Source organism: Pseudorasbora parva, chromosome 11, assembly GCF_024679245.1.
Source record: "Pseudorasbora parva isolate DD20220531a chromosome 11, ASM2467924v1, whole genome shotgun sequence".
NCBI lineage: Eukaryota > Metazoa > Chordata > Actinopteri > Cypriniformes > Gobionidae > Pseudorasbora > Pseudorasbora parva.
The window spans coordinates 24254369-24385273 of NC_090182.1; the positions used below are offsets into that span (position 1 = coordinate 24254369).

Below are 130905 nucleotides of genomic sequence, written 5' to 3' on the forward strand. Positions count from 1 at the left end.
ATATAAAAGTTTCAACAATAATGAGAAAGACACCTCATTTGCCAACGAAATCCCTAAACTGGCAACTCTGGTCTTTAACTGCACTGCATGTTGCTGCTCTTACTCATCTTGTGCATGGGTGGCGTGCTTTTAAGATGGAGTGTTAAGTTAACTGTTGATCAACATTTAAAACCTTGGCTCAAAGCATTGCACATTCCATTCTTTTCCAATGGATCTTACATTCAAATGTGCGTTGTAGCAGATTTTCTTACACAGAACCGGTTTGTATTTGGGCCTTTCCTCACCCATTTTTTTTATTATTTTTCCGCAGTGTATTTCTTTTTTTTGTTTAAAAGAACCAAAGCCATGTTCTAAAGCTCTAGTGTATTTTTATGTTACATTCCAGTCCCTTAATGGGCCATAATGTTCCAAGTACATGCATTCCCTAGAAATCAAACCCACAACCTCGGCCATGCTTTACAAAGAGAGCTACAGGACTGCCCTCATGTTAGAACCCTTATGATATGATTAGTAAACCATTTACACTTTATAAAGTAAGACAGCTGAGTTGCATGTAGCGTACAGCAACAGGAAAATCTGACCACCCACTCATCACATTGTCTAGACCCAAGATTTGATCACAGCTGTCATAACGCTTGTGCTTTGAGGGTGTGGCGGCCATAAAATAGAACATATAAGACAGAAATGTAACTATGGGATATAAAAAGGAAAGACAAAAAGGAAGAGAGTAGAACAAGAGGCGACCAAGCATGATAGAATCTGAGCTAGGAAATGACGAAATTGTTGCAGACCCATATGTTAGGCATTGAGTATAATGAGCTGTGGTTACAGATGCTTATTCAGAATGTCGGGTTCTATTTCAGTGCTCTTTTAAATGTTAAACCATTAAATCTGTGTTACTTAGTCAGTATATCTTATATTAAAATTGTGTCTGTTCTGTTTATCTAACAACAAATGTTTTTTGTTTTTTTTTCTTCTCAGAGTAGCCCAGAGATCAGGGGCGTTTCCTCCAAAAAGGGAAGGTTATGAGTGGATATGATTGGTTCTTGCAATAAATCCCGTCTCTTGTTTTTGTGAGTTCCGCATTCATGAATCAGTTTGAATGACCAAAATGATGCTTTTAATGGGAAGACTGATTAAAAAGTAATTAAAAAACTCACCCAATTTATATATCACCACTTTATATCTCATCAAACATGAAATGGCCTGAAAACATAATGACTGTACACTGTAAAAAAAATGTTGTTGGTTTTTGTTGGTTTAACTTAAAAAAGTAAGTAACCTGGTTGCCTTAAAATGTTGAGTTTATTCAAATAAAAAATTTAAGTTGATACAATGAAGGAAATTAGTTTAATAAATAGAAACTCAAAATATTATTGTATCTGAACCACATAAAAAATTTGATAAATCATGAAAATAGCACTATTGGGTATGTTTCACTGCGTCATCAGAAATAAAACACACACAATTACCCAATATACTTACAAAATCTTTTAATAATATTTTAATAGAAGTTGTCGAATCTCAAAAAAGATTTATTTGTATTAACTCAAAATTTTAATTTCAATTTTAATTTGATTTTAATTTCTGTGTGACAGACAGACAGACAGACAGACAGACAGAGATAGATAGATAGATAGATAGATAGATAGATAGATAGATAGATAGATAGATAGATAGATAGATAGATAGATAGATAGATAGATAGATAGATAGATAGATAGATAGATAGATAGATAGATAGATAGATAGATAGATAGATAGATAGATAGATAGATAGATAGATAAAGAAAAAATAACACTTGCTTACACATAATTACCAACCTTGCATCATTAAATCCTCCTAAATATTTTTTTCTTTTAAATGGAATGTCCAATGTACGATTCGAGTTTTGAGTAGGGAGTTAGCCGCCTGGCTCTTGGCTCCTTTGCCTTTCTTCACTATGAGATGAATGATTCTGCTTCAAAGGCAGCAGTGAACCCACTTTAAAAGTAAGGAGACTATTTCTTTTCAGCACGACCCTCATAATGCCAAACGTACATTATGATCTTTCGATGGCCAACTCATTTTGATTGGCATTTTTGTCTATTTATGCAGAGCTCAAAACTATAGGCTAACAGTCCATGCATCTATTAATATGAATTTCTTTTTACAGTGTTTTATGTTTTATATGGATTTATGGGAGATGATGTTGCCATCTGTTTTACTTATGCCTATTCATTCTAATCTATTTTGTTTGTGGTACCAATAGAAAATATAACAGTTCCATAAATTGCCTGACTATATGAATGCATTAACGTTACAAATACAATAAGTTTACAATTAGCATTTAATGAGACTTGATGATGGAAGCTTTATTGTTAATTTTTTATAATTCTTTCTAGTCTTCATGACCCCACATTGGATCAACATTAGTATCCTCATCTGTCACAGCTTAATCTAGTCTGGGCAGTTTGTCAAGTATGCACAGCCAAATTAATCCCTGTGAGAGAATAATCTGTCATTTTTATATAGTGCTGGTCAATTTGTGTGTGTCTTTGGTCACAGATACTGGCAACCATTAGTTGCTGATGAAACAATTTTGGATAAATGCAGTAGCACATACCTGGGCATAATTCAGTTACCTACAACTGTATATTATGTTAAAATGTTTGCAAATAGAAAAATAATCAGTTACAATAAACAAAATAAAACTGTCTAATAGCAAGAGGAGCACCACAATTGGTCTATTAGACTAATTTTAAAACGATATGCCATTCAACTGTAAGATATAGGAAGTGTTTGTGTGAAAACTAAAGAATACTTTAAGCTTCACGATGGTGAACATTAAAGAATATCTGACCACTGTATGCAGAAATCAAAATCGAGCATTCCATTACAATAAAATGGAGCGAATTCTAAAAATGATTTGGAAATACTTGCAAATATATTTTCGCACAGTGCAAAATCATCCTTAGGATCAGGTAGAAGTTGTTTTGTGACGTGATATGTAAGTTGATCAAGAGGTATAGACAGACAGATGCACATCTTTAAGATGGCAATTATGGTGGACATTAATGAACCCTGGGATGGCAGACAGAGGTCTTCTCAGTCTCAATCTCAGTCCAAGGTCAGTAATGAAAGCTTCTCTCCCCATTATTTTTGTCTTATTTCTTGAATGAGTGCCAGATGTCAATGGTACAGTATAGCACATTTTATATTGATGTGATCAGGTTTGACCTTGCTATGTGGTAAGTGAGTTCTGAGCATCTTAATGGAACATGGTGATGGGAAAATATGAGATGAAAGAAAAAAAAATATTTCAATTCATGCGTCCCCTCAAGAAATGTTGTGTCCTCGCAAAACTATTGCGTTTCCCCAAGGAAGTTTGCGTTTGCTTGCAAAAGTATTGCATTCCCCAAGAACCTTCATATTATATCTTTTTTGCATTTTGCAAGCAAACAAAGTTTCTCTGGGGGTGCAAACTGTCACGAGTGAATGCAAATGCATTTAAATGTAATATATAGGTTCTCCATAGGAATATATTCAGTTGTTTTTTCTGAGTATAGAAATCAGAAAGCTGCAGTGTTGAAAATGTGAAGTCCAATGATATACCATTCTCATAAATTAATAAATAGCATAAAAAATCTGTCAGATTAGGGAGAGAGTGACTTTGTATAGAAGCACAATGTTATGACCATATTAGCTGTGATCCGTTCTTCTCAGAAATCCTATTTAAATGCAAGTGCTTCCCTCGTACATTAATCAATCCATGTTTAGTAACTGGAAAAGGGATTTCGAAATGGATTGAATATTTCTTTTGTTTGCCTATGCCACTTCTGAATGAATTGACACTCCTGTCTATATTCCCCGGCCCAGGAGAGATTGATTGTGCAGTCTGGATAATAGAGTTCTAAAATGAAAGGCTTTATTTCATTCTTTCTGCCAAAAGCATTTCTGAGTCTGGCAGAGCATCAGCTGTGCTTTACAGCCACTGGCTATTTCAGTGGCAGTATTGTTATACAACCTTATCCAGAGATACGCTTGCCCTCTTTATTTCAGGGGATATGGGGCTCAAGTTAGACACCAGGCACGGTATCGTTTCTAGAAGCTACTTTTATCGTATTTGTCTGACTTTGTCACTCATATCTGCAGTATCCTTCTACGAATCTCTATGAACATTTTGATCCAGCTACATCTAAAGAGTCCCTTTGCTAAATTTAGATTCTTTGTTATTAGAGAACACTGAGCTCTAAAAGTTTTAATATTGTATTTTTGGCAATGGATGCAGATGGTTTGCTTTTGGCTGGGCCTCAGTAAAGGACAGTTAAGTGCAAAGTTATTTACTAGGGCTCTCGGCACATTGTCAGATCTTACATTAACTCTGCTAAGAGACAATTTACTCCTGGCAAGAACAACTTATGTGTCTTCTGACTTAAAATGGTATTTTACATTCAGAAACAACAGGAAGCAATGAATATAAAACTCCATCAACACTATATCTTGCATTCTAAAGAACATTCAGAAATATTCAGAATGTCTATTGGCGTAGTTTCCATCCAATATCATAATTGAACGTTTGTGGCATTCTACCTTTTTGTTTTTTTAAAATAAATAATTCAGTTTTGTATCCTGTTTACATACTTTATCTGTTAGTAAGTGATGAAATCTGTGAATTCCTGGAAAGTATAAATAGTTTTTCTGTTATTCAAATAACGTTCCATTCCCTACTTTCCAACTTCAGTAGATTCACATTAATGTAATGTTACCATGTTTGAGTACAGTTTGTTGTCATCTTCTACACCCCAATGCATTATGAGGTCATTTTTCTAGTACATGTATATAATATATCACAGAAATCCTTTTGCAGCCCTGTCTGAGCAATGTGCAACATTTAACAGTGACTGTTGGTAATAGTGGTTATTGGGGGGTAAATGTATTCTCTGTGCAGAGGTATGACAGTGATGAAGTATTCCTTTCCTCCCAGCTGGCTTGGCAGCATTGCTAACACCTGGATGATCAAACTCTTAACTGGGTCATCTCCACGGGGAGCAGCGCAAGTGGCCACTTACCTCATTAGAGCTCCCTCTCATTTTCAAGCCTTCATCTCTCTTTTCCTCTTCCACAACACTATATTTGGCAGTCAAAAGCAGGTTGTAAAAGGGGGAAAAGGTAAATGATAAGTTGTAAGAATTCGGAAATTCTGATTATTAGGCAGCATTTTTTATTAAAGGTAGATAATGTAACAGCAAAAAAAACAGCATGCATTTTGTGGAAAAACGTTTATTTTGAATATGCTTCGATGTGTGACCATGCGGATGAATGTGACCCTTTACAATAGGTAATGTTTCACAATGAACTGCATATGGCAATATAAATGTTCAATAAAATACCTTATTCACCTGTTGAGTAACACAAATATCATCGCCACGTCTCTTTTGCAACATTTCAAATCCCTCAGTTCTCGGCATCTATGATAAAAAGCCAAACCGTGCTGTTTTTTTAAATGGGTGATTCCCCGGAGGTTTAAGGTTTAGTGTGCCCCATGTCAACCTCTCTCACTAGTTGTGACTAACTTATGGCACTCCCACACCATGTGTCAAAGTAGCTAGAGCAACTTTTCTCTATTTATGGATATGATGCCGAGACATGAATGACATGCTAATACCATCTTAAAAGTTCTAACATTTAACTTTACAGTAATAATAATATATATATAATATAATATGAAAGTTATAATAGGCTTACGATTGTGAATCCCATTGAAGAAGGAAGTATTTACATTTTGTTTATTTTTTATTTAACCAATACCATAGTGTATCTTTAAAATAGTGTACCTTTAAAATTGTTTAAAATAACTTTTTTGCTAATACATTTTTATGTGTTATTTTACCATTGTTCCAGATCCTAAAATCTATCATAAAAAACATTACCCTAAAAATAAAAAATAAATTAATTAATCTAAATATAAACCATTGCAATATTTATTTTGTACATTTTTCTTTCTTCCTTTTCTGTCTTTTTTTATTATTATTTTTATTTATTTTTTACAAATGTACCATTTCCACAACAGTTTTTGGCCACTACTTATTTTTGTTTATATACTAATTATACACACATATCTAGTAAGTCAAATATGTCATATTAAATTTAATAATTAAATAAATGATTAAGAAATGCAAAGAAACAAATGAAGATTCAAAATCAAAGATCAAGATCTGGAATTGTAATGTTGGTTCTGGCTAGACATAAACCAGGGTCTCTCATTCTACTTGTCAGGGTTATCAGAACATTTAAATAAAACTCAACAGTTTGTAAATCTGTTTGTGAGGCCTATATGAAATTTTGCTCCAATACCCACCCAAAGGTAAAATTAGTTCTTATAAGTATGATTGTATGTATAATGTGTTTTATGCAAACTGTGGTGCTGTAAATGTGAAGCCTTCATACTAATCTTCATACACTATTGACTGTTTAAAGAAGAATATCAGCAGACCTACTGTACCTCAAACCATTTTTAGCATGGAACATGCAACCAGAATCCCTTCTCTCTTTTAAAAGTTCTGGAGGTGGATCAAAGGAGGAGTGATGTGGAGCTTTTCTTTGTCCTCTCTCTCTCTCTCTCTCTCTCTCTCTCTCTCTCTCTCTCTCTCTCTCTCTCTCTCTCTCTCTCTCTCTCTCTCTCTCTCTCTCTCTCTCTCTCTCTCTCTCTCTCTCTCTCTCTCAGGGGCTTTTGACAGTGGATGATAAATAATGGAAGTCATATGTAGCCTAGGGCTACTCAGAACACAGCATCTGTAAAATCAAGTCTCCCAGATCAAAAGATTAAAATGTGGAAACTAGTCATGGAAAACACACCAACATTAATGACTGTGAGCATCTGTGTGTGCATGCTTCTTATATGATATTGCAATCAACATGTGAATATTTTGACTGTTGTTGATTTATAGTCTATACTGTTTCCTCCAATAAGATCGTGGAATGTGATTGGCTAGGCTACATCAATCTTATGCTTCAACAGACAATTCCATTATCTTTGGATGCCATGAAAAAACGTTCCTCCCTCCCTTTCAGTGGGTTCTGTACTCCATGATTAGTGCAAAGCTGGTCCAGATTTTTCTTGACCCTTGTGACCATTCCATGTACTGCAACATAAATCTTTATCGACACTATTTGTCGGTTACAAATTATTAAATTCTGTCTGTTTTTAAAGAGCATTCAAAAATAATTTGAAACAACACTATAATAATAAGGAAACTAATAGTACCGGTGGTGTTTGTCAAAAGATAGTAAACAGCAATAAAGCACATAAGACTACTTCATCCAGTAGCGAACTTCATCCATCTTGGGCTGTGTTTAAGTAAAAAAAAAAAATCCTCGCTAACTTCCATCTGTCTCGTTCTCTTGGATGTAGGCTACATCATTGCTTATGTTGCACGAGCACCCACTACTGGGCTGGCAAAAACCTTGAAATGTGTTTAAATTGAACACGCTTAAGCCCTCGATCCTTTGGAATCTGCTATGTAGCTGATTTCTACGTATTTTTTTCCACTTTTTTTAATGCACAATTCTAGGCCTATATGTAAACATGGGCTGGTAAAAAAGGTAATATAAACAAATATCAATTATGAACATATTTGTCACAATTATGTTCTGTTTTGTCTTCAACAGTGCTCGTAAGTCCCTGATTAGTTTATGATCCATCTGTGTCTAATTAGTTCCCTCCTTCACCCTGTGTATTTATACTCCCTGTTCTGTTCAGTCCTTCGTCGTTATTGCGCTTATACACGTTTGTGTGAACGTGTTCTGTACCTTCTCTGCTTGTTACTCGGATTAAAGACTTTTGTTATCATCATCTCCTTCGTTGTGTGCTTTCTACAGTCTTAACACGTTACAGAATAACCGACCACTTAAAGTGAGTATGAACGATTGACTCACCCACATGCGACTCCTTCTCCGTCCAGAGAGCTGGCAGCATCTGGGATACCTGGCCTGGATGATCCAGAACGGAAGCCTCTTCTCCACAACTAGCGAGTCAGAGGCACCTATCGAGGTATATCCAAATGACGCAGGCCAGGCTCGGGCTTCTCTGCCACCAGCTCGGCAAGAGGTTGCATCCCCGGCTACATCTCCGGCCTCCAGGCCCTTATCTCCGCACCTTATCTCCTCACCTTGCTCATCTTGGCCTGTCCTGTTGCCATCACCTCAGCTTATCGCTTCCTTTATCTCCTCCACGGCCCGTCTGCACGTAACTTCCTTTGGGCACCTTCGTCACTCCAGGTCGTCCTCCAGTGATCGACGCACAGCCTTTGCCTGACGTCAGGCTAATAGAACCCATTATCATCAGTGATACTACTCTGGATGAGGTACGACACTACACAACAAAACCCAAACAGTAAACTGATGCATCATTCTATTTCTTACATACTGTAAGCTTGTACTACATCTGTTACAAAGGACAAATGCACTAGCAATAGTCTGTCATGTCCAGTTTAGACAGCTGTTGCGGCATGAATCGATATTGGCTGCGTTTCTTTAAAACATAGTTTAACAGTGGTCAGTAGTTCAGATTCTGGTGCTGATATTTGTGTGTAGCCCAACTTAGCCAAGCTTCAAACAGATTCTCTGACATTACATTCACTGCATGTGCAACTGCCCAATGCACAGACCTTTAGAAGGGATGTCAAAACACATAACCATGATGATATATTACCTCAACAAGTAAAGTCAAAACATAATGATACATTTGCAAATGATTTGCAAATATATGCAAATGAAACTGGAAGTTATCAACGCTTTGACCAATTCTAGTAAAACAAATTGGCACTATTCATTAATACAATGTTTTTAAGGAATTAATACATTATAACACATTTAATCTTTTTTTAAATATTTTTTTTATTAGTTGCTGATTCAGTAACCATCATTAACAAATGATTTAGTTTTTAATGAGTCATACATTAACACATGATTATTTGTGCATTAGTTAAGCATGAATTAATGCATATTAGTGCACCCGTATTATAAAGTTTTACCCATACTTCTTTTGTCATACTCTTTTTTACATATATAAAATGACTATAAATGTATTTATTTATATATTTTATATTGTAGATGTTCTGCTGTTTTAAATTTTAAGCACCTTGGTCCTCCTTTTGGTTGCTAGAAGGTGTTATACAAATAAAGATTGATTGATCGATTGATTGATTGATTGATTGATCGATCGATCGATTGATTGATTGATTGATTGGTTGGTTGAGGAAGAAGTGTTTAGGGTGCCAATAGCGTGCAAACAGAAAGAAACACTTCAAAATAGTAGTCACAAAATGAATCAGTAAAGAACACATTATTATTATTATTATCATTATGTTATAATTCTTCTGATAGGAAAGGAGATTGTTGGAAAGAGGTGAAAAATATCTTGAATCACTGAGGTTACTATACAAATTTTAAACAAACAAAGTCTATTTTTCGGTTTCTGAATTCAGTATCTGAAATAAAATGTATTTCCCTTTCAAGTAAAGTCTGTTCACTCAGCGGCCATATTTGCAACTCCTTTGGGTGGCTATTTCAGGCATCAATAGGGGAAAACAAATCTCAAAAATATGCTTGCCAAACCTAAATAATATAGCAAGTCAGCAACAAAATTTGACATGAGCTGTCCCATAAATGTGGTTTCTTATGCTCAAATAGCGTTTAAAAAAATATTTTTTTCACAAACCCCATCACCAGAAATCCCGCCCTGCAGCTAATTTCATTGGTTAAGTTTACAGTGGCGCGTACGTTTAGGTATCAGTGATTGGTGTAGGCAGTCAGTACTGTGATTGACATGAGCAATAAAATCTTAAGAATTGGCTGTAGATTGGAGTTTTTGCTGAACTGTTTTTTTTTTGGGGGGGGGGGGGGGGGGTTCACGGTGGATGAAGCGTTATACAGGTCCTTCTCAAAAAATTTGCATAATTGTGATATAGTTCATTATTTTCCATAATGTAATGATAAAAATTAAACTTTCGTATATTTTAAATTCATTGCACACCAACTGAAATATTTCAGGTGTTTTATTGTTTTAATACTGATGATTTTGGCATAGAGCTCATGAAAACCCCAAATTCCTATCTCAAAAAATTAGCATATTTCATCCGATTAATAAAAGAAAAGTGTTTTTAATACAAAAAAAGTCAACCTTCAAATAATTATGTTCAGTTATGCACTCAATACTTGGTCAGGAATCCTTTTGCAGAAATGACTGCTTCAATGCGGCGTGGCATGGAGGCGATCAGCCTGTGGCACTGCTGAGGTGTTATGGAGGCCCAGGATGCTTCGATAGCAGCCTTAAGCTCATCCAGAGTGTTGGGTCTTGCGTCTCTCAACTTTCTCTTCACAATATCCCACAGATTCTCTATGGGGTTCAGGTCAGGAGAGTTGGCACGCCGATTGAGCACAGTAATACCATGGTCGGTAAACCATTTACCAGTGGTTTTGGCACTGTGAGAAGGTGCCAGGTCGTGCTGAAAAACGAAATCTTCATCTCCATAAAGCTTTTCAGCAGATGGAAGCATGAAGTGCTCCAAAATCTCCTGATAGCTAGCTGGATTGACCCTGCCCTTGATAAAACACAGTGGACCAACACCAGCCGCTGACATGGCACCCCAGACCATCACTGACTGTGGGTACTTGACACTGGACTTCAGGCATTTTGGCATTTCCTTCTCCCCAGTCTTCCTCCAGACTCTGGCACCTTGACTTCCAAATGACATGCAAAATTTGCTTTCATCCGAAAAAAGTACTTTGGACCACTGAGCAACAGTCCAGTGCTGCTTCTCTGTAGCCCAAAGTGGCTTGATCTGGGGAATGCGGCACCTGTAGCCCATTTCCTGCACACGCCTGTGCACGGTGCCTCTGGATGTTTCTACTCCAGACTCAGTCCACTGCTTCCACAGGTCCCCCAAGGTCTGGAATCAGTCCTTCTCCACAATCTTCCTCAGGGTCCGGTCACCTCTTCTCGTTGTGCAGCGTTTTGTGCCACACTTTTTCCTTCCCACAGACTTCCCACTGAGGTGCCTTGATACAGCACTCTGGGAACAGCCTATTCGTTCAGAAATTTCTTTCTGTGTCTTTCCCTCTTGCTTGAGGGTGTCAATGATGGCCTTCTGGACAGAAGTCAGGTCGGCAGTCTTACCCATGATTGCGGGTTTGAGTAATGAACCAGGCTGGGAGTTTTTAAAAGCCTCAGGAATCTTTTGCAGGTGTTTAGAGTTAATTAGTTGATTCAGATGATTAGGTTAATAGCTCGTTTAGAAAACCTTCATGATATGCTAATTTTTTTAGATTTTTTGGGTTTTCAGCTGTATGCCAAAATCATCAGTATTAAAACAATAAAAGACCTGAAATATTTCAGTTGGTGTGCAATGAATCTAAAATATATGAAAGTTTAATTTTTATCATTACATTATGGAAAATAATGAACTTGATCACAATATGCAATTTTTTTGAGAAGGACCTGTATTTCACGCTTATTTTTCAGGCAAGACCAGCCAATGCGCACATGCAGTCCTAAACGTGAGTCTCATGTTTATATGGGAACCAGATTTTTTAATGGAAGCTACAGTGGCACAATAACTTTACCAATCAGCGATTGGATCTGTAACTTAGAATGCGGGAAGTAGGCTATTACATGCGTTGCAGTTTCACCTACTCATAAGTGATAGGAGTGCAGCGTCTATCTATTTAAAACTTCCCATTTTTTTGTATTTAGGTTTCTTAAAGGACAACTCTGGCAATTTTTTAACTTTATCTTGATCGTTATATCTTTGTGAGTACAGTCTATAGAAAAAAACGGATTGGTGCTTGCAACACGGAGCTGTTACAGTTCAGACTGATCTCATGAAATGGCGTATGTATAGCCCCTTTCACACTGCGATTCCGGCAAATACACGGATAATGCGACCCATCATATGACTTTAAGGGTAGGTGAATTTAAACAATGGCTAAGTGGCTAAATGCATCTCACTGTCCTGTAAGGGCCCATCATGTTGGACAGACATTTTAATTGCATTTTGTGTCTGTTAAGAGGCACAAATACACCCTTTAAGTTAATGCCCCCAAAGCTGCCGTTTTAGCTGAGTGGGGGCTCTGGGCATTAACTGTAATAACTCAGTGTTGCAAGCACCAATCCGGTTCGTTTTTTTTTCTATAGACTACTCACAAACGTGATCAAGATAAAATTAAAAATTCCCCAGAGTTGTCCTTTAACTTAAAAAGTGTGAGAAAACATCACAGTTTTGCTCAAACAGAAAGAGAAAAATCCTGAAACTAATGGTCTAATTCAAAGGCAATAAGTGAGGCATACTGCCACTCAGAGGACATGGGCAATACTGTGCTTTGTTCATTTATTGATCGCAGGGGCGTTGCTGGGATGTTCTCAAGATTCGTTTGAATTGTTTTTTAAGGTTGTTAAAAAACTGATTGTTATTGAGAATTGAACACATCTAGATGTATTATCCACATGCTTACGATAGGGCCTTGTGTTTACATTGCGTTTCAGGTTGTGGAGTGTATTTGTATGTGTATGCTGATGGATGAATATGCAGAACTTAACCTCCATTTTTTAAAACATCATGTTTTCAGCTGTAAGCAGAAAATGAATCACATTTTACCTGAAGTGACACTGTTTTGTGTGTGTGTATAGGTGTGCTCTCTGACATTTCAAACATAGCTGAGGAGTGTGTGGTGATGTGGGAGGCTGTGTCACTTTTTTTTCTTCTCCCACACCATCACAGCCAAACCATGTCTGGGTAACCATTGTGGAATCCCTGTTGCATAGCAACACATCTCCAACACATTCCAGACAAGTGTTACTTCTGTTTTGCAGCAGCCTATTCAAGTCTCGGCACCGCTTGTAAGCATGATGAAATGCTGAACACTTCAACTAAAAACATTAAGACTTTGGTTCACCAAAAATGTTATGTTAATCATATAATGAATGGCATTTAATGCATACTGATTGCACTTGCAAGTGTGGTAAGTGACTTTGTTGTGAATAACACAACTCATTCATCTCATTCTTCCTAATACTGACTGAAGTTGATTTATATCAAGATAGGCACGTGTAGAGAGAATGTCAATCAGTTTGAGAGTGCCAGAGAGTGCTCATCAGATATAGTCATGATGAAGAAGAAAGGTGATGAAGATGAATGGTGAAATGTTAGAAATATTCAGATGTGTAGCTGTCACAAACGACCTCTGGAGTTTGGAACTATTTGAGTGTGTGACAGCTGTCACAGAGTGCACTGCGTAGTTGAGGAATTAACTAAACTTGTGCTATATCTATCTATCTATCTATCTATCTATCTATCTATCTATCTATCTATCTATCTATCTATCTATCTATCTATCTATCTATCTATCTATCTATCTATCTATCTATCTATCTATCTATCTATCTATCTATCTATCTATCTATCTATCTATCTATCTATCTATCTATCTATCATCCGTCCGTCCGTCCGTCCGTCTATCTTGGTACATTTCTTGAATCATCTCTAACATTTGCAAACCAGTAAATGTATTTCCCAAAACAATTGTAAACAGCACCACACAATGGATTACATGCAAAAGCTTATAACTTGCTCAAAATCCTTAGTTCATCTCTCAACAATAAGTATTTATGTCAATAAACATTTCAGTGCCATCAGAATGACAAGTCCTTGTGTCATTGTTCACAAACAAGCTAGTCAAAATGTTTAGCCACGTTGTCAGTAAGCTTGCACTCTGTCAGTATATTCAGATATATTAAACTATGGCTGTGATTTTGATGACAATGATTGAAAATGCACAAGACAAGCACATAACACAATGAACATAATATATTATACTGGTTCTTTGTTGAAAGTCTTACTCCTGAAAACATCTTAGTGCCTTGCATAAGTCATTCAATGCAAAATGGTTGAACTGTTGTCCTACATTAATGCATCAAGTACATTTTCTACATTATAAACTTTTTTAAAAGTGTCCTGAACTGATGAATTGTGCAGGTGATCTTTCATTTCACCAATGAAGGGGAATGTAAAGCAGTAGAACAACCAATGATCAACTCAATAGCTCAGAGATGCATGAAGAACAACACGGAAACAAACAGGGTCAACAGTCATAAAGAAGAAGAGTATTAAGGATGTGTGGAGGCAAAAAGGGGTAAAAGAAAAGGTACACAGGCAAAACAGAGGTAGAGGTAGATAAGGCAAAGTATGAAGGCACATTTCTGAAGAAATAAGAAAAACTGTTGTGGACCATGTTTGCATGGCTGAGGCGGGTCAAAAGGTACAGCCGAATGTTGGGAGAACAACTGTTTCCTTAATCATTCAATCATTTCATTTCAACAATGTGCACTGTACTACTGTATACTTAAGTGTAATGCTTCAAAATATTATACAGTAGCATATTGCACTTGCATTTTACAGTATATAGTAAATACACATGAATGTATACTATATTGCACAAATACATGCAAATATACAGTGTGTTTGTCTTTTTCTTTCATATTGATGATTTATGAAGGATCATGTGACACTGAAGACTATACTGACATTTCAGCGCTTGCTATTGGGCCTACAGGAATAAATTATTTAAAAACAAAATATTTACATAGAAATCAGTTATTTAAAAATATAATAATTAACAACATAACTGTGTTTTTACTGTATTTTGATTAAATAAATGCAGCTGCAGTAACCAAAGGAGACTTTCGCACCAATCATTAAAAACATATTTGAACAGCATTAAACAAGCTTTGAACAGTCAAGTACTTTTATCTTAAGATTTCTCATGATTTGGCCATTTTAATTCTAAGGTATGTTCTAATACATTTTTAAATAACATAATAGGCTATATATTTTCTCACATTTTAAATGATATAATTTGCTATTTTTCCCCCCTCAAAAGCACTGGAAAGAGTTTGCAATCAATGATCTTTCCTTAGTTCTGCACCAGCCTTGACATTTTTGTTACTAATGAGTCCATTGATTTTCAGTTTTAGTTTTGCCAATGTGAAGCAGTGGAGCAGGCAGCAGACAGGGTTTGTGCTTGTGTGAATGAGTAGCTTTCTGGATATGGATACATCATGCCCAGGTTACTGGCCTGGGCTGTGTTTCCCAAAAGCATTGTGAGCCAAGTTGATCGTGGAGACCATTGCCACCAATTTTCTTTACGATCAACTTAACTCACGATGCTTTTGGGAAACAGCCCTCGAATGCAGGAATCGTTCGTTCTATTCTATTTCCTCTTGAGGCTCTTAACATTATTGCAATAGTGAGAGTTATATTTTATTTTCCTTTGGGCCTAAACAGTGTTCGGTCAGAGGAATATTCTTTCATTAACAATCTCCATCCGTGTATAGAAAAGAAAATTCAAGGGGGGGGGCAATTTAGGGGAGAGTGTAAAGTCATGAATTACACACCTGCGCAAAGTGTGCATACCCCTCCCCAAAAATGGTTCTAATTTTTGGAATGAGAATAGGCCTATATAGTAAACTGCACATTAGTGCGGAGAGCAAGAATTTGGGTTACAGGGGCATTCTTCTTCAATTGGCAAGATATTTAGGGGCACAGCCTTACAGAATGCTAAAAGTGCAGCACAAACAAATTGGCCAAATTAAAATGCCAAGCCGTGCAGAAAATCCCTTAATGTCCGGAGGTGAGCCCACCTCTGCCTGGAAATATAGGGGTGGGCTGTAAGAACTGTGGAGATTGGGAGGAAAAATTGTTTCATTTGAACTATAGGCTTTACCAACTTCACCAACAGGTATGGGGCTATGTTGATTCTCATGTGTCATCATAAATTAACAATAATCAAAATGAAGAAATAAATATTTTATTTATTAGCCTATTTATGAAATGAGCAAATGGTGTGTAGGCCTAGCCTAGACAATACACAGATCAATATTTTTTACTTTAACAACACGCAAAGCCAATAGTACTCCAAGATAAGAAAATAATGACATAGGCTACCTTTTGTCTTTTTCTTGATGATGGCTATTCAGAGGAGGATGAGAAATAAAAAAGGAAAAAAAAAAAACATGATGCACGGTAACGTCGGATGATGTAGTGTAGGCTACTAGTGCCATCTTGAGTCTGCATGATAATGTCAGTAGGCCCTACCCTACCATTTTAACCAATTTTATTTAGGACACTAAATAATGTTTCATTACAAATTATACCTTAACTTTCCTTCTTATATAAAATAATAATAATAATTATTATTATTAAATATATATATATTTTAAAAAATCATTATTATTTTCATTCATTCAAGGATTTCAAGCGGAACCCATGTGAAGGCTCAACGTTTTCCCCGGAAACACGGAACATTTTTTCTTGTGACCAAAATGGCTGCGCACTAGAAAGTGGTCAAATTATTTTAATAAGTAAACGAAGGGTCATGCTATCTCCGTTTGTACAGAAACAACTATAATTTGTCACCAGAATTGAAGGTATTTTGTACAGTTGTCAAATGGCTTTGTTAAGCGATGTCTGCCGTAGTGTTCGCACGCTATTAGGTCAATGTCAGAGATCAGCAGCTGCAGCGGCGTGGATTCATTGTCAATCATGTAAGTTAAGTAACTATATAGCTAGCCTAGACCCTTTAAATAGGCTTACTCGTTTACTCTATGCTGCATGTGTGTGATAAACTATGCATGCGACATAATGACAGTAGATTTGGAGGTAGACAATCTGCTTGCTATTAAGGAGTAAGTTATCGTTTGTGTTTATCAAACAAAAAACACTATAGATCATTACAGCTGGGAACTAAACTGTTATAGAGAAGGAAATTTGATTTACTTAAAAAAACGTAATATCAAATGGCTGTAACTTTTTAAGGGGTTTGTATGGTTTTTAATTTTATTTTTTAATGTTGGTCTTTTTTCACCAGCTCGGAAATTCAGTCAGGCGGCACCTGAGCCAGAACCAGTGGTTAATGATAATGAAGCCATCAATAAAACATTTGTCAACCGAAACCCAAGAAACCTGGAACAGATGACCCTTGCAATAAAGGATCGAGGCTGGGCTACAGTGTGGCCCTCAAGACATTATCATCACAGGTTTGTAATCATTCAAATCGTTTGAAATAGTTTAAATGAATAGATGTAAATCGTAAAACATCTAACAAGAAAGTTTTGCTGAGCACAGGCCTCCTAATAGCATCTTCCAGATACACACATGGTTGTACACTGTACATGTATATATTGAGCTTGCGCCTTTCCTTCCTCAGGTTGGTGTTCAGGCGCACACAGCATCACATCACAGCTGAGGTGTTCTCAAGTGACTCAATAGTTCCTGTGCTGTCCTGCTCCACAAAGGAGTGGGCATTGAAACGCGAACTGTGCTCCACACGGTCTGTAGCGGCTTGCCGTGCCGTAGGTGATGTGCTTGCTCAGCGGTGTCGTGAAGCAGGAATCACACGTATTGTTTATCGAGAGATACCGTGGATGTTTCGCTCTGAGGCGGTGAGTCGTTGGATGCATTTTCGTCTTTAAGACTTCATATATATTATACATTGATGGCCAGTTACTGATGAGTGCTTACACTAATTCATGCCTTCTCTCCCACTCTAGAATCAGACGTTCTGGACGGCCATGAAAGAGGGTGGCGTCGCACTTAGTGAACCAAGGCGAAAGTTCATTTAAATTGCTTTTTTTATTATTATTACTATACTGAATAGTGGCTTTGTAAATATAAATATTCTCATCATTCAAACTGTGTGTTCGAGTTCATTACAGAAAGGTCATCAACACAAAAGATACTACAGTTCCATGCAATAATTATGAATAGATTCATTTAGTTTAATAAAATGTGAAATTGTGAGAAATTATTATTGCATTTTAAGAACCTTAAATACATTTTGAAATAAACGTTTTTCTAAGTGTATTTTAGACAATAATAATGACATACTGTTTAGTAGTTATTTGTGTACACTACCTGTATTTTTATAAAGACAAAATTAAATGGATCTAAATAGTAAAACTATTTATAATGGGACAAACGTATTTCAAATAAATGTTATTAATTTACACTTTCTATTCATCAAGTCCTGGGACACCTGTATTATTTCAGCAAAAATATTAAGCAACTACTGATGAGTGTTTCTTGACCATTAAATAAGTATATTAGAATGATTTCTGAAGGATTGTGACTAAAGATTGAGTAAAGATGCTCAAATTCAGCTTTGCCATCACAGGAATTAATTCTAATAATAATAAAAAAAAATTGAATAGAAAACCATTTTTATCAAATTTAAATTTGAATATTTCCACAACATCGTTGCTTATACTGTATTTTTGTGTCAGCGAACAACTTGTTTCAAAAACATGTAATGTAATGTGTGGTACTATGAATTGGCACTCAATTTAACCAATACAAACAGTTTATTATTTGTCATATTTTAGGACTGATACAGATGCACTTTACTCAAAATGTGTCCTGAGCTCTGTTGCATGAAGCTAGCTGAAACAAATGAGTTTGAGTAGGTTTAGAGTTGACTAATCCAGATAAATACAACCTGGTTTAGATCAAGTTCAACGTTCTCTTAAAGCGTGGTATAAATGCTCTCTGTCAACTTGGGTTTAATCCAGAGTTTGTGATTAACCCTGAAGTGTATGCGGCAGAAAGTGTGATACGTACTGCAAACAGCCAACCATGGTGTCCGTTTGATTCACTTCTCGCAAAAGAGACGGCACAATTCACTTCTCTTCTGAAGATTGAGAGATCGTTTTTTATTTTAATTTAATTGTCGTATATGAAAAATATCATGAAAATAAATGCGTTTACAAGGCAGGAATAAACACTGCTGCTACTGCAGTGAAAGTTTGAGAAGGCAGCTGAAAGAATATCTGACTATATCAGTGCTTAATGTGTATCAAAGAAATATGCCTAATAATTATAGGTTCACAAAGAGCTCAAATGAATGCACATTGTTTAAAAGAATTATGAATGCATGTATTATATATTGTATTAGGCTACTTGTTAATTAATATAATTATATGAATATATATGAATTAAAACTAATTATAATTCATATAAATATAATAAATAATTAGTACCAAAAGATAGCAATGTTGTCTCTAAAGTTTTTTCACAATAAAGTAACTGCTTTAATTTGGAATGAGAAAAAAAGGGGGTGTGGCTTTATTGCATCTTTACTTGCTGCTGATTGATCCAGTTTGCGGTCTCTAACCCAGAATAAAACCTGCTACAGAGCAGGTTAGCCATGTAGTGTAAGTTACCATGGTGATGAACACTGCTAAAAAATGCGTCCTTTGGATTAAAATCAAACCATGATATATGTATAATGAGTGGTTCTCTACATTTGCTCATCTGTGAGCAGTGACATCATGCAATAAAGTCACTCCCCCATTTTCTCTTGCTCCAGATTAAAATCTGGCTTTAATAATAATTATTTAATATGGATTATATAATGATATATATAATTCATATACTCTTAATCGATTACACACAGCAATTTGATTGATTGAATGAGGCATTTATATAGTGCTTTCATATGTACTACTGTTGACCCAAAGCACTTTACACTCATGTCAGGGGTCTCCTCAACCACCACCAGTGTGCAGCATCCACTTGGATGCAACGGCAGCCACAGTACAACCGCGCCAGTGCGCTCACCACACACCAGCGATAGGTAGAGAGGAGACAGGGTGATAGAGCCAATTTAGAGGATGGGGATTATTAGGAGGCCATGTTTAGTAAGGGCCAGTTGAAGGAATTTGAACTCTTTTACGAGAAGTGCCATGGGATTGCCATCCAAAGGAAAATTTGTTTATAAATAAACTTTTATTTTGAATGAATATCAATACAGATAATATGCAACAAGCTATAGAATAAATAAAGCTTTAAAAATGTGACCTTACATGTTCGACTCTAGCCAATATATACTGATAGAGCAAGATATTTTCTTTATTTATCCTCTTTCATGGAAAAGTATTTTCTTCTGTGTAAATGCATTTAAATTCTTTACTTCAATCTCTTAATCTTTGGCAAAAGAAATTTATATCCCGTTGGCTCTCTTGCAAGAAGTGAATTACACTTTCTCTGTTGAAAGACATGTGATTGGCTGTTGACAACTGATGTCACACTTTCATGTGCATGCGCAACACAAACTTAGGATGAAAGCCTGAGTTGATAGAGAAAGCTGATGATCAACATCATAGTACCAACAAAACCGAATTGGATGGGTTTAGTCAACTCGAAACTAATTCTGTAACCCTAATTTTTTTTCAGCAACCAACATGGTACAGACCCCAGAAGCATACACCCAGAAAGATATGCCTCTCACAGTGCATAAATAGCTTATTCAATTTAATTCTCTTTCACATCGTCTTATGCTTAAATGGACAAATTCACACAAAACCATGTTCTATTGTTTGAATCATAGTAAAGACATTTCCTGTAATATCGGTAAAGCACTAGTGGGTATGCATATATATATATATATACATAGCATTTTAACATCTTAACCTGAAACAAAGTGATGCAAAAACAAACGAGATTGTCCATTAGATATTTCTCAAGCTCCCATTTTAAATTCCTTTTAATTTAAGCACAGACAACCTTGTAAATCAAATCAAAAAGATACATGTTTAGGTCATAAATATAAAAAAAGAAACAGCAACCGTGACTTAATATTTAATGCCATCTGCTATTGAGTTGCATTAGAATAAAATTGATCACTGTTTTTGAAGTTGATAGGCATGGCACATTATACTATAGGTGAGGAAAATCAGCACTTTAAAGGCTGTGGGTCGCCATCTATCACTAACACACAATTTAAGACATCTTGTGGAAAATAACTGCAAAACCAGTGGTGTCTCGATACTAAGAACATTCCACAACATAACTTTGGTTTCACAACATTGGCACTTTGTGCAATGACAGTATACACATTTCAACAAATGTTTTACAGCAGATTGTATATATACTTTATACATACAGGACTCATGCTTCTCAAAGACAGGCTAACATACAGTACAAACAGCATGCATACAGTCATGAGACGTCATGCAAAGACACAAATCAACCACCCCTATAGCAAAAGACTTGTATTATGTAGGAGTTAGTTGTGTTAGTTTTAACTGCATGAATATTAAAACCAACAAATGTAGTTATTTTGGTCCACCTCTAAAACTAAAGGCACTGAACCATCATGCAGAATAATTGAAATAGGTCAAATAAGTGTGGCACGTTAACGTTTTGTTCGGAAAATACTCCGGTTTCTTCTCAGGTTTTGTTTCCCGCATAGTGTACAGGTTAAAAACAAATATTAACCAATTCAACTCTGCACCCCACCCGTGGGTCCAATATTGCATCCATCATAATCATTTAAAAAATGCTGCAGAGCTGAAGTGGCTTTAGACAACATTGGTTTAATTGAAAAGCGTGGAAAATAGCTCCAAGTTAAAAAATTTACCTGACACCTTAATGATATAGCAACATTGGTAACACTTTAGAATAATGGACATTAATTAACTACAGTAGTTAAAATGAAGTAATAATGAACTGCACTTATAAAGCATTTATTTACCTTTGTTAATGTTAGTTAAAACCTTGTTAACATTAGTTAATGCACTGTGAACTAACATGAACAAACCATTTTTTATTAACTTAATACATTAACTAATGTTAACTAATGACCACCTAAAGACCATTATCTACGTACCTTTCAAAAGCTTGGGGTCAGTAAGATTTTTCATGTTTCTCAATTAAGTCTTTTATCAAGCCTGCATTATTTGATCAAAAATACAAAAAAACAGTAATACTATTATGATCTAAAGTGTGTGTGTGCATATATATATATATATATATATATATATATATATATATATATATATATATATATATATATATATATATATATATATATATATATATATATATATAAATGTGTGTGCGTGTGTTCAAAATGTTATATATTCCTGTGATGGCAAAGTTGAACTACTCAGAATCACATGATCCATTAGAAATCATTCTAATATGCTGATTATTATCAATTTTGAAAGCAAGTTGTGCTGCTTAATATTTTTATGGAAAGCATGGAAATCATTTTTATATTAAGTTAATGTCACTTTCAAACTATTTAATGTGTCCTTGCTGAATAAAAAGTACTAATTTCTTTTTAAAACAAAATCTTACTGACTCTTTTACATTTGAATGGTAGTGTACATGGAATACTAAAACATTTAATCATTGATTGCTTTCTAAAAATGTGTTTACCTACTGAACTCCACAGAGGAAATATAAAACTTCACATTCATTGAGAGGAAACAGCTATAAAGTATATTATTGCATAGGACTCCTAAAATGAGTGAGATCCTACTCATATTAATTTAAGAACAACATGAAACATGTTATACGAGATGATTGTTCATGTTTCTGTATGAGAAGAGCCAAAAAAAAAAAAAAAAAAAAAAACTCCACTTAGTCTATAATACCATTTTAAAATCTGTGAAGTAAACTGTATTTTATGGCTCAGTATGAAGGTGCAAAGAACACAGATATATCAAAAGGCACAACGTGACGATTTGAAAGATAATGCTCTAAGGAAAACAGTTCCTTTATCAATACTCCCTGGCTGACAGAAACCAGCTGGTTTAGAGATTTTTGACCACTGTTTAAGAGCTTTGGGCCAGGTGGAAAGGTGAGGGAAATTTAGTGATATCTATTGATATGGAACCATGTGCTTTTTGTTGCTTTTGAAGCCATGTTGCTTCCAAATTAAATTACCTAAAAAAAAAATACAGCAACTATATGAACAGATTCCCTCTGAGTCTTCAAAAAAACATGGAATGATACAATCAGAAGGATAAGACTTGTGTGCAAAAGTGTCCTTTATATTAGCATCACTATTTGTTCCTTTTCCTCACCTTTTTGCTTTTTATTCCTGCCTCTCCATATTTCTTAACATGACCCCCTTTTTTAAGCGCTTCAGTGCATTTCATCCTGGTTTGTGTTCTGTGACTGTCTGCTGCTTGGTTCAGGGGAAACATCAACATGTGTTTTCTGATGAGTCAAGCCTCTTCTTCCATGACTTCGCCTTCGTTGTGCAGGAGAAAGTCTCTGGTAAACAGGAAGTCTTCAGTTAATGATTGCTTGAATGTGATTTGACTTGATATTTCACATATCTTTATCAAAAAATTTGCCATTCCAAACCAGACCTTTTCCTCTCACCTCTTTATCGATCCTCTCTCGGTCTTCGTCGTCGAGCTGAATAGACTGCATAAGAGAAAACAAATCCATCCTGCCACTTCTGCTGGGGCTGGATGACACCTAGGAAATAAGTGTTGCAGACAATTTAAAAAAAATGCTTTCTATTATGTATAATAGTAAAGAAAACCACATTGACATTTAAAAGCATTTTAAAACGGTCAAGTGTATTAAATTTGTGTGGTCTAACCTTATCACTTTCCTGTATAGTAATAAGTGGGTTGGATGTGGCTGTCTCTGCCCCATGCGTATCAGGAACACTCTCATCATCAAAGACCTGAGAATGCAGAGGCATAGGAATAAACATACTTCTGGTTAAACCGATTTGGAGACTAAAGAAATACTGAAAAGCATCAAAAGTGACTGTTATAAGACATATCGCTTTACATCCGTTTCTTCCTCCTCACTGCTTTCCTCCTCTTCATCAGGGCTCTCTGATTCTTCCTCTTCTTCCTCTTTCCGTTCATGTTCACTCCCTGTGGCTGGTTCGTTGTGGACAGACGGCTGACGGACATCTGGCTTGGACTTCCTCCTCCAGAGGGCACTGTGGCGCTGTTTACTGTAAGCCACATTGCAATGTTTGGAATTAAATACAATACTAAAATAAATTAGATTAAATTTATTTTAGATTAAAAAATAGATTAAAATAATTACCAGTTCCACAAAATGAAGCAGCATAACTGTTTTCAACATTGATAATATGATTTCTGAAGGATCATGTGACTTCTTATAAGACCTCAAACTTGTATAGCTATTACTGTTTGAGATGAGTGTGAGTGTTTATCTGCACTATTCAGCTCCCTGGTGTACACACATGGCTGAACAACAATAAACCAGACTTGACTTGTCTGTACCTGAACATCAATTGAGAAACTACACAAGAGGCAAAGTGTCTGTTATTTCTATGTGAATCCTTGTTTGCATGAATGTACCGATCTCAGTACAGCACCATTAAGAAAGTGTAAGTCACCTGGCACTGAGGATGCCGCTGTAAGTATGCAGCTGTTTAAGGAAACCTTCATTGGGCTGCACTATAGGCCGTCTTTCTCTCACGTGGTTTAGGGATTCGTCTAAAGTCCAGCCCTGCTGCTTCATCAGGAAAGCAATTACTGTGGAGGCAGAGCGAGAGACGCCCATCTTACAATGCACCAGTACGGCCTGTCCACTTTTCCTGTATCATCATCAGTACAAAACAATGATATATAAAACATTAGAATGAGAGAAATAGCAAAGAGAGTCTCAAATAATTTTCATAAAGGGTTTGGTATACCATGCTACATGTGTGTCTAAATATAAACTAATGAATGAATGAATTAAGAGAACCATTAGGGTAGGGGGTCTGCAAACAGAAAAAAACTAAATGCATGCCAACGATAAACCTGAAATAAGAAAGAGGAGTGTGTGTTGAGCACCTTGCTTCACTGATGAACATGTACGTGTTGTTCCAGTGTGAGAGTAGGTCGGTCGCCTCCACATCATAAACTCTAATATTCATATAGGTGAAGCATTCTGGGAAAAAGTTGTCAATCTCCATGGTAACATTCAGGATGTAGCCCACACTACCAAAAAGTAAAATCATTATTTTGATTTATCTGCTGCAGAAAATCTTAATTTAATAAAATAACTAAAATAATTATTTAAAATTAGAACAAAATATGTTAATAATTTAAATTGAATCTGTATACTTGTTCTTATGTAGTTCTTCAAAGTTGGCAGCATTCCATTCTGAACCCTTTGGAGGATAAAAAAACACATAAATGACAAATAAGTGATAAATAAGTGTTTAAACAGTAGTGGATTAGACAAGACAAAGGTCAACACCCACCAAGAAAAGGTAGTCCAATATTCTGGAAGGTTTGTCCATCTGTGCCATCGTGACCATCATCTCGTTGTCTATATACTCCTTGTAGTCCTTCATGTCTATGCCTATTCTGGACTCCAGGGATGTTCGCACCTACAAACATAGAAAAAGAGTATGTAACTAACCTGCTAGTGTTGGGGGCTTGCAACACTAAGGTCATGGGGACTATTATAAATCGCATTAAAAGGCACAATGCTTACAAACATCAAATCAAGCTGCTCACTAAACGATTCCTGAATGTTACATGTTCACACCATGAAGATTTTCTGGATAAGACAACAAGTCCAGGCACATTAACCTTAAGTTCTAGAATAAGACTCTCCTCAAAGGGTGTGTCTTCAGGAATACACTACTGTACACTATTTTAGCATTGACACATTCAATTTACTTAAACTTTCTATTTATTCAAAGAATCCTGGAAAAAAATGATCACGATTTTCACAAAAATATTAGGCAGCAACTGTTCTCAACATTGATAATAATAAGAAATGCTCCTATAGCAAAAAAAAAAAAGAATATGATTTCTGAAGGATCATGTGACGCTGAAGACTGGAGTAATAGCTTCTGAAAATCCATCTTTTGACATTACAGGAATAAATAACACTAAAAGTAATGAAAAAAAGAAATCTTACAGACTCTAAAAAAGATTTTAAAAGTAGTGTACTTTGAATAACGAAAAGAGGCCATATTAAACAAAGTCCACACAGATCACTTTCTGAAAATGAGTTACAAAAAAGTGTTGTTCAGAAATTTTCATTTTTGTGGTGTCACTATTTGTATCTGGTCATTGCAGTACAGCCCTTAAAATGTCACAATACAATTCTAGCTTTGCAAAGCGGCTGTTGTTGAAGGATGGACAGCAAACCCACATCCGTTAAGTAAACATTGTTGCATGTATAAGCAAAGAGGTTAACCAATAGGTTAACCAATTATAACAGATGTAATTAACACATAAGTTCTTAAAGGAACTGTATGTAAGACATGTATTTCAATTAATCATAAGGGGCGGGATAACCGGTTGTCTTTCAAACTTCCTCTGTACACAACTGGATAGCGCTACAACCAACCAGAGCAACGTGAAGCAGAGCTAATTGATAGATTAAACCAGGTTAAACTTATTAAAGTTTAACCTGGTTAAACCAGGTTAAACCAGGTAAGATTTGAAAAGCCCTGATTTAATCAGGTTTAATCTTAAAAAGATTAAACCAGGGCTATTCAAATCTTACCCTGGAGGGCCAATGCACTGCAGAGTTTAGCTCCAACCCTAATCAAACACACTCACCTGTGATTTTCTAATGATCCTGTAGACATTGATTAGCATGTTCAGGTGTGTTTTATCAGGGTTGGAGCTAAACTCTGCACCGCATTGGCCCTCCAGGGGTAAGATTTGAATAGCCCTGGATTAAACCATTATGTTAAGCCCCGCCCACCGACTCTATACACGATGTGATTGGCCTGACCAGAGTTTGGTTTTTACAGCTCAGAAGTATATTGAGAGTTGCTAGACGACACTCGCGGCAGACTAGATTTGCTGCCGCTAGTGTGCGTATAGATTTCTAGGCTAAAGCACGCGCACTGGTTACTGTATGATGACTGAAATCGTGAAATTGCCTTAAACAGTTACTAAAAATTGCACGCACAAATGGTCCGTGTTCTGTTAGCACTGCACAAGCTCACGGTGCCACCTGCTGGAAACACTTCGTTTAGCTTGATTGTTTGCCAGGCTTTAAAGTGCATTAGGCATTAACCGATTGTCTCTGCTAGATTTTTGTCCCTTACATCGATTTCGTTTAATATGTAAAAAAAAAAATTTTCAGAGAAAACATCCATTGAATTTAAAGCAATATGCATCTTGAAAAGAAAGAACTCTGCTTTTTTTAACGTAAAATTGTTAATGTACAACACTTTGCAACCTTTTTTAATTAACTGCAAGAAAGCCTCTACAGAATGGTTGTCATAAATGTTACCAGATTATTGGTTGCTTTCTCAAATATAACATGGCTGTATTTTTAGTGCTAACAGTCAAAAATAAAAATAAATAGTCAAAGAAATATTGAAATACTGTTGGTGATCTCATGTTTCATAGTTCTTACTGAGAAACATCCATAAAAGATTAAGCTACATTTTTACTTTCCAGTGTATAAGGTGGAGTAATAGTCATAGCATAATACTCACTACTCTTGAGTACTTTTAAAAGGGCTACTTTTTACTCCTACTTTGAGTGGTATTTAGGACAGGTACTTTTACTTTACTAGAACTACATTTTTTGACAAGTAACAGTACTTGTACTTAAGTATGCTTTTTCAGTACTCTTTCCACCACTGCCCATTTGACTTGTGTTATATGATAATTATACTAATAATTAATTACATTTTATATAGCGCTTTTCTAGGCACTCAAAGCAATTTACATTGAAGGGGGAATCTCCTCAACCACCACCAGTGTGCTGCATCCACCTTGATGATGCGCCGGCAGCCATATTGCGCCAGAACGCTCACCACACACCAGCTGATTGGTGGAGAGGAGACCGAGTGATGAAGCCAATCAGGATATGGGGATTATTAGGAGGCCATGATGGACAGAGGCCAGTGAGCAAATTTGGAGATGGATTATAGGATGGAACTTTATTTTATCCACCAGAAACTGATTGAATCATAAAAATAAGAGCATAGGTGACTGAAAGGGAGAGCTTGGTGACATTGTGGGAAGCTGTTTCAAAGGCAGGGAAAAGATTTTACCTGCTTTGAGGTAATGTTTTCCAAGTCCTCGGTTCTCATGATATCCCGCAGCTGGGCTTTGATCTCTCTCTCCACTGACTCCCGATTGGACGATGAACTTCCTACGGTGTCCTTCCTGACTGACTCCAGGCCAGTCATAGCCCCCCATTCATTAAGGCAGTGCTGGTCAGATTCCACAAGTTCTCTGTAATGCTGTGCCCACTCCATCCCGCAGCCTGGTATGACAGCTCCACGCACGGCCCGTTCACAGCAGCCATGCAGTGCCTGCAACACTGACCTTTTGCAAAGTGAAAGTGACACAGGACAGAAGTTGTGAACAAGCTAACGACAAGCCACAAACACATTTAAGACCATCATAGAGCAAATTCAGAGGCTTTTTCATAGATGTCTAACAGGGTGCACATGTTAACTGACTAATAATAAGAAAAACTGTTAAATCAATAGAATATTATATATTCTTTTTAAATAGCATTATAATGGCAAACAAAGATTTAAGTGTGTGTATTTGCAAGACAAAAGTTGCATCGCATATTGTTGTTAGTTGAGGAAACTGGTTTCCTCAGCATTTCCTGCTTTAAAACTTACCACATCGTCTGAATGGACACAGGCTTAAAGATTCGTGTCACTTCTGCAGATGTCACACTGAAACCTCTGTAAGAGAACGAGTGAAACAAACTGTCAAAAAAGCAGAACTCTGAGGCTCTGGCTTAAACAATATATACAATTCTGCATTACTGCGCAGATAAAATATAAAGTGGACTTTTGTCAGTCAAACTGAGAATTTGATTTAAAATGTTATTTACATTTTATGATTTTATATCATTAACAGCCTTCAATGTCTGAAATGTTAAATGTTTCCTAATTTCCAAAGAAACAAAGCCTTTGTCCTTGAGCTCACTTTACCTTCACAAACTGCATGAAATGTGAAAGTTGAGTTCAATGATAATATAATGATATCAAGATTACTCTTTCATAGTAATATAATTACAATTTTAAGATCCCTTACAATACATTTCATGGTATGCTTTTATCATCATGTTTGCACTTATATTATTTATGCCTGGTCAGAATGATTCAATCTTAAGGTCTTACCCATCTCCATCTAGGTAAACCTGCGTGTCACTCCATATTGGCAAGACAAGGCCAATAGTGCACTCATCACTAAAGAAAAGTAAAAACAATAAAAAATAAAATCACACAATGCATGACAGACATGTCTTGACAGGCTTGCTAAAATACTGCAATATAATAAGCTTTTTTTTTTTTTTTTTTTAAAAACCATCTGCTAAAAAAAGTTTCTATTTAATGTGATAGAGCCACAATGAAAATTGTCGTTATTTACTCATCCTGATGTTGATGCAAAACTATATGACTTTCTTTCTTCTGTGAGACATAAAATACAATATTTTGAGAAATGTCTTCCTGTTTTTGTCCCTATAGGTTTGGAATGGCATGAGGGTGAGTAAATGATGACAATGTTCATTTTGGGGTGAACTATCTCCATGAAAAATCCTTTTAAAATATCTACACATTCACTTTCCGAAAAGGTAGATTTAGCCTACTTGATTCATTTGTGTTTGTGAACTGAGGTTGTAAAAACGCAACAGTATTTAGGCTGTAATTCTGAGACATACAATGACTTGATAATATAGTTTATAAAGACGCTTATAAACCTACCTGTTTGAGCATGGAAAGTCCATGCCAAGTAGTAGACTCTCTTGTTTTTTGTCAAGTGTGCCTACTATAAGCAAATATCTCAATCTGACTGGGCTCGCCGACTCCAAACGCACAGCCTGAGGGAGGGAAAAAGAAAAATATAGGGTTAATGTATTTAAATGAGACACAGAAGTCTGAGCTGAATTACACAGCAATTAATAATTTTTTTTTTTTCATTATTCCAATTCAAGCACAGCACTCATGCATGGCAATATAAGACATGCTGTTCTTTAATAAACAGACTAACTAAGTAAATTGTATTGTGTGTAACTGTGTTAAGAATGAAGTCAAAGCAAGGCACATAGTCATTTCTGCATAGCAGAAGTGTCTCCAGAAACCACATTGCAGAACATGTGACATTGCATATATGCTAAACTTGGTGTCTAATAGACACAGACAGTACAAGAACTTCCATAAATGTGTCTGAAACGGACAATGAATACTTGTATATATAATGCATATAGTAACAATATATCTACATCCTTTGATCAACAATTTTCCATTATTTTCAAATCATTTGTGATTATAAAATAGAGGTTGTGCTTACAAAGAGCAATTTCTGGTTTATGATATCAAGAAATGCACATTCTATAAATTCATTTTTTCTATTAATTCCCATTATTTTTATAGGCCTCAAAGTTATAATTTTGAAAAATTATATTTAAAGGTTTTCCATGACCATGGAGACCCTGAGCATAGAAAGGCAGTGCAGTAAAACAAGTGTGGTTTAGGGGATCCTAACCAGTTTGACTGTGTCCTCTGGTCGTAGTAACGAAATCATTGCATGCAAATGTCTGCGCTGAGTGTCAGAGGCTCGGCCTCCTTGCCTAGGACCAAGTAGAGGGGGTATGGTTTCTTCATGTAATCCCTCCCTCTCTCCCTCTTCCACCAGGAGCACTGCCCCCTTAACCAGGGCGAAACTTTCTCTGGTGTGCGGAAATGAAAAATTAATCAGTTACGCATTTCTAGAGGAAACACTATATACGCTAAAATACACATGCATGATTAAAGCTGTATCAGGAACCTTCACCTTTTCTGAAGTCTTCCTCGTCTTGGGATAGGCTCATCCTTGAAAATAAAATGAAGTGGATAGCAATAGATTAAACAAGGAGTAAAGGAACATCATAACTAAGATTTGCCCAAAGAACGAAAATGTTAAAAATGGGTGGGGGGGTGGGTGAATTGATAATGTAATGCACTTAATTGCAAACAGACACCCGTAGACACCACAGTAGTTTCTGCTTGACTCCTTTGGATCATCTGACTCAGTAAATGTTTTTTGCCATATGCACTTTTAAGCCTTTTTTTCTCACCCATAACTCATTCTGAGATGAGTGACTGGGGGAAAAATAGAAAAAATGATCCCCGGAAACAAAATGACAAGGCGTTTTGACCAAAAATGTCAACTGTAATGCAGTGAGAGTATGATAAGACACTGAGGAAGCTCATACTAAAGATGGTTAAGGGAGAAACAGATAGAGTGTGAGAAGACACCAAAGAGGCTGTTATCAGTGCTTCTATGGAATGAAAGAGGAGACAGTAACATTACCTGTTATGTGACTGACGTGTCCAGACAGAGACAAGTAGAAAAAGAAGAGAGGGGGTGGAGAGGAGGAGCAATGAGGTTGTAGGTTAAAGATCCGGTGAGATTTTACTCAAAACAGTCTGAACACAGCGTGTTATTGTAGATGATACATAGTATGCACGTTATGGGTGAAAAAGGAATCTTGTGTTATATAATAAATACAACACCTAACAAACAACCAACAGAGACACAGAATGATTAATGGACACTGTCCAATACCTCTCAAAAACAGCAATAAAAGTTTTCAGGCATTTTGGCTCTTTAGCAGAATCCTCACATAATTCTGGGTCTTTTTTTTGAAACTGCGTGAAATGGATTTTCATATTCAGATTCACGGCAAGTTTGGGAAGCTACCAAGAAGACATTCCTCCTAATTATACATAAACTTGTGTACAGAAAAAGGTGTAGAGTAACAGGACACACATGGAGGGAGTGGGAGTAGGGTGAAAGAACATGTGGAGAACTGCAACTGACAATTTTGTCCTGTAGCATTTTATAAATGCAGTTTTTAGATGCAATACAACTCACCGGTGTTGTGCAAATAGATGGCGTTCTGTGCAAGGTCAGCAAAGCCATTCCACAGCCGGGTAATCCTTCTTTAACACCGGCAGATGAGTCCGAGCAGCTCAGTCGAATGAAAGTTTACTAGGTTGAGTAGAAAGGGGGAAAAAATATAAAAATGAATGCACTGTACCAAGTGTGAAGATGCGATATCGAATCAAGAGTGTTTATAGTGCTACTAGACTGATTTACTATAAAATGAGGGATGCACCAATATGAATTTTTTTGGGGGCCGATACCAATTTTAACAAACAACTATTGGCAGATTCCAATATTTGTCACTTGCTCTTTTATTTTAACTTTTATATTCACTTAATATTCAACAATATTATTATTATTATTATTAAATGAACTAATTTAACAATTGATATCATGTAGGACTGGATGATATGACCTAAAATCAAAATCTCAATTAATTGAACATTTTACCTTGATTACGATTAAAGGTGGTGTAAGTGCTTTCTGGTAACCAATGTTGATTTCAAATCACCAAAACAAACACACCCCTATTTTGATAGCTCAGCCCCACACATACATAACCCAGGCAACGACTATGTGCCAGCCGGCCGAGGGTATGATGTCATCAGTAAGAGAAAGCTTTTTGTGTTACAATGGTAATCCAGGTCGAATCTTCAGTGAAAAAGCCATCCCTTACATCTCAAAAACACAAATAAAGTTCTAATAAACAACTCGATAGCACGAGCATGACAGTCACAGACATATTACAATTATGACAAGATTAGAGGGTTATATCGATCATGAAATGAGGACCCAAAGGAATCAAACATATATTAGGAGTATATTATCTTACTTTTTGGACACTTTGGGAACAAAAGCTTGAAACAGACAGTGAGGACGTTTAGACATTCCAGGCTTACATGGTGTGGAAATTAATGGGTAGGCGACAATACTATCGCAAATGGACAAGCAAGCAAGCATATACTAGTTATGTGAAACTCGCCTATCGAGAAGAAATAAAGCGACTTCAGCCTTCGCTCCTTGAGTTCTCTCCAGTGCTGGAAAGCTCATACTTATTGCCTGATTTACAAGCCTTCTTTTGTTCCACAGACATCTTCCACACTTTTTTTTTCTGTCGTCGCTCGGCTAATGTTCATCCTGTATCATGTTTGAATATTTACGTGAATATTGACTAAGTGCTCTCTTCTCCCTGTCATAAGAAGACACGCCCCTTACTTGCTGATTAGCTACAAGTTTGTTTTGGTACTCGGCCTGAGACATTTTTCTAAAGTAGTTTTGAAATAACACTTACCCCACCTTTAATGAACGATTATTTTGTTTTTTGTCCTCATAGTTCACTGACAAGGTTTGTACTGTATGCTCTATTATTAACTATTAAATTTGTGATTTTTTTTTCTAATGAAAGACTACATTTCATATCTTTGTACATTTTAAAATAATTGAAGGAAACTAACTTTAATTTTGGCTTGAGAAAGCTATAACAAATGTCATATTGCTCCTACATAATAGCTCACTTTCAACAGTTATTTTGTCTATCTATGGGTATGCTCATATCATAAATCAGACACAGATAAATTAGCACAGTACAGTGACATTTATTTTAATGCATTAAAGGAACACACCTCTTTTTTGAAAATAAGTTAATTTTCCAATTCCCTTAGAGCTAAACAGTTGAGTTTTACAGTTTTGGAATCCATTCAGCCGATCTCTGTATCTGGCAGTAGCACTTTTTGCATAGCTTAGCATACATCATTAAATCATATAAGTCCATTAGCCTCGCTCTCAAAAATGACCAAAGAATTTATGTTTTCAAAGATAATATTTTTCCTATTTAAAACTTGACTATTCTGTAGTTACATCATGTACTAAGACCAACTGAAAATTAAAAGTTTAGATTTTTATACCAATATAGGAACTATTTTCTGATTCCTGCGTAGTAAAAATGGAACTTTGCGGTCGTACCATGGGTTCAGCGGCGCGATGATATTACGCAGCGCCTGAAAGTAGTCCTCAGATAGGTAACTTCCAATGCGACCGGCACTAAGTTTGTGTCGTTACAGAGAATGCACAGTTGCAGCCGGCAAATTATGTAGTGGATTTACTGTGCGATTAGCCATGGTGCTGTGTGTTGTAACGAGCTGTAAGTATACTACCATCATGTTTCACAGAATACCAACAAAAATCAAGTAACCAAAGATTCAGTGGTTGACTGCTCCGAACCATATCAAAACACCGGTAGATCCAAGCAAGAAACTGCATGTTTGCTCAAAGCATTTGGGACCAGATGACTATTTGGAAAACATGGACAGTGTTTCCACGGTATTGCATCTAAAGGATATGGCTAGACAGGGCAAAGTGTGTCATCCCACATGGCTGTAAGTATAACCATTTTTTTGTTGTTGTTGTTAGCTTGAACGACCAGATTGAAAAGCACTGCTGTTGTCTTTAGCTAACGTTACCTGTGAATGCAATCAATAAGCGTGGGGGTTGGCGCGGCCATTTGGTTTATACAGTATAATGTTAGTAGTTTTGATTAAAATAGAATGTGGAATTGCCGGTATTGTTTATCTACACAGTTTTTTATGGTACAAAATACTATGTTAGTGATGTTACATTCTGTGCAGAGGTTTCGGAGCATGTCTCCTGCATTGAAAATTATTTTGTTGAAAATAAAGCCTTATTTGTTCATTTTTTGTGATTTATGAGTGATGTAGATGACAGGGCGCATGTTAACTGAGTGACAGAGAGAAACAACGGAGCCTGCGCACTCTCTCTATCTTCATAATAAGCATCACAGTCTTATAATATTTCATTCAAATATTACATTAGTCAAAATCAAAAGGTCAGAAGACAGAATTCATGTCGGACCATTTTTCCTTAAATTTTGACTCTTCTCTGAATCACCAGTTTGAATCTTCTCTCCTCGATACGGTTCGGGATCTGCACCAAAGTAAATATCTTCTGAATCGTCTCTCACAAACGTCTCCATGGTTACAAGGCACGCTACGCTCTCTGTGCAAGCAGATTGTCATGCACATATATATGTATACGTTCATGATGGTTATGTTGACGGAAGTTTGCCTATTTTCAGGAGCTGTGTAATACCATTGCGGTGCTGCAACCTTGACGGCCGCAAAGTTCCTACGCAGGAATGAGAAAATAGTTCCTAGCTATTACGGTCTAAAAAATAGCAACTTTTCATTTTTCATTGGTCTTAGTACATGATGTACAGAAGAGTCAACTTTTAAATAGGAAAAATATTGAAAGTTTATGGTCCTTTTTTTGAGCACTGATGCTGATGGTCTTCAATGATGTATGCTAAGCTATGCTTAAAGTGCTACCGCCAGATACAGATATCGGCTGAATGGATTCAAAAACTGTAAAACCCAACTGTTTAACTTTAAGGGACTTGGAAAATGGTGGTGTGTTCCTTTAATGAGAGAGTGATGGTGTGTGCGAATTATTCATGCTGTCTCTCTATTCATTGTGAAGCAGCTGGCTGTTGTAGTTAATTCAAGAGTTGACAAATCTATGCTATAACTGTTGAGTTTCTAAGCTACTTTAGTGACAAATCACAGAAAAGTGTTGACAATGAGTTTCTGTGATCCTGAATGTTTCCGTGTCCATGATCTCCATGTGATGTACAGGCTACTGTCTATATATCAATATAATGATACACATATGATGTTCTCAAATTGCTTAAATGTTAAACTGAAAAGCCTTACATACAACTGACAAAGTTTAGAGAAGAAACACAGAAAACAGCTCGCAAGCACTGAACTGTAATATTATTGATCAGTAAGCACTGACACTGCTGCATGTGAACTAAACTGAGGTGGACAATGACATCTTTTTGCTTCATAGATTAAATTAACTAATTAATAATTGATGATATTTACAAGAAAACTGAATCAACACTGAACTCACTTCAGCTGAAAATCAGCTGACACAATGCATCATCACTGAAGTGAAGCTGCTTTGAAACATAAATAAGGGTTACTTGACTTGATTTGAGTCACTAGTATTAAGGTATTAGTTAGAAATAAGTTTTAAAAAATGCATGCATTAAGTTATACTAGCTAGTTTATTGTGCCATCATCAATTTCTACTGAAGATGGATTGGATCCATTTAACATTCAACAGGGCAACATAAATACATAAATAAAACAGAACAAAGATGATGCATATAAAATGAACAGTGCTTTTCAGGTAGGTATAACAGTATTTTCAGGGACAGAAATAATCAACTGTAAAATATATTTTTCACTGTATTAATTAAATATACATCATTTCTTTTAAAGTTACAACTAGGGCTGTGCGATATTGAATTAAAATGCAATATGCAATACCTTGTTAAATAATGCGATATGCGATACGATATTGCAATTAGTGTGTAAAAAAATGTTTTATTGAAAAACTTTCTTCAGAGAAATATATTATATTTGAACATGAAAAACAAATGCAAACAAGTTGTGACAACAAACCGTGCAATAAAATATACCGAGGCTACTTTACATGTGGGCGGCTATTTTCATAAACGGACATTTCAACCTCTCTGCACATAATCTTCTCAAACACAAATTGAGGAAAATATACTGAGTGGAAATTGTGTAAAACACAAACTACAAATAAATAAATATACTAACTTTAGTGTGCTGTGCTCTATGAGAGAGAGCACTCTGCACGCCTTTATTTCTGTTTGATTTCATGCACGCAAATTCAAACCCACTTTCACGTAATTTTTTCAGAGAAACATGATTGGTGGTTTAAAAGACCAAACACTGTGTTTATTGGTTGAGTTGAATCTGGGCACGGGGGTGGGACTAATGATAAAAAAATTATTTATGTTTGGCTCAGGGGACCAACCCACGTGTGTTTCCTGGACAAATCAATGCTCCATATTTTGATGACAGTCATTAGCGGTTTAAAAGTTATTAAACATTTTAGAGCGTTAGTTATTTTTAGTCAATGCTGCATATTTTGATGATGCATCCACGCTGACTACGGACCCTCTGAATGATCAATCGGGAGAAATGTGATACCTATGGAAAGCAGAGATTATCCTCTTTATGTTGTAGTTTACAGCATACAGATTGAATTAGCGGTTTAAAAGTTATTAAACATTTCAGAATGATAGTTATTTTTTGCCGCGGGTGGCTGTCTCTGTCTTTAAGGGTTAAAACAGATAGCTGTGCAGATAAAAAGATAGCAGTGCAGTGACTACTGTAATTTTAAGAGCTGCACAGATCCAATACACTAGTGCACACATGCTTTATTTCTCGGTTTACGTTCACTTAAGTCATAACTGAATGTTTACAAGGATCATTCAGTCCGGATCGCTAAGATGGCCATTCTGATATAATTTTGTGTGAATTAGAATAAATGAAAAATAACTCAATTCACGCGCATTAAGAAGAATTGAATTCTCTTTCATGTCTTCTTGTGCTTGAAAATTTTAATTTGCAAGGCTTAAAAACGTGCAAAAGATAAACTTTTGTGAAGATGCAGCACTGGCCCTGTCGGGACTGTGACCGTTTTGTCAATTGTCCAGACTCGGAGCATCATTCATGCTGGTCACTGGTCAGTCCTTATTGTCGAGCCCTGCTGTATTTTGTACAGATTTCTTTATTTTTTACATGTTTTTGTAAACAATAAAATTACTTATTTTACCCAGAGAAAATGTTAGATTATGCAACAGACATTATACAACTCAGTGTCTTCACGCATTTAGTTAATAAACCATCCGTTTGTTATACAGGCCTTTTTCATGCTATAGTTTACTTTATATGACGAACGATGGCTTTAAATTGATCAAAAATCGGCTGATAAATATTGATGGCTGATACATCAGTGCATATCCACTATAAAGCAATCTTAGAATAATCTGTTAATAACACCCCAATGTGGATTCTGGCCTCCTATATGCAGTAATTTTTAAATCAGAGAAAGGGGATTATTAACCTTCAGAAATGTGCGTCATTAAGGGAACTTTATTTGAGCAGTTTATTCATTTATTTTTCACTTCATATGGGGTTTTGCAATTTTGCAGTTCTGTAACATGGTTACAAATTTTAATTTCAGTGTCGCTCAGAAGGGGCTAGCTAATTTGGATTCAAATACTGGTTCTGGTTTGTGGTTAATAAACCTACTGGTATATTTCTCACACTGCAACTTCTGTTGCACATTTTTAAATAAAATAAGATTTATTTTATTATTATTATTTGTCAAATTAAAATTTTGAAATGCAAAATGTGCGACACAGATAGGCAAGTTCATAAATTAAAATTATTAAAAACTATTTTAAATACGTTTTTAGTTTTTACTAACATTCAATGTCAATTGAATAGACAAATATAGTGTTTTTAAGAATGTAAGATTATTTAATAGTGTTAAGTAAGATTGTAAGTGAAGACTTCTTCTTAAGTGGAACACGCCAAAATCCCCAAATTTTAAGGTATAATACAAATCATATATAGGCCTATATTTAAAATCTATATATTTTTTTCACTTTGAATAGTCTATCAAATTTCTAATGGGTCTTAAAACTAAAGAAACAAAAGGGGATTTGTGCCTCTAATGTTTTAAGCAAGTCTAGAGGCTCCTAAGTGCACCATATTCCTGATGCGTGCCATACATTTCTAACACATAACTAAATCATGTAACGTAACAGAAAACAGAAATTAAACAGCCAAATGGTTCTGCGGTCTAAGATGGAGACATGCCGTGAATTGTTCGCCATATCCATGACACATCACAAAAAAACGCTCACCTAAACCCACACACTCTGAAATGTCACGATATATAGAAAATATCTGCTCGAAGTGTTGAATATGTTTATGAAGCTGTAATTATAGCGTAATGTGCGAGTTATATTGACAGTCTGCAGTGCTCAAGCATTTGCTGTTTTACGAGACAAACTTGTAATCTATGCATGTTAGATATTTCAGTGTTTCACTGTTACCTTAAAAAATGAAGCGATATCATGCCACATACCTAATACTGATGATATGTCTGCCTGTAGGCTGATGCTTTACGCGTATGTAGGTCCAACACAGCTGTGTTTCAACCAACAAGACTCGAGGCTTGTAATTGCCAGTTCCTTAAGAAAAACAGAGGGCGGAATAAACATGGAGAGTTCGCTTACCTGATGCGTTGAAACGCTTCGCAATTATAAGGATTGGCCCTTAAATGAATCTTCTTCAATAAATCTTGTTAGTTATTTTAATCCCATGACCACAACTTTTGCATTGCTCCAAAATATATTTAAAGGGGAAGACTACAATTTCATGAAACCAGGAAGACTTATTCTCGGCCGAGAAAAGTAAATGTGCCCTTAAATGGAAGAGGCGGATCGGGAGTAATTCGTCTTAAAGCGACAGAAACATGTTATTCAGTTAACCTTTAAAAAAAAAAAGGTAACTATAACTATACTTTTAACTGATTCAGACCTTCAATTTAGACTGTTAACAATAGATACAAATCTAGTTTATGTATTGTTTGGATTGACCAAAGAGGTTTTGGCCAAGTATTGACCAAATTGACCAAAGAGGTCATTGGCTAAGTATAGTCACAATTTTGAAAGTTGCTTTTTTATTCTCGTTTTAACAGCAGTTTAACATAATGTTGTGAAATGTAGTTGCTGGGAGGAACACAGAATGTAAAAGCTAAACTAACCCTCCTCATCTTGCAACTGCCATCATTTTGCTGCAGAAATCTTTGATGTGGAAATGTCATACATTCTTTATTGCATAGCAAGGTCTAACAATGTCATTCTGTGAGTAGCCTAGTGAGGATTTCTACATTTTACATAGCCAGTATGTGATATGAAAGCACGTAATAGATTCTAATGAATAAAATGTTACATTAAAGATAGAAGGTCCAAGCACACCCCAACCTTGCCCATAATAACACACATAATCTATAGAGGTGGAGTTGGACTAGGTCAAGCTCAAGATGTCATCTATAAGGAGCTGGATGTTATTTGGCTCTGCATTGATCACCACTTGGGTCCGTCCAGGGCCTGTCGGCCAGCTATATCTCCACCTCTTCCACTGCAAAAATGTACACACCCTTTTTGTGTGACATTTTGTAGGCCAAAACATGGAAGTGAGTTAGAATTTTATTACTTCCATTTCCATGTCCCTTCCATTTCCATTGTTAGGCCTACATTTTTTTAAATGGCTTAAATAAGGTCTGTGGTGAACACATGCTCAAGACACTTTAACGTGAAAAGGGCAGTTGGTACAGCTAAATGCTTTAAATTAGGTTTATGCAGGAAATTGGTCTAGTTGAAAAATTTAAGGAAGGATCAATAAATTCATAATTTTGAACATGGATCATAAAAAATTGATTTTGCAAACTTGGATATAGTAGGGTGGCGGTATGCACTTTTTACGATAAATCTGTAAATCGATTATTATAAAACTGCATCGATTATTAAATTCGATCATAAAAATACCAGAACAAACCACAGGGGGCCCTCGGTCTCAGTTCAAGGGTCATTTTTAATAATTTATTCAACATAAAAATGGTTCTTTAGCATATATTTAAATTACTTTATCTTCCCAAAACGGAGGTATGGTAAGTTTATTTTTCTGTCACACATTTTTCAGTTATGAAATTATGAAAACATTCACAGACCTAATTGTTTGGTCATGTTTTCAATACCAATCTCAAGAAATTTGGAGAAAATTGCAATACACAGTTTGTCATAATGAATATACTTTTTTAAAATCATTATTAATTGATCAAGAATTTGTTTTGTTTTTAATGATATACTGTACAATATTAAGTTTTTCTGTCTAATAAAAAAAAGAAAAGAAAAAGAAAAAAAGATTATTGAACAAGAGCGCCACCATTCGTCCAAATGCCTAATGCAACGAAGAGTTGCATGTCCGACTAGTGGAAGAAATTTGTGTTGAGAGACACTGAAGATACGCCAGTCTCTTGAAGGCTGCGTGGGATTCACTGCTTGAGACTAAACCTTGAGTTATCCGAACGATTGCTTTGGAAATACCAGAATATTTCTTTCAAGTAAAGAACTGCTTCCAACATTATATTCATATTTTCATCTGACAGCCAATGCAATGATCAAATTTATTACTCTTTTTGTTGAATTGTGCATCATTTATCAGACTCTGGGTGATATCACTGAAGGTAAGATATCTTTATTTTCTCTTTATTTACGAAACAATAATTCTCACTGGAATGCAGTTATTTGTGTATAACTTGCTAAGGGTGAATTTCGTTCAGCAGCAAGGTTTAAATAAAGAACAGCTGTGCTTTTGTTTACCTTTGCACTGACGTTACAGACTAAATTGGAGAGATACAGATTTTATTTTTTAGCTTTTAGGAACAAATTGAATAGTAAGTTAGATTAGGGGTGCATTGTAAAACTAAAGAACTTTTTAAAGCCTGTCTGTTTATGTGTTTAGCCGTGTGCTTGCTTTCCCTAAAGGGTCATTCACTCGCGCAATACTTTTCTTGGATGATTCAGAAACATAAATGATTCATACTCCAGGGGAGTTAAAGAACGCTTTCATCCATTAAGCGTGTAATGTAGCCAGAAACATATGAATAACATGTTCATTATTTGATATATAATGTCCATACTGTCTAAGCAGTCGTAATTATAACCCAGTGATCCAGTAAATGAATGAGTGTGAGCTTACCATCTGTAACAGGGCTCTAATTTGGCCTATTTGATTTTGTGGGGGCAAAAAAACAAAAACAAACGAACAAAAAAAAAAACAACAACAACAACGACTAATTCCCTATGCATGTGAACTGATTAACCAAAACAAATGGCCTGCTTATAAATATTTTTTGTCAGTTAGCATATTTACATATTTTATGTAATTAAAAGAGGTTTGGCTTTCTGCACAGTTCCAAATAGTTTGTGAAAATGAGAACAACATTTTCCTCACACAAACTGGAAAGTTTGCCTTGAGGGCCGCTTAATGTTTTCCAGGTAGAGTAACGCAGTCTGGGTATTGACAAATGTTGAGTCACGGTCTTGGTATGGTATGGTATGGTACTATTTTTTTATACTGTAGACAGCTGCAGTCAGTCTCCATAAATATATGAATTTTACATTTATATATATTCAAAATAATGTCTGGCCATGGTCCATGGGTGTTTCCTCTATGGCCCAAGATTCTGGGATGAGATCCAGCATCCCTACAAGCAGTTTGGAAATTGGATCAATGGATATTTGAAATGAGATCCCTCTAGGTCTGGCAACATCTTTGCATACTGTTATCATCTTTCCATACATCATTGGCTTAGATTTAATTTTTATTTTGCTCAGACATGTCTCAATTTTTACCACATAGAAGAAAACAGTTATTTGTTGGGACCAGAGTACACTGAGCTACTTATTGAGTACTTAATGGTTGCAAGAATAGTAGAATACATACCATAACTCAATAATTATCCACCCATTTGGTATACTTATTTGTGTTAACTGGAGTGTATCCTGCGTTTATCAGGCCGAAGGCAGGGAAACACCCTAGACAGGTGTCCAGCTCAATAATTGAGTATTACACTTTAAAGGTAATAACTACCTTCTTGCAGAGTTCTCACAGTAATGGATAACCTGGTAATATGGGAATTAAGCCTCTACATTAAGCCTGTGTCTAAAAAAAAATAGAAAAAGATAATTGCCAGGGGGAAAAAAGGATTTTGTGTCTGTGCCATACTCGTATCATTGGTCTATCTTAAATCAGTATATTTGTGATATTTGCCTCCCTAACTGATTTCCAGGGCATTTCTTTTTACCTTTTAAAAGGGCCCTAACCTTATTCATTGAATGTCACCTTTAATATCAAATTCAATTAATAAAATCAAATAGAATTAGTTTAAAGAAAATGCATATTTTCCCCTGCAGAGGAAACACAAAGCTGTTTAGAAGCACAAGCAATACATTAAAGCATATTCACTGATCAGGCATAACCTTATGACCGGTGAAGTGAATAACACTGATTATCTCTTCATCACGGCACGTTAAGGGGTGGGATATATTAGGCAGCAAGTGAACATTTTGTCCTCAAAGTTGATGTGTTAGAAGCAGGAAAAATAGGCAAGTGTACGGATTTGAGGGAGTTTAAAAAGGGCCAAATTGGGATCGTGGCTAGAAAACTGAGACTGGCCCGTGTGGTCCGATCAAACAGATGAGCTACTGTAGCTCAAACTGCTCGAGAAGTTAAACCTGGTTCTGATAGAAAGGTGCCAGAACACACAGTGCATCCCAGTTTGTTGCATATGGGGCTCTATAGCTGCAGACCAGTCAGGGCGCCCATGCCGAAAGCGTCAACAGTGGGCACATGAGCCTCAGAACTGGAACACGGAGCAATGGAAGAAGGTGGCCTGGTCTGATGAATTACGTTTTCTTTTACATTGCGTGGATGGCCAGGTGTGTGTGCGACACTTACCTGGGGTACACTATGCACTATGGGAAGAAGGCGAGCTGGCAGAGGCAGTGTGATGCTTTGGGCAATGTTCTGCTGGGAAACCTTGGGTCCTGCCATTTATATGGATTTTACTTTGACACATACCATATACCCAAGCATTGTTGCTGACCATGTACACCTTTTCATGGAAACTGTATTTCTTCTTGGCTGTGGCTTCTTTCAGCAGTGTAATGCCCTGCCACAAAGCAAAAATGGTTCAGGAATTCCCCAAGATTCCCCAAATCTCAATTCAATCGAGCATCTGTGGGATGTGCTGAACAAACAAGGCCGATCCATGGAGGCCCCACCTCAAATGTTACCAGACTTACTGCACCTTCAGGGGTCTAAGAGAGCTCATACCTTGACCGGTATAATATATATATTATACGTAATAAATAATAATAAATGAAAAATGTAGAGGTAACATAATAATTATATATATAATATTTAAAATTAAACTTGAAAATATAAAAACAAAAGCTAATTTGAAACAGTAAGAAATACTATAATAATATATCAATACGAAAATAACACTGATCCCCTGCAAATAATTTTTCATATAAACTTCAACCAGTGAAATAATCTCTATAAAATGATTTTCAAAGATCCTAGATCTTTAGTTTTCTGTTCAGAGAGCAGCACCTCTTGGCAAACATTTTTTTGGCATTGGTTGAAACAGTTCTGTCCTAGATTTCAGTAGAAAATCAGTATTGAATTTTGTATTATATTCCCTTTTACAATCTTTGTATATTTTGTCCTGTACTAAGCTTTATTTTTAGGGAACACTCATAGTAATAGACTAAAAAAGTTCCCCTGAAGAGTTAAAAAAAAAGTTTATGTATGTGAAACTAGGGGGAAAAAGTGTGTGTGAGGAAAGAATGATGATGTGGTGCATGGAAACAAAAACGGGTGGTCGGATACTGATGATGCAGCTGATTTGCTGTTGTGATGTGCTGGCCAATGTTTTGACTCAATCGTTTGGATGGAGACTTTTTGAAAATGCTTGGAGATCAAAGCACAAAACCTAAAGTAAAACTGGATGTTATTTTATGTTTGTTTTAAGGCTCAGCGTCTTCTTACCATGACACCAATGAAGTTGTGCATGAGGACGAGACTTACTTCACCCCTCAGTTGGACTACAAACGTAAGTACACAAATTAAGCAGTACGACTAATAGCCAAATGCTAGTTACTTTAAAAACATTTTTTAAATTTTTTTGCCATCAGATCCACAGTGGTGCCATACACTTAAGCTATCCAACGGGGAAGTGTCCTGTTCTTCCCCTCGAGGTGGGCGATACCAGAGCTCGCTTGGAACTCGCTGTTTGCTCTCCTGTGATCGTGGATATAAGCGGCTGGGGCGATCGTCTGTGCAGTGCATGCCCAATCGCCGCTGGTCTGGAACCGCTATATGTCGAAGTAAGTATGCTTAAAAGCTGTCATAATGCTTGTGCCAAAGAAACTAGTCCTTTGAGTCAGAAAAAAACATGCATTATGCAGCTGCTGCAGAGTACTTGGCAAAATCTGTCCTTACTTGAACCATTTGTTTATATTATGTCTGAATCTCTCAGAGGTGCGTTGTCATGTTCTGCCTCTGATTGACCACGGTACGTACAGTTGCTCCCGTGGTTTTGTGGTAGACTCCAGGTGTGACTATACCTGTTATGAAGGCTACCAGATTGAGGGCGATCGCTACCGTATGTGCCAAGAAGAGGGAAAATGGAGTGGTGCAGAACCGACGTGTTCAGGTACAGTAAGGTCATCTATTTCGAAATCCAGTCTAATGTATAGTTTACAGAATCCATTATTTAGACCAATTTCTCCAGTTCTCCCAAATCACAGAGAAGACATTGTAATATTTCATTAATAAAAATTGCATTGTTTCAGATCATGACCCCCCCAAACTGAAATGTCCTTTGTCCAGAGTGAAGGTAGCAGAACCAGGAAAACTAACTGCCATGGTTTCCTGGGAGCGTCCTGTTGCAAAGGATACAGCTGACAGAACACTACAGTACGTGTATCACATTTTATTAAAAAAGCCATACAACTTCCTCTACTGTATGTTAAAAAAGCTGCCTATAAACAACCTTTTTGTCCTCTCTCATCAGGGTCTTGCGAAATGGACTAGAGTCTGGATCTGACTTTCCAGAAGGAACGCATGTAATTCGATATAAAGTTTACGATCAGGCTCGAAACACAGCGACTTGCAAGTTTACTATACATGTAGAAGGTAAACACAGCACAGAACTTTTCAGTGTTAAAAAGGACAGTTCACTTTAAAAAAAAAAAATGTATTTTGATCATTCATGTTCTTTCAAACTTTTAAGACTTGCTTTCTTTTGTGGAACAAAGATAATGGACCTCACTGATTTTCATCAAATGGGCAAAATGTGGGTCACTTTTCTACATTTTGTGTTCCACAGAGGAAAAAGTCATGAGAAATGATGACAGAATTTTGGGTGAACTTTTCATTTAAAGGTGCAGTGTGTAGTATTTATGAGGATCTATTGTCAGAAAAGCATTATAACATACATAACTATGTTTTTAGTGGTGTATAAAGACCTTACGGAATGAACCGTTGTGTTTTTATTACCTTTGAATGAGCCATTTTTATCTTCATACACCGCGGGCCCCCTTTACAGTGAAATTGCCACTTTGTGCTGTCATGTTTCTACAGTTGCCCTAAAGTGGACAAACTTCTCTACAGAGCGCTAGTCACTCTTAAAATATTACTAGAAAAAGTTAAAACATCCTTCTTTAGATCCAGTGAGATGTACTTTACAGTGGTTTATTCCCTAAACTGACATTTTCTTTCCCTCAGTGAGAAGGTGTCCAAAGCTAAAGCCGCCTATGCATGGCTACCTGATATGCTCATCTGATGGCAATAATTATGGGGCTATATGTGAATACCATTGTGATCCTGGCTTTGAAAGGACAGGTTTTTCAACACGCGTTTGTCAGCTCAACCGGAGCTGGTCCGATGAGGCTGCTCAGTGTATATGTGAGTATGTGGTTTAGCTTATGTTTTCTTGATTGAAATGCATTAATAATAAAAAAAAATCACTTTGGTAACATTTTCACAAGCAAGGTACTCATAGAACCAAAATCACAACAGAAAATCAAAAGTGCACTGTCAAACATTTCAGCATATTTTCAATTGTGTTAATACAATACACAAAACCGCAAAATATCCTTATCACTACACAAAATAAGTGGTTTCATCTATATAAATTGTATTAAATTAACTGATTGTTAATTACTAAATTGAAAGAAGATCATACTGTTGTGTTTTGGCAATTAAACCAAATGTTCTCATTACAAGTTGCAATAATCTTGTGTTTGAAACAATGATTATGTGGACTGAAAATCTGTAACTGAATGAAAGCTTTACATTAAGTTAGAATGACAAACAAGCTGTGTGATCGGATTGGATTTTTGTACAAGAGTTGAAAATGGTACCATTTTCACAAGTAAGGTGTACAAAGCAAATAAATTGAATGTTGATTAAAATTCCATGTGCAATATTTGATTGTAAAACATTTTATTTGAAATGATTGCTTTTTTTTTTTTGTAGTAATGGACATAAAAACAGATGTCAGGTCCGCTGGTGCTCTGCTTGACCAGTTTTATGAAAAGAGAAAGCTTCTTGTTGTATCTACTCCAGATAATGCTAACCAGAACTACAGACTTCAGAACATTATGCTACAGGTAATATAGATTCTTCCTTTACTATAACAAACATAATCACAGCAAAGAAGAATGCACAACTATATGATTGTGGGAATGTTCTGACAGAAGGCAGAGTGTGGTCTGGATCTGCGACATGTGACCGTGATTGAGCTGTTGGGAACTCCACCTCGTGCAGTGGGGCGCATCAAAAAACAACGTCTACAGCCTGAGGTCATAGAGGGTCTTAGGTAACTCACTGAGTATCTACTGTAGTGTTTATTTTTGCATGTTAAAGGGATAGTTCACCCAAAAATGAAAATTCTGTCATTTACTCACCCTCATGTTGTTCTAAACCTGTATAAGTTTCTTTGTCCTGCTGAACACAAAAGCAAAAGAAGATATTAAGAAAAATATTTGTAACAAAACAGAACAACCATTCACTACCATAGTATTTTTCCCTGCTATGGTAGTAAATGGTTGTTCTATCTGCTTGGTTACAAACATTTTTCCAAATATCTTTTTTTGTGTTCAGCAGAACAAAGAAACTCATACAGGTTTAGAACAACTACAGAACAACAGAATTTTCATTTTTGGGTGGACTATCCCTTTAAATACCATTATATTTTTAGCTTTTGCATTTACAACTGCAATATTACAAAATCATAGAACAAAATCAACATAGAATTTGGAATGCACCAATCATGATTTTCCAAGTAAATGTATTTGTTCTTCATTACAAGCCAAATTTGCTTTAAACAAAATCAATCTATGTAGCCTACACACAAGTAACATGAGTAGTTGTTTTTAATTTTTTGTTTTGATAAATTGGATTATATATTTTCCAGATTTAAAGCAAAAACAGAATGGTCTAACTTCAGATTTGTGTGAATTTGCTACATTAAAAAAAAATAGCAGACAGACTGAATGAAAATGATAATGCTAAATATAATAGGCGGCACTTATGTAACGGCAGTGATATAGCGTTTCTTTGGTTACTGCTGTACACAAATTAGTGGTGCACTTATACACACCAGTTAGCTTAAAGGTAGGGTAGGGTAGGAAAGAATTGGTTAAATCCAAATTTGTTTAAAACGTTCTTTATATATCAATACATAATTCAAATGTAAGTACTCTCAAAAGAAAAAAAAGTATAAAATTTCAGTGTCTGTAGAACCTCTCACGACTTTTAAAAACAGCTCATTATTTCCATTCACTCCACCTTCTCCCTTCTGGGCTCTTTCCAAAGCCACGCCCCCAAAATACACAAACGTGCTACACTGACCAATCAGCTGGACAAACAAATAAGATGTATTTTAAAATACTGATACTGGTAAAGTTTAAAATATATTTTTGTTTAATTCTGTAACGAGCTAGTTATATTCATAAGGCAAAGCTAAAAACAGGTAGCATTGATAAAATTTTTTTTCCAATAACATCATTTATACTGTGATGAAGATTAATTTCATGTAAGATTCATAATGTAAGAGTTTCCATGATGAAAGCATTGTTGGTTAGTAGTAGCTAAAGCCAACTTAGTTCTAAAAAAAGTTCCTTAATGCGGTGTACTAGGTTTTACACACGCATTTTGTTATCTAAAGTTACATTTTGCGAAATTCAACACGACAGCGATCAACTTGAACTAAGGATAATGAGTATTTATCATCTCTACTAATGGCTAAGTGTATAGCATTGTAACTTTATGCTAAGTAATGTTATGCTATATTAGGCAGCTTCATGTGCTAGTGATACATGCTTCATGAAAACATTAACCAAAAAAATGTATAATCAAAATGAAAGATTACCTGTCCAGCAGAAATACAGCCAGCAATGAGTCGTTTTTCAGCCCCTTGAGGTCCCTCAGTTCTCGACATCATTGGAAAGCCACGCCGTTATTTACTCGCTTTTGATTTCTTTGTTTATCCAAAGACTTTTTGTGTATTGCCTTTACTTGTAGGCCTACTGTCTTCCTTTTTTGCATTTGTTTGCCTTCGCTGACTGCCAAACCTGGCACCGTGCATTTTGATTGCTTTTGCTCTTTCTAGGGGTGCGCGCATGTGTGGGCACTCGGCAGAAACTGTAGCGAAAGCGGTGTTTGCCATGGTGGTGTGAGAGAGTGACAGTCGCCCAAGCCAATTACTTGTTTCGTCCCGAACGAAAATAATGAGCGGTGTTTATTGCAGATTAAAAAGTCTAGAGTCACTCGATTTTTATACTCTCTTTTTCAGAGTACTTACATTTTAATTATATATTGACATATAAAGAAAGTATCATTTGCTGAAACAAATTTGGACAAGTGTTTGTAACGAAGTTCTTAGCTGGAAGGAAGGAGGCGGGAACCGGCGAACGTTCAACAAACTTTTTAATGTAAAAATAAATAAACAAAACGAGCGTAAAACCGCGGGCAGCCCCTCAGGGACGACTGCCCACACACACACACACATAATAAAACTTGGGCAGCCCCTCATGGAAGACTGCCCACACACACATAATAAAACGTAAACAAAACATAACATAAATCCGGGCCTGGTCCTCTCTCATCTTCCGCTGCCTTCGCTCCTTCTTTTATGCTCCCCTCCCTTGGCCGCGAGATGAGACCGGTGTGTCACGCAGCTGGTACTCATTACCACTTGTCACCGGCCTCTCTCGCGGTCCCTCGCCCCGCTGCTTGCCACAGTGTTTTAGATCATTCTTACCTACCCTACCTTTAAAAGGTATTATACAGAGGTAAAGGGAAAGAAAATAGTCAGTTCCCTTCAAAGATACATTCATATAAACCCCTTCTTGCAATTCAATATTCATTTTTCTTCCAATATTTTGAGCATTGCGAACAGTGAGCTTGCTGTGCCTGGTACAATATATCACTTTGCGCCTGTCTTCAGCGTGTCCCGTCTCTGGCCTGTGTAATATTTCCACACAAATGTGGATGGGGTGTCACAATTCAACACAACACTGGAAGAGATATTGGCCAAAATAAAACAAAAACCAAATGATGGCTGGTCGATTGGTGGACCTCTAGATGAAATTAAGCATATTTACTTTTTTTTTTAAAGTACATGCTAATTCATCCTGTAATGCCAATTTTCACTATCCAGTCATTTCCTTGTTGATACAATCAAGATCCCATAATACGTTTTATCATTGAATATCCCATTTCAAGCAAAATGGGTTGCAAACTGGATTTCATGCTGATTTTGTTCTGGCAGAGACATATTGGCCAGTCTAATTTCAATTCAATACCTGTTCTTGTTTTTATACAAGCCACATGGCAGACAAAACACTTCATGAGGTTTCGCATCAACAGTGACTCCATACTGAAGGAAATCATTTTGCTGATGCACTGTACTATGAATGTATGCTTTCAATCTAAAAGTTGTAAATGTTTGCATGTGTTTTTTGTTTGTTACGTAACAGACAGGCACTGCATATCTCTACAGCATATTTCACAATGGTGCTGCTGGATGAATACGGTGTGGATCGGGAGCGCTTTGTTAACCCCACCACGTCTGATGAGCTCTACTCGTATGTAGAGGAGTACCTCCTCACTGAGGAGGAGAGAGAGAGACTGGAGATGAACAGGGACTTCTGTGACTGACTTCTTCCTGATAAACTCCAGATCTACGTGGGGGGCATGGTGATGTTGTGGGTGGGAATTTTTGTGGTTGGTCATCAGGATGCATGCACCCCCAGAGCCTGTTTCCTAGAAAATAGTCATTTGAAACCACATATTGTTAATGGACAATCACAGCTGGAAATGTGATTTAGTACGGAACAGGATTTAATCTGCAAGTTGGAAAACTGCCAGACGGGGTTGGAAAAGATATATATTCTGAGGAAAAATCATTTCAATCATCTATAAAATCGAGTGCACAGCACACAATGTGGATTCTTAAAAATATTTAATATTTATTAAATGCTATTATTTCTATGTAGCTCCTAAAAGAATGTGCTCACAATGGAGTAAATCAGCATTGTCATTAAAATACATTGTGTTTAAATATGTTAATCTTTTTGGACTATACATCAAGTGCACATTTAAAACAAGTGTTAAAAAAAATTCATCTCGTTATTCAAGCTAAAATATTTACTGTGTCCAAAAGTTCATTTTAAAAACAGCATTCAATGGATGTTGTATTTGAAAACATCCAATCAGCTGCAATATGTATAGGAAATAAATATAATTAACATATACACACTGCATATTTCCACACCATTATTTTTGAACTGCATTAAGTGTTTAAAATATAAAAGATGCATTACCCTAAAAAGTCTTTAAAATATTACTGGGATGCACAGCTGTAACAGAAACACAAGCATTCTGGAATGTGTAAACCTCTGTCCTGATAATGGCTTTGGGGGGGGGGGGGGGGGGGGGAGTACTGTCCCTACTTGGCCTTTCCCATGGATGAGCGCAGTGGAAGAGTGCCCTCTGCCCAAGAGTCAGGGTACTGCATCATCTTTTTCCACAGCAAGATCTCCTCCCCTGTGGAGTTTGCCACCCACTCTTCCTTTCCCTCCTTGATAGTCACTGTGCAAACATCAGTTTAAGATTACTTGAATATTTGTATTTAGCAAAGATGCATTTAATTGATCAAACGTGACATGTATTTTATAATGTTACAACGTATGTTGATTTAAAATAAATGCTGGGGGGGAAAAAAGCTTTTTTTTATCACTTATTAAAAATCCTGCAAAAAATATCATGGTGTAACATCTTAATCATTAATAATACTTATAAATGTTTCTTAAGCAGCAAATTAACATTTCTGATGGACACTGTGAAACTGAAGGCTGGAGTAGTGATGCTAGCTATAGCATGAATAAATGGCATTTTAGAATATTTAAAACCGAAAACTATTTTGATTAAATAAATGGAGCCTAGTGAGCATAAGAGCCTTCTTTCAAAACATTCTTATAGCAGTGTATTTATTATCAACTCTTATAATTTTATTTAATATCAATAAAAGAGGGACATTTCTTAATTTGGTGTCCGCAGTTGGTGAATCCAACAATAATTTAAATCAATGTAAAAGGCTTCTGTATCGATTTAAACTTAAAGAAATATGAAGCAAACGATTATCCTACCTGCTCCCAAACTGAGGCGAACTCCTCCCAGGAAGTCGTTGCTGGTCAGGGTCTCTCTGTCCCAGACAGTGAGCTCCAGACACATGTCCTTCAGCTGCTCCAGACTCAGGTCATTGTACACAAATGTGTGGTGGTAGTTTGGGTTCTTTGTCTTCTTCACAACTGGACTCTTCTTCTTTGAGGAAGACTTGCTCTTTGATGGCAGCAGATACCTGAGGGGGCAGAATAATTGGCAAAAATAAACAAGGCCCTTTCAAATAATTGGTTTTAGCTAATGAAAAAGATGTTTGCAAACCCTTTCACAAAGGAATCACATATGCCTCCAGCTTTCGTGGCTGTCAGGTTTTTGGCCTCTTTGATCAACACATGCAGCTCAGCACCATCTGCAGGTGTGGTTTTTTTCCCTTTATTGGAGAGACGGGCATCATTTACTATATAACACTAGATAAAGCTTCGTAATAGTTATATTAACTCTATTCCCATACCTTTTCCATTAGAGTCATCTGTATGTGTCTTATTAGCTGTGACATACTTAAGTGAAATCGCCAGCTCTCCTTTGTATTGATCGAATGGAGATGGTGCTAAATGAGGAGCTGCCTATGAAGACACGTTGGAAAAAAATGTAAAGGTAATACTAAACAAAACAGTTTGAGTGCAGTGACATTTCTGTGGCATCAAAACAACCATAACAGTGTATTACCTTTCCTCTTAGAGCCATACACTCTTCAAGTGCAGAGTCAATGTCGTGGCTATCCAGTGGTACCTCCACCTCACCCAGAAAGGCATTGCGGCCAAAACGGTCATAGTGCCAAACTGAGAGTTGTAGTGTGCGAGTCATCAGCAGGGTGCGGCTGATGGAATACTAACACAAACAAGCACAAGACAGCTTGTCATGATGAAATGTTTTTTAAAAGCAAGAGGTTGCCATGTTCCCCCTTTAGCCCGTTTGTTTAATCTGTTTGGGTGAACTGCACATGTTGTTTGCTCTAGGTTAAAATGAGGCAAGCGTAAGAACTAATATTTGTCTCGCCGTGACTCCCTGACGAGTGTACTTATCTTCTATGTCAATATCAAGCCCATTCGAAACTAGATGTTAGTGTGCAGTGTTGTAATCGGCTGCCATTAAAGCACAGCATATAGACATAAGTGTTACTCAGTGGTATTAGTTTCTGATGGCATGTCTTGTTCCAAGTCATGAAAAATTGTTATCTTAGGGAGTTTTAGTTTTATTGGGAATCAATGCATTTTAAATACTATTTCACAGGAATTGAAAGAATACCTTCAGTGTTTCCTTAAAACTGGGGTTGTTGGTATGTTTAATTGAGGTTTTCTTCTTGCTCTTGTCTGGGAGGAGGTAAGCCTTGACATATCTGTGGAAGGGAATCAACCAATTGGGAGTTAGTGATTTTCCCTCTATAATAGGGAATTGGAATGATTCATGGGTGGAAAATTATTCTTGGAAGGCAGTAAAGAAGACGGAGACCCTCTTTAAAAATATATAAAAAAATTTAAAAAAAAAATCACTTCATAGTCTGTGTGGAGGCCCACTTACGGGTTGCACTTCTTTTTTGCTGCATCAGCATAAGCCAGCCCTTTACATTCATGGACCACAATAGACAGGCTCTGACTGGGCTCATCGTAGCTGAGAGCGAAGACAATCTCTCCACTCACTTCCACACGGTCATAGTCTCCTGCTTCACTGTACACACTCATCATACTGCCAAGAGTTGTCTGTGGAATATTTAAAAAAGAAAAACGCTGACCAGCACATTCAAGTGTCTAATGTTTCATTTTATTGAGTTAATACATATCACATAAGATAAATTTAAAATAAATACAATTTTATCTTGATTAATGCAAGTTTATAATTTAAATTATTATTGTTTTATTTACAATGTAATAACTCAAATATTATTTTAATTATTAATATTAAGGTGGATTACCCTGGAGCCTCCCAGACTTCCCAAGCTATCACCAAATTTCTGCCTGTGTATATTCACCAAGTTATCAATATCTTCATCCTCCTCCTCCTCATTATCCTCCTGATAAAATAATTCAGTCTTGCCAATCAGGTTACTTTCGATTGCAGACGTGAAAAATACAGTGCAAAAAAATGTAAAATGTTTTGAACTTTATTCATAAATAACTCACCGCATTAAGGCCAGGGACTGACTTGCTTCTATCTCCCATAGATGGTGTAACACTTTCTGTTCCATCTTCACGCAAATCAATTGTGGAGGCAGGTTTAATATCTATGAGAAAACATTGTTTGCACATTTAAAAGCCAGAGTGAGAAAATACATTTATAGACAGTACACTGCCGTTCAAAAATGTGGGGTCAGTAAGTCTTTTATGCTCTTCAAGGCTGCATTTATTTGATCAAAAATACAGCAAAAACGAATACTGTGAAATATTATAATGTGATGCGAAGCTGAATTTTCAGCACCATTACTCTAATCTTCAGTGTCACATGTTCCTATTGAAATCATTCTAATATGCTGACTTGGTGCTTAAGTAAAATGTATTATCAGCGTAACAGGAGTTTTTTTTTTTTCGAGGTTTGAGGAATAGAAAGATCAAAACAACAACATTTATTTTAAATATAAATATTTTGTAACATTATTGACATTTTTGCTGTCGATTTTGCTCAATTATTTAAAAAAAAAATCAGACTTTTGAAAAGTATTGTATGCTCAAAATATAATATTACCTGACAGTTTGTGCACTCTTCTGACACTTTTCTTGAAAAGCCCATCCACATCACGCAAGGAGTCAGAGCAGGCATTCATGTGATGAATTAATTTGGCCTTTTTTTCGATAGGATGATGGTGGTAAATGCAAAGGAATAGATAACATGAGCAAACACTTGGGACAGAGAAAACACATGGCTAAACTGGATCAAGTATGAATAAACATTTACTGTCTCAGTGGTAGAGGGGCTGTCACTGTTACTGGGGGCCATCAGGATGGACACAGCAGAGGCTGTGGGACTAGTCTTGGCTGTCACTTCCTCTTTTCTAGAATCAAATCAGAGCCTTGCATCACACTACTACTATCACAAATCATGGATCTCTGTGACTCTGACTAAGATCTTACCTCTGCATTAGAGGGGAACTGTGGAAGGATTCAGTCTCAGTGCATCTGCTGCCCAGACTGGCCTTTTCTATTGATTCTGTGTCACCGCGTTGTTGCTCTCGCACATCAAGTCCCTCATAAGCCTCAAGAAGTGAGCTGAAAGAAAGAAACAGTGTCCAGTACAGATGCTGGCATCCGAATAAATCACATTTAAACACCTCAACTACTGTACTACTACAGGCATCAAAAGGCTAGAGCAATATTTAATTAGTCTAAAAAATACTAAAGCTACTGGTTTGCTTTTTTTTGTCCTATGGAACACAAAAAAGATTTCTTCCTTTCAGTATTCATGATAACCGTCAAGCTTCAAAAAGGACGATAAAAGTGGTTCATATAAGGGTATGCAATATATTAATAGATACGTTCTCAAATCAAACAGGTTGGACATTAATATTACCACATGCATTTGCTTTTGTGTGTCTCGTAACCAAATACAATTAAGTCAAAACTGCACCTATTAGAGCTTGACAGCCTTTGAAGACTTGTACAGAAATTATCTATGTGAAGTATCTCTAAAATGTATTTTATTTAAAGTGATTCATTTTTTTTTTTAATTAAATGTAAAAATGCTTAAAGTTTTCTGTGATGGGTAGGTTTAGGGTTAGGGAATAGAATATACTGTTTGTACAGTATAAAAACCATTGTGTCTATGGAATGTCCCCATAAAACATGAAAACCTAATGTTTTGTGTCTGATATAAGGATGAATAATTAACATAGAAATAGTCTGTGTGACCTTTAATAGACCAAAGTGATATAACAGAAATACTGAAGAAATAATTGGAAAAGAGTAAATATTGTTATGGAATAAGTAAATATTTAAATTAAGAACATTAAACTATTTTATCAGTAGAAACACGAGACGACATAAATAGTGCTGATGATGACACCTCTTATTTGCTAGCGCGATGTCCTTTAGTCTTGGTTTGGGCACAGGTACAGCTTGGCTGGAACCCAAGTCAGCTCTGTTTAACAGCATTTCCCCAGCTGTCTCATTCTTTTTAACTAGAACAAGAGAGATGTAAATTTCAAAAGGGGGAAGTAAACGGTGTATAATAATTAATCTTAAAACACTGCCTGCCATTATACTCTAAAGTAAAGCAGATAATTATTCCTCTCGTTTCCTCTTCATGAACACAAAGAAAATCTACTTTCCACCCTTTATAAAAACACAAAGAGTAGGTTCACATTGCTCCATCAGACGGTCTGGCATCTGCTTCCTGTACTCACTCAGAGGTCTCTTCCTGAGGGAAACTCGGACTAAGTCATGTCCCGGAGCTGCATAGAAGCGGTTAACCCTCTCGTCATAGAACCACTCTCCGGTGCTCATCTTAAGATCTCTGAGAAAGGGAAAAAAAAACACTGAAGTTGAGTTTCTGTTGAACATTAACCTTTTCCATTAAGCAAGAGCCTCATTTTCCAGTCTAATGTGCCTCTTAATGATAGGGTTTCTAAATGGACTGAGGCCAAAGAGAGGGATGCTGGGAGGCATGGGGTACATACTCACATCATTTTGGCACACACTGTGCACACCCAAGATCCGTTGGGTCGAACTGATTGACATGTTCTGCAAACCTGATGTTTGCATACTCTGCACTGGCTACCGTTGCGGGTCAGAAGGCCCAAAGGCTCTTGGCAGCGGCCACAGCTGCGTTCACTGTATTTTCCATTGCCACGTTTGGCACCCTTTCTTCTGGTTTCCAGCAACTCAGCTTTCAGCTTTCTAAGAGTACAACAAATAAGAGTTATTTGCCTGACGAACATCATTTCCATAAATAGGGTACAAAATAGGGTGCAATTTCTGATGCATGTGATTTTTTTTTATAGCCGTACAGATTAATTAAACATAAAAATCTATATTAAGATGTAAATATCTGTTGTAACAATGTAAAAGTATTTACAGTCGCTTTTGATCAATTTAATGTGTACTTGCTGAATAAAAGTATTTATTATTAAAAGTATTAAGTATGATTTTTTTTTTATCTTACTGACCTAAAGGTTTGAAGGAAAAGGTAACCTGGCTGCAAACGTAGCATAATTTAAGCTAAATATAATAAATTAGAATTAACACTCAAACCACCACAGGGTAAAATTTATCCCATGGCTTTTATTTGAAATCTACATAAAATCCAAGTCTCCTATTCATTGACTTTTACTAAACTTGTGTTATTTACAATCCCCTGTTGTTGTTGTTTTATTATTTTTCTTTAGATAAAATCAGATTTAAAACGAGGGCTTTTTTTACCTAAAACCGCCAGCAGGTCAAATTGACCTGTATAATTCTTGCATTTTCGCACTGTGTTTGAGCAACATGGAGGCTTAGTGTAGAGTAGACCAGGGGTGTCCAACCCTGGTCCTGGAGGGCTACCACCCTGCAGATTTTAGCTCCAACATGAATCAAACACAACCTAAACCAGCTAATCATGGGCTGCGTCCAAAACCTTGAAAATGCTGCCTTCAGAGGACACATTTGAAGGCAGGAAGGCATCAAGCAACGTCCGAATCTATTGTTTGCTTCACTTCCTGTCTCCCTGAGAGACCTTCATCTGATCGATTTTTGAAGGCAGCATACATGTATCCTTCGCTGCCTTTGGTATCCCACAATCCTGTGCTTTCCATTCAGTGACAGTTGAGCTGGGGAAAAAGAGATGGCGTCCAGAAGTTGCGTTTGCGGGTCAGTTTGTGTGTAAATGTACGTTTTTTTTACCAATATTTTCCATTTCTGATATCATTTCTAGTGAGAAATTACTAATGTAGTAATTGAATATGTGTTTAGTTCTCATCAAAGCTCTCTCTATTTAGCTATAGATCATTAAACTGTTACACTGCCTTAGAAGTCTGTCCGAAAATAGTTTTGTGAGGTGCCTTCGTGCAAGTCATTGTCTGATAAGACAGTGAGGCAACGAGTCAGCTGCCTAGGTTTTCGGACGCAACCACAGTCTTCAGAGCTGCTTGATCATTACAGACAGTTGTGTTGGAGCAGGGTTGGAATGGAGATCTGCAGGACTTTAGCCCTTCAGGAGCAGGGTTGGACACACCTGCTGTAGACAGTCATACTGCATGATCAAATTAAGATGTTTTAGATGCTTTGGATTAATTATTAATTGTTTAACTTGTTTATCACAAAACATAATTGATGTCTAAAACTAATCATTTCGTCACTCTAAAAATTACTTTGTGAAGACAGTAGTATAATATAGTGACATACGTTTGCAAGCCATATCATTTTAATAATAATAATAATAATACATTTTATTTAAAGGTGCCCTTCTTGGCACTCAAGGACACCATACAATAATACAATAATACATTTAAAATTAGTAAAGATATAAATAAGAATATAAATAAGTAAATAAAAAGAACAACTGAAAAGAATGTAAAATTAAGTAGAATAGGCCATTTTAAAGGGGGGGTGAAACACTCAGTTTCAGTCAATCTCATGTCAATCTTGAGTACCTATAGAGTAGTATTGCATCCTTCATATCTCCGAAAAGTCTTTAGTTTTATCATATTTATAAAAGAAATATGGGCTGTACCGAGTCTTTCCGGAAAAAACCGAGCGCCTGGAGGCGTATCGTGTGGGCGGAGCTAAAGAATGACAAGCGCGCAAAGCGGTGACGTCCTCAAGCGTGGAGAAACCCATCTATCTCAGCTAATACAGATAATGATCCACAATCAAATCTGAGGCTGAAATAAATTGAACAGGAGAAACGGCAACATCAGGATGTCCGTCTCTGTGGTATGTACTGTATTTAGGGGCCTTTGTGTGCAGTTTATGAGGACATGATTCGGTTTATGGACTATTGTATGTGACTAGACCTTAGAGGTAGCAAGCAAAACGGTTTTGCACGTCAGAGTCAGAATAGTGTAACGTTATACAGAACAACAATGGAGTAACCGTTAGCGCATTTGAATGACGAAGCACGCGATCGTATCGTTTACTGATGTTTACTCACTCGACGATAGCCAATAGCAGAGACATTTGAAGTTGATTTACTCACCGGCATCTTCCAAAGCAGGACCGCTCTGTCAAAAACACACTTCTTTGGTATGATTTGGTGAAGTCCTGTGACAGCAGTGACCGTGGAAATCCACTTTGCGACGCGACTGAAGCGATGCCTTGAAGCTTCCCGTCATTTCTGCGTTCAAATCGGTTCAAATGCAGCGCTGCCTTCCCGGAATGCTGTGCTGAAGCGTTAAAGTCACTCGACGTCACCCATAGGAATAAAGTGGAGCGCGGCGCGACATAAGTGTTCACGGACGACTGGATCTGCACCTGAGAGACTGTTTACAGCGTGCATTTCCTCTCTCTCCCTCTAGTCACGCGCGCGCGCACCCTTCCGGGAGAAGAGCCCGTACAGCCCATACAAGGACCTTCCGCTCTATTTAACGTCAAGTAGACCCATACTCGAAAAAAACTCGCCGAAACTTGTGAGAAACCGGAAGGAGTATTTTTAACACAGAAATACTCCATCAAACGTCCAACATTAGTTTTTGAAACTTTGTCTATGTTTAGGATGGGAATCCAAGTCTTTAAAGGTGTAAAAAGCTCTGTATGCATGAAACAGCATTTCACCCCCCCTTTAAACTAATATGTTTTGAGTTGCGATTTGAAGTGAGGGAATGAATCGATGTTTCTGAGTTGCGGTGGTAAGTGAATTCCAAAGTCGGGGAGCAGAGCGGCTAAATGCTTTTTAGTCTACATTTCTACAATAGGACTGATTCTCGATGAGACAACAGTGACACTCACTTCACACGCAGCTCCTCCAAGCGCCTGAGCTCCTCATCCCGCCGAAGGACCTCTAGTATGAATTCTTGCTCCGAGTCGGTCAGGAAGGACACATTGATCTCCATGTTCTGTACCATCCTCAAGAGTCAAGCCCTGCTTCTAAGGAATAAAAAATGACTCTGAATGCATTAAGTCAACAGAATATATTATGTCAACACAAATGCAAATAACAGAAACTCGTAGAACCACATACAACCTTTTACTGAGTAACATACCAGTGATGCACACAGATAATAATGAATATTGAAGCTCAACCAACTGAGAATAGGTCATTTGCTTCTCAGAGTCGAAGAGAAGAGACTAATATATATAATGAGAGTGTTACACAAATAAAGGAAGCCCTGCTGTTTGTAAAAAGGGTAGAGACCTGGACACAGGGCAGAACTGACAAATAAAGGGAGTGACATTTCTCAGTGCCTTCACGCAGAGTCTGTCAGTGTCAGTATGTCAGAGGCTCTTCAACGCTTCCCTGCAGGAGCTGAGTAATTAAACAAGCACAAGGACACACTGTGGCATGCAGCTCAACATTCAAATTAGTTGGTTACCAATGGTGGCTAGCAATGCCAATATCACGACAGGGAAGCAGAGATATTCTTATCCCTGCATCTACAACATAAATCAAGTATAGGCATACTAACATTAATAAATTATTTTTAAAGACAAGCAAGTGTATTTATTTAGCAAAAAAATGAAATAAATAGGTACTTCTCTCCATGTTCTTACTGAAGGATTAAAATAATCCTCTGGTGGGAAGACATAGCCAGAGCATGAGAACCTTGTTTTGATTTGTCACTAGTAAAATTATGGATAAAATAACTAAAGGGCAAACGAGTCTGGAAAAGGGGGGCAAGCACTGGAATGTCATCAGGAAAAGAGGAAAACAACATGCTGTTAGCTTATCACAAGAGTTACCACCCTTTAAGGAAACACAACCATGGGTGGAGATCTTTAGCAGCAAACCTTTTTTTTTTTTTTCTTTTTTTTTTAAAAGAGGCACTTATGAAGATGATTACTCAATTGCACCCGAGAGCCTTATAACCTACAATTACAAATGGGTTGGTCTGTATACAAACAAATGACCCTCTGCTCTGTGGCAAACCTTTTCCTCATTCTTTAAAAGTTTGAGAAAAATAGAGATGATTAACGTTAAGTGAACACCACTAATAATGGAAACGTCCTCCAACTGATAAAGAAGGATGTGTGCTGCTATAAAACATGGACCACAAGAAGTAACGTTCAATCCAACATTACAAAAAGAGTCAAATATTAAACAGACATTTGTTAAAGTAAACGGATATAATAAAATACAAGGAAAGATAAAATAAAGCACATCGTTCGTGACAATGTCAACAAATTAGAAACTCTCGTTGTATTTTGGAAACAGATTCTATGGTAGAATATAAACAAATAGTGTAGTACAGTTTGTCGCATAAACAAATATCTATAACATCTTTAGCAGAATCCTTTCAAATAGGTTTCAATCGTTCACTTACCAATGGCGCAGGATTTCCCCACACTCTTTCTCTCGTTTCCTTCTCCGTGCGATTTCACTGACTTCCAGCTTTGCCAAACAAACGTCGTCCCGGAACAAAAGTTTTCAGTCACCACAGCTCTGCGCGTCAGAGAAACGAGGACCATGCAACAGGTGCGCGAGTTTCCTCCGTAGAGTCACTGATTTACATATTCACGAATCACATATTCGTGAGCGAGGTTACTGGACTTCGGTGCTTTTAGATTGTAACCCCTTCAGGCCTGAATTTTTTTTCAGGTCCCACTGAGCAAAAAAATAAATAAAATAATAAAATAAAAAATAAAAAAATATATTCTTGATATATCAAATATGCTTTTCTCCATTTATAGATATACAAAAAAAAAAAAAAAAAAAAAGCTCTATTTGAGCACACAATTGTTTTAATTTTTAATGTCCACTGCAATGGACACAGGACTGAAGCAACATCATATTTTAATCATACGCATGAACTAGGGTTTAAACATGCATATGTATGTTAATTTGTTATGACCATTTTGAAAAGAACACTAATTATGAGCAATGCAATATCTGGGAAGGCTTTCCACAAGGTCTAGGAGTGTTTATGGGAATTTTATTTTGGATCATTCATTTAGAAGCGCATTTCTGATATTGGATCGCAGTCTCCGATCTAATTCATCCCAAAGGTGTTCAATCAATCGGGTTGAGGTCAGGACTCCACACCAAAGTCGCTCATCCATGTATATATATATATATATATATATATATATATATATATATATATATATATATATATATATATATATATATATATATATATATATATATATATATATATATATACACACACACACACACACACACACACACACATATATATTTTTTTAAATCACTATTTAAATGTAATTTTTATTATTATGTGCAGAGAGCATTCATTCAGTTATCTCACTTTTGACCAAAGTAGCTTTTAGAGGCTTTTGCATCTGAACTCTTCATATGTAAACATATTTTATGTAAAATATCTTATTTAGGACATAGCTAAATAAAAAAATAACATGTAATTTGTTTGAGCCCTCTTATTTTGTTAAAATAATTAACATTTTAAAGATTCAGTTCTGTGAGTTTAGTTTGGTTTTATGTGGAAGTAATGTAATTATTTTAATGACATTTGGGATAGAAAAAGAAAAAGCAAACACTGCCGTCAAAAAGTTTGCAGACAGTACGATTTTTTAAAATAATTTTAATCTACGAGGATGCATCAAAACGAACAAAAGTTACAGTAAAGACTTTTACTGTTACAAAACATTTCTATGTAATGTACTGTTCCTTTGAACTTTACATTCATCAAAGAATCCTGAAGAAAATGTATGTGGTTTCCAGAACAAAATAAACAGCACAACCGTTTTCTACATTGATAATAATAATATATGTTACTTAATAAGAAATTATTTCCAAAGGATCACGTGAGTGGAGTAATAGCTGCTGAAAATTCAGCTTTGCATCACACAAATAAATTACATTTTAAAATATATTAAAATATAAAATCAGTGCAGTATTGGTGAGCATAGAAGACTTATTGTTTTACATTTTTTTTTTAATCTAACCTTTGAAATGGCAGTGTATATTATACAATAATTTATTAATATCTGGGAAATTTCATATAAATAAGATAAATATTGAAGGCTATTGTAAAATAATAACTGATATCGCTCTTAGACGATCCATTATGAATCTGTTTTTTGTTTGTTTTTTATTATTACAAAACATTTTGCATTTCAAAAACAAAAATCAACATCAGAAGCTTAAATTGACTAGATTTAATTATAGACAGAAGCTCTTAACAGAAACAACTTTATATACATGAGTGGATGTGTCAGAGAGGTTTACACTCTAAGTCCAGAACTACATGACTGATATGTGGCGCGTATGTTTTGACATGCTCTATGTGCTTGATATTTGTCTTCCATTCACTTCCAGTAATGTCTAACAAGAGTGTACAGATCCGTCTGGCTGCGTCTGAAGCCCAGGCAGTCCATACTTGCATATCTCTCTGGATCGAAGAGCCTTTATCAACATCTATAGCAGATGAATGTTCATGTGATTTATGGTACAAAGGTGTTGTGACATTGTGGTGAATATGCAGTACTCCCCCAGTGGCTCTTTTTAGCAGACGACATGCCACTGGCCAACCCTCCTCTGAACTTGGTATGAGGCCCAAATTCACTCGATCTGCAAGATCACTTAAAGGAAGCTAAACAGAATGTGCAAATTATTATTTGTTCAACTGACCATACTGTATGTGGAACAAAAAAGAAAAGGTATATATACTGTATATTACCCAAACTGAACTGATTCTCGTATCAAAACTATTATAAAATATTAGTAGGTGAAATTAAGGTAATGACATCAGCACTTTTGTATCTCTGTCTACAAGATGTTATGCTCACCTGTCTGTTGTCTCCTTCGTGGATAGTGCAGCGGTCTGACACACCATTGATTTGTAGGTTTCTTTGAAGAGCCTTCACTGCATCTGGGTTCCATTCACAGGCATGCACATAAGCAGCCTTAGCATGTACCAGATATGGAAGAGTGAAGTATCCAATCCCTTGACAGTAGAGTAAAATATGGTCATACATCTTGGGAGAAAAAAAACAATTCTGAAATGGAAAACACAGCAATGCTTTTACCTGCATATAAGTCAACCACAGTCTCTCCAATGCAGTCAAAGGAGGCTATTCTGAGCTTCTCTGTGATATTCCCAGAGGAGAACATGCACTTGGTGACATCAAACTCATACCTGAAATTTCAGACAGATTCATTTAATATTAAATATTACTCAATAAAATAAATTGAGATTTGTTTCTTCAAATAACATGGCAATTTATGGATTACCTAATGTGATTATCGATGTGTGTCACATAGCTGCTGTCTCCTAAAAGCATTTTTACTATTGGTGTGCGGTAACCATCCCGGGAAATGCTTTTAATTTGTGCTAAACGTTTGACTCCCAGCGTCAGGGCAACAGCAGTCCAGAATTCAGATCCTAAAACAAATAAAAAGTGAACACGTATTTGAAAATGTTGCTCGTAATCAGAGATTGTACTTAATTAATATAAAATATTACTCTGGGATAAATTAAATATTAATAGAGGATATACAATATAATTATTTTATATACAAAATAGGATTCATTATCACCCACCAATTTCTTTCCATATTGCATTAGAGAAGCAGCCTTCACTAAACAGGACAAGATCTCCGTGGCATTGCCATCGGCTAGGAATATCTCCTTCCAGATCGTCACTCCATATTTTCCCTTTAGAAACCAGCCAGGACTGTGCAGTCTCTGCAAGCTTTTTATGAAAAGATTTCCCTTTCTCCTTCTTTGATAATGGAGGAGCCTAAAAAAGCAGGTATGCAGTATACTGACATTCAGTGACTTGGGTTGAAACATCTCTTTAATAACTGTCAGTGCTTACATACCTGGATATCAACAATTTCACAAAAGCTGTCCTGTGCAACATGTTCCTTTAGTGCCACCAGATCAAGCTGTGCCAGAACAGACGCTACGATTGGAAGCGTTACAGTCCCATCTGAGTGTTTTTGTGTGCAGTACTTGCGGTCCAGAACACCTTGTGACAGTAGGTATTTTCTGAAACATTTATGTTAATACACAGTAAGATTAACATATTTGGCAGAATTTCTAAAACTAGAAAAAAGTTAACTAGTTTGTTGAAAATGCCACTTGAGTTTCATTGAATTATTTCAATATTAGCATAAATAAACACTTCATTTTGATAATTACAGTATAACCCATGAATATTCAATGAAGCAGAATATCTGGGCAATTTGGTGTATGGTATATCCTACGTATTATTGCAAATGTAAAAGGAATATTGAAAGGTTTAAATGTTGGAAAACCAAGAACCTAACACCAACAGATTGGTGCATAAATTAGTTAAGGAAAATCAAATATGCTACAGAGAGCGACTTGTTCGCAGCCTACCTGTACAGTTGTGCATGACGCTGCGGCACTTTTAAACACGGAACTGTAACCATTTTCTACAGGATGCGTTAAAACAATCAAAATATACTACCTAACTAATTATCTACCAAACTAATATGTGGGTCCATCAAACCCGTATTTTAACTTAACACGAATAGTGGAAATCGAGGAGACAAGTTCGCTTTCAAGAAATGTCGTTCCTAGTCGGTTGAGTTCCTAGTAGGAACATTATGAGTGCTGCACCTATAGAGCGCTTGGAAATAGTGCATGTAATGTGATTTAACAGAGGGTATTATTCGCTTTGTTGTGTATCTGTTACGCTCTGATTGTTTTATAGGCGTTATAATTGTAAAAGTTATGAAAGTACTGTTTTTTTCAAGTCATCATCCGACTCATAGACCGTAAAAAAATACTCCGACTACACAAGCGAAACGGTAGATGGCAGAATCCGTTGCAGTTTACCGCGAAAAACATCCGCATGCTGACGAAGAAATACAACGCATCCAATCACAGTAAACGCAGCTTCCCCACGTGACACTTTATAAACAGTGTTGAAAACGACCAAGGTAAGATAACTCCATTAGAAGTTCTAGATTAGAAAATTATATATCCTTTTTCTACGTTTACAGAGGATCAGTTCTGATAACATTGATATAAACTGCTTTTAATAATAATAAAACGGTATAAATTAGCAATATTTTAAGTTAACGTTAATCATTCTTCCCTGGCAGTTATAGAGGAATGTAACGTTAACGTAAAGGTATAACGTTAAAGGAAAGTTTTTACAATGGAACTTAGCTTGTCGTTGAATAGCTTTTAACCGGCTTTTCAACAAAGTATGAAATACAAAACGGTAGAAACGGGATTCCGAGTGTAAAATGTTAGGTAAACGTACAATACCAAAACATTGCTTTGGCCAACATTTTTTTTAGTTAACACATTAACTCATATGTAAAACGCGTCTGAGAACCTTTTAGTTACAAACTACATGTATTATGGTTTTGCTAGTGTGTTTTTATTGTGTTCTTAAATGTACAAAGCCACTAGGCTTAACGTTACAATGCTTTAAGGAACGCATCCCAGGTCTCATATCTTTTCTTTTAAGACCGTTCAATCCTGGTAATTGTCACCTTTGCTTAACACACTTTCTTTTACTAGATGTCAGCGAACAGTTGTGTGACATCTGTCCAGCTGGATTCACTCAAGCAAGCTGACAAACCACAGATCCACCTGTTACCATGTGAAATAGAGCATGATGGACATGCCGAAGTCTTCAAGTTCTTTAATCCCACTGTTAAGGAACGCAAACATGGTAAGTCAAATACTAGTGCATGGCTCAAGAATTAAACAGGTTAAAGCTCTCCACCCAATAAAAATAACAATGTGTTTTTCAGAAAAGACAGTGTCATTCAGAGGTCGAGGACTGAAGGGTCAGGAATTGCATTGTCCACAAGGATACACAGGACTGGTGCTGAAAGAGGTCCAAAAGCCTGCGTCCGATCAAGAAGTGCGTGACCTGCGTTTTTCTTTGGATAATATGTATATTTGGTTATTTACAGATATGTATTTCTGAATAATAGATTATTAACAGAATTTGTTTGCCATTTGTTTTTAGGACAGAATAGTTAAAGTTTCATCAGTGTTCCATGAATTCACATACTGGAACTTGGAGACACCTCCCACATCTGATGATGGAGTTGTGGTGGCTATGGCGTGGCCTCAGCTCGCAGAGGCGGTGAGTAACTTTTGATAACCATTTATTTACATAATTGAATGACTGAATTAATCTCTAAAGTATTAACTTCTAAATCGATACCTCTTTCTGCAGATGCACAGACCAGTAGACGACTGATAGTGGACATTGTTTTATCATGGATACCTGCTTTTTCTTAAGTACATTGTTACAGTTGTACCAATGTGAATTTTTTTTGCTGGAACTGGAAGTCAAAACAAATAACTTGCTGGGCTGTAGTATTGACTGACCACTATTTTTTTACCAAACTGTTATTGAAGTATGAATGTCACAATTTAATATGATTAACTATTAAAGTCTTGTTTTATTGTTTTCCCCTTGTGCAAGCTTTTATTTTGACCATTATTTATCAAACTTTTTGATCTGATATACACTACCGTATAAAAATTTGGGGTGGTAAGATATTTTTTTTTTTACGTTTCTGACGGAAGTCTCTTATGCTCAACAAAGACTGCTTTATTTGATTAAAAAAACAGTAAAACTGTTAAATATAGTAATATCGTTACAATTTAATATAACTGGTTTCTATTTTAATCTATTTTAAAATATTATTTATTCCTGTGATGGAAAAGCTGATTTGAATTGTCATTATTTTAGTCTTCAGTGTCACATGGTCCTTCAGAAATCATTCTAATATGCTGATTTGGTGCTTAACAACTATCAATGTTGAAAATAGTTGTGCTGGTGCTGCTTACTATTTTTATGGAAAACATATTTTTTCACATGAACAGCAAGTTCAAAGGGAAAGAAATTATTTCAAACAGAACTCTTTTTTTACATTATGTAATGTCTTTACTGTTACATTTGAGCAATTTAATATGCCCTTCATTAATAAAATGTTTACTGCCCCCAAAATGTTGAATGTTAATGTATTAAACAACAAATAAAAAGACCAATCCCAACAGCACTGAAAGCTAGTTTTAATTTATAGTACCTGTTAATATGTTTCACCATCTTTCATTCTCACACACAAAAAAAGCACAGAACACACAGCAAAACTCTTCCTTGTACTGGTATAGTCATTCATCTGCCCTAATGGATCTTCAAGTGCCCCCATTATGCTATTTTAAAGGTTCTTAATTTAGTTTTGGAGTTGACCTTAAACAAGTTCACATGTATCTAAGGTCAAACAACACTTTCATTTTCTCATAATGCACATTGCACATCACTTAATTCTCAAACAGTCTGAAATGGTTTTGATCGAAGATTCAGTCTCTAAATCCCTCCTTTCCGCAAGCATACTCTTTTCTGATTGGTCAGACAACCCAGTCTGTTGTGATTGGTCTACCGCTTACAGTGCGTATCCAAAATGAAATGCATATTACCATATCTGAAATTCAGCTCCAGAGGCTATAATCAGCACTCGATACAGTGTTACGAACAATGGCGTTGGGTTTTCTGTATAATTTCCAGCGTGAGTCAAGGTTGTTTTTTGCAGCTCTGATCGACAACACAGAGCAAACTCTTCCAGGCCTCAGCTACAACTAGTGTTTCAGTGCAAAGTCCCTAGGCGGCCATTATACAAAACATGTTACAGTGTTATGTAGGTAATATATATTGAGGCTACAGTCACTCCAAAGGGTTTTACATGATTGCTGGTTTCACAGACAAGCCTTAAAACTAGTCCCAGACTAAAATGCATGTTTGAGCTGTTTTAACTAAAAGCAACTTGCATTGACAACATCTTATGTCAGCACCATTGTTTTGTCTCATGATGCACACCAGTAATGTGTTTTTCTAAGGCATGTTTATAAAATCTATTTAAACGTCCTAATTGGGTTAATCGTGGCTTAATGAAGCCCTATCTGTGAAACCAGTCTCATAAGTGAATAAAGCAAAAAATGAAATAAAACAAACAAAAACAACAGTAAACAACATTGGTACTATGTAAAAGGAAGTGAGAATGGAATTGAAAGGTAATATTCTAAAAAGCATAATAGGGGCACTTTAAAGCTCATTTCTTGTACCAGCTACAGTACACTGTAAGAAACAAAAACATAACATTTTAAAATGCAATCCACCACCATGAATGGCAATTAACTACTAAAACGTTTCAATGTACTAGGCCTGTGTGTGCTGGAACACACTTGGCCAAGTCAAATTTACTTTTCTTTTTATAAAAACAATTTACCAATGAATAGTAAAACCAGGTTGTGCGACATAAAAATGTTGAGAACATGTATACCTAGTGATTTAACACCAAAAATCTTGTTTTTGTTATTTTGTCACTGTTCTGCTAGGATATTGCATGGAAGCAGTCAAGTAGATCCTCTTCCACAGCTTTTGCTGTTTTAAGGGATAAGCCACAAATGTATAGATGTGGAAATGTATGATTTTGTGAACTTTTCTAAATGACCTGTTAAGAAGATTGGGCCACAATGAATGGCTACGTCTGAGGAGGAGGGGGAGGAGGATGATGATGAGGGGGCGGTGATGGTGGAGGGTCCGACTCAACTCTGCTGCGTTTAACTGGCAGGCCTTGATCATGTGCCTTTCTGATGTGCCTGTACAAGTCTCCAGACTGTGTGTAACTACGGTAACAGTAACTGCACTCATAGGGCCGTTCCCTGGTATGTACAATGGCGTGTCTCCTTAAGGTGTAAGCACAGGAAAAGGTCTTTCCGCAAGTGTTACAAGTAGGCACATCCTCCATGTAACTCCCAAGGGAATCCTGAAAATCCTCGAGGTACATGGCCTGTTGCTCTGGATGGGAACTGGCAGGAAAAAGGGACGATGGCAAGCCGGCAGTTTCGGCTGAAGAAGGATTCGGACCTTGCGGTGAAGGAGGGAAAGAAAGGGGTTCTTGATGAGGCAGATGAATTAATGGGTGTGCCGATATAAACTGAGTATCAGTGAGCTCCTCAACATCATGGTTGCTGTCGTCATAATCGTCCCCATCATCTAAGTCTTCATTCATCCTTGGGCCATTATCCATGACCACCGTCTCGTCTATGTCATCAGACTCTTCATCAGAAATCACAATGGCCTCTACTTTCACTTCAAAACTCTCTTCATTTTCCTCCCCTGAAGTTTGTGAAAGACTTCCTTCCCTAAAGTTTCGTGAAAGTTTAAGCTTATTTCGCATGCTACTTACACTGGACGAAGTGTTCTTATGTCTCCTTTCATTTTGGCTCTGAATGTGCTGGGATGACCCTGGATTTTCAGTAGTTTTATTCTGAACTTGGGGTTTTAGTGTTTGAGTCTGCATGAAAACACTAGATTCATGTTCTTGGACAGTGCTGGTGTTGTCCACACTGCTCAGAGCCACAGCAGTGGCTACAACAGGTTGCGTCTCTGTCTGAATTAGTTCTGTTGTACTACATGGACTTGAAAGTGCTGACTCAAGGCTAGAAGACCGTGCCGATATTCTTGTTTTGTCAGGTCTTGGTGATGAACGATATGTGGATGGTCCTGAACAAGAATTACTAACGGCTGGTTGCGAATCCATTCCTGGTTGGGTAGTGTCCGCCATATCTGAACTCTCTACGCTGTGTGTGAGGAGGTTAGCCATCCCTGATTGTGTTTCAGTCTTGGCATCAATATAAAGTGACATTTGTTGGCTTGACTGATGACAATGTGCTAGTCCTCCATCTCTTCCTGTTTCTGCAACAGGTTCGTCTTCTCTAGGCGAGCTGTCAAGCCCTCCCATTTTAGCAGACTCATTTGCTCCAACTTCTACTCTTGTGCTATCCGCCTCAGCCAATCCTCGACCCTGGAGTCTTCTCTTACAAACTCGCACTACATCATTCATATGTAAGAAGCTGGCTGCGGCGAGCACATCCTCGGGAGGGGGGTGGGTTACTAATTGCAGCACACCTTCGTACATGAAATCAAGAAGGAGTCCAAAGGCTTGAGGGGTCACGATATCTCCATTAATAGTGACTGTGTCTCTCTGTGGCCCTCCGTTGACTGTGCTGGTATTTCCCATTGACTGATCTGAGTAAAACATATGGAAGAAAGGGGAGAAAGAGGCCAAAACGGCACGATGGGCTCTGAAACGAGTTGGGCCGACCTGTACGGTGCAGTCACATAGGAAACCTTGCAGACGCTGAGAGCGCAAGCTGGCCAAGAGCTGCTGACCATGTCCTGGGAACTCCATTTCTACTGACAACCTAGTAAAAACATTAATGTTATTCTCTAGAAAATGTGTTATATTTTTAATAAGCAGTTTATGCAGTGTATATTCATAATAATATTATAAAATTCACATTATTAACATCTACATCCTTGTTAAGATTAAATCTTTCTTACGGAAATGTCCAGAGCCGACAAAGTCTCCACGTCCACTTTAAGATCTGCTCCTTTGACGCGCCAACATGTTTGCTTTATTGGGCCACTGACATTCTGTTGACATCAACAGTTGTTCACTAACCGAATCCAATAAATGTATATACTTAAATTCTAAAGGAGTGGGTTACAAACTAATTCATAATCTTCGTTGATTCACACGTCATCTTTTTATGATGGGTTAGTACAGCAAACCTTCTCCGGAGCACCGTAAAATAACATCGAAAGCGTGCCAAAAATCCTTAAAATATCTTCTAGCCAAGAGGACAACCAGTGGTTTATTGATTCGCTGTAAAAGAAGAGTAATGTGTGAATTTTTAAAACGTAAACGCGATACGGGAACGTTTTCCTTTAGGACAATACATCACAAACACACATTTCTACGTGTGACATATACCGTTTGTATGTAAAAGTGTGTTCTGCCTCCTACCGACGGGGAAGAAGAAGGCGAAACAGGAAGCGGCGTTTGTTCTGTGACTGCAGCGCAAAAAAAACAAAAAACAAACAAAAAAACTTTATCTTGTAAAAGAAAGCATAGTAACGTGATGTTATTGTTTAACGCGATCTTCTTCCTCCTCCTCCTCCTCTTCTTCTTCTTCTTCTTCTTCTTCTTCTTCTTCTTCTTCTTCTTCTTCTATTACTATTAATAAGATTTCACCATTCGTTGTGGGAGCTCAAAGTATACAAATTAGAGTATTCCTCCTTTATAAAAAATAAATCACATGATCACGTACAAATCAGTCTTAGTTTTTATTAATATTTTAATTCTTTTTTATTTTAATTTCACTTCAAGTTTTAATAATTTTGTTGTGTCTTTGTCCTTTTATTATTGTTTAATTAATGTTATTTCCATTTTAATTATTTAATATAGAAATAAATGAAAATGAGAAATGCTGCCTGGTAACTACGTTAGCTGAAATAAAACAAGTTGATTTTTTATTTTATTTTAGCTAACGTTTATTTTATTAACAAACTGATTTAATGTTTTTAGTTTCGACAATAAAAATCAAACAAATTAATGTTAAAGTAAACGTACGGCATGTTTATTGTTATTATTATTATTATTATTATTATCATCATCATTATTGTTATTATTATTATTGATTTTCAAAACAATACACAATTAAGTAACAAATAGTAACATAAAATAAATATTTATAAAATAAATAAATATAAATAAATAAATACAAAAAACTAGTTATTTATAAATAAATAAATAAATAAATAAATAAATAAATAAATAAATCAACAAATCAATAAAAACAAAAAAACTAGTAACCCAGCAAACACAAAACGTTTTTACAACGTTCCACAACGTTGTATTCTGGTTGCAATTAGGTAATGTTGTAGTACAACGTTTTAAAGACGTTTTAAAAACGTTTTTTAAAATAGAAAAATAATGTAACCAAAATAAAACGTTTTAAAAACGTTGTGAAATACCAACCTGGGACGTTTTCTTTAAGTAGTCAAAAAAACGTAAATATCACGTTTGTTTACTACGAAAACAAAACTAGACCAAACTACAACTTTTGGGAGACGTTTTATTCAGGTGTTAAAATAACGTTATCTGCACGTTGGAAAAATAACGTTTTAAAAACGTTGTGAAAATACCAACCTGGGACGTTTTCTTTAAGTAGTCAAAAAAACGTAAATATCACGTTTGTCTACTACGAAAACTAAACTAGACCAAACTACAACCTTTGGTAGACGCTTTATCCAGGTGTTAAAATAACGTGATCAGAACGTTGGAATAAAACGTTTTAAAAACGTCATGGTAGTACCAAAATACAACCATATGCCAAACCTCCAACGGTAGGCTACGTTCTGTTTGTGAAAAATATACACAGAATATAAACAGAACGTGACAGTAACATTTTAACATCAACGATTCAGTGACTGATCGAGTAACAGATGAGGCTGATGCAGAGCTGAGCATTCTATATCAATGTTGTGAATATACTTTAAGGTGCTCATTTAACTGATAGAATAGCTATATTAGAGTATTATATTATATTATATTATATTATATTATATTATATTATATTATATTATATTATATTATATTATATTATACAAGCTTTCATTCTCATTCCATTTAAAGTTTTACGTAGGCATAGGCTGCAGTTTCCACTTACGGTGGCCTACTTAACTATCGGGATATTATACTTCAGTATAAAAATATGTATTCATGTAAACGCAACACTGCACAAATTACACATGACGTGTTTAACGTGCGTGCGTGTTGAACATTCGAGTCGCTTTTAAACAAACTGGAGCGGATGGAATTACCATGGAAACGGGGCAGCTCGTCTGACAACAAGCAGCAAGCTCCGTCTGTCACTGTTGTTTTCACTAATTTCAGGTAAGTTTAGTCCCTAATATTACACATATAATACATACAACTGTTCTTGACACTTTCTAACACGCTTCTGTTGAATATTTACTGTAAAGAAATGGTTTAGTGTCTTCGGAAAAAGTCCGTTAGCGTCTTAACCGTTAGGCTAATTGAGAGGTAACATTATGCTAACTATAGCCCTGAGCTCTTATTTATGAAAGTTGGGCTTTTAATTCCATATTATGTGTAGATAAGAGGTTTTGTTAATGTTTTGCTGGCTATTTGTCAATGGTTGAATGAAAGGAACGTTAATTTAAGTATTTAACCAAACAGTTTGCACTTTACGTGACTCGGTGACGTCACTCACATGCGCTATTTCAAACATGTTTGATCTTTCATAGTAAACAAGTATTGACCACGTATATAACCATGCATCTGTAAAACCTAAACGTAAATTCTGGTATCTTACGATATTATATATTGTATATATCCTGTATATTAATCTTTTTTTTTTTTTTTGCTGCATTTTCACCTATGCACTAGTTTATTTATTTCTAATAAACCTACCCGAGTGACATTGTATAGTTTACCACTTATTGTTGGCTCTGTGACAAATTGTTTATGTTCCTAGATTGTGATGGATGTCCAGCACTATGAACCATCTGACTTGTAAGTAAAACATACATACATACATACAACCATACATACATTCCTGTGTGTATATGTTGATCATTCTAGCAAATTAAATGGTTAAATGTTCATTAATTAACTCTGAGATCAACTTTGCAGATGCAGTTCATGTGTGCGTATAGGGAGACAGTAGATACTGAAATCATCACGAGTGTCTGGCGTGCTTCGGTTTAAGTAGTAGTAGTTATTTACATACTATAGACATGGCAGAACAAAGACTTCAGATTTCAGTTCCAGTCTTTTTGAACTTTAATATTCAGACACTAGTCTGTATCAATATCTGATTCATTGTAGAGCCCTTATTTTGATTTATACATAAAGAATATTTCCAAATTCTGTAACGTTCTGCTTAATACAGTAAATTCCATTTGTGACTGGATTCTGTGATTTCATCCATGTTTGGCTCTACATGGTATTTGCAGTATTAAAGAGAGGTAGTTTTGAGAGTGAATTATTGTTGTGTTATAAATTTGTTACCATTAGTATAAGAAGGGTAAGACTAAAGTCCTTCAGTCCGGCAGAATTTTCTGCACACTTCACCACCGAGGCCAGATGAGCATTGTGAATGTATGAACCTCACATTATATTTATAACAATCCTTGTTGATGTTTGAATTGTATTTCAGGGCAGTTTGTGAAGACGGATAAACAAGAGATGTTGTGAAAACCAGGACAAAAGTCGGTTCCAGATCCACCTTCCAGACCAGACTTCTGTCTCATATGGATTGCTGTCTAATGGTGTATTATATGTTCTCTGCAGAATTAGGTGCATGCAGATATTACTCAGGAACACATGACTAAACTTTGTTTGCTATAATACATCTATTTAGTGTACCAATGTGAAACAGACTAAAACACTTGACTGTTTCTCAAAATCAGGTATGCCAATATTATAAAATATTATTTATTGAACAATAATAGAGACAGAGTGTATTTAGGCCACGCCCACACCGGGGAGGAAACATTCCAACGCTCTCCATTGATTTTGTGTTGCGTGAAGCGGTCACCTTGTCTTTTTTTACTTATAACAAAAATGGCAATGTCTAAAAGCTCATATGTGACGAGGTGTGCAGCACACAAGGTAAAAAACACATAACTAAGTTTTTATAAGCTGTCGACCCCAAAAAACAAGCGTTTAAGGACAAAAGTGGATACAGGCAATAAGACGTGAAGCTTCAGCAAGAAGAATGGGTCAATTTTGGGATCCTGACACTCCATATGCCTACGTGTGCAGTAAACCTTTTGTTAAATATCCAAATGTCAGTTTTATATATTATATATTATATTTCCTGTCGCTGATTACTTTCCCCTCCAGTGTGTGTAGTTCTCAGTGTAATATAGCATGACGCGCTCTGTCTCAAGTGCCTGTATCCACTTTAGTCTTTAAACACTCGTTGTTTTTTTGGGGTCAACAGCTTATAAAAACTTCTGGGTTTTGTTCCTGGGGTTTTTAGCTTGTTTAATGTACACCAGGTACAATAGAAAAAATAGATTGCAGTAAAATAACATATGCAATAACATAATCTGTAATTAGTTAAAATGAGAATTTACATTTTATAGATTAATCTCTTTTGTTATAACATCTGTGCACTGAATTTTTATGGATTTTTCTCTACATTTTTTTGTTCATGTTCTTATTTAAATTCCCAGTCATTGCATGATTTGCATGTGCTGTACTTTATTTGTACCATTTTGTTTTATTGGCATACCGGTATTTTTATTTATTTGTTTAGAATTTTTTACTATTATTAATGAGAGCTTTAATTGTAGTCTTCTACAATTACCTCAAGGATTTCAATTTACATTATCTCTACTAAAAATGAAAAAGCTGTTATCATGTAACTTTTCTGTTGTTGTTCCAAACTTGTATGACTTTGTTAGACATTCGAGTTAATGTTTCTTATTCACCATTCACTTTCTTTTGTTCAAAAAAGTGAATAGTGTATAAGGAACATTATGCTTAATATCTCCTGACTTAAGGTTAACATTAACACCTCCCTTTGTGTTTAACAAAGGAAAGTCATACAGATTTAGATTGGAATAATGCAAGGATGAGTAAATGACAGATTTTTCTTTTTTTGTGAACTTACCTCTATCATATTGCTTTTTATATTGTGTGAATAAATACAATGACTGACAAATGTTGTGTGTAGTATAAATTATTAGTACTACATATGTTTATGTAGTTTAATAAAATGGGAAACAAACAGAGGTAAGGCCTACAGGTAAGGTGAAATGTAAAAAGCGTTATTAATAAGCTGAATATTAAGATTGACAGAAATATTATAACGTGTGATTAGCCTTGACAAATTATACAGAGATCTAAAAAGACCACAATATATTTTTCTTACTGTAGTTATAATATTGTTTTTATATTAAAGATAACAGTAAAAACAAAAAAATATTTTGATCACAGCATGTGTGAAGTGAAGAACCAGTTTGAATGTGGTACGTTTCTACAACGTTGGAAGGAGATGGACGTGGTAGGTGACAAAAACGTTATAAACACATTTTTGCAATGTTGGAAGGAGAGGATATGGTAAGGTGATAAAAAAACGTTATAAATATGTTTCTGCAACGTTGTAAGTAGACGCGGTAACGTGATAAAGACGTTTCTGCAACGTTACAAGGAGACGTGGCAACGTGATAAAGACGTTATAAGAACGTTTCTGCAACGTTGTGAAAAAACGTATTTATAACGTGAAAAAAACCCGACATCTGTCGTATTAAATACGTCGGATAAAAACGTTATCGCGACCTTTTCACAACATGAAAAAAACGTTTTTACAACGTTGCTGTGTTTGCTGGGAAATGTCCAAGTAAATTTGATTTGACCAAGTTACGTCATCGAGGGTTTTCGTCGGTGGCTTCACACACTGATAAGTTACCCATGATTCTCGGCACAGTCTGCGGCTCATTCAAAAATGGAGGAGAGGGAGAGAAATGTGGAAAGTGAGCGCTGTTCAGCTCCTTCCCAAACATCTGACCAGCAAACCAATACTGACACCTCCGGCCAAAAACTAGAGACCGGCGAAGATGATATCGAAACTAAGTTGGATATCAGTTCGGATAAGTTTGACCCCTTACTCGCTCTGTATTCACCACAAGTGCCATTACCTTACCCGAATATCAAGTGCTTTAATAACATAGCAGAATATGAGAGCTTTATGAAAGGCGGTCGAGGCCGAGCGAAACCCGAAAATGTGGAGAAAAGACTCCGAAAAGCACAGAAAGGTAAAGCAGACCCGGAGAGAATAGAGAGGCTGAAGAGACTCATGGTGAATAACCCAGTTGAGGAGGAGGGAGGAGAGGGAAGCGGTGTCAAGCGACCGTCTCGACAGCGAAAAGTAGCCAAAAATGTGCTTACCCGAATGCCACGTATGTTTCTCTATTTACAATATATTTCATAAAACAATTAACAAACTAGACTGCATTCACAATCACAATCAAAAGTGCTAACGTTGGGTGAGTTCTTCTAAGTGCTGTTTATGTAACTCACTGTTGTCTGTCCTTGCAGTGCATACAGGCAGTCCATTGGGAGAGCTCAATAGGTGCGTCCAGGATAAGATCAGAGTCAAAGTTCACATCCGGACGTTTAAAGGGCTCCGCGGAGTGTGTTCTGGCTTTGTGGTGGCATTTGATAAGTTCTGGAATCTGGTAAGTATTAACCAATCTTTTCTTATTATTATAATTTCTAATAAATGTTTTATTTTTTTATCCCTCTGATTCTTTTGGTTTCAGGCGATGGTAGATGTGGATGAAACGTACAGGGAGCCACTTTTGGGACAAGCTCTTTATCACGAGAAAGCACTTACTGTTACAAGGGTAATTCATTTAAATGTTTTAATATGAATACTATGAATTCATGCACTATGAACTTTGAATCTTAAATCTTGATAAAAAGAATTTTAAAAAATTGGTTAAAATCTGAAATTTATTTCTGACAAGTACATAACCAGTCAGTGTTCAAAACTATTAACAACCGTAAACTTGTAATTATGTGTTATAATATGAGTGGTACTGGTAGGTTTCTGCAGGAAATTTGAGCACGTCTTTCATCAATACGTCACGTCTGTATACATAAAGGAGGAGCCCGGCTCGCATGTGAGGATGCTGCAGGTGGTGAATCATTTTATAGCCTTTTCTCACAGCAGCTGGAATAATTAAATGTATAATTGATTTGAATTGAATTGATGGCGGATTGTAATCCAGAAACGAATCTAAACGACAACCAACAGTGACAACTAGATTCACTATAGCCAAAAGCAAAAGATTGGACTGTACAGAAATTGAAATCTAATGGTAATACTAATACACACTAAATATGCATAGTAACGCATTGCTGATGTTGTTATCATTAACAAATGATGAACAAAGTATAACAATAATAATAATTTGCACAGTTTGATTAGTGTTAACAATGAGCTAAGCGATTTAATCACTGTTGGTAGCGCAATTTATTGTAATGCTTTTTTTCTGTTGATCAGAAAAAAAGTGGCAGACATGTTACTTGTTCAGATGACATTTGCGGTTGAAATTCTTATTTTGTTCATACTCAAAGATGTAGAATCTGTAATTCCGAAGTACAGTATCCACACCGGTGCAGTGACTGAAGGCCACACACACTCCTCAAAACATTAGATTGATATGCGCTGAAGAGCCGTGTCAATGCATTACCCACGTAAAGATGATAATTCCACAAATAACTGCAGTTGCAGATTTCCAACGGAGATGGTGACGGAGGCAAAACTTACGAACTGCAGCTTAAACAAAAAATAAACTTTTTTTTGTACAGTATATATACAGTACTGTATATGAAGTATATATATATATATATATATATATATATATATATATATATATATATATACTTCAATTTAATTATATTGTTTGTAAATCTAATTTAATTTTCTATTACAGCTGTTTGAAAAACTGAAAGTTCAAGAGACTGTGGCCCTTAGTGCTGTTGAGAGGAAAGGAGGAGATAACCTCTTAAAGTCAGACCCACTCAGTAGTTCATCTCAACTCAAAGAGCAGACCAGGAGGAGAACCGACCCCAAACACACCCAGGAAAGATCCAAACTCCCTGAAAGTGACAAGAGTACATCAAAAGTGACACAACAATCTGAAAGCAACCCTAAAGGGAAGTATGGAAGAGTGCACACGCGTCATGTCAATCAGCTTTTTATACGAGGAGAAAACATTCTTCTTGTAAACATACAACAGGACTAAATACTGTCATGAAATATTAGTTTTGGAGAAAAAAAAAGTATTTTTGGTCTCCATGAAAGGTTTTGTAATGTGTGTATCATATTGATATGTATATCAACAGGTGAAACGAATGTTAAATGTAGAGTAAAAAACAAACAACAAAACTCTTAAGGTCTAAGGAGCTAGGGTCATATATTCCACACACAATATTTGTTTTTGCTTTGAATGACCACTAGGGGGAAGTAAGATACTGATACATCTTTACGTCTTATTTTTGTTATATATTTTATAAATGATCAAGGGGGAATTGAAAATATATTTAACAAATCATTACTGATATTCACTTCATCACCCTGTTAAAATGAAAGTAATCTATCAATCTCACTAAAACTATGGCCTGTCAATACACTCTTATTTTCATTTCAAACTGAAAGACTATTAGACGTTTATCTGTTTTAATGTAAAAAAAAATTGTGGTTGGATTTCTCCATGGATTTCATAAAACAGTATAAATGGGTTAATTGAGCTTTTTGAGGTTGGAAATTGCATGTGGCACTCGAGGCTTTTGTCTTGACGTGTTTGAATGCTATTTTCCCCTTGCTGCATATTTTAGCCTTGCATTATCACATCATGAATTATAAAAACACTTTCTCTTCACTTTATTTAAATCTTAGAGTTCATTGATTAGTCACATATATAAAATGCTTCATATCATGTTATCCTTTATAACACTTGACGTATATTTCTTAAAACAACTAATCAAGGTTACAGACACTTATGGTTTAAAGTGTAACTGCTAGTCAAAACGATGTAGTTGTATTCATCCTCAAAAATTTAGATGATAGGCTACTTTCTATAGAATAGTAGAAATGTTTCCTACATTAAGCTCATTCCTTATTAGTTAAATGTGACTTATTAATTTCACGCCAATTAAAAAGTTCACTGGCAAAGGATCCAGTGGAAATGGGACATTTGGCTGTACTACTTTCATCCTATTAATGCATGTAAAGTTAACATTTGAAGTTGGGTCCTAGGAGAACTCTTAGAACGGACTATTTTTAAGACATGATTGATTAGAGGAGATAAAAACAAGCATCACAATAAAAATGGAAATCAACTCTTTATTGTCATTCATAAAAGATCATAAGTACAATCATTGTATCAGTCATTGTATGAAATTGAAAACATATTAAACATTCTCAGTGGAAGAAAGATTTAGTTTTTTGTTGCCTGCTGTAGATTTGCATAAACATATAGTGTTTCCTGTAACACTCCCCAACCCTTAACCACTCAATAGTTGAGATCCTACAGAACCCAACAGACCTGACTACAAAACCCTAAACCAAACCATCAGGGGAAAAAGAAACAAAGGAAGAATTTGGTCATTCTGCTTGTAAAATGCCTCAGAATGGAAGAGGGGCTTGGTTAGTGTCGGTGGACACTGTGGACAGAAACAGATGATCTTGACAATACAGTGATGGTCCTCTGGATACAGCATCCAACTCAGTGCTACCAGGGTTTACAAACACAACTTCACCCTACACTCAGCATGAGCAGACCTGCATAAAAATACGAACCCATATCAGGTTCAAATATATATAAATCCTTTAGTCACCCAAACTCTTCCTTATAAGTTAACCATGCAAAAGCATAAACATGTGTGCATATATGTACACCACTGGATATGCATTTTCTTTAACAGTACCTTTAATAAATACTGTTCTTTTCATATTGTCTAAAGAATTTTTTTTAAGGAAAAAAAGGCAAGAGGCTGAAAGGCACCATGTGTTCTAACGACAGATTTTGCATTTTCATAAAGATGCAAAGTAGATCAGATTACACATTTACTATTTAAGATTTTGAGTCATCATTCTATCATCTTGATGTTAGAGTACTTCATTTCATTTCAGAAAATGGTTAAAATCAAATACAAAATGGCAAAGTGATCACAAACTTTACTTCATACAAAAATCCTCACCGTCATAATTCGTTAATCTTGGAACTCAATAACTTATTGTCTGTGCGCAAAAATATATACAGGTTATCATCATAAGGCAGCGTAGAGGAAAGACCAGAATTGATTATTAGGATTTTTCAACAGCATTAGAAACCCAAATATGTCCTGGGTTAAATTAAAAAGTAATGTAAGAGGATAAGGTCAACCGGAGTCATTCACTATCGTCACATTCCTTAAAGCGATATCCCAACGCAATGGAAATGTGGGACATGCGTGTGTGTGTGTGCAATGACAAATGATTCTCAGAACAAACCAGCCACCTTTGACAAAGCTCCTTGGTACAGCTGATCAGAAGAACAATGCAAATAATATAATCATCCAGTTGAACATCAGCATCATTTGAACAAAAATTTCCTGTGAGGCTTTATTTGACATCTTATAAGCAGTCTTTGTCTTCTAGCTCTTCATAGCGTCTTCATGGTCACATCTCCAGAAAGATTGTTCACTTAATACTTTGCAATTCATTTCCCAAAGTTGGCAAAATCTGCAAAGGCATCTTGTTTAGGCTGTCCCATGGCAGGATTCATCCCCATGACTGGCATTCCTGTACCCATGCCCATGTTTCCAGGCATCCCCATGGCCGCTGTAGACATACCCATGTTCATATTCATTCCCATCATGCCCTGATTGACTGGCATCCCTCCCATGGGTGGCATGGACATGGCACTACCTGTCATGCCAGGCTGTATGCCCATGTTCATTCCTCCCATCATGGTGTTGGTGGGCGGTCTAACCATAGTAGGGGTAGCCTGCATACCCAGGTTCATTCCAGCAAAACCCTGAGCCATCATATTGACAGGAGACTGAACTCCTATTGCAGGATAGAGAGGAGGAAATAAATTAAAATAAGATCTACAAATCAATCTAAATAATCAGAATTTATTAGTTTTGGTTCTAAAAACCTTAAAAAATAAAATAAAACAAAATTTAAAACATAAAAAGTGACCCCAAACATTTGAAAGATAGTGTTTTAAAAATGTTACTTATTTGGAAAAATATAAACATACAGTTTAAATTTGAAACTCTAATAATAATGGTCTTGATTCTGGTCAAATTTCCTCATTTCTTTAGCTTATTTATATAGCAGCTTATAAAATAGAAGCTGTGTCCCAAATTACGTAATATATACACTATGCACTTATACACTATGTACTCAACCGTGTAGTATGTCCACCTTGGTTATTTTGTCATCCAACGTCAGAATCTGGTAGCCCCTCCTCCTCCGCTACATAATTAAAGCTGCGACAGTCAAGTGCACGAAATGTCCAACATTCCACACTTAGTTTTTTCTGTTAATTTAGTGCATCATCTGGGTATTTAAAGTGCATCTTTTCTTTTTTGAATTTTCAGTGTGAACATACTACTACTCTACTATTTATACTTAAAAACGTCATAGAATAGTGCATAAGTATGCATATTGAGACCAACCGACAACCCCCCCCAGTTTCTGTTGAAGCCAATACGCAAGTGACTTAAACTGCAATTCATCGACTGGCCACTAGGGACAGGCTCCAGAAGGGATCAGACTCTCATTGAGCACCATGTTAAAACCAAGCGGCAACCTCCCGCGATTTCTCTTGAAGCCAATACGGAAGTAATGTAAACTGCAATTCCTCAACTGGCCACTAGGGACAGGCTCCAGAAGGGAGCAGAATCTCATTGAGCCCCATGTTAAAATTCTCAACTTTAAAGCAGAAAAAAACATGTTTACAGCCTGGTACAAATTGTGGTTTTGGCTTATAAGGCTAATGTTGATCTTCATGACAACTCTGAGGGGGGTGAATTTTTTTATAACTCATTCGTTTACGTTATATAAAGCCTTAAGGTTCTGCATAATTAAGGGCGTGGTTACAAGTGGATAGCCATTTATCCGCCGTCTATAGTTATTGCGTCACCTCAGCTCCGCGCACATCCCGCCTTTTTGCCCATTTTCTGTTATCCGGGAGTGACACGCGATGACTCGCTCACAAGATGGCAACGCCCAGCTCGCCCATACTTTCAGCTTCAGAACGGCTTATCAGAATCCTATGGGTGACGTCACGGACGCTACGTCCATATTTTTTTACAGTCTATGGTTAAAACTTTACAGCAAAAAAAAAAAACATTTACAACCTGATAGGGCTGCACGATTAATTTAAATCGAACCGCAGTCACGATTTGGGTAATGTGCGATTATGAAAGCTTAAAGGTGGGGTAAGTGTCATTTCAAAATCGTTTTAGAAAAAGGACACAGGCCGAGTGGAATAACAAACTTGTAGCCAATCAGCAGGTAAGGGGTGTGTCTATTGTTGATGGTGAGAAGAGCGCTCGCTCTCTCTCTGTGCACGCCATTATTCAAAACACACGAGTCACACATAACGGACATTAGCCGAGAACTAGCCCAACTTTATATGATAGCTTTTGCTTCACTATGCTCTTGCGTCATGTTCGCTTGTTTGTCCATTTGCGATTGTATTGTAGCTCACTTCAGCGATGATAAAGATCCGTTCATTTCCAAACCGTATGGAGCATCTAAATCTCCTCCCTGTGTGCTTCAAGCATCAGCTCACAAATGTGTCCGATACTATACTCTTAATATATGTGTTTTCTCTTTTCATGATCTATATAACCCTTATCTGGTCATAATTGTAATATGTTGTTAGCTGTATTGTGGTCGTGCTCGTGTACTATAGAGTTGTTCATGAGAACAGTTTGTGTTTTTGTGATCACTATAACTTTAATCTTGTCATTATTGTAATATGTTGTTAGCTACACGGTTTGTGTTTTTGTGATAGAAGGGATGACTTTTTCATTGAATATTCGACCAGGATTAGTTACACAGAGATTCTGCCATAGTCGTTGCCTGGGTTACGTACGTGTTGGTGCTATCAAAATAGGGCCGAGACCCTTTTGGGGGTAGGGGCGTGTTTGTACTGGTGATTTGAAATATCAACAACAGTTACCAGGTAGCATTTACCCAAGGGGGTAATCTAGCACTCGGAAAGCGTTCCACCCATAGGGGCGGCCATTGCTAACCAAGCCATCACCTGCTGTTAGCATCCCATTGACTCCCATTCATTTTTGAGTCACTTTGACAGTGAATAACTTTACATCTGAGGCGTTTAAAGACTCAATTTTGTTTATTTCTAAAGAAACACGACAATGCATAAAAGGCTCCATTACCTTGTATCTTACACTATCACCCCGCAGAAGCTGTTTTTGTAAAAATAGGCTAATGATTGCGTCATAACCAACGCGACTCTGTCGCACAGTTGAGAAATTACCGTATAGACAGGAGGAGACGCTCAGAAACAATCTTTTACTGTCTATGAGGCAGTCGGGGGGACATGGAAACAAAGTCTGATAAAGTCAAGGGAGAAGAAAGGGGAGAAGCCGAAAGTGAGTCAAAAGCAACGGGAGAAAATATTTAAACAACGTAATTCAGATTTCACTTTTCACAACTACTAGAAGACCTACAACTGTCAGACAGGTTGCTTGTGTCACATCTACGTCGTCAAGCTCAGTCTGAGCCTGCGCAGTTCGCTCAGCCATCAGGAAGTGAGTGCCTCTGATTGGCCTCATTTTTCCGCCGTTGAAGTCAATGGGATAGCTCTGTCCATTTCTTTTACTGTCTATGCACTTACCCCACCTTTAAAGGCTGCAAATTTTAATTAAATAAATAAATAAAATAAATAAAGAGCAGCTCTGTGATCAAGAGTAAACGTTGCTCCATATGAAAGACTGCGAGTTTGAGTCGCTTATCACGTGTGTTTGAAAAAGCAACAGGAGTTAAACATCTTCACAAACTAGTGAAGCATTTATAAACCTGTTCAACAAAAGACAACGTTTGATAACATGTTTTACCTCACTTCATATCACCAGTTGAGTGATTGTGAGCTGATGTGGCTTCTCATCACAGAATGAGGCAGACAATACATTATTTTATAGTATTCTATACAGTGGTGAATTCTAAGTCAATCAGCACTGCATTATAATATATTTTTTTAATGAAAATACCCTAGACGGCTTGAAGAACTCAAATACACCATATTTTGCTGCAGTCGTGTTTATTGTCGTCATGTTTAATCAAAGCGTTTCTATCTTCTGTTTATTTATGCTACAGCGTATATATATTTCCCCAAACCGTGCAGCCCTACAACCTGGTAAAAATTGTGGTTTTGGTCAATACGGCTAAATTTGATTTTTTTTTTTATTATAACTCATTCATTTACATTATATAAAGCCTTAAAGTTCTGCATAATAAGGGTGTGGTCACTTTGAGTGACAGCCATTTATCCGCTGTCTGTTAGTCATCTCACCGTCACCTCAGCTCCGCCCACATCCCGCCTCTTTTTCTTTTATCTGGGCGTGACACGTGATGGTAAAATGGCAACGGCCAGCTTGTCTCTACTTTACGCTTCAGAACGGCTTATCGAAATCCTATGGGTGACATCACGGACGCTACGGCCATATTTTTTTGCAGTCTATGATTGGGACACAGCTAGAGTTCACAAAGTTCTTTAGAAAAAACAAATGTCACACAATGCCATAAAAAATCATATCTAAAGAAGAAAAATAACAAAAAAAACTATTTAATTCTATTTTGCACCTATCATACTTTATTTTACGGTACTTCATACCTTATATTACTTAAATTGGACTTTCATATTTTGTAATAATCTATTTTTTTGAATACTTTTTCATTTTCTCCTTTCCTCTTATAGACTCCTAATTTTTTTAATTCCTTTGAGCTCACGTCATTTTCTGAACTCCAGGTTCAAGCCTACATCAGTGTCTATGCTTACCTTGCATCATGCTGAGTGTGGGCTGACAAGGTTTCGGTGGCTGCATGCCAGGGCCAAGATAGTCCAAGCTTATATCTACATTAGAGTTGGACCAGGTGGAAGGCACAGGGACTTTGGGATTGGGCTTCTGGGCCATCGGTTGCTGGGGCATCAGTGGGCTCCCAATAGTCTGCAGTGGCTGCAAAGACCAAAGGAAAATCAAGTCAGTTTTAGGACAAAACATTTATGATAGCACCCATATAATCAAAAACTATGTTTCTTCTGATTTTGTTAAGCTGATACTGTTCTGCTGCAATTCAAGCATGATAATTACAATTCTCAGATGGCCATGATGGCATTAATACTCCAGAACATTACACTGTGATCTTTTCAGGGTTATCAAGATTCTGGAGCTATACAAGACAGAAATGCTGGTTGAGAGGCATTGTCTTCTCCTGAAATTATTTCAGCATGTTAAAATGCATCTCAAGTCCCTCTAATTATGGAGGGGGGTTGCATTTTTCTTTAGCCAAACAAAACTTGCCATTTTAAAGTAGGTCAGGCTTTTAGCATGCAAATATTATCTTTGTGCAAGGCTTTTGTTTCAATTTAATGGTTTTCTGACTTAAACTTGTTCCTCCTCATTCTGCCATTCTCTGTGATGGGTGTCCCATGGGGACCGGGGTTGATGGGTAATGAGGAGGGGGTGGGTGGAAAATTGTGCCGATGCTGCGTGTTAACCCTCGCTCGTTTCGCTTTCATGTTGCCTGCTCTCTAAACCACTGGCTCTGAACCTCGGCCAGAATTGTCTTTTCTTGCGTAAATAGTGTTTAGTGTGCAGCTCCACTTAGATGAGCTGCATTAAGTACTCCACAGATGGGGGATCTGATTGAAAACCACATCTGTGCAACACAGGCTCTACATCATTAGGTTTCATCTAAGGGTGCTCCAATTGATTGGTTGCCGATCATTATCGGCCGATAAAAGCTTTATACGGTTCGATTGGTGGTGGTTTCTATAAAGGCTGATCAGAAGAGCTAATAAGATGACGCAAAAATTGCGAGACAAATTTGCCATTGGTCTGGCAGTTGTTCCAGGTGTCTGAAAAGGAGAATAAATTTGCACCTTGTTTGCAGAGACATTGCGACAGCAAGAAACTAGAGCTGTGCAACTTGAAAGTTAAAGCTAACTTTAAAGCTAAATAAAGATTCACACGGTCATAATTCAGCGTATTGATTCATGATTCGGAACGGCAATGTCACGTGATTTCAGCAGTTTGACACGCGATCTGAATCATGAATCAATCCGCTGATTCGCAGCCGTTTGAATCTTTATTTGAGGTTTGAAAACAAACGCGGAAGAGAAGACAATGCTAAATAAAGTTGTAGTTTTTGTCATTTTTGGACCAAAATATATTTTCGATGCTTCAAGAGATTATAATTAACTAACTGATGTCACATATGGACTACTTTGATTATGTTTTTATTTCCTTTCTGGACATATACTTAGGTACGCTGTCGGACTAAATATAAAATATCTTAAACTGTGTTTCGAAGATAAATCAGAGATTGTCATAAAAAAACAGACTACTGTTGCTAAACTCTAGTTATTAAAACTGCATTAAATTGCGAAAAAGATACTGTTCTTCAAACGGCTCTCTGTGCATGCATTTAAAGACAAAGTGAGCTTCAGGTTCATGCTTAAACAGTGTGAAATATGTCAAAAAGCCCAGCTTGGTAAGTATTCGGTAGGCACATGTGTATCACAATATTGGATCTATCTTAAAGTGAGAGCCTTAATGTTAATCAAACAAGATAAGACAAAATCACTCAATGTTCTTTAGTAGGATTAATCTACATTTTATTTTAAATAATGAAGATTATGCAGTGTTGTGCATTTACATTCTGTTACAGCTGTAACACAATATTTTTTTATTTATGCTATATTTGTTAAGCTCTAAATGGTTTCTAATCACCTCTAAGACGGAATGGAATATGTTGCTTGCCAATAAATAAAAAAAGTAAATAATAAAAGTTGTCAATTCATTTTTTAATACTTGTTTTTATGTTGTTAAGAATAGTATTATTTATTTTGGTGATCATTATCTGTTAATGCATCAGCTAATACTGCATCCAGTGATTGGTAATCGACCCCAAATTTGGAGCACCCTTAAGTCTAATTTATACATCGGACCTGCGCCGTAACCTCTATGACGTGGCCAGAGGGAGCATGTGTTCCACTGAGGGAGCGGTTCTGGCAGACCAATCACAGCGCTTGCAGTCCGTGTAGAATTGACATGTTGATATATTTTTGGAGAGGTTCACGTCAGGGTACGTCATAGGATGCAACACACAGCCTACGACGTAGCTAAGGCATACACTCAGAAGTATAGCAGAAGTATAAATTGGACTTTATGCCGAGTTGGACACTGCCTGATTTTAGCCCCAATTTTGACTCGCAGACAGGTTTCGCGAAATCTCAGACAAATGCCCACTCCCAGGGACAATCGTTGTCTCCCCGACCATTTTGCTGCAAATCAGCGCACAGACAATTTGGATTGCAAACTTTCTGCAGTTTATCTTTTTTAATAAAAAAATAATTCCACTCTTGCACAAGAACTATGATCTGACACACGCGTGATCTTAAGCGCGTTTGGTTGTGAAACGTAGTTTCCGCACCAGAGAGTGTTATCAGTGATTCTTCCTATTCTAAAGTTTTGCAGTGTGAAACCTCCTGTTGCTGATCCATCGTGTAGTGTGAACACAGCAGTGACTAAATGCTACCCCCAGATATCCATGCAGTGTGAAAAGAGCAGTGATCTGACAAGTTTGAAAATCGTGCAGTCTGAACTCAGCATTAGATTAATCTTGACTCTTTGTGCTGTAAACGTAACATTGATAACCATAACCATGGTTATGGATAACCATACACACATACAAAAGTCTATAAAAGGTGTAATACCTAATGAAATGCATAGGTACACATTTGTACTCTGCATAATCATATGTTTAATGGCTAATATTCATTATTTCTGTGGGGTTTTATTGGTCTATTTGCACTGAGGCCATTTTTATACTCCAAAAAGTAGACTAAATAAACTTCCAGTAAATATACACATTTAAAATGTAAATTACCATTCAAAAGTTTGAGGTCTGTAGACCTTTATGTTTTGGAAAGAAGTCTCTTATGCTAACCAAGGCTGCATTTATTGGATTAAAACATTAATATTGTGAAATGTTATTCAAATTTAAAATAAATATTTTCTATTTGAATATATTTTAAAATTATATTTATTCCTGTGATGGCAAAGCAGCATTTTCAGCATCACTACTCATCGCATGAACATTCAGAAATCATTCTAATATGCTGATTTGCTGCTTAAGAATTTGTTAAAAATTATTATTAATGTTGAAAAAAATATTTTTGTCAAAACCATGATACTTTTTTTCAAGATTCTTCTACCTGTCACTTTTGATCAAATTAATGAATCCTTGCATTTGCATATATATATATATATATATATATATATATATATATATATATATATATATATATATATATATATATATATTTTTTTTTTTTTTTTTTATTAGAGATGCAACAATACAGTTAGTCCACGGTTCAATACATACCTCGGTTTTTAACCACAGTTTTTCGGTTCGTTTTTTTTGCTATTCTATTCTTAGGCGACAGGAACAGAAAAAGGTTAAGGAGAAAATGTTTTTTATTGCAATACTCTTTCTTTATTTCACTTAAAAGCCTTACTTAAACTTAAAACTTTACTTAAAAAAAAAGATTTACAGTGGCAGCTCAGAGATGTACAGTAGCATTTAAGTATGAATTTTAATGAATAAATGTAGGATAAAATTAAAACTACATAGTCTTCAATATACAACATTGATTAAAAGCTACTGTATTAGAGGTATTTTTTTCTTTTTTTTAAATAAAATCATTTTAGAGGTGAACTGTCCCTTTAAGGACAGCGTGTTCAGTAGGCTGCTGCTGTCAATTGAAGACCTGCTCGCATCTCATATATAGACGCACGCGATTTTACTTTCACTTTAGACATTTCTGACTATTATGTTTAGATGTTAACCTTGTGTGTATTTGACAGTATTAGCGCAGTAAGACTGTCCTGTAATCACGTGTGTTTGACAGACGTTTAGTGCGCGCGCTCAATGCAAAACAGTGCATGCATCGAACAGTCCGTGCCTTGCCGGTTAAACATATACAAGTGATTGAAATGTTTAACTGGCAAAGGCTTTAAAACGAGGCTAACACCCCCTAACTTTAGAGCATATGATTGGATATTTGCTCATATCAGCGCGTAGACTCACAGGCACACTCAGACAGAACGGTTCAATATTATATTGAGTATTGTGGCATCCCTAATATATATATATTCTCTCTTCTCAGAATTTGAACCAAAAATACTGACGACTCATTTTGAATGCAAGTGCGTTGTATTATTTGTCATCCAATAATATTCTCTCAAGAAAGAGAAAGTACCACCTGCAACCCAATAGCAAGTAGCAAATAATAGAGTTGTTGATGTAAATTATAAGCTTCTGGCTTTAAAAAAAAATGTAAATAAGACCAAGCTCAACTGGAGCTTCAATAGGAAATAAAAGTGGAAAAGAAAACTGCTCTTCAAAGCATTTCATGGAGTCTTGAACTAAAAGATCATGATTGTATGATATATCATGTATTCTTTCTTCATATTATATAAGTATATACATTAAGGGAAATCTCAAAGCCAGCAGGCACCTGTGATTTGGACGTTGGTAGGCCAGTGGTCTGAGAGGTGGTCATGGAGAAGCTCATGCTTTGGGAGGTGCTGAAGTTAGTGGTCTGGGAAGAGCCCATTAGGTCAAAAAGGTCAGATGAGGGTGCTGTGGATGCAGGGGCAGGAGCAGGGGCCATCTGCAGACCTGAGAAAAGGTCTATTCCGACAGGGTTGACTGGCTGGGCTGCCGGGACGGCTGGTTGGGCTGCAGGAAAAGCACTCCAATCCCCAAAGTCTCCATTTCCACTAGACGCCGGGGCTGAGGGAACACAAAAGTCTAATGAAATGGTGCACAGAGGAAAACAAATAATATAGAGAGTATCAAGTATCACAGGAAGAAGCTGTAATAGTTCTGAAGCTTTTTGATCAAAAGGCATATATTCTTGCTTTAACTGCACAAAATCCATAATCCTGATTCACGTCAGGCTTTATCATCTAGCAGATAAAACAGAGGATTTGCACACAAATGAGCAACATGATCAGGGCATGAATCTATCAGGGCACTGAAGATGCATGCATATCAAAAGAATCTCAGACTCTCAGTCACTTTAGCTCAGTCCCAGAAATGCAGAGGGTAACGTGTCACACCCAACAAGAGCTGAAATGTGTCTGTGTTCATTAGCTTTTAGCACAGCAGCCCACCATATGGCTGCCCCCTCCTTTCACAATTTAAGAGCTTTCTGCTTGGAGTATTTCATAAAGAGGCAGCTGAGGATGGCAAACTCTGGTCCAGCAGAAAAAACAAACAGCCTTCTGTTATATTCCCAGAACTACACACACATCAAAAATACACACACATTCCCAAAAATACACACACATCACCACTTTGTGTCTTTCAAGTTGTACTCCCTAAAAGCTTTCATTTGAACATGTGAGTTTAATTAAAAGAAAATATAGACTTACTTTGGCAAAACAAAAAAGGGGGCAGACTTTTTCGGTATCGTATCTTTTAAAGAGCCTTACAGTTACAGAATATGAAGGATCAGTCATGATGGTCAACTAATCAATGACTAAGTTCTACAAATGTATCTAGATTTTCTGAGTTACTATTTCTGGAAAACTTTAAATATACAGTTTGCATGGTAAAACTTTTTCAGAGTAGTTTGTTTGTTCCCTTTAAATCAATCAATCAATTAACTTTATTTATATAGCGCTTTTACAATGATGATTGCTTTAAAGCAGCTTCACAGTGCCAAACAGAAAATATAGCAAAAATGTTTTGATTTGGCTGTACAATCGTTCTGGAGAAAACAGTAATGTTATCAGCTTATTTTAATTAATCATAGCGAAAATATTGCCGATCAGTATTATAATTTATAGAAATAAATAAGACCTACTTAATTAATTTTATTTGTATATTTAGTTGATAACTACTGATCACTACTGTTGAAGCTATACACATTTAGACGAATGTCTTTGGACATAGCATTTTATCATTTTATTTTTTTGAATATCTTAAGTCTATCTTTTAAAAGTGTGTCACAAGACTTCAGTGCTCAGTTCCATTCAATTGTACTGACCAGCTGTTTCCATCTTATGTAAACTGTACTGAGAAACATGTTTGATTGGGGTGAACCCATGTGAACCCAAAACCTGCAGGGTTTTCTTAAGACCAATTAACTGACTTGTCGTTTAGGAAACACACTGACTAGTCAGTTTTGAAAAGTACCATTCAAAGGTTTGGGGTTGGTAAGATTTAAAAATAATAATAATATTTGGAACACAGTTTCTTATGCTCACCAACTTATGCTGTTCATATGCTTTTCCACCCTAGGTGAAAAAAGACATACTATTAAATCTATTAAAAATGTGTTAAAGTATATTTGTATTGTCCTAAAAACATTCTCAAGTACATTTTTAATGCATTCAATAGTATGTCTTTTTCACCTGAGAAGGCTGTTTATTGGATCAAAAATACATTGAAACAGTAAAATTATGAAATAGTATTACAATTTAACATATTTTTTTTTAAATTTAATTTTTAAAAAAATGTATTCCTGTGACGCAAAGCTGAATTTTCAGCATCATTACTCTTTACATCAGTGCCACATGATCTTAAAAAAAATATTCTAATATGCTGATTTGCTGCTCAAGAAATATTTCTTATTATTATAATCAAAGCTGAAATTAGTTGCGCTGCTTATTATTTTGGTTGAAACCTTTTTTTCAGATTTCTTTGATGAGTAGAAAGTTCAAAAGAACATAATTTATTTGAAATATAAATATTTTGTAATTTTTTACAGTCACTTTTGTTCGTGCTGAATAAAACTAATAATATCTTACTGACCCAAACTTTTGAATAGTAGTGTGTTGTAGTAAGAAAAAGTAAAATACAAAAGTTTCAGGTTGTGTTTTTGACCTGAGAAGTTACATAAACATACCAGCTGAAGATGGAAGAGTGGCTGCAGCTGCAGGAGAAGAGAAATCAGCAAAACCTCCAATCAGGTCAGAGTTTAAACCTAGAATGAAAGAAAGAGGTTCAATTATGACATTCTAGATTTGCAAAACATATCAATTCCTCACTAATTTCCTAAGAAAAGAGAAAAAAAAAAGAAAAAAATTGAGAACGGAGAAATACAAAACATCTGCTGGCGTCTGTAAAGGACATACACACTTTGGTTACATTCCAGCAGCCTGTGGCTGGAGTTATGTGGAGGAAGAAAGATGCAGCTGTTTGACTGGTGGAGAAGGGAGCAAGACAGTCAGGAGAAGAGCTACACATCTGCTTAGCACTACACACCCACCAGGGACTACTTTGACATCTGGCCACAGTGACTAAATGCTCCAGCAGGCAGCAGGAGCACAGGAGAGTGCATATGCTAAACTTCACTGTGCACCTCTTCCCTTTCACACTGCCAAATTAATAGAATAACGCTTCCTGCTACATTCACTCTCCTCATGCATTCTTCATGAACATCAACTACACCTTGCACTGCTACCCATTTTAAGTATTCATACAGAAAAGTAGTTTGGCAGCAATGTTTACCTTATGCCTTATATGACTCATAATATGCATGACCATTCTTCTATTCATTAAAAGGTTCAATGCCACGTTGTCAGATCAGTGATGGAGTACTCGAGTCCTGGACACTCACTTTACGCCGCATTCTCCTGCATTATTCTCGTGCTAAATGTTGTCATTAGGAAAATGCAGAAACTATTATTGACTAATGCATATACGATAATAAACAGAGGAAGCTAGGGTTGGGCGATGTCTGCCTATTTGGCATCAGACGTCGATGATGTCTACGTACAGTGAAGCGAATGTACAGTGACGGGACATAACTGCCAGATTCAAACTATGCTTTCTGCAATGGCTGGCGCTGAGCCAAAGACGGACGTGCTCAGCGCTTAATCCCGCTTATGTTTATTTTAGATTTCATTCAGATATTTAAATACATATAATGTATAGCAAAATAATACATTTATAGTTTGTAAAATACACAAAAGTGTCTATGGAAGCAGCAATAAACAATCCTTTCAAATGTATTTGCCTACATACACTACAGGCCAAAGGTTTGGACACATTACTGTAATGTTTTTGAAAGAAGTTTCTTCTGCTCATCAAGCCTGCATTTATTTGACAAAAATAAAGATTTTTTTTTAATATTGATATATTCACAATTTAAAATATTTTGTTTTCCATTTATTATACTTTAAATGATCATTTATTTCTGTGATCAAAGCTGAATTTTCAGTATCATTCCTCCAGTCTTCAGTGATCATGATCCTTCAGAGATCATTCTCATATGAGGATTAATTATGAGTGTTGGAAACAGTTCTGCTGCCTAATATATTCGATGAATAAAAGGTTCAAAAGAATTATTCAAAATAAAAACATATTTTCAAATAATATAAATCTCCTTTACTGTCACTTTTTATCAATTTAACACATCCTTGCGGAATAAAATTATTGATTTATTTTAAAAAAAGAAAGAAAAAAATGACTGACCCCAAATTACTGACCAGTAGTGTATATTGTTGTTACAAAAGAGTTCTATTTTTAAAACATTTGCTTCTTTTTTTCTTCTTTTTTTTTTTTTTTTTACTTTTTATTCATCAATGTAGGCTATTATAAAAAAGTAACACAGGTTATGAAAAAATATTAAGCAGCAGAACTGTTTCCAACTTTGATAATGAATCATCATATTAGAATGATTTCTGAAGGATCATGATCACTGAAGACTGGAGGAATGATCCTGAAAATTCAGCTTTGCATCACAGAAATAAATGATAATTTAAAGTATAATAAATTGGACTCGAACACGGGACTCGAGCCTCCACTCGGAATCGAACTCAGGTAATGGTGACTCGACTTGGACTCGACTCGGACTCTTCTTTGGTGACTCGGACTTGGACTCGGAACACTGGGACTCGAGACTCGACTCGAACTCGACAGTTGATGACTCGACTACAACACTGTGTCAGATATTGTCAGTCCATTGCAGGAATCATGCTACTTGCTAATGTTACAAAAGTAGACATTTCCTGCTTCCTTGTAGTCTCTGTCAGGTCTTTTGAGGCAATACATATGTACTTTTAGGGTGGTTTGAAAAACTTAACTGAAATGATAGAACATAGACCATCTCAGATGACTTTAACATCGGTGTGGTCCGCTAATACCTTAACATGTTTTGTGAACATAAAGCACTCTTTGGTTTTATTATTACTTAAAGGGTTGATGAATAAAAAAATAAAAAAAAACTTTCCCTTGAGCTTTTGATATATAAAAGGTCATGGTAATATAAGAATTTCCTCTAAGTTTCAGAGCTGAAAACTTCATGTTAGTCAAAGAAAAGCTTTGATAGACACCAGGCCAAGAAAACAAATGTGTGCGCATCTTCACATCATCATGTTGCGAAACACTGCCTCTACAGAATAATAAGCCCATGTAATTCAGTAGCCCCGCCCACTGACTTATGGAGCTGTTCGGATCGTGCTAGCCTGCAGTAATAAACATGCCGAAGAATATAGCAAGATATTGCACTATTCCTGGTTGTGGAAGAACACAGTCACTTCATAAGCTTCCTTTGGATCATAATATTAGGAATGTGTGATATTTCATTTATTTTTAATAACGTTACAGCATGTCTACACGTGGGGAAGACATGTACGCATGTTCGCTTAATTTCACTGCGGAATCATTTGTAAACAAGTTTCAGGTTGAGTTGGATTTGCAGACATATTGAGATTAAAACACAACGCTGTGCTTTCTATATTGGATCTGACAGGAATGGTGCAACACACTTATGTGAGCAAAATATATTTTTTATATGTAATAGTAGTCCTGGGGCTATGTGTTTTCCAGACGGGCTACCTAAACGTATGCCCGTCGGCAGGCCGGTGAATCTTAAATAGTTAAATAATATTCCTCTCTTGATCTGGGCGCGCGCGTGTGTACGCGTGGTTCTCACTTATATCTACCGATCAGGCTGGCTAAGTGTAATTCAAAAATAATATTCCAATCAATCGCGAGTGGATGAGAAATAAATCATTGTGTTTGTTTGATAAAGACGTTTACGAGCCCTGTGATCGAGAGAATCATTCCGGTTGCCGCTTTCAAAACAATCCCTCCCTCATGTGAACTGACAGTGGAGCTGATTAAATATGCAAATCTTATCCAATCCTAGCCGTGGGTGTTTACTTCCAAGTCTCCAGTGTGGTACGCATATCAAAACACCTTTAAATGACTTAATGATTAGGCAGAACAAATTGGCTAGTTGGTGCAACCCTACTTCCATTAGGGATGAACCCTATAATATTACATTTCCAAAGCATTCCACCACAGCGAATTGTCCTTTATTGTTCAATTGTTGAGGTAGTGCTGAACCACAAAGCAAATAAATTTGATTTTAAAAACATTCTATTATAGCTATTATATTATATATTTTTCTCTGCCAACACCATAGCTGCACCAAGGTATTCTTAACTTGGAGGAACCCTAAGAAGATGCATGTTACTACTTTCACCTTTGGAGGCTGGTTGAGCTGGTGCAGGATCTGCCGAAAACAAGTCCACCAGACCAGAACTGGGCTGGTTCACTGCTGATGTGGTCTATGGCAACAAAGAGAGGACACACTGAAAACAGCTACAACAAGATGTCAGTGTAGTAGGGGTGTAACGGTACACCTTTTCTTACTGAACCGTTTCGGTATGGGACTTCCAGTATGTGTGTACTGAACGGTACGAATGCAATTTTTAACAGTTAACAGAAGGCTTGTTTTATGTGTGGGACATACAATCCGAGTTCCAACACTAACATATTAAATATTCAGTTAATTTTAGCACGAAATTTAAACGTATATATAACTAAGAACCTTTTAATTATAATTTAATTAATTTAAGGCCAGACACAATGTATTCAGTAAACCACTGTTTAATTTTAAAAAAAGCTATTTAAAATTAGTTCTCTCCCCTGTTGTACCGAACCCATACCGAAACCGTGTCTTCAAAACCAAGGTATGTACCGAACTGTCAGTTTTGTGAACCGTTACACTCCTACAGTGCAAAGTTGTTGTTTTTTTAAAATACAATTTTAACATTTAATTAACATTTTGCTATTTACTAACAAACCTCTCATTGAAGTTAAAAGTGCCAACAAGGTTTAATTGTACAGGAAAAAGACTAGTTCTAGTAGTTATTGTTTCTCTATAGTGTTTCTCTACCTGGCTTTTGTTTGTGTCAGTAGAGAGTTTATCGCCAGTGAAATGTGCAGCTGCTCCCAGGTCTATTGTTTTGGATGGCCCTCTCTTACGAGTGGCAGTGGTCTCTGTGGCCTGGACGATCTGGAGACTTTTTGTTGTCACCGTCTCTTCATCTTTAAATTCGGATTTCCCCATCTGCCCATTTCGCGTTCCCCGACGGTCCTCATCTGCTTCGCTATATAGGAGATAAAGCATAAGCTTGTGTTAGATTGTGTAAGTACTAAAAAATGCTTTCTTTCTTTGAGAACATGTAGAGAAAAAAAACACAATTAGTCCATGACACTATCGGTGCAAAATGTTATAAACAGCTGTCAACAATTTGTTCGGTTAATTAGCTATAAAATGTATGCTATCTGTGTTTCAAAAACGAGAACAGGTTTTTCCAGGTGATCTGAGAGGGGAAGGTGAGACAGCCTGGGGGTCCTGACCTGAATCTGTCAGGAGAGTCGTCCCTGTCTTTTTTGCGGAACATGTTGATTGTGTCATCAATGGTGCTTCCAATCTTATCGCTGATCTCTCCCAGTTTTTCACTAAAAGGGAAAGGCCCCTTGCTTTTGTCCCAGTCTTCATCCCATTTTGAGCGTGATTCTCTGAAATCAAACCTGTCCTCCGCTGAAGAATGCATAAACAGGATAGCAATGTGTTATTTTATATTCAGATATTATAAAATCAAGCTTCATTTAGAACTTAAATATGGCATAAATAAAATAAAAGGGTGAATCTCGTGAAAATAAGAAGAAAACAAAGGAAATTAAATTACATTTTGCATAAAGAGATAGAGGCTCACTGATATATTTTCATAACAATTATGACATTTTCCAGACCCAATTTAAATTACTGTAATGCAATGTTTTTCTTTTGAGGATGTTTGTCATTTTAATTATTTTTATGGGAATTTTCATTAGAATTAATCTACTGACAGAAATGCAATATAATATACATAACTGTTTTCAATGGTGTACAAAAACCTTACATAATGAACCATTGTGTTTTTATTACCTTAAAATTAGGTTTAAATTTATCGTTTCGGTAACACTTTACAATAAGGTTCATTATCATTAGTTAACATGAACTAATAATGAACTGCAGCAGCACTTATGAAGCATTTATTTATCATTGTTAATGTTGATTTCAACATTTACTAATAGATTAATAAAATCTTGTTAACATTAGTTGACTGTGACTGCATTGTGAACTAACATGAACAAATCATGAACAGCTGTATTATTATTAACTAATGTTAACAAAGATGAACAAATACAGTAAAAAATGTATTCCTCATGGTTAGTTCATGTTAACTAATGTATCACCTAATGTTAACTAATACAACCTTATTGTAAAGTGTTGGCGGTTTCTGTTAAGTCCACGAGACCGCAGGGTGTCCCATTTGTCATTTTAGGTCTCAGAAGGGTGTGTAGCGAGCACCCCCTTTGAGGTCAATATGCACCCTCGATGCACACTTCAGCTGAACCCACTGGTGTGGGTTACGCAGCGGACTTCTTCCCGGCAGTCAAAGCGGCATTACGTTGTGAAATTGCGGAATCGATGATTGCAATTCACAACCTCACTGCTAGAAGTCGCTAAAATTTACACACTGCAACTTTAAGAATAAATGAAATGCAATACAATAAATATATCCATAAAGTCATGATAAATAATTTAATTAATATACCTTTTTTGTTATACTCTTTATGGGGAGTTGTGTTGACAGGCTATCATCAGACCCAGCTCAATTTAAGATTAAATATTGGTCTGGGGAGTCTGCTCTGTATTTTCTACTGCACAAGAGGCATGATAAATGATCATTATTCGAATGACTCTGTTTGCAATTGGATAGTCCTTCAACCAATCAGACTACAAGAGGCGTGATCAACAGGCAACGACCCATCGTCTCTCTGTGTGTCATCGTGTTAAACCCGCCAATAGCACGCCAGGTGGATAAGCCAGTCTGAGATTGGTTCCCACAAAAAGTGTAACAGAAGCAGTAGAAATTAATGTACAGGTTTAAATTGCCACCATAGTAGGCTGGGTTTACCCATTCTGGGGTGGGATGGGGTGGGTGGGAGTGCTTAATTGTCATGAAAAATTGCAAAAATGCAGGCTTAATGTTGTTATGCAAAATGCAATATATTTTTTGGGGTGCTTTATGATCTGGTGTGAGATTCACCCACAAACTCGTACTCATTGACTCGATGTCAATGTAAAGAGAAGTCAGATGAAGCTGTAAAGTTTCCTCTTAGGTATATTCCATAACTAAGAGCTGTGTCTCTACTGTGGTTACATTACTGAATAAATTTGCAAGCTACCATCTCAAATTATTCCATCACACATTAAAAGATATATATCAAGTTTCATTAAACTTTAGAGGTAAACGACTTTCAAACTAAAACAAGATACTAATTAAATCTGAAACAGCCGTTACAAATCATGCATTGCATTTGTTCCTTCCCAATCAAGGACTTCAAAATTATAATGTATGCTGTAATGTGAAAAAGCAGCTATGTTGGTATCATAATAAGGCTACAGTACTGTTTACTCATCCAGCAATGCAAACCCTCCAGAGATAATAACAGTGGAGAGGAGACAGGGGACCTCCCTGTTTTCAGATAGTCCCATTTAGATAAATTCTTTATGATAAATGTGTTTGCTGTATGATATAAAACACCTTGTATACCTTTATAAACATGATGGTGAGGACTGTGTGTGTGTGTGTAAGAAAGGAGTTCAGGGACTTACAGTATCTGAAACCCGACATACTGTCAGAGGACACGCCTATATACTTGTCCCTGTTTTTCTTGGCCTTCTTCCTCTCCTCTCTCAATCTGTCATCGTCCTGGACAAACTCTATCATCTCCTTTACCTTCTGACGCACATTGATACCCTGGTCTTTACCATTCTCATCTGAAACACAAAGTCAATTCATCCATCACTTTGCAGTAGAGAGACATCAAACAGTGTACATGGAAGATGAAAAATTATACAAGGCAAGCTCTTGCTTTTGTGCAGTTCACCCACCTACACAATGATAGCTTTCAATTGAGCGCAAGTCATACAGGTGCTCTCTTGCACTAGTGACCACCCGTTCAGATCCATTTCTAATCAGGTACGCCAGCAGCAGTAAAGACTGAGGTAGAAAAGACAGTAAAGCTTAGGACCCATTACAGCGAAACAAAACTACTGTATCGTCAGTGAAGCATACCTTGTAAACTCTTCTCCAGTTTTTTTTGTTGTCTTTCAGCATTCTAGTCCAAAGCATATTCATTACCTCAGGAAATTGCTCGAACATGAACGTAGCCCTGAATTGAAACCAATGATAGGCAAAGCTTAGTTAATAGACTCTCCATAATGTAACGATGACAGGTTCAGAGTCAAGATAACATTCATAGAAAAAATTGCAGAGAAGTCACAAATAAAGTATCAAAAACCCTCCACTTGCCTGGCGATCTCCCCCATTAACTGTCCAGAGGGTCCCCACGGGTCGTCATTGGTGGCTTCTCGAACTTTAGACTCAGTTTCAGTATAGTTCATCACAACATTGGTTCTGCGAGGAAAAGATTAAAACAAAAATCCTTTCAGTAAAGTCTTTATTCAGAGTGATTGTGTGATAATCTGCAGGAAAATTCCTTTCAGCAAAGACTAAATATTACTAATTTTACTGAATGGCAGAAAGCTTAATAAAAACTCAATTCAGATGAATCAGTTGTAAAAATTAAGACAGACAGCACAGCAGCTGTTGCAGAGGTGCCCACTGCCTACATTAATCATCTGCATGAGATCATACTTGTTATAGCCACTTTAAAATTGTTTTTCTAATTTACTGTAAAATACTATGCATTTCTGTTATGCAAAACTGAATTTATCAGCAATTACGTCATTTATTTATCTAAGAATCCTGAAAAAGTACCACAGGTTATAAAAAAAATATTAAGAAGCACAGCAGTTTCCAATATTGATAATAAACCTGCATATTTGAATGATTTCTGAAAAATCGTGTGACACACTGGAGTGATGGCTGATGAAAATTCAGTTTTACATCATCTAAATAAATTATATTTTAAAGTATATTAAAATAGTAAACCATTATTTAAAAATGTATTAATATATCACAATATTAATGTTTTGAATCTTAATATTTTTGATTAAATACATGCATGATTAGTAAGCATGAGACTTCTTTCAAAAACATAAAAATATTAATGTGTTGAATCTTTTGACCGGTACTGTATATAATTTAAATATAATAGGCCTATACAAAATTTGTCACATGCTGTGAAAGAATAAATGCATGCATGAGACAAAAATAATTTTCTGTTAAGAGTGGACATTATATTAAGGTTAATAAAATAGTTGATCCTGTTATCAGTATCATCACAGATGTTTTTTTTTTTTCCTCCTTTTTTTATCTCACAGAATTAAAAAATCATAGTACCCTGATACTGGCCCACATAGGACACTGTGCCTTTGGCTCTCACATTATATTGTTGACTATATTCTAAATAATCTACAAATATATATATAGTATAAGTAGTTCCCTCTCACATACCTGACTCAACGGCTCATTCATTATGCAGCTCATTATGCGGTTCTTTGTTCTTCTCAAGTGTGAATCACAGCATTATTCATTATTCATGATCATTCACACCTCTTTGCATTGGCTTTGTAAACAAAAAGTGTATTAAAAAATGTAAATCAATATACTGATTAATGTTAATGAGTAGGCAGACACAATGAATTTTACATCATCTTGAAGAAAAACTCTGGCAACAACATCCATTAGTCAAAAGTCTTGTGGACACATATACTGTGCGTTTTGAGGTCTTATTTCAGTTACTTAAATGTTAGATTTTTTTCAAAAACCACGCATAAATGTGATTCTGTCAAAAATACATATGTGTACATACATCTTGCTCATATTATGATATTATTATGATACACTATTATGATAGCCCAGTTTGTGCTGAATACATTTGTGCTGTAATGACATTTTTGCCAATAATGTGTTTATAAGCAACTGAAAAAAGCACAGATGTCAGAGCATGTCGAAATTTCCAAAAGGCCCGAAACTGGCTTAGCATAAATTTGATTCTGTATCACATCAGTTTAATCCTTTAATTGAACAAAATAATCAAAATAAGGACCTGAAATGCAGGACACTGGTCAGCAGGCTTGTGCAAGTGCCAAATGTTATGGATGATTTTAAATAATGTATTAAAGAGTGAGTCTGCTGAAAGGGCGTTTGTTTGGAAAGAAAGACCATTTGTAATAAAAAGCAGATTATTTATAACAAACATGCCCTTGAGCCCACCCAAAAAAGGGTCACTCTCAAATAACCCTAATGTAAAATAGCTTCTCGCCCTCAAAGAGAACTCTATGGAGCTTATTGACCCCTCAAGGGTTTATAATAATATTGTATGGGTACATATACCTACTTTAAGTTATTAATATGCACCTATAGGGGTAGATTAGGCACAAAAGTTGTCCCTTTAAAGTAACTCCCCCAGTGACAAGCTTCTGTATTTCTGACAGTGAACCGGCATCTCTCCTTACAACAAAAGCAGATCGTAAGCAGGGGCTGTCAATCTCAAAAAGGGCAAAACAAATAAAACTACCAAAAATGTAGTCCATATGACTTGTGTGCTACATTTCAAGCCATCTGATTCTGAAGCCGTATGATACATTTCAGTCTGCTTTCATAACTAAGTCGCTATTAGTGCTATTACCTTCATTGTTCTCACAACTCAATACCTGTGATTATTTAAACCTGGTGGAACACGATCAGAAACGCATGAGAACATGGACAATCTGCAAATGGTCATCTATTATTTATGTTCCAATATGTAAAATTATATGGGCTTCGAACAACATGAGTTGAGCTATCTGAGGTGCTCAAATTGTATTTTTTTTTTCTCTGCGGATTGGTCTTATTTTTTTTTATAATCACTGTTTCAACCATTTCATCACTTCCTATTCAAACTATATGCGAGGCATTTTGATTTTAATCATGCTCTCTGGTGAGTGAGTAAACATCTAAAAAAAATACCCTAAGGTTGCATCACTGGTACCAGTGAAAAAGGAACAGAACAGTTAGAAGTTATCCAAATAATCAAATCTCAGACCCCGCCTTCATTCGAATACCGGATCATAGTAAGGAGCAAAGCAGGGCACCAAAAGCTTGTATTATGTGAAACCAGTTTAGCACTAGATGGACATTACCAGAGTGACAAAGAGTGGTTATACAAGACACACAAGATCTCGGTATATGGGCGGGGTGTAGGAAAGGCTCTCTAGAATAGAGGGTGGATCAAATAAAAGCACCATATGCGGTCTTCAATCTTACCCCTAGATTTTTTTGTAGTTTTAATAAAGACCACCACCATTTGTCTAAAAAAATGTCTAAGGTAAAAAAAAAAAATACAGATTTTCTTGCTCAATGGAAAAGTAAACTGAAAAAATCTGAAGAATAAAAGCTCCGTTTAATCTTCAGTTTAATCAGATACATTACACAATGACCTAGACAAAGACAGAATCCAAATGATCAAAAGAAAAAACATCTCCCTGGACTAGCTGATAACAAAGAGGTCATGACATCAGTTTGCTTATGCTTGCAGGGTGCAATCATCTCCTCCTCCTAAAATGTGGGATAAACAAGAGTGTCTAATTATTCAAAAACACACCAGACCTGTCAGCTGCATTAACTGGTTTCACAGCTTGAGGATAATGTAGGCTACTTTGATTTTTATTTTAGTTACTATTGAAATTCTTTCCAGCTATATGATGTTATAAGTGATAAACACTCTCCACTCTACAAAATACTAAAGCAGTGATTGCCTTCCTGTTTCATCTCAGAACTTTCACACCATTTTGGAACAGGTTGTTCGTTGCTTTACCAGCATGAAGCTAAATTCCCCACACTTCATGAGTCCACCCATGGCTACACTTGCAAATCGTCTGCAAAAAGGTCAGACTGTTGGAGATGACAAACTGATTTTTGGAGGAAACAGCTTGCTACACTGATCGTTTTCAAACTTACTCTGTAAAACAGGAAATGACAGGTTTTTTGCAGGTCATGATAAGTGATGACTATGTAGATAATATTGATTCTTTTTGAATATGCAGTGTCCTCCAGCTTATTCAATAGACCCTTCAACTTACAACAGTGTCAGCAGGTTTGTATCATCACATAGTTTCATAGCTGAATAGAACAAGTAAATGACACAGTATCAGGAACGTACCCAGTTGGGCAACACCCACATTTATGCAAACTCACCAAACTTGTGAATTAAGCCTTCTGTAACCGCTTTTCAGAGAAGGATAATAAAAAAAAACTCAGTTTGAGAGTTGCACAATAACCTCTTAAATGCTCACTATGTGTCATTATTCTTGAAGCTAAATTTCTTACCAAGTTTCAGATGAATAAAAGTTTAAAATTTAAAAGCCATTGTGTTCCTTCTATCTATTGCATAACTAAATAAGTATGGGGTCTCTGCGAAACAAAAGTGGGTGTTTCGAAGTTTGTGGTTGTTTTTAAACTGATGGGTGTTTTTAAACCATGCAATGAAAATGATCCCCTTCACCCGACCCCACCCCTAAACCCTGCCTCCACTGTGACGTGGGAAAATCAGGTATCGCAGTAAATAACGCCCCTCTGTTTATGGCTTCGCCAACTCATCTTGTAACTCCTATTACTATCCTGCAGAGACCAATACTTGGAGTAAACAGACTCAACTCTGAGACATACACAAGAATATGAAAATAAAATGATGTAGTCTGTGAATTTGACCAGCAGTTCATTTTAAGGAGATTTGATTTGTCCTTGACCATGACACTTCTCAAGACAAACCTCATTTTTATTTGCTGTACTTTCATATTAGATTAATATGGGGGTACATATCATAAATGATTTAAATGTGCACATCATTATTTATTTATTTTATTCATGTGCCCTCGTAATCTTTAATCAAAATAAACTTCCCCTCCCTCTTGCACCGACATCTCTTCTCTTCTCTGATAATGATAATGCGTTTACCGGCATAAGGACGGGATAACCTGTCACTCACATGACATCAAAGCTATAGCAAGCCACAACCATCCAAAAATCAAGGACAAAATCAGGTTCCGCTCTACATTTTTTCTTGCCTGGGAAGCTACTCACAACAAGGAAGAAAAAAATATCACAACTTGAATTACATTAAGTCTCTCAGCAAAAACTTAGTATAAAAAGTGCCATCAGCCTAGAATTTTTACATAAAAGCAAACCTTACCGCATATCATACTGGACTAAACAACTGAAAGTGCAGAAGGACCTACCTAACCTCAAAGTAAATGTTCCCCTTTTAAATTGTATTTTTATGGGACATACACACTGTGAAATGTATAATTAAAGCAACATTTCTAACAGACGTATAACATTGAACTATTTTGTTGGAATTTTTTTTTTGAATTATTTATTTTCAGTTCCTATCCTTTAAGGGTTAAAATATAAGTTTCAGTCTAACAGAAGTAGTTTCCACGAAACTCAATGAGCTCCATTATAGCAGAAAAGCAACCATCTTAACACTTACAGCCTTTCTACCGGATTACACCCAGAAATTGTACAGTTTGACAAATAATCAGTAATGGACACCACACAAACATGTACATTAAGTCGTTTTCATAGCAGGCTAACTCGTTAGCTTAAACAATGCCTGTCAAACATAAAAGTTATGGTGACTCTAATCCCATGTAAACGTGTACTCTTACTTTGCTTTTAAACATTTTTTTCATTCAGAAGTGTTAACAATCGACAACTTAGTTTGGTGTGAAAAGCACTAATAAACACAAGCACCGTGTTTTGACAGCCAACACAAGTTTAGCAACTGTCATAAAATTAGCCACTGAGTTAAAAGAAAAGAAGTTTGAAGGAACCGTTTGTGTTGTAAACAAAATTAAGACGTGATAAACAAGTGAAACGTTTGATAAAGTATCGTAATCGACTGGGAAATGACTGTTCTATCTACACTGGCGACTTTTAAGGAGACAACAAAGCTGTAGTTAGCTACTGTGCTAGCTCCGGTCTCGAGAGTGAGATGTGACGTCAATGAATGCGTACGTGTCTCATTTTCAACAGGTATGAGACAAGACACTAAAATACTTACGAAAACATTCACAATACTCACGCTTTATCAACCAGCTCCCTCACTTTCCACATATTCAACATCTTGGCTGTGTTGTTGTAGCTTTCAGTCGCGAAAACAGGTGTTCCAGCCCTTGAAATCCGCTGGTCGCGCCAGTCGAGCTGTCACGACAGCCAAAGCATGAACTCTAAAGTTACGCTGCTTCAGGCAGCGATGGAGGAGCGCAGGCCAGACAGGTTACTAGTACGGAAATGCTCCGTCACCTACGGAAATTTCGTAGGCTGCTTCAGAAGCGTACAACACTACATCCTTATTGAGGATATGACATATAACCACTACCTTCCAGAAGTGGTTAGTGGATGAGATTAAAACTAGAATGTTGGTTTGTTTTAAATTATAGTTAGCAAATTAAACCATATCAATTATACTTCACCTGGATACTTCACCTAAAAAGAAATTAAGTTCGGTCATAGGCTAGGCTACTCACCCTCAATTTGTTCCAAACCTGTGAATTTCTTTCTTCTGCTGCTTTTTTTTTTTTTTTTTTTTTCAGGAAAGAAAAAAATACAATGGAATGGATGGAATCCATTAACTGTTTAGTTAATGATATTCTTCAAAATAATCTTCTTTTGTGTTGAACAGAAAAAAAGAAATGCATACTGTTTTGGAACAACTTGAGGGTGAGGCCTACATAAATCAAGGATTAATTTGCTAACTTTTATTTAATAGGCCTACCAAAGCAGAATTGCAATTTTAATGGGAATTTAAACAGTCGCAGAATTAAAAGGGGCAAGTTGTCACATTGTTTTTTACACAGTTTTTTACATGTCATAAATTAATCATACATTAATAGAAATTGCAAAAGCCATGTGTTGTAACATTTCTGCTGATTTATGTAGTGTTTTATGTGTCATTAATTTACTTTTTAAATTGTCTTTGAAAAGCCTATAAAAGGATTTAACAACATAGCTAGGCTACTTCCATTTCATGAGGTTTCATGAAAGGAGGTCCCTGCAAATAAAAAATGGCATCAACATAGAATTTTTTTATGTAAAAGCAAACATGACAGCATGGACTAATCAACTGAAAGTGCAGAAGGCCACTAACCTTAAAGTAAATGACCTTATTATAAGTTTGTTTCTCCCATGAAAATAACATTTAAAAGGTAAAACCTTTTAAATGTTATTTTCATGGGAGAAACAAACTGTACAATTTATAATAAAAGCAAAAAATAAATAAGTAACAGTAGGCTAACATTATTTTGTTGAAAATGTTTTCATATTTTTTCATAGCCTATTCTTTTCATAAATGAATCATACGTAAATATCAAAATCACAATATGTAACAATTTTGCAGATTTATGTTGTGTCATTATTTTCTTTTTTATATATATTTCTTTGAAAAGCCTATAAAAGGTTTTAACAACATACTCCACAATAGGGCACACAATAAGGTATTAAAAATATTTTTGGAGCCAAGCCTTTATGCAACTAATGTTAATAAATACTGTATAATAAATAATAGTAAAAAAAAAAAAAAAAAAGTGAAAAATATTAAAGTGAAAGTATATAAAAATATGTTCTCTATAGAAATTATATGAAATTGTGTGAGACAAGTTCAATGTACTGTGTGGTACTGCATGGTAGAAAGGAGTAAGATTCTGTGTGTCAGCTCCAATAGGTAGTCCATTTCTCAGGAGCTGAGATGCCAAGAGTTTGTGTGTTCTGGTAGATGGGCCATCTTAGTGACGGGTGAAAATGGAGGCCCTTCCACAAATGACAGGCCCCTGGGATAGAGGAGAGCCACTCATGGAAAATAAGCATTAGGGGCTTCTTGCACACTTAACAAAATAAATAAATAAATGTGTGTGTTTGGGGGTGGGGGGGGGGTGGGGGGCAATAAAGAACATCACAGGAAACTGACAAAAAGAACCTATTTTACAAAAACATAGCATGACAAGAGACAGCACTTAACGTCCCCAAATGCACGACACCCATGGGAACTGCTTCAATTACTGCAAGTTCAATGAAGAAAAACCATAGACAGTTTTTTTTTCTTTCAAAGATTGAGCCTATGAAGGAAATGCATTCAGAACCGAATCTTTCAGAAAACATTTTCCTTTGCATACTAAGATGCTTCTTAGACACTGGTAACACTTCACAATAAGGTCAAATATAACTAATAAATACAACTATAGATCTAATGTATTAGTAAATGCTAAAATTAACATGTAAAAAAAAAAAAAAAAAAAAAGGTTCTATAGAACCTTAAAATGTTCTATATCCGGCACTTCAAATAGCTTATATAGGGATAGCTTTAATTTTTTTCATTTATACTCATTGCTTAGACTGATTTTGGGCTATGGGGACTATTTTCATGCTGTTTTATGAATTTATTTAATTAGGGGCCAAGCACTGAAGGTGCGAAGCCACCTATTGAAACCGTAAGTGTTCTTCTTCTTCCTCTTCTTCTTCTTCTTCTTCTTCTTCTTCTTCTTCTTCCGCCATGGGAGTCTATGGCAGCCCATAGAACCATATGGTAAAAAGTTGTGAGATTTGGCACACTCATAGATGCTAGTCTGAGCTGTCACTAAAGCAAATTTGGTGCCTCTAACTCAATCCCTCTAGCGCCACCACCTGTCCAAAGTTTCACACATGTTTATGCTGATAACTTTTGACCCCTAAGGGCTAGAAACAAGTATTTCCGGTATTCAAATTTTCCCACCATTTTCAATTAACCGAAAAACCTACTTTTGTGAACTCGTCCTAGACGGTTCATCCAATTTGCACAAAAATTGAACCAGATCATCTTCAGACCACACCGACAAAAAATCTTGCAAATCATGTTGATTCGTCAAATCGTTTTCAATAGACGTGCAAAAACATTTTACATAACGTTTGTGAAATCACACTTAAAAGTCCACTGAAATCAAAAGGTTTTTTTAAAAAAGTTTTTTAGCTTTAAGTATGATTGTGTTAGCCTTAAAGTTATGAATAAGCTGGTATGTTCCAAAACTATGAAACAATTTGCATTTAGGAGATATAAGCATTCAAAATTTACAGTCTCCTACTTCCGTTAAAACGAATCTCAGATTTTGGTGACATCATCGCAGACTTCACTTTCTCGTCAAATGTTCTGTCCAATCAGAATAAGCTCTAGAATCTAAAGCCCGCCCCCTACACTGCTGAAGCTGCGGCTGAAATCGGTCCGTTATTAACACACATTTACTAATTTCTACAGGGTGAAAGGCACATAGCACACTATAGGAAACGATTCAGTGTAAATATGCGTTAATTTGAGGCGAATAAAGTCTGTTTTCACGTTAGTTTGACACACCGCAGCAGCGCACACACCCCAACTGCTCTGGTCTAAATTTAGACTAACATTACAGACACGAGAGCGCAGCGCGGATCATATGCGCGAGTCGGCGCAGACAACAAAAATATCGTGGCACTTGAATTCTGCACAGAATGCTGCATTTCAAAGCGATACGAAAAATGCCTATTTTTGCTTATGAACCGTTCATCCAAAAATCCTAAAATTGGTCACATTTCAGGCATCATGGCGAGTCCAATGATATCCAATTTTCGTGTCGGCCATTTTGGTTGTCGGCCATTTTGAATTATGTGCTAAAATGCTGTATTTTATGAACGCATGAACGGATTGTTACGAAACTTGGTATGGGTCATCATCACCACGATGCCCTGAAGTAGCCTGAGAAGTTTCGAAACAGCGCCACCTAGTGGAGAATTTTGTTTTCAAACGCTTATTACTTTGGGTGTGGTTGACATATTTTGATGGTAGTATGTTTTTTGGTTCCTGAATCCTTGCCGAGTCCAAAGATACTAGACTTGCAGGTTTCAGCATATGGTTTGCACAGCGTTGTAATTTAGCCCTTAAAAAACATTTGCTGATATCTTCGAAACCGCTAGTCCGATCGAGACGAAACCAGCGTCAGAAGTTCGGAAACATATGTCGATAGCCATATGCTAATGCCCAAATGTCAAAATAATGATAGCAAGGGGTAGTAAAATCCAACCAAAGTCAGGTGTCAGTCATTTTTTACGTGTTTTTTTCATATAAATGTCTATAATTCCAAAACAAAATTACATATTTTCACCAAACTTGACACACTATGAGGACACATAAAAAAATTGGTGGGATTGTGCCTCTTGGTGGCGCTATAATAAAACAAAACATGAAATTCCCATTGACTTCAATGCAGTATTATGGTTTAAAATGCTAATGCTATGATTTACGAATGCATTAGCGTATAGTTACAAAACTCGGTATGTGTCTTCCGCTCTATGTCGTGAAGGTACTCAGAAAGTTTCGGGGGAGCGCCACCTTGTGGTCAAAAGTTGTAATAAAATGTACAGAAATGCTAATATCTTTTGATTAAATTAGCCCATTGTAATGAAACTGGTCATAATACATTCAATGGCTCATGCCGAGAACATGGATACCAATTTTGCCATATTTTGCAAACCTATCTGTCCTCCATCTTGTTATTTGTTATAAACCTACTTTTTCAAACTCATCCTAGACCGTTTGTCCGATTTTCACCTAAATTGAACCGTATCGTCTTCAGACAATGCCAACAAATAGTTATGGATTTCGTGTTGATAGACAAAACAGTTTTCATATACCACTGCAACAGAGTTGAGCCATGATGCAAAAATTACTCTTAAGGCTGTATCTCTGCAATGCTTTGGTAATGCTTTGGCATATTGACACCAAACTTTGCATGTGTCATTGTCTCCTCAATCTGACTACACCACATCAGTTTTGTAACAGTGCCACCTATTGGTCAAAAGTGATAAACCATTAAATCATTACTATTGACGGTATTTAAAATTATACTGCTATTTTGCCTAAAATCAACTTAATAGGTCCTTAATGGCTCATTGTTGCAGTTGGTTTGACACTTCCAGCCATGCTGGCATGTCTTGTCTTCTTCTTTGCGCTTGGCCCCCGATAATGGCTGCTTGCAGCTATATTTCTTCTTTCTTGTCTTTTTTTTAATTTACCGTATCACTAACAGAGTTTTTTTGAGTTTGAGTGTTTGAGTCAAGAACCCTATAGGGTTATATATAGAATCTCATTGAACCAACAGTGTAACCGATACGTTTTTATTAACAAAATTACCATATGGAAATGTTTTCATATGATTTATCCATCAGAAGTTTTCATTTTATAAAGCTTTGATCAACCATAACATGGAAATATCACTAGCCACTTAAACTCCGTGGATCCTGTTCAGGGTCGGGAATGACATCGTCATGTACTTTCCATTTTAAATGTCTGTGGAGGAGCTATGATGTCATATGTGGCACCATTTGAAAGCTTAGAGTCTTACTTCTACTTTCTGGAGATATGCATCACTTTGTCATTTGTTTTACACAAAGTAATGTATTTACACTAAATTACTCTGGTGCCATTTGGCCTACCCAAATTAAAAAGCCTCTGATACACACATACAGTTTAGGTTCAAAATGTGTTTTGTTTTTTGTTTTTTACAGGAAACCCTTTAAAGTTACACAAAACACTGCTAAAAGTGATACACATGTAAGTATATATATGTATAACTGAGTTACACACTTTCAAAAATAAATGTATGGGGGGGGGGGGATAAGGGGGGGGGGGGTATTACAGCTTAGACAACATATACTTACATGTTGTCACTTTTAGCAGTGTTTTATGTAACTTCAAAGGGTTTCCTGTAAAATGACACCAACATTTTGAACCTAGACCACTGTATGTGTGTATGGGAAGCTTTTCAATTTGGGTAGGCCTAAAATAGCCCTGGAGTGTAAGCGGCTAGTTTAGTTGTTGTGATATAATTTGTTGAATATAAGCCTATGTGTGTTTACATACAACAACACTACATGCAGTTATCTATATTTAAAAAAAAACTGATATAGTCAGTTGCATGCAATGGAGATGTTATTGTCAACTGATTAAAGTATTATTAAAATGTAAACTATACTTCTGAGAAATGTCACAAGTGGGTAATTATGTTAAGGTTGTTGATTTTATTTTGGCTTTGGATATAAGTAAAGTGATACTAATGAAAGGAAAATGAATAATGCAGCTCAAACAGTGGAAATGTAAACTGCATGGACTTCAAAGTGAAATCTGAAATGGAGATCTGTTGGCTGTAAGTGTTTAAATTCATCGTTGTCTAAAATGGTCCATGACATTTTTAGCATTGCATACTGTGATATTTAATCTTATATCCCAAAATCAACATTCAGATTAGAAAAGAAAGTCTATTTATTATTATTATTATTATTATTATTATTATTATTATTATTATTATTATTATTATTATTATTATTATTATTATTATTATTATTATTATTATTTGTCAAAAATAAATGATGGGAGGTAAATAGAATAGAAAATAACATTTATCCAGAACAACGGCATTATGTGAACCGAACAGTAGGGGGCACTGTCACACCACATAAACAATTTACTCTCATCACCGTCTTATCATCATTTGCCTTAGTCATATTTTATTCAGTATGTTTCAGGTTGTTATCATTATAAACACCCTGAACTGTGGTAGTGCAATAATAGTTGGTGAATAGGTGCAATAATAGCCTACCTATTTGTAATTATAGATAATAATATATAATTAGCACAGTGTTTGCAGAGCTTGGCAAGACCCACTGAACTGTATTTAAACAGCACTGTATAAACCACACAGAGTATCATATCAGCATTATGAGCTGTGTCTCAACTTCATCTTATAATTACTGTCCCAAAACTGCCTCACGACGCGCGCACACACACAAACACAGTGCATCCTGGTGGAAAAGCAGAAGTGACCTGTCATGCAGAGAGAGGTCAGATGATGGATGACGTGTGGGTGGTTCTATCGCTTGGGAAAAAGACCCAGGGGCTGGCTGTGGCCTGTGCAAGGGCCAACAATAACATCCTTAAATAAAACAGCACGAAAAGAGTCCCCATATCCCATAGTCAGTCCAGCGCAGGACTAAGCAACGAGTACAAAATGGAGCAAGAGCTGTAAAATTAGAGCAAATGCCACAAACAATGAACATTGTTTTGTAATGGCATTGTAAAAGGGGAAAAACCCAACTATGCTGAGTTTCTGCAGATTGGAAACATGTGTGGTGAATAAAATAAATAAATAAATAAAAATGTCAGATTTCCCACTCCCACTCTGAAATGATGTGCTGACCACATTTTCATGGGAAACACTACAGCTTAAACTGCTGAAATAAACTAGTGAGCATTGTCCCAAGGCCTTCTTTTATTAAATGACTCCCAAGGCTCCAAAGTGATTATAAACAGCATTTTATTTACCAATTGTAACAGGAGTGATAAAACATTATGTTAATGCATGTCAATAATATTGCAGTAAAATTGCATTCGGAATAAATAACCAAAAATGATGAAAGTGCCGAAAGTGGCTTTTGAGGGGTGTTCATTGTAAGCAACAAATTTAATTGTGTCACTTTGAGTATTACAGTAAAGAAACAAATACTGATTATTGTAAATCACTTATAATCTCTTATACACAATCATCATGACACAAAGTCCTGGAATAGAAGGAGTTAAAATCCATTTAATGCTTTAGTCCAATTCCCAACATGTTCCTGTCATTTTTGTGCCCATGACACATTGTGTTCTGAAGCAGAAAGCATCTGCTCTTTTATGGGCAAATTCAATTAGTAATTAAGCTGAATAAAAAAAGGAGTCAACATCTGGAGCCGTTACATGTTAATGTGATAAACTGGAAAAAAGGTAAGACAGGGGAGTATCGCGGTGTAAAATGTTCAAGGACGTTGGGCTCAGCAATGCTTCGCATGCCAAAAGTTTATTCAGCTGTAGAGAAAGGGTTAAATGGGAGATGTCATGTTTACAGAGACCCCAGAGAAGAAAGACAACCTAAAAAATACTCTTTTTAAGAAGGGTTTGGATGTGAAATCACTTTGCTTCTCACACCCCCAGACGCCCCCCATTAACTAAAATAAAAAATAAAAAGAGGGAAAAAAAACCCAACAGACTGTGGTATTGTTGGCGTGAGGAGAAGGAAAGATTTCATAGTAGAAAAACTGAAGGGAATTGAGATAAGGCAAGCAAACAAGACCCAGCTGTGGAAAGGTACCGTTGGCAAGGCTCCAGAGAGGATGGGGAGCGATTCATCTACACCCACAACCATTAGTTAATTAGTCCATAAGGTGATATTACACCTATCCAACAATGAATACATAATCTCTATCATCCTTGAGCATTAAACAAATGAATCGCAGAACAAAAGAGAAACGCACCACGAATCAAAAAAAAAGATTTTGTGCAATGCTGTGTGGCCAACAGTGAGTACAGAGTTAAAAACACACAAGGAAAGTGTGAATGATGTCACTCAGATCTTGTTGGTTTCGCATAAACGGCAGGGTTTTATTGAGCCAGAGAAATAAAGATAGTCAGTTGCAGTTAGGAAACACGGGTTCACTGAGCAAGGTTTACTGGAGACGCTGTGCCAGGCTACAATTAGACATGTTCTCCACACGGAAAATATTTAAAAGCGAGTGCGAAGTACATGGGGGGCTTTATTCATGAATAGATTATGTTTATTTAGTATGAATTCGCATATAAAAAGTGGTTTTGGAAGGCTTTGTTAATTCTGAATAACGTATCCACTTTCCTCAATGTTGGCACCGTAAATTAGGCCTTCAATTTGTAATGCAGCTGCTAATAAGTATATAAAACAGAACTCAAATTCTCTGCATTGACCGATCTACTGATGAATCTGAAAATAGTTATATAAATGTCCACATAATGTTAGTCCTACATCTCTATACAGTAGGTTATGACCTGGTTTTTATATTAAGCCAGGATTAGGCCTTAGTATAATTAGGATATTTAAGTAGCACACATTACTGAGACAAAACTATGGAATTGACATTTTAAGATATGTCAGTGCAAGCTGCTTGAAATTAAAAAGCTTCATACATGCGTTTTAGTCTTTATTTAAAAATAAAGGTGCCAGGAAGAACAAAAGATGGTTCCATTTTTGGGTCCTCGAAGAACCGTTTTGTGAACGGTTCTTTAAAGAACCATTTTTTCCTAACCATTTTATAGTCTAAAGAACACTACAATGAACGTGTTGTGCAATGTAAACATTCTTTGGATATTAAAGGTTCTTCATGGAACCATACACCCTGCCAAAGAACCATTTAAGAACCTTTATTTTTAAGAGTGTAGGGTTAAGCCTTGTCTTTGAAACCAGCCTATATGTATTTTGGTAAGAAGACCACACTTAAGCATTGGATTGCACTTACAAAACGTGTTAGAAACGGTGTGGATAGCAGTATGTTGCCTTCATCATCACGAGTAGGCAAATATGATGTCAATTTTGAAGTCAAGACATGATGGATGCACAAAGTCCCACACACCCTCAATAATGGAGACGTGATCGGGAAGGTTCAGAAGTTAGCTAAGGCCACATCGAATTTGACCGTCCCTCTCCAACTTTTCTTTCTCCTGTTATCAGCACATCCCTTCATTGGTCTTCGTTTCCCTCTGCAAACTTATGAAAATGCTCTGAGATGATTAACACAGACTTAATGACCTGCAAAAACAACAGCGGCTCGTGAGTTTCTTCAATTTGCCGTTGCCCACCTCCCTCCCCCTTATAAGGGAACAATATACCCCTGCCTTGCTCTCATAAGGATTCATTACCCTGCTCTGAGATTTCCAGGCCAGGCGAGGGAAGCGTTATTTCCCCTGTGTTGGCTTTCACATTGGCAGGGCCATTACTCTTAACACTCCTGCAAAGGGGCTAATGGGGCAGCTTTACTGACAGAGAAGAGGAAGGGGAGGAAGAGAGGGAGGGGTGGGTGGGTGAGAAGGGGCTGAGATGATATGGTAATCAGAGAGGGAAGGGATTTGGGAATTCCGAATGCATGGAGAAAGTGGGAATGAGAAGTAAAAAATGTAATTTGTTGAACTTGGGCCAAAATTACAAAGCTTGAAAAATGAGATAATGAGGCGAACTATCGTTCCATTTATGCGCGTGATTATAAGAAAACATTAATTCAGTTTAATGGAGATCTGTAATGTGGATACTCATTTACTCTTTGTAAGGACAATGTTGAATGGTGGAAGGTGCTAAAAGGTGAATGGGAAAGTAGCGTATGATTACATTCAAACATGTAACACAGTTCTCATTGTAAGTAGACCATCTCAATTCCAGAATGAGGAGACATTAAGGTTTTTTAAACCATGCTACAGTGAGCAGCCCCTGCCAATATCCAAGATCTACTGCTATTACAGGCCCAACCAGAGTGCAGGGCAATTACAGGGGCAATTAAACACGAACGTGGAGATTTAAGATTGGTGGGGACCCCCAAACGCTGCAAGCATCCCGAGACATCAAAAGAGAATGAATGCTGGGGGTCAACAGTCTGCCTAGGTCAAATACCTAAAACAAAAGAATGGAAAGAAAAACACTACAGACATATAGAAATGCAATAATATAAATAAATCCCAAAAGATAAATAGTTTTCTTAGAAATCACAGTTCTTACCACATAAAAACAACTCTCAGAGAAACTGAAAGATGTTAGGATCAGATTGATAGTTTATTTTGTTTATATGCCATCTCATTTGCCTGACTGCTTGTATCACCGCACAATGGGATCTGTACACAGCAAATTACTGAGGGATAAAAACCTGGTGTTGGGCATCTAGTGATAAAATCTGGTGTTAATTTACAAATATTATATGCTTTATCACTTGTTTAGTGTTAAAGCACAGTGTTTCCTTTGGGTGATAAAGCACAGTGTTTCCTTTGGGTGTTAACAATCAACATCTGCGCATGTGCAGAGCATTTTAAATTTCCCCCAGCTCATCCTTCGGTCTCTCCATCTTTATGGATTTCCCTGCACACACAACGGTTACAAGGACAAGGTTAGTATAGTATAAGTTAATAAGACATATAGTAAATAAGTTAAGGTATAGTATAGTATTATTATCTTATCAACTTGTGATTTATTAATGAGCTTGTATAATGAGTAGCCGATGTGGATGACTTAACTCTTAGCGTTTTTGTTTTGTTTTTTTACCTCAGTTTAAATTTAGCGCGCTTTTGATCCGCCATTCAGTTTAACATAACTGAATAACCCCCACTAACACACTAAATTCGTTAATGGATATGGAGATTGGAGATTTACGTAAGTGACTTAATTTCGTTGTATTAATTTTGTAATAATGTAGCAGCATTAACATTATGTGTCATTTTTTAACTCACTGGACTTGGATAGTTATTTCTTCTCATTTGGCATAACGTTAAGTATCTTTAGGGCTTCCAACCTTTATAAGACCGTTTATATCTTTCACCCCGTAACTACGAGTTAATTCTGGTGTTTTGAAATGTCATTCAAATGAGAAAGCAGACGTTAATCGAATGAATTAATTGCTCTTATTATTTTTTTTCTTGTGTGACGCCGGGGCTCGATCCCTGGCCGAGCACCCACGGATAGCACGGTCCATCATTGTCGGCGCTGCGCATACTGATCGGCCTGCAACATTTTGCGAGTGAAATGCTCTGTGTGTTCTAGCAATCTTCTCGTGGTACTTTGATAACATACGCCGACCATTCTGTAAAGCGCTCCTAAATGTCGAAAACATCGTTGGACACGCTTTTCTTCATGAACTGCTTCAGTCATATAGAAACTCAAGATCAAGTACGAGTGTGCAATCTCGTGGAATGTATACGCCAAAACTCATTTTGGCGTGCATATGATACGCTGTTTTTTGCGTGCATATGATACGCAATTTATGGCGTATTATACATACGAACCCCCCACCCCACTACCCTAAACCTACCCAAGAGAGCGTGTCATATATACGCCATAAAGTGCGTATCATATGCACGCCGAAATGAGTTTTGGCGTATACATTCCACGACATTGCACACTCATACTATTTGACATTTTTCGTCTTATTTTGTATTAGTTGAGCAGACATGCATTAGTGCCCTTCCAAGCGCGATTTTTTCTGTACAACTTAGTTCTAGCCTTTTCTAGTTGTAGTATTGTAAATCTGTAACAGTAGTGCTTATGTTTTGAATATAACATTTTCTTGCTATGTGTTGGTATAAAGATAACCTGAAGTAAAACACAAAGTGACCTGATTATTTTGAGTCTTTTAGTTTGCTTTCTGCTTTGGAGGATTTTTGTTTCATGGAATATTGTTTATTATTGCAGAAGGAAACCACTTAAGGCCACAATCTATGTATGCCCTTGGCATTATTACTCTACAAACCTAAACGATCCTGAAAGGAAGACAGGCTATGTAAGTATCTCTGCTTGTTGATTGAAGATGTTTGAAACTTTATATCTTAGATTTTTTTAATGTGTTTGTTTTAACCAAATGTGTCTCTTTAACAGGAACGATACTATGTGTTTGGATCATTTTGAGGAGCGCTATCAACGCCAAGATCGTGGGATCGATGAATTGGGAAAGCAAGAACTGACAAAATGTAAAAATGCGTACATTGAATGCAATGTAAGTCTCTTTGGATAAAATCATCTGCCAAATGTAAATGTATTAATTTATAAAGGAATAGTATTTTTTATCAGAATGAATTACAAACCAGACAGTTTTTTAACATTAAGGTTGATTTAATATATACAATGTTGAATTTTTGTATTTTCAATTAAAACATTACTTGAGGAATGTTTCTTTGTTTAATCTTGTTTGAAACGCAGTAGAGATTTATCATGGTAAGATGTTATAGCATTGGAGTATAACAAGAAATTGTTTTATTCAATTGTATGTGTGACTACAATGGCTTTACTGTAGCGAATCCCGGCGAAAGCAAGAACTGACAAAAATGTTTTTTTTTTATTTATTAAAAATGGTATTGAATGCAGTGTAAGTCGCATTGGATAAAAGTGTCTGCCAAATACATAAATGTAATGGAATTGATATATTACAATTTCAATAAATATTCAAATAAATTTGTAGTCACTTGATTTTTTGGGGGGGAAAAATAAAATAATATATATAAATTGTTTTAAATTTCATTCACAGTGCCATTTTAGTATTTAAGTATTTACATTAAATAAACATTAAATACACTGGGTGTGTGAGATTAATCACCATAAAGTGTTAAATGTACACTTATGAGTAATACATTTCTCAACACCTTGAGTGACTAAAAAGAAACACTAACACAGTGTTTGTATAACGAACACTTTCGTCAGTGTTGTTTTAACACTAGCAAAGACGGACCTGTATGTTCACCCGGAAAGTGATAATTTTAACACCCGTGGTGATAAATCTCCCAACATGTTTTTTGCTGTGTATTATCACCCAGTTCTTATCTGCTTAGTAAAAATTAAGCCCAAATAGATCTTATAAACATCATACACGTTGCACACAACCATGTGTATTGTGAACAGTGCTACAAATAAATGTGACTTGACTTTATTTGGTGAGTAGGTGAATAAATTGTATCTTTATAATAAAATGATATACCTTTATTTTGACATTTGACAGGGGTGTATACCTTTTCCAAATTCACAAATTGGCTTGATCCCTAAATAAATAGTATGTATGTGCTGGCAGACATAGATACAGTCAGTGTTTGGAAAAGTTACTTTTAAAAGTAATAAATTACAATATTGCGTTACTCCCTAAAAAAGTACTTTTTATGGAAGGTAATGCACTTTTGCATTAGATCCTCATAAATATTACAAACTGCACCTTTAACATGAATGACAAAAAACATACCCGATAAAAGAGACAAAACAAAGTCTTTTACAATGTTTGCATTCGCCCTCGACATTTCTGCAAAATACAATTCAAGTGCATTACAATCAACATGTCCTTCAAATTCACAGATGACGTGAAAATAATCACACATACATAAAAAAAATGTCATAAATATAATTTTAGTATACATTTTTTAAGGCAAAAATGAAGTTCAATTCATCAGAGCTTGATATATCATCTTATATATCAAACCTATACCTCTCATATGCAAAGACGAGGAGGGAAGAGGAGGTGCAAAGACAGGAAATTAAGATTAACATGCCGCAGTCAGAAAATTAAAGGGGAAGATACAGACAGTCACCTCAGGTATACATTTGAACATTCTTTGTGTAATTCTACATATCAAACATTTAGAATACTTTCCATACCCATTACACAGATTTATTCAGTATCAAAAACTCTTACCATATCTTTGTCATAAAAAAAAGACATGGTAAAAGTTGTAATATAGTTTGCAGTTGGGAATTGGGCGCCAGTCTTCATAAATTAATCGCTGAATCATTCACTCGACCGATTTGTTCAAAAATGCTAATTCATTCAGGAGCAAAATACCAATACTGTGTATATGTTACAAGGGTTCTGCTGTGACTTTGTTTGGAATATATAATATCTAAAACTGATATAAACTGCTTTGGTTAAAATAAGCTGTAAAATGTGAAATTATATACATTTTTTATTTAACTATTAGGTCTACATATATACAATTGGTGAATGCATTATAACAACGTAATAAAGTCGACACGATCTCATGGTAATGCGTATCAATAGTACAAGAGTAAAATCTCGTAGAATGGATATGCCAAAATGAGTTTTGCCGTGCAAATGCTACACAGTTTTTCGCGTGCACATGATATGCATTTATGGCGTATATATGACACGCTCTTGGGTAGGATGGGGGTGGTGGGGTGGGGGGTTCGTACGTATAATATGCCATAAAATGCGTATCATATGAACGCGAAAAACTGCGTACCATAGGCTCATTTTGGTGTATCCATTCCACGAGATTGCACTCGTAGCCTACCACACATTTTCATGAGATCGGGCTCAATAAAGTATAATATAATTATAAAGATCAGTGAGAAACAATACATTTTACATTATACATTTACAATAAAACTGGAATGCCTTCAAGTTTATAGGTCTATTTGTACATGTTTGGATCAATGTAAAAATAAAATGGGGGGAATTCAGCAGAACCGTTGATGTACAGTATTTGGTATTGGTGTAAAAATAAATCAACCCAGTATGGAACTGTATGACACTAAAACTGCTTTCCATGCACTAAAGTGAGCTCAGAAAAACTGTAAAAATCTTTATTTCAAACTTAGATGTCTAAAATCACCCTTCCAGAGTCTTCTGTCATTTTAAAGTAAAATCTGTGTCTGGGAAATAAGACAAGACACTAATATTGTTTAAGTCCTCTGGTCCCTTGGTGCATAATGTCACAGTCTCCCACAATGCATTGCTTAGTACGGTGCCCTTGACTTCCCCCAGTCCACAGTCTCAGCCAATCAGCCGCCTCCTCCAGGGACCAAACCTCATTAACTGCTTACAGAAAGATATTCTCTATTTAATTGCTCCTCTTAATAGACCCGAGTAGCATGGAGGAGTGACAGCTGTATACATCCATGCACACACACTCACAAAAACGCCATAAATCCCCACAAATTCTTCAAGAGGTAATTAATATAAGAGAAATGCATTGTATAAGTCAGGAAAGTGTGAAGAATCCCGATCCAGAGTGTTTGGTTTTTGACCACTGAAGTCTTCATACAACTATAGTCCTCCACAAACCATAATCCCAAATTCACAGGCCCCATTTGGCAGTCATTCCGTTAATCCCATCCCGTCTGATTTGCTGGAAAAGATACAGGGGAGATGTGGGAAATAAGTTACAGCTCTCATCCTGCCTGCCTTTGGGACAACAGCTTACAGAAGGCTGTCATTTGGGAAACCGGGCTGTAATTGCTTTTTGTGTATTAAAGAAAAGTGTCATGGCCAAAGACAGAGAGAGCTCGCCTGTGTTCCACAAGAGACCCCATCCCATGAATGCATTCATCCTATGCCTTTCGTTAAGAAGATCCTTGCACATTTCCCATTTTCCAAACAAAAGAGGAATTAAGGGCCTATTGGCGAGGTGGTAAACAGGGGGAGTCTTTGTGGAGGGACACATGGGACAGGAGAGCTGCATTGTCTCTATGCACTCATTGTTTTTCTGTAGTCAAAGTGAAGCTGTGAGTCAGTCTGGCAGTCAAAGCCAAGGTCAGACCTGAGGAGAGGCAGGGCTCTTGGGGCACAGTGATGTTAAACGCCCTCATTTTAACCACACTGTACTGCCTCTCTCAAGCACAGATGGGTGGTGACATGCAGGGAGAGTGGAGAAACGTAAAGCTGTCCCAGGTGGAAGGTAAAATGCTATGTAATTATGTATGTCGCATGACAACATATCATGATCCCGTGGTGTATGTAAAGGTACACGCAGGGGTCCAGACCTTTGTGTCTGCAAATAAATATTCACTCATTTAGAATGACGCACATTTGCTGGCTGATTCGTGTTTGCACTCTTGACTTCTGGCACCACCGTTTGTTTTAATAAAACATATTTAATGTATGATACGCTGTTTTTCACGTGCATATGATACGCACTTTATGGCATGTTGCGAACCCCCCCACCCCACCACCCTAAACCTACCCAAGAGCGTGTTATATACGCCATAAAGTGCGTATCATATGCACGCGAAAAACAGCGTATCATATGCACGCCAAAATGAGTTTTGGCGTATACATTCCACGACATTGCACACTCGTACTATTTATACGCATTTATGTGTGATCGGATACCCTCATGTCACGATTTGATACATATCACGATACTGAACTCACAAAACGATATTATTGCGATACAATAAAGACATGGTAAAAGGTTAACAAAAAATGTACTGTTGATAAAAATGCTAAATTTTGTATTACAGTGGGGGTGGAAATGAATAGGTTTGGACATGTTGCAAGTAACACAATGTACAGTACAATGGTAACACCAGAATAAAAATAATTCATGATTCTGAAGCCAAAAGTACAGAATTATTTTAGATGAATATGTCACTCACTAGATATATTTAAAATAATGTAAGCCACTTTTTACTGGTAGCATATGACATTTGGCAGTTATAAAATATACATATGCATCATTTAAAGTACTGACACTAAAACTCTAAACCTTAAAAAAACATTCTCACAGTAATTTTCATTTTAGGTGAACTATTTACAATACACTGGGTCACTAATCACAATTGTTGCAATTTTTATTTGCGATATATTGTGGCACAATTTATTGTTACACCCCTAGTTGAAATATATACTGTACTTTCACAGCAGAAATAATTATGTATATTTTCTTTCTTTTTATATATATATATATATATATATATATATATATATATATAGAGAGAGAGAGAGAGAGAGAGAGAGAGAGAGAGAGAAAAAGAGAGAGAGAGAGAGACTTTAATAGAACAGTCTACACTCATTTGTCTCCACCATGTCAATTTGTTTACTTCTTAACCTCCACTCTTTCTGCTTAAAATAAGATGGAAATAAAAAAGCAATGTAAACACTAATAAAGAAACAGAAGCAACATACAGAATCAACTAAGACTATTGGACCTAAAAAAATCCCATATTATCAGAAGACAAAACATCAGACCGAAAATTATGCTTAGACTGTTGGGTTTTTATTGATCAGAGCAATCTGCTCTCTGAATTAAACAAAAACTAATTTAGTAAGAGGTGAATAAATAGGGACACAATGAAATGTGAGGGGTAGAAGAAATTAACCTCATATTTAATCATTGCCACACACACACACACACTGAAAAAATAAAACCCTTGGATCAACTTAAAAAAATTGAAGTAATCGATCACACGAAATATTTTACATTGACTCAAGTAAATAATTTAATTTAGTTTAATTTGAAAAGTTTAAATCCATGCAACCACTTTTTAAAGGTTGATCAAACTAATTATTTTAGATTGGAACAAACTAATTATTTTAAATTGGATCAAACTAACAAATCATTATTTTATGTTGGAATAAACTAATTATTTAAATTAAAACAAAGTAATATTTATAGGCCAAAGTAAATTAATTATTTTAGATTGGAACAAACTAATTATTTTAAATTGGATCAAACTAACAAATCTTTATTTTATGTTGGAATAAACTAATTATTTAAATTAAAACAAAGTAATATTTATAGGCCAAAGTAAATTAATTATTTTAGGTTGTCTCAAATTAAGATGTCATTATTTAAAATGTATAATCAAAACAAAAAAAAGCTTTTAAAACATTTTGATCAATGACTATCATAACACTTTCCTTTAGAACACATTTATATTTATTGTTCAATGAACATGTTCACATGTATGAAGAACAGTCTGCTTCACACAAAAATACAAATTTGTTACAAATAATCAAATCACCACTTGATGACATCACATTAGTAGTAATATTAAATTAGGAATGTTTGTCCTGACAACATAGTTCACCATAAAACATCCTAAAATACAATTAAAATATTAAAATACAAATGTATTTCATGTCCATAAATGTATATGATGATGAACAGTCTCTTTCAGCTGAACACCAGAGACAAATCCTGGAACTGTTCCTCAGACAGTGAACAGTGATCACTGCATCAGTTTCTGATACAGAGCTGTAAGCTCTACATTTAAAGGGTTAGTTTACCCAAAAATAAAAATTCTGTCATTAATCACTTATCCTCATGTTGTTCGACACTCGTGAGACCTCTGTTCACCTTCGGAACACAATTGAAGATATTTTAGTTGAAATCCGATGGCTCAGACAGGCCTTTAATGACACCAATGTCATTTCTCTCTCTTAAGACCCATAAAGAGTTCTGATTGGGCCAGCGCTTCCCGTGATGTGATTGGACAGCAGCTTAGCGCACTTTGCCCGGAAAGGTCCCGCCTCTTACCATAACGGGGAGATGCAAGCGCTGAATGCGCGCTCTTCTCCACGTAGGAGAGCAACGAGACCACGCCCCCTATTTTGTGTGTTCTTGTGGGCGGAGGGTTAGTCAACAAACGGTTCTAGTAACGTCATCACAGCAGGAAGTGCAGGGGTGTAGTCCAAACCGGCTGTTCGCTGTAGGCTTTGAAAGGGAACTTCTGTTAAATAAAATATCTCGCTTGGCATTGAACTTTGAGCTTTATAATTTTACAGGTATTATTTATGCTCTAACAGCAACATTTCACACTAACTAAAGTTTGAAAGATAGAATTGCGAAGAACGGGACCTTTAATGACAGAATATTCGTTTTTGGGCGAACTAAACCTTTAAATATAACCTATTTGTATGCAATATAGCAAGCAGGTTCCGGACCTCTGATCCTTCAATGACAATTTTAATGTCTTTTGGTGGATGAAGAGGATCCTCTTTCCCAGTGATAAAGATCGCCATGGTTGTTTGCTCCAGTTCTTCAATCTCATTTTCCTGCATAAAAAAGAAAGAGAAAATAAGTACATTATAGTTTCAGAACTCTCCCATTTTCAGCTCTTACACACTCTAAACTGAACTTGAATAGGCGCGTGACGAGTGAGAGCAAAGCGAGGCCGGTAAGTAATTGGATGATCAGTGCCAACTGCACGTCACACTGGTCTCAGAGCTTTCACAGAGGAGTGAAGGGAGAATAAAAGGAGGAGCAACGACAGTGAAGGAAGAGAGAGGACCAGGCATGGATTTTACATAGCATAGAGGTGTTAAGTCATTTGCAAATGGATTCCTTTGGACACACTTATTTTGACAGTGTTCCAGGGAAGACAAGGAAAAAAAAGATGTCTGGGCATGGTCTAAGTGTTCACAGCTCAAAATTCAGCATCAAAGATTTCTCATAAATAGTGTTAAAATCTCATCTTGTGAGCTGAGTTTCTCATCACACCCCTATTTATTAAAAGTGGCTAGGAAAACCTAGACTATGACCATGTTAGTCTGTAGGTGTTATTTGTGTGAGCAAGTGAGAGAGATGCCCTTACCTGGTATTCTTTGAAAAGGTGCGCAAAAGGTTCGCTGAGGTAGATCAGAGATTTGAGGATGCATTCTCTTCTGATGGTGATGTCTGCAGTCTGAGTAAGAACAATAACTATGAATTAAAATTAAACAATTACAAAAAAAAAAAAAAAAAAAAACACTATTCAGCCATGGATCCCACTGATTATCAAATTCATAGATACCTCATCTAAAACCTGCAATGTCCTGGTGGACTCCTCCCTTGCTCCTGATGACCTCCAACAGTTTGGTGGAGTGCTTGTCCAACTGCACCAAGAACTTGTAATCCAACTTGTCACCAAAGGAACTGTTGTAATTCGCATGAACTTAAATTGATCTTAAAAGTAGAGCATACAGAAATAAGTTTAGAAGATGGTGAACACAAAACAGAATCCCCAGCACAACCGTACTAAATTACAACAACAACAACTCATTAGTGAATCAACAGTTAGGTCTAAAAATGTGAAATGCCAGGGTATGGCAAATGCCATACGTAAACGAGTAGTCGTGTGCCCAGTCTATTCTCTGCTATATGCCGACCTAAAACATTCACTTTCATAAAATCATCATCAAAGCAGTCCATATGTGACATCAGTTAGTTAATTCGAATCTCGAAGCATCGAAAATACATTTTGGTCCAAGTATCACAAAAACTATGACTTTCAATCTACGACGTGTTCCTCAAAAAAAGATTAAAATGGTTCATGAATCAGTGAATTAATCAATGATTCGGATCGCCAATGTCACGTGATTTCAGCAGTTCGGATCGCGTGTCGAACTCCCAAACTGCTGAAATCACGTGACATTGGCGATCCGAATCATTGATCAATTCACTGATTCACGAACCGTTTTAATCTTTTTTTAGGAACACGAAAGAGAAGACAATGCTGAATAAAGTCTTTTTGATATTTTTGGACCAAAATGTATTTTCGATGTTTTATTAGCTTTCTGGAAATGGACAGTAAAGTGGGCATTGACTGCATATGCTCTGGGACTAAAATATAAAATATCTTAAACTGTGTGTGAAGATGGAGGTCTTAAAAGTAAGGAACGACATTAGGGTGAGGAGTTAATGACATTAATTTCATTTTTGGGTGAACTAACCCTTTAAGAGCTGGAATAGAGTGTGGCCCCTTTAAGAGCTGCGAGTTTCACTATTGAACTGCCGGTATTTTGTGTGTGTGTGTGGAACTGTGCCGCGATTCACGCAAACTGTGAGAAACACAGACTCGGGAGCACTCTTTTTCAGAAAAGTAACCTGCTTATTCGTTTTAGCCGATTGTAATGCATTTAGTTCAATACTGTAAGCAGTGATGGTGTTAATGATTTACCTCAGATATATGAGCAAGCGCTTCAGCGCGCTCGGACTGCAGAGAATGTGCTCAGCGAAAAAACACACTTTTCTTTTGAACTGGAGTCTAATAAAAGTTAAGCAGAAAATATTGTAGCTTATATAGGCTATAACTGCACTTGTTTCGAGAAATGTTATTGTTAACTCTTTCCCTTGACACGGTCAATGCCCCCACAAAATGAATTTAGATAGTTTGCATCATGGTTTGCATGCATTTAGGTTATTAACGTTACTCACCCGCCCAATGAGGGGCTAAAATAACCGAACGTTATAGTTTGAATGAAGATTACGAACATTTCGAGTGCTATCTTAAAAGTTAATTTACACGCTATCAAGCGTTAGCGCTGAAATTACGGCCAGACTCAAGTCCCGTCAGATATACTTGAGGTAAAAACGTTAACGGTAGACAAAGTTTCTCTTACCTTATCAATGTTCCTCGTAGTTCTGTCTCAGAGCCTGGCTGGATGGGTCTGACGTCCGTTGAAATGTAACGTTATCGTCACGGCCACCGCTCAAGTTCGTGCTGTGTTCTTCTCAGACAGTTCTCAGACTTTTTTTTTTTTTTTGAACCACAGAGAGCGGCATCTGCAAGTCAACAATGCGCATGTGCAAATCCTGCTTAATCTAAAAAAAATGCTCTGATCAAATTAATAAATTCAGTTTAATGTCCCGCTGCCCATTTAGATTCTATCAATGTAAAAAAATGGATTGAACCATAAATCTAAGCTAAAATGTTTACTTGACATGAAAAAATAAAAAAAAAAAAGCTATTTCAATGAGAAAATACACATTAAACGAACAACACTAAAGTTATACTTTTTTCAGTGCACACACACACACACACACACACACACACACACACACACACACACACACACACACACACACACACACACACACACACACACACACACACACACACACACACACACACACACACACACACACACGCAAAAAGGAAAATGACAAAACGCTGCACAGACTGGAAAGATGCTTGTGACAGGTTGCTGTAATCTTGGGAGATTATCTGGCAAAGTGGAAATTAGTACAAAACCCATCACAAATAATTATGTGAACACATTCTGCATCCACAAACCACTAATGTTGGGAACATGGGAAATTTTCTTTCTTCTAGGGATTTTTAACACTTAGCAAATGAAAAGACCTCTGAGAGACGTCTACGCCTCAATGACCACTGAGCCTGAATATTTATGGTAGGACTGGATTATCTGTTTTTTTGTTTTGTTTTAGGAATCTCTAAAGACTAGAAGTATTTTTTTTCTTTTTAGGGTTGGAGGGTTGGGATAAACAAAGTTGTTTGAGGAAACTCTAGGTGCTGACACACTGCCATTCAAAAAGTAAAATATCTAGCAAGAATACATTGACTTTAACATTGTTACAAAAAATATTTATATTTCAAATGAATGCTGTTCTTTATTTAAATTTTCTGTTCAACAAAGAATCACTGTTTCTACAAAAAATATTAAACAGCACAACTGTTTTCAACATTCATAGTAATAAGACGTATTTCTTGAACATCAAATCAGCATTAGAATGATTTCTGAAGAATTATGATACACTCACGACTGAAGAAATTATGCCTTGCCTTCACATGAATACATTACATTTTAAAATATATTTGCAGTTATTTAAAATTGCAATAATATTTAGCAAAAATACCTTTTTTAATGTATTGTTGATCAAGTAAATGCAGCCTTGGTGGACATAAAATATATTTCTTTCAAAAATATGAAAATATCTTATTTTATAACCTTAACTTTTGAATGTTATAATGTGCATGCTGACTGACTCAATACACTTTTCACCATCAAAGTTTACTATTTTTCCAGTAAAAATCTTCTGAAGACTTTCTGAAACATCTAATGTACTCAGATAACTGATATGGATATCAAAGATCAGTCCACATCCATTGTTAATTGTGTCAAGCCTTTGTTGTGGCACTAATGGAGAGATTCAGGACGTGAGGAAGAGGTGGTGACCTGCCATGCATCCATGTCTGAAAGCAAGTTGAATACAGCCCCACAAGCTGCTCCATATCTATTTACATAATTTACCAATTGCACCCATATGCTTGCAGGACAAACGGCATTGTCCCTGTGAGGGCCGTCTGAACACTCCTTCTGTGTTCCAGTCTTCGGAGAACACACAGGGAGAGGCTGCCCAGTCATGATTAGCTATTCTGCTACTCCTCCCAAACAGCAGCCCAGCTAATGCTGTTTTTGTCCATCTGTATTACCAAGGAGGAACTGGCCCCTAAATGCCACTGATAAGTATACAAGTGCAAAATCGGATCAGCAACTCTCTCTCTCTCTCTCTCTCTCTCTCTCTCTCTCTCTCTCTCTCTCTCTCTCTCTCTCTCTCTCTCTCTCTCTCTCTCTCTCTCTCTCTCTCTCTCTCTCTCTCTCTCTCTCTCTCTCTCTCACACACACACTCTTTCTTTTTCTCCTTTATGTCCTCAACGGCACTCGGGCCTCCAAACAAGTGTCGTCCCCGGTGGCAGTTGGTGGCAAAGAGCTCAGTGCTTGTCACCGCTCAAAGAAGGGTGACTGGGACAGGCTCCAGCCCCTTAGAGTGAATAAATTCCCACTCTTTCACAAAGCAGTGCAGATTAGCCACATCGAAGAGAAACAACACTATAGAAAGACCAAAGTATAGATGGCTTAGATAAGTGAGGGTATAATGTATATGACTAAATCAGA

At 36.4% G+C, this 130905-nt stretch overlaps 9 protein-coding genes and 1 long non-coding RNA gene across 16 annotated transcripts; 4 read left to right on the forward strand and 6 right to left on the reverse strand.

Moving 5' to 3' along the window:
• Nucleotides 1–16312: 16312 nt before the first annotated feature.
• On the forward strand, nucleotides 16313–17727 carry mrpl18 (mitochondrial ribosomal protein L18). The gene is made up of 4 exons (XM_067457467.1): nucleotides 16313–16580; nucleotides 16904–17072; nucleotides 17243–17477; nucleotides 17586–17727. Exons 1-4 carry the CDS (start codon nucleotides 16484–16486, stop codon nucleotides 17655–17657), a joined length of 573 nt encoding a protein of 190 aa, XP_067313568.1. The 5' UTR covers nucleotides 16313–16483; the 3' UTR covers nucleotides 17658–17727.
• A 4199-nt stretch (nucleotides 17728–21926) lies between these two features.
• Nucleotides 21927–38995, reverse strand: si:ch211-203d1.3 (protein phosphatase Slingshot homolog 3). 2 transcript variants are annotated; one of them, XM_067457469.1, is made up of 16 exons: nucleotides 38829–38995; nucleotides 31673–31789; nucleotides 30590–30627; nucleotides 30302–30485; nucleotides 29521–29636; nucleotides 28936–29004; nucleotides 28429–28494; nucleotides 27844–28120; nucleotides 25070–25198; nucleotides 24930–24976; nucleotides 24657–24803; nucleotides 24215–24415; nucleotides 23632–23803; nucleotides 23435–23521; nucleotides 23209–23307; nucleotides 21927–23097 (listed from the first exon to the last, which is right to left on the reverse strand). In XM_067457469.1, the coding sequence occupies exons 2-16, from the start codon at nucleotides 31718–31720 to the stop codon at nucleotides 22966–22968; spliced, it is 1812 nt and encodes a 603-aa protein (XP_067313570.1). In that variant the 5' UTR covers nucleotides 31721–31789; nucleotides 38829–38995; the 3' UTR covers nucleotides 21927–22965. The 2 variants fall into 2 exon arrangements, with proteins under 2 accessions (XP_067313570.1, XP_067313571.1); XM_067457470.1 differs by lacking the exon at nucleotides 38829–38995 and adding an exon at nucleotides 38678–38817.
• A 1652-nt stretch (nucleotides 38996–40647) lies between these two features.
• Nucleotides 40648–51161, forward strand: srpx2 (sushi-repeat containing protein X-linked 2). The gene is made up of 10 exons (XM_067457471.1): nucleotides 40648–40840; nucleotides 44198–44278; nucleotides 44361–44552; nucleotides 44705–44881; nucleotides 45021–45144; nucleotides 45242–45363; nucleotides 45955–46134; nucleotides 46708–46841; nucleotides 46929–47050; nucleotides 50214–51161. The coding sequence occupies exons 1-10, from the start codon at nucleotides 40771–40773 to the stop codon at nucleotides 50392–50394; spliced, it is 1383 nt and encodes a 460-aa protein (XP_067313572.1). The 5' UTR covers nucleotides 40648–40770; the 3' UTR covers nucleotides 50395–51161.
• sytl4 (synaptotagmin-like 4) lies at nucleotides 51160–61505 on the reverse strand. The gene is made up of 17 exons (XM_067457468.1): nucleotides 61301–61505; nucleotides 59769–59906; nucleotides 56526–56741; nucleotides 56249–56358; nucleotides 55909–56023; nucleotides 54981–55115; nucleotides 54805–54901; nucleotides 54595–54691; nucleotides 54036–54136; nucleotides 53828–53926; nucleotides 53437–53615; nucleotides 53164–53254; nucleotides 52585–52746; nucleotides 52370–52481; nucleotides 52180–52288; nucleotides 51885–52096; nucleotides 51160–51327 (listed from the first exon to the last, which is right to left on the reverse strand). Exons 2-17 carry the CDS (start codon nucleotides 59882–59884, stop codon nucleotides 51185–51187), a joined length of 2094 nt encoding a protein of 697 aa, XP_067313569.1. The 5' UTR covers nucleotides 59885–59906; nucleotides 61301–61505; the 3' UTR covers nucleotides 51160–51184.
• A 1268-nt stretch (nucleotides 61506–62773) lies between these two features.
• On the reverse strand, nucleotides 62774–65503 carry trmt12 (tRNA methyltransferase 12 homolog). Its single transcript, XM_067457476.1, has 7 exons — nucleotides 65303–65503; nucleotides 64780–64948; nucleotides 64499–64697; nucleotides 64189–64339; nucleotides 63984–64093; nucleotides 63744–63901; nucleotides 62774–63547 (listed from the first exon to the last, which is right to left on the reverse strand). The coding sequence occupies exons 1-7, from the start codon at nucleotides 65353–65355 to the stop codon at nucleotides 63170–63172; spliced, it is 1218 nt and encodes a 405-aa protein (XP_067313577.1). The 5' UTR covers nucleotides 65356–65503; the 3' UTR covers nucleotides 62774–63169.
• A 228-nt stretch (nucleotides 65504–65731) lies between these two features.
• rnaseh2c (ribonuclease H2, subunit C) lies at nucleotides 65732–67367 on the forward strand. 4 transcript variants are annotated; one of them, XM_067457478.1, is made up of 5 exons: nucleotides 65732–65868; nucleotides 66461–66614; nucleotides 66697–66809; nucleotides 66918–67037; nucleotides 67131–67367. In XM_067457478.1, the coding sequence occupies exons 2-5, from the start codon at nucleotides 66461–66463 to the stop codon at nucleotides 67152–67154; spliced, it is 411 nt and encodes a 136-aa protein (XP_067313579.1). In that variant the 5' UTR covers nucleotides 65732–65868; the 3' UTR covers nucleotides 67155–67367. The 4 variants fall into 4 exon arrangements, with proteins under 4 accessions (XP_067313579.1, XP_067313581.1, XP_067313580.1 ...); XM_067457480.1 differs by lacking the exon at nucleotides 65732–65868 and adding an exon at nucleotides 65890–66062; XM_067457479.1 differs by lacking the exon at nucleotides 65732–65868 and adding an exon at nucleotides 65890–66056.
• A 592-nt stretch (nucleotides 67368–67959) lies between these two features.
• Nucleotides 67960–77884, reverse strand: zbtb3 (zinc finger and BTB domain containing 3). Of its 2 annotated transcripts, none has more exons than XM_067457475.1 (3): nucleotides 77866–77884; nucleotides 71307–71399; nucleotides 67960–71167 (listed from the first exon to the last, which is right to left on the reverse strand). In XM_067457475.1, exon 3 carries the CDS (start codon nucleotides 71152–71154, stop codon nucleotides 69442–69444), a length of 1713 nt encoding a protein of 570 aa, XP_067313576.1. In that variant the 5' UTR covers nucleotides 71155–71167; nucleotides 71307–71399; nucleotides 77866–77884; the 3' UTR covers nucleotides 67960–69441. The 2 variants fall into 2 exon arrangements, with proteins under 2 accessions (XP_067313576.1, XP_067313574.1); XM_067457473.1 differs by lacking the exon at nucleotides 77866–77884 and adding an exon at nucleotides 71740–71825 and having other exon boundaries at nucleotides 71307–71631.
• Nucleotides 77269–80552, forward strand: lsm11 (LSM11, U7 small nuclear RNA associated). Its single transcript, XM_067457477.1, has 4 exons — nucleotides 77269–77744; nucleotides 77884–78023; nucleotides 78108–78191; nucleotides 79287–80552. Exons 1-4 carry the CDS (start codon nucleotides 77291–77293, stop codon nucleotides 79596–79598), a joined length of 990 nt encoding a protein of 329 aa, XP_067313578.1. The 5' UTR covers nucleotides 77269–77290; the 3' UTR covers nucleotides 79599–80552.
• Nucleotides 80553–80684: 132 nt separating this feature from the next.
• Nucleotides 80685–107215, reverse strand: clint1a (clathrin interactor 1a). Its single transcript, XM_067457472.1, has 12 exons — nucleotides 107003–107215; nucleotides 101284–101388; nucleotides 101047–101143; nucleotides 100863–100971; nucleotides 100584–100748; nucleotides 98276–98459; nucleotides 97809–98022; nucleotides 97113–97197; nucleotides 93525–93602; nucleotides 91125–91402; nucleotides 86379–86556; nucleotides 80685–82405 (listed from the first exon to the last, which is right to left on the reverse strand). Exons 1-12 carry the CDS (start codon nucleotides 107041–107043, stop codon nucleotides 82056–82058), a joined length of 1884 nt encoding a protein of 627 aa, XP_067313573.1. The 5' UTR covers nucleotides 107044–107215; the 3' UTR covers nucleotides 80685–82055.
• Nucleotides 107216–125404: 18189 nt separating this feature from the next.
• Nucleotides 125405–129015, reverse strand: LOC137092289 (uncharacterized). 2 transcript variants are annotated; one of them, XR_010908208.1, is made up of 4 exons: nucleotides 128608–129015; nucleotides 127020–127171; nucleotides 126822–126911; nucleotides 125405–126282 (listed from the first exon to the last, which is right to left on the reverse strand). It is a non-coding gene; the product is annotated as an uncharacterized lncRNA (long non-coding RNA). The 2 variants fall into 2 exon arrangements; XR_010908207.1 differs by lacking the exon at nucleotides 128608–129015 and having other exon boundaries at nucleotides 127020–127558.
• Nucleotides 129016–130905: the final 1890 nt, after the last annotated feature.

Bases quoted from the DNA above. Each gene is read 5' to 3' on its own strand.
- zbtb3 (XM_067457475.1), bottom strand. From the start codon at position 71,154: ATGGAGTTCCCAGGACATGGTCAGCAGCTCTTGGCCAGCTTGCGCTCT.
- si:ch211-203d1.3 (XM_067457469.1), bottom strand. From the start codon at position 31,720: ATGGCTTTGCTGACCTTGCACAGAACGCCATCTATTTGCACAACACCG. The intron at 25,199-27,843 runs GTAAAATCTTTT...CTATGTTTGTAG, and splicing joins AAAACATTACCTCAAAGCAG to GTGCGAACATCCCTGGAGTC. The intron at 23,804-24,214 runs GTGACTTACACT...TGTGGCTTACAG, and splicing joins AGCGGCATCCTCAGTGCCAG to TAAACAGCGCCACAGTGCCC.
- sytl4 (XM_067457468.1), bottom strand. From the start codon at position 59,884: ATGGTACAGAACATGGAGATCAATGTGTCCTTCCTGACCGACTCGGAG. The intron at 56,742-59,768 runs GTGAGTGTCACT...TTGTACTCTTAG, and splicing joins TTGGAGGAGCTGCGTGTGAA to AAAGCTGAAAGCTGAGTTGC. The intron at 51,328-51,884 runs GTAGGATAATCG...ATGTTTGCACAG, and splicing joins TCGCCTCAGTTTGGGAGCAG to TGACTATCAAGGAGGGAAAG.
- srpx2 (XM_067457471.1), top strand. From the start codon at position 40,771: ATGATCAAATTTATTACTCTTTTTGTTGAATTGTGCATCATTTATCAG. The intron at 40,841-44,197 runs GTAAGATATCTT...GTTTGTTTTAAG, and splicing joins TCTGGGTGATATCACTGAAG to GCTCAGCGTCTTCTTACCAT. The intron at 46,842-46,928 runs GTAATATAGATT...ATGTTCTGACAG, and splicing joins TTCAGAACATTATGCTACAG to AAGGCAGAGTGTGGTCTGGA.
- lsm11 (XM_067457477.1), top strand. From the start codon at position 77,291: ATGGAGGAGAGGGAGAGAAATGTGGAAAGTGAGCGCTGTTCAGCTCCT. The intron at 78,024-78,107 runs GTAAGTATTAAC...TTTTGGTTTCAG, and splicing joins TTGATAAGTTCTGGAATCTG to GCGATGGTAGATGTGGATGA. The intron at 78,192-79,286 runs GTAATTCATTTA...TTTCTATTACAG, and splicing joins AAGCACTTACTGTTACAAGG to CTGTTTGAAAAACTGAAAGT.
- trmt12 (XM_067457476.1), bottom strand. From the start codon at position 65,355: ATGGTTACAGTTCCGTGTTTAAAAGTGCCGCAGCGTCATGCACAACTG. The intron at 64,340-64,498 runs GTGGGTGATAAT...TATTTGTTTTAG, and splicing joins TGCAATATGGAAAGAAATTG to GATCTGAATTCTGGACTGCT. The intron at 63,902-63,983 runs GTAAAAGCATTG...TCTACTGTCAAG, and splicing joins TGTGGTTGACTTATATGCAG to GGATTGGATACTTCACTCTT.
- mrpl18 (XM_067457467.1), top strand. From the start codon at position 16,484: ATGGCTTTGTTAAGCGATGTCTGCCGTAGTGTTCGCACGCTATTAGGT. The intron at 16,581-16,903 runs GTAAGTTAAGTA...TTTTTTCACCAG, and splicing joins GTGGATTCATTGTCAATCAT to CTCGGAAATTCAGTCAGGCG. The intron at 17,478-17,585 runs GTGAGTCGTTGG...CTCCCACTCTAG, and splicing joins GGATGTTTCGCTCTGAGGCG to AATCAGACGTTCTGGACGGC.
- clint1a (XM_067457472.1), bottom strand. From the start codon at position 107,043: ATGTTGAATATGTGGAAAGTGAGGGAGCTGGTTGATAAAGC. The intron at 101,144-101,283 runs GCAAGTGGAGGG...GTTTCAATTCAG, and splicing joins TTAATGGGGGAGATCGCCAG to GGCTACGTTCATGTTCGAGC. The intron at 98,023-98,275 runs GTCAGGACCCCC...TCTCCTATATAG, and splicing joins GACTCTCCTGACAGATTCAG to CGAAGCAGATGAGGACCGTC.
- rnaseh2c (XM_067457478.1), top strand. From the start codon at position 66,461: ATGTCAGCGAACAGTTGTGTGACATCTGTCCAGCTGGATTCACTCAAG. The intron at 66,615-66,696 runs GTAAGTCAAATA...TGTGTTTTTCAG, and splicing joins TGTTAAGGAACGCAAACATG to AAAAGACAGTGTCATTCAGA. The intron at 66,810-66,917 runs GTGCGTGACCTG...ATTTGTTTTTAG, and splicing joins AGCCTGCGTCCGATCAAGAA to GACAGAATAGTTAAAGTTTC.